The 108423-nt window shown below is 49.6% G+C and overlaps 3 protein-coding genes across 6 annotated transcripts; 1 reads left to right on the top strand and 2 right to left on the bottom strand.

Annotated features, from left to right (window-relative positions):
- The first annotated feature begins 9049 nt into the window (after nucleotides 1-9049).
- Nucleotides 9050-37354, top strand: MYH7B (myosin heavy chain 7B). 4 transcript variants are annotated; one of them, XM_032704670.1, is made up of 42 exons: nucleotides 9050-9393; nucleotides 10119-10222; nucleotides 11896-12039; nucleotides 12138-12294; nucleotides 12396-12423; nucleotides 13483-13579; nucleotides 14444-14467; nucleotides 16466-16558; nucleotides 17304-17367; nucleotides 17489-17587; nucleotides 18574-18677; nucleotides 19534-19672; nucleotides 20797-20915; nucleotides 21701-21850; nucleotides 22143-22313; nucleotides 22998-23177; nucleotides 23264-23396; nucleotides 23865-23941; nucleotides 25548-25635; nucleotides 26083-26200; nucleotides 26803-26926; nucleotides 27179-27315; nucleotides 27733-27988; nucleotides 28503-28745; nucleotides 29098-29274; nucleotides 29612-29757; nucleotides 30284-30374; nucleotides 30983-31372; nucleotides 32254-32380; nucleotides 32662-32780; nucleotides 33032-33228; nucleotides 33387-33736; nucleotides 34235-34359; nucleotides 34633-34748; nucleotides 34875-35067; nucleotides 35151-35354; nucleotides 35464-35589; nucleotides 35716-35886; nucleotides 36170-36274; nucleotides 36654-36749; nucleotides 36890-37027; nucleotides 37236-37354. In XM_032704670.1, the coding sequence occupies exons 1-42, from the start codon at nucleotides 9297-9299 to the stop codon at nucleotides 37239-37241; spliced, it is 5823 nt and encodes a 1940-aa protein (XP_032560561.1). In that variant the 5' UTR covers nucleotides 9050-9296; the 3' UTR covers nucleotides 37242-37354. The 4 variants fall into 4 exon arrangements, with proteins under 4 accessions (XP_032560561.1, XP_032560559.1, XP_032560558.1 ...); XM_032704668.1 differs by lacking the exons at nucleotides 9050-9393; nucleotides 10119-10222; nucleotides 11896-12039; nucleotides 13483-13579; nucleotides 14444-14467 and having other exon boundaries at nucleotides 12235-12294; XM_032704667.1 differs by lacking the exons at nucleotides 9050-9393; nucleotides 10119-10222; nucleotides 11896-12039; ... (1 more) ...; nucleotides 13483-13579; nucleotides 14444-14467 and having other exon boundaries at nucleotides 12311-12423.
- Nucleotides 37355-37724: 370 nt separating this feature from the next.
- Nucleotides 37725-73457, bottom strand: TRPC4AP (transient receptor potential cation channel subfamily C member 4 associated protein). The gene is made up of 19 exons (XM_032704689.1): nucleotides 73262-73457; nucleotides 63362-63490; nucleotides 62994-63110; nucleotides 60390-60447; nucleotides 59144-59199; nucleotides 57474-57602; nucleotides 56162-56363; nucleotides 54230-54418; nucleotides 53102-53244; nucleotides 48795-48926; nucleotides 48139-48197; nucleotides 46016-46117; nucleotides 44549-44632; nucleotides 44151-44241; nucleotides 43686-43826; nucleotides 42376-42484; nucleotides 42048-42160; nucleotides 41623-41829; nucleotides 37725-40358 (listed from the first exon to the last, which is right to left on the bottom strand). Exons 1-19 carry the CDS (start codon nucleotides 73379-73381, stop codon nucleotides 40221-40223), a joined length of 2319 nt encoding a protein of 772 aa, XP_032560580.1. The 5' UTR covers nucleotides 73382-73457; the 3' UTR covers nucleotides 37725-40220.
- Nucleotides 73458-78271: 4814 nt separating this feature from the next.
- On the bottom strand, nucleotides 78272-86843 carry LOC116795207 (ER degradation-enhancing alpha-mannosidase-like protein 2). The gene is made up of 11 exons (XM_032704696.1): nucleotides 86708-86843; nucleotides 86523-86633; nucleotides 86392-86431; nucleotides 85773-85878; nucleotides 84345-84470; nucleotides 83497-83708; nucleotides 82326-82467; nucleotides 81958-82082; nucleotides 81140-81284; nucleotides 79858-79979; nucleotides 78272-78914 (listed from the first exon to the last, which is right to left on the bottom strand). Exons 1-11 carry the CDS (start codon nucleotides 86824-86826, stop codon nucleotides 78429-78431), a joined length of 1734 nt encoding a protein of 577 aa, XP_032560587.1. The 5' UTR covers nucleotides 86827-86843; the 3' UTR covers nucleotides 78272-78428.
- Between the last annotated feature and the right edge of the window lie 21580 nt (nucleotides 86844-108423).

The raw sequence follows: 108423 nt of genomic DNA, 5'->3' as shown, positions 1-108423 counted from the left end.
CTCCCAGAGTGGAGACCTCCCCATCTCCTGGGTGACCTGTCCCAGAGCTGTAAGATGTGTCAATGGACTGTCTAGGAGGAAGAGGGAATCCTTTCCTCACTTGGCCATTGACTTGCTGATGGCTTTGGGCAAGTGACTTTATCCTTTGCTTTGATTTCTTGTCTGCCCTAGGAGCTACTTTTATCTAACAGCAAAAGTAGCACCAAGTCTGACACTGCACTAGTGCCAAGCCCCACAGGAGCAGTGCCAAGCCCCACAGCTCCAGTGCCAAGCCCCACAGGGAGCCCTTTGCCCAAACCTGTCTATACAGGAAGGTCCTTGACCCACCTGACCTGCAGAGAGGCTGTGGATGGATTAAGGCTCTGTATATGTACATACATATATAGGTACATATTACCCCAGACCTGAGGAGGGTGCCAGGCTCACCCATCCATGCTGTGCTCACATGTGGGCTGCTCATGCCCTCACCTACACCAACACCCTGGGGCAGCAAGGGAAAACCCCAGGAGGGCACCTTGCAGTGGGACACACACAGAGGAGGCTGCAGAGGCAGCCCTGCCCCTGGAATGTGCCTGTTCATGGTGGAGAAGTTTCTCCAACAAGTTGGGCAACGCCTGTTGTCACACTTGGTCACCCTCCTTAGAGAGTTCATCAGTGGTGGCTTGGACAGACTGAGACATGACTGGCTCTTTATCCTGTTACCAGCGCCAGGAGTTGTCCAGGTCATTGCGAGGCTCTTAGCTCTGCTCTTAGGGATCTATCACCAAAATGAAGCTCTGAAGTTACAGCTCTCACGGACCTGTTGGAGTGAGGCAAAACCCCTCTACTCTGGAGCCAGGCTGGGAGAGCTGGGGGTGTTCACCTGGAGAAAAGAAGGCTCCAGGGAGACCTTAGAGCCCCTTCTGGTGCCTAAAAGGGCTCCAAGAGAGCTGGAGAGGAACTTGGGACAAGGGCCTGGAGTGACGGGACAAGGGGGAATGGCTTCCCACTGGCAGAGGACAGGATTAGATGGGATATTGGGAAGGAATTCTTCCTTGTGACAGTAGTGAGGCCCTGGCACTTCCCCAGAGAAGCTGTGGCTGCCCCATTCCTGGAAGTGTTCCAGGTTGGATGGGGCTTGGAACAACCTGAGATAGTGGAAGGTGACTCTGCCCATGGCAGGGGGTGGAACTGGATGAGCTTCCAACCCAAACCATCCTGTGATTCTGTAATATACCCATGTTGTTTCTTTTCTGGACTCAGGAGTCCTACTCTTTCTTTTTCCTCTCTGCCACCGCTTTGGACAGTAACTGTGGATTCACACCTTAACACACATCCAGGCTGTGAATTTGGAAGTGGACTGGTGATCCAGTCTTATGTTACTGGAAAAATGCCCTCTGCCAGGAGCCAGCTCAGATTCCACCATGGGGCAAGGGCTGTTTGCCCATGTGCTGGTCAAGGGATGGAAATGAGCAACAAAGTCTTAGAGTTTTAACAATGGTGCAGAAGAACAGAGTTTACTCAAGCAGAAGCATTTCCCTTCACATTCCTCAATCCTGGCAGGGTCCTGAGTCCCCCCTCCTTGCTGTTTGCTCTCATAGTCTGAGAAAAGGCATGAAAAGCTTCAGTTTCTAAGCAAAACATTGCAAAAATGGTCCAGGTTCATTGCAAAAAGCTGGAAAAAAGAACTGCCCTGTCCTTGGGAGTTCCTAGAATGAATGCACCCTGCTCAGGCTGAGAGAAGGCTGTGACTTGCCTTTTCTATCTTTTACAAATTCAGTCTGGAGAATGAAGTTTCTTCAAAGTAATCCAGTAGCCTGGGGAGGATTTGTACATGCACATAGCCCATAATCTCTGGTAGAGGGTAAGAGAGCTGCAATGCAGCTCAGAGGAGGTTAAATCACAAAAAAATATGGCAGACATGGTAAGTATTTGGCATGTTACATGCAACAAAAGATGAACAACAGCAACTGGGCCATTATCTTTATTTGCTAAAAATAGAGTCCCGCAAAGTTTAAAGAAAAGCGCCTCATATTTGTAAACCTCTCCCCTGGCTGCTAAAGAGGCTTCAAAGATGGGCTTTGTGGCTTTGGGCTGTCGCATCCCCTTTCAAAGGCTGCCCAGCGCTCAGACAATTGAAACTCAATACAACATCAGCCACAGCAGGGTGGGGGAATAAATAGTTCTGACATGACTCTGCTCTCCTCACTCCTCAGAGACGACACGTGAGTGGGAGCTGAGCAGCAGGTACGGCCCCCACGCAGCCCCATCCACCCCCGGCGTGCCCACGGCACAGCCCAGGTGCCCCGGCCCTGCAGGCACCGAGGGCACTGCAGAGCCACCGACAGGCAGCAGCTTGTTTGCCCACAGCACTGCTGAGCTTCGCACGGTCATCTGATACCCTGCAGCTGATGGGTGGGTGCAGAGCTGGGCACTGGCTGCCCCTCTTCACCTCCGAAGAGCCGCTCATCACTCGTGTTCCTAAAATGGGGCTAAAACCCCCAAATCTCCAGTTCTTCTTTGCTTCTCCATCTGCAAAGAAACCAACTTAGCCCAGCCTGAGGTTTTGGCCAGCTCTGTTGTAGCTCAGGATATCTGGGCATTAATGAAGAAACTGGTGTTTGCAATAGGGCGGGACCAAAGCCATTGACTTGACCACAAGAGGAGGGGATGATGTGATGTGAGGCACCAGCCAAACACAGAGAGAACAATAGGGCTATTTGCATGGAAGAGAATTCAGAGAGCTCCTTGGGGGAGCCAAACCTCTTGCTGGCCCATCATCCACAAGAAAAACAAGACAGGGCTCTGGAACCCTGGCTTTCCTATAGTTTAAACACCAGCTTCAACCAGGGCGTGAAAGAAATCTATTGTCTCTAAAGCTGTATTTCTATGTAAAATGCTCTGGCAAGGCCAGCAACCCACCCCCCCTAACGTGTGCCTATTGTTTGAAGTGCAGAACAATTGAAGGGTGCTCTCATGGGCTAAAGATAGCACGGCAGCTGGTGCTGTCCTTTTCCCTGTAACTGAGAATAAAACAATGCCCGAGTATTGTCTGCATTGCTGGAGCGATGACATTGGACTCTCTGCCAAGAGAGCATCTAAAAGATCAATGAAACCCGGGGTTATTTATAAACGGGTAGTGTCATTTCTTCCCCAAAGTAATTTCACTTCCTTAGCTTTTCCACCAGACCTTTCTGCGCCGTGAAGTGGCCTGGAGTGAGGTATAAATAGCACTGAGCCTGGATGTGAGAGGGGCAGCAGGACCTGCTGGTGGAAAACGGAGCTGCTGCACTGAACCTGAGCTGGGCTGCACCTTTGTGTCCCCGAGCTGTGCCCGAGCCTCTGCAGCACCAGCCACAGATGCTGATCCCCTTCTGCTTGCAGGGAGCAGATCCCTGCAGGCACAACCTCTGCACTGGATGTGCAGGAACACAGCAGCTGCTCCTCCAGGGCCAGAGCCCACCAGCACCTGCTTCATGGGGGAGCTTTTAGAATCACAGAATCACAGAATATCCCAAGTTGGAAGGGACACACAAGGATCATCAAACTCCTGGCCCTGCACAGACACCCCAACAATCCCATCCTGTCCCTCAGAGCGTTGTCCAAACCCTCCTTGAGCTCTGGCAGCCTTGGTGCTGTGCCCACTGCCCTGGGGAGCCTGGTCAGTGCCAACCACCCTCTGGGGGAAGAACCTTTTCCTGATATCTGGCTTAAACTTCCCCTGACACTGTTCTAGCCATTCCCTTAAATCCTGTCACTGGTCACAGAGAGCAGAGGTTGCTGCTGCTCCTCCACTGCCCCTTGTTAGGAAGTTACAGACTTTTATAGGTTTATTTTACCTACCAGCCAACAAGCAGGTGGAAGCATGGGCTGTGTGTGTGTGTCCAGCTCAGCTGCTGTGCTGGGATGCTCAGGAAACCCTTGAGTCCAAACACCATGGGGCAGAGCCCTGTTTAGGGACAGCTGCTCTCTCCAAGACATCATCCCATCAGGGCACATCCAGACTAGAGACTGGATACCTGGAGTCAGGCATTCGCTGCAGTTTTGAGACAGGAGAGCCCATCTTGTCTGCTGGGAGGTGAGGTCTCATGTCCTCGTGTGAGGACATGCAGGAATATTGCTCCCTCCTGCTGACAGCCAGTCTTGAGAAAAGTCCAAGCCTACTGCATCCCATGGAGAACTCCCATGTCTGTTGCCTCTCCATCTTGAAGAGTTGTCCCCTGCCATGAGACGGGCCGAGCTCAATCTCTTGATGACCCAGAGCAGTGGGAGGACAAGCCCAGCAGTGTCTGAGCCCATGGTGAGCAGAATACTGGGTCAGTGGGCCAGGAGAGCAGAGCCATGGCCTTCATCAGGCCAAGGAAACAGCTAAAGCCAAGCAGGTCCCAGCCAAGTGCAGCCACTTCCATTGGGTTATGACCTCAATACCACCTTAATCTAGTTTCCCATGGAGCAAAGGAGAAGGTGCATGAGGGCTGGAGAGAGCAGGGGGCTGTGATGGGATCATCCCAGGGACTGGTGCTCTCTGGGCAGCTGATTGTGTGGGCTTGGTGCACATGTGCAGGACAACACCCACCCAACCTCCTGCTCCCAAATCTCACAGCAGATGAAAACTGATGTGAAAGCAGAGCAGCTGGGGCACTGCAGGGCAGATCCTGCCCACAGAGTGTCAGAACCACAGCCCAGATCTGGTTCTGGTCAGGCTCTGCACCTCCCTTGCAGCCTCCAAGGTAGCTCCAGGTCATGACTTCCAACAGCTGCAATGTTCCAGGGTCTGTCCTGGCAGGCCAGATGTAATTAAGGTGCTATTAAGTGTACAAATGAACAGGGCAAAACTCTGTTTTCTCTCGTTGTTTTGAAGTGCATTGCCAAAACCTCAAGCATCTTCAGCAAAGGCTTGCACATTCCTGCAATTTTTGCAGTGTTCAGTAGAACCTTCATTCCCAAACAGATGCTTTATGATTGCAATACCCAGAAGAAAACTCCTTGAAGCTCACAGCTGGTAAATTCAAAGCAAACAATTAAAACCTCTCTGATTTTCCCAGTCTCCAGGTGACCTCACTGTCTCCAACCTGCATGTGACCTCGCTTGCTGACTCTGGACACTAATTTCTCATGCCATATGTCTTCCAGGGACTTTCTCATTCCTGATACTGATTTTGGAGGTTTCCTACGTGGAGGGTCATCCACCAGTGTCCTTGTGCTCCCCAAGCAAGGTGTGAACCACAGCACCAAGGTGCTCGTGGCAGAAGCAGCTTTGTGTGTGTTCATGAAGGGTTTTAGAGGCAGCACTTCACCCCCAGCCAAAGGACAGCCAGCTCTGGACAGGGGTCCAGCACTGTCCCCAGGGTGGGACATGCTGGGAGGTGCCCAGGGAGATGTGAGATGAGGGCATCCAGTGCTAATCCCATCCTGAATCCCACAGGAGCACCTTCCCTTTGGGGTCCCTGCAGCAGCATCTCCTGCTCAGATGGAAGGGGCATGGAAAGCTGTGCTGGGGTGGTGGCTGCTGTCCCTGTCACCCTGGTGGGACAGGGCTGGGAGGGCTTGGGGGTTTGCTTTGAAGGGGGCCATGCATGGCCAGGCTGAGCCAGAGGGATGTGGCCAGGCTGGCAGTGCTGGCCTGTCACCTCCTGTCCTGCTGCAAGCAGACATTCCCACTGGATGGAAATATGCCTGAAATAGCCCCTCTGCAGATTGTCTTTATCTAATCAGCCTCCTTTGCACCCCCCTCCAGTGCATTTCAGGGAGCTGATAGCAGTGATATGTTAAGTGTGGAAACCTCTAGCAAACTGCCCGACACGTAGAGTAATTCTCCTTCCTGCCACTTATCAGAGCCTGCTAATGGGAAACATTCCTCCTGGGGGTCGGGGAGCAGCTGGGGGATTTCTCTGGAGAGGGTGGCTGAGCCTCTGGCACCCTCCTGGCTCTCCAGGGCTGGGTAGTAGCTGATCTGACCACAAAACACTCACTAGAGGGGCAGCTCTGCAGTCTGGTGCTGTCCTGTCCCATGGGGAGAGGCTTGTCCAGCCCTTGGGGCTCAGCTGAGGAGCCCCATCCTTTTCCATCGTATCTTGGGACACCAACACAAGCACAGAGCTATGGAGGGAAGAACAGGAGTCTCAGTGGTCAGGGGAGATGGTCCCACTGCTGAGGATGGTGGTGCAGGGCTGGTGGGACATTCGGGAAGACTGCTTTGGGCAAGACACACCTAAAGCAAAGTCCCCTCTCCTCAGGCCAAAGCTTCTCACTGTGCCTATGGCATTTTGTGGGAGGTCCATAGGAGCCCTCTGTGGCCATTGCCCCACTGGGAATGCCCTGCCAGCTCAGGCCTTGCCAGCAACACAAGGATGAGCTTCCCACCACCCTGAAAACCACATCACAAACACCAAAAAAGCCCAAACCCAATGGAAGTGCCCTTCAGCAGCTGCTGGAGTGACCGCTCCACATTCCCCCTTCTACAGATCTGCTCAGCCTTTGATGGACCCTGCTGGAACCTCTTCAAAGAGGGAGAGAAACCAGGGCGAAGAGAAGGAACTGCGGGAGGGATCTCCGAAAATAAAATCGCTTTAAAGATAAGGCAGGGGAGGGGGTGAGCAGAGAGCGGGGCGGGTACATGCCCTGAGAAGAATGTGTGAGGCTGGACCAGCTGGTGGGTCTGGGCCAACAGCTCGTCCCACTGCTGGGGCTCTTGTGGCAAAGGTACTTGGCACCAGACCCACCAAAGGCCTCGGGTCCTTCCAGGGAGTGGGTGGAAACCTGACTCCGAGCCCAGGACAGAGAGGCAGAAGACCACCAGGGTAACCTCAGAGGAACCTGTGGTCCACCAGAGCTCGTGGCTTTTTAGGATGTTGGAACTCTGCCATCTTGGCAAGATTGAGCACCTCTCATGCCATGGTCAAGAGGGACCTCAGGAGTGGTGTCCCCATGGTCTCCCCAGGGGATTTGCAGCAGGCACATCACTGGAGTCCAGCGCTGCACCAGCTGCTGCCAAATCCTGATCTGTGCTTCTGAACACCAACCTGGTGAGGAGAGCCTACATGGGAAATGGGGACCTGCATCCCATTTCAGCCTGATGTGCTCAAAGTCCTTGTTCGTGTTACAGACTCTGCTCCATGGGAGTATTTGAATTCATGGGGAAGTCTGGCACCGTGCAAGGCCCTGACATTGCACTGTGCAGCCAGTGAAGGCAACATCAACCTGTCCCTCAGCCCAGCATCCTCCTTGCTGGGGCTCAAGCCACAGGGGACATGTCTGGAATCCTCCTCCATCCCATGAATCCCCCAGAGTTCACCCCAAAGCAGGGTGGGAGGGCAGGGACCCATCTGTCAGGGGGGTGCAGAGGAGATGGCATTGGGCACTCAGACAGTGTAGCAGCAAACCATGTGTGTGTGCTGGAAGGACTGACCACGCCTGGGCCTTCAGCAGAAAGCCTCTCCAGTGCCTGGCTGGGATTCAGGGCAGGTGCTGGGGCTGCAGAAATCTCTGCAACCTGGGCTGTGTGCCCAGGCTGAAGCCACATGCCCAAAGCAGCCTCCAGTGCTGCTATTCTGGCCGTGGCAGAGGCCACACCACATCCAGCCTGGGCACAGCACTGCGCAGATAATCCTTAACCAGTCCCTGCCTCTGTTTCCCCCTCTCTCAGGAGAATACAAAGCCAAGTAACTTTGGGGTGTGTGGGGTACTGAGTGAGGAATATCAAACCCAGGCCCTGGTTCTCTGGGGTAGAAACCTCACTGCACTTTGGATGCCAGCAGATAAGTGCCTTTTCCTTGAGCCTGGCACAGAGATCCCTGTGGCAGGGCTGTGGGTCTGGCTGGCCCCCACTGTGTCCTGTTCCTATCTTGGGCAGCCCATGGTAGTTCTGCCAGGACTGATATGTGCTCCAGGCTGCAATCACTGTGTTCTTCACAGAGCCTTTGGGTGCTGCCTGGTAAAAGGGTGTGCAGGAAACCCAGAAACCTGTCTGATGAGAGATTATGAACTTGGCCTACTCACAAACCAAGCTCCCACGCCAAGGTGAGGAGACCTGGGAGCACAATCTGGGGTTCCAAACCCCAAAGTCCTTCCCCTTCTGAGCAGACTGTCCAGGAGAGGCTTAACCAGAGCTCAGTGAGAGTTTGGGATGCTCCAGCTGGGAAAGCAGGGATCACACAGATCCCACCAAGCAGCAGCTCTCCTGGCAGGGTGCAGGGAAGGAGCAGGAGGACCAAGAGCTCAGGTGCAGGAGGAACCAGCTGAGCTCCCATTCCTCAGCTCCCCACCAGAACCAGCAGTGCAGGCAGGCTGGGAGAGCTGCTCTGCCTTCCCAGGCTGAAGTGTCTCACCCTGCCTTTGTACTCCCCTGACAATACAGGAATAAAAATAACCAGGCTGCATTTGCAGAGAGATAAAAGTGAAGTTTGCCTTTTGTGTCTGTCCGGGCAGTGGGACAGCAGCACCAATGGAGCTGTGTGGACATGACACATGGGAATTTCTGACATATCTTTTCCCACTCTGACCTTGAGAGACACAATAAAAAGGGGCTTTGCAGCACTCACACAGCCACTCAGTCCTAGCACCAAGGTCAGTAATACAGAGCATGTCTGTGTGCACGTGTGTCCCCGCTACTAACCCGCTTCACCTCCGCAGGGTGGATGTTCCCAGAGGACAGGGGAGGGTGGGACAGACCAGGGCCAAGAGCATTTTTGCTGAGGACTGTGTGTTTTGCCACGCTGTGGCTCCATTCGTGGTGGTTGTGGCGTTCCAGAGCTCTGCCGGGTGATACCACAGTAGATGGATATTAGAAAGCGCAATCATACAAGTGCTTTTTCCAAGCAGCTGCCACAGTGGCCTTCCAGAAGGGTCTTCCCAGGGATAATACATCCAGCCTTGCTTTTATCCTCCTGCAATATTGCTCTGCAGAACAGACCTGGGTTGTTGCAGAGGGTTTGTGCAGGACACCAGGGCTCCGACAGGAGCTGGGATGGATTTTAGCTGAGTTAAAATGGGTGTCGTTGACAATCTCACCTAGAGTGCAAATGTGGATTCTGACACCGAAGAGATGCCAGCTCACCCAGCTGGGACTTCCAGTGCAGGGTTGATAGCAGCAGAAGGGAAAGTGTTCTGGAATTGTCTGGTTGTTATAATTTTTATTAGCTAGTATTGTTGTTGCTGTCTTCTCTCACCCTCTAAAATTAAAAGCATGTTGCTCTTGGTTCTCAACCCACCAATGTGTGCTTGCCCATGCACTGACCCTTTGTCCCTTCCCTCCTTTCAGTATCCAGGTGTCTTTCACTCTTCCTTCAGTGCTGCCAAGTGTTTCTCCAGCCAGACAAGATGTCTATGCTGGACATGAGTGAGTTTGGGGAGGCTGCTCCGTACCTCCGGAAAAGCTACACGGAGCAGCTGAAGCTCCAGACAATCCCCTTCGATGGTAAGAGCCCAAAGCAGCTCAGCACAGCCCTGTGTGAGTGCCCTGAGCCAGCCCCTTGGAGCTCTCCTGGGAGTCCATCCCTGTCCCTTTTCCACTGCTGCTCTTCAAGCAGGGACTCCAGGCTTCCCCCAGCACCTGAGAGGGAGAATTCCCTCAAAAGTGGGAAAAGCAGGTTTTTGACTTTCCCCTTGTTTGCTGAGGTGTGGGTGGAGGTGGCCCTTCATCTTCCCCGACACTGAGGGGCAGCAGCAGGGATGAGGGATTTGTGTCAAAGCCTTCTCCAGCTCCATTTCATTTGGGAGATGTCCTCTCTGCCCCAGCCACTCTGCTTTTCCTTGGTTTTCCGTGCCTGGGCTCCAGGGCCCAACTTTGCTTCTCTCAGCTGGGCAAAAAGGGAGTGTGTTGCTTGCTCATACTGTCCTTTTTTATGATGATTTGAGTGCAGGCGCACATGAAGCAGAAGATTTCAGGCTAGAATTCAACCCCAGCTGAGTAAACAGCTTAAAAATATGAAGAAGGTGAAATAATCCTGGCTCCTATGACCAAAAACATAGGAAGGAATAATCACTGTCCTTCCATGTTATCAGACTGCATTTATGTGGCTTTCAGTTGACAATTTCAAATGGTTTCCTACATTTCAACCTGTATTATGTCTCCTTTTCTTTCCTTTTTCCTTTCCTTTTTCCTTCCCTTCCCTTCCCTTTCCTTTCCTTCCCCTCCTCCAGGAAAGAAGCGAGCTTGGATCCCAGATGAGAAAGAAGCCTATATAGAAGTGGAAATCAAAGAAAGCTCTGGTGGCAAAGTCACTGTGGAAACCAAAGATAAGGAAGTAAGCAAAATACCTTTCCTTTTCCAAGGGACAGCAAGTGTGTGCGGAGGGGGGATACGTGTGACAAGATCACGTCCGAAATGAGGAGCTCTGGCTGATAACCCTGCCCCGCTCGCTGATCGGTCATGCCCCGGGGGGACACACACAGCACTGTCAGGACACGTAGGCCACTTAGTTGCCAAGAGTGGCCGCGGTTCAGCATCCCCCCATCGAGTGTTTGCTGTCGAACGCGGGTTATCGTGACGGGCAGAGCGAGGGGACAGTCGGGCTGGCCCCGCGCAGCCTCTGGATGGAGAAGGACGGGCTGCCCAGAGGCAGCGCCGGCTCCATCACAGCCCTGTGTGATGCTGAACCGCTGCCCGGCTCATCCCGAAGGCAGAAACAAGAGGTAAGGGGCTGATTGGCCAATTCCTACTGGTTTTAGCCTGGATTTGCAGCAGGAGAACAGGCGCTGGGCACAGGGGTTGGACAGGCTGTCTGGTGGTGAGGCTTCAGCTTTCCAGCAGCGGGAGGGAGGCAAAGCAAACAAGGACCAGCTGGTATTTGTCAAGATAATATCCAGCGCAATTAGCTGCAAATGAGCTTAATTAATATTCCTTTCTTGGCTGTGGGAGTCTCATGGCCCTGCAACTTCATTGCAGAGCTGAGACTCACCCTGGTGTGAAACTAGGAAAAAGAACAAGGACCTGACCAGGCAGCAAATAGTAGATTTTAGTATTTCTATCTCTCTGCTAGACAGAATGGCACTGAGAAATGCTCATGTCTGCCAAATTTAAAAGAAATATATACAATCATCTCTGAAAAGTGCTAAGGCTTGGAAATATTTTTGTCTGACACTGGGAAAACAAGTAAAGAGATTTGTCCCAATTTATCAGGGAGGGGGTATAAATTTTAAAAGTTTGTTCTGCTGTTGAGAATGCCTTCAGCTTCTGAGAGCAAAGCAGTTTCCAAATCTTTTTAGCTGTTCCCTCTTGAAACTGTCTTTTTTAACAATTTGTCACGGATTTACAAAATCAGAAACTATATCAGCTTTCCCTGGGTCAGTGTTTCCAGCAGAAATTGATTCAAGAGAGGCATAAACTCACCCTTAACCTTCTGTCTACCCTCCTGCTTTTAACACCTAACACCTTCTAACACCACACACTTCATCTTCACCCATTAAAAAAGCCTCTGAAAGGTTTAATTTCATCTTTATTCACAAGACCAATTGCTAAATCCAGCTTGTTGCATCCAGGCCAGATACGTAACGCGATAGTTTCCCCGTGCTTGGCTTCATGGGATTAAATAAATCCAGTTTTAAGTGAAGGGGTACAGGCTTCAGCTGTTTGCACAGAGATTGTGCTGCCACAGGCTTTTAGGCTGTGAAGAAGAGCCTGGGATGGGGGTGTCAAGCGCATTTTGGGGGGACATACTGGTACTCCTTGGCCTGGACCCCTCCCGTCAGGCTTCACCACAGCCCATCTCCTGGAGCAGGGGGCAAGTCTGGGGCTTGCTTATCTCAGCTGGGCTTTGTGTCTGGGTGCTGGTGGGGCTCCCCTAGCCCTGTCACCCCAAAATGAGGGCTGTCCCCAACATGGGACTATCAGGATGTCCACCAACCCGTCAGGCTTTGGGGTAGGAGGTGTTTGGGGGGGGTCTGGGGTCCATCTGATGTGTCCCCCCTCCTCTGGCAGACGCGGGTGGTGAAGGAGGACGAGGTGCAGCCCATGAACCCCCCCAAGTTCGACATGATTGAGGACATGGCCATGCTGACACACCTCAACGAGGCCTCCGTGCTCCACAACCTGAAGCGCCGCTACTCCCACTGGATGATCTACGTAAGGCCACAGCACCCGGGGGGTCACCCCGTGGGCTGGGGAGGTGAAAGGGTGCTGGGACACCCCCATCCCTCACCCACCCATTTTCCCCTCTGCAGACCTACTCGGGGCTCTTCTGTGTCACCATCAACCCCTACAAGTGGCTGCCCGTCTACACGGCGCCCGTGGTGGCCGCCTACAAGGGCAAGCGGCGCACGGAGGCCCCCCCGCACATCTACTCCATCGCTGACAACGCCTACAACGACATGCTGCGCAGTAAGCCCTGCCCTGGGGACCCCCATCCCGGGGGGGCCTGTGCCCCCCGGGGCAGGGGTGAGGCGGGCAGCGCTGCCCTAACGCCAGCTCCTCTCTTCCAGACCGCGAGAACCAGTCCATGCTCATCACGTAAGTGCCCGGTGTGAGCAGTGAGACCCCCTGTGCTGTGCTGCGCTGCCAGGGGAGCCCTGCATGGGCACCCTGTGCCCGGTAGGGCCCCCCCAGGCCGTGTCCCCCCCACCCACCCTGGCAGCTGTCACCCTTCCCGCCCAGGCTGCCGCCGTGCCAGGTGACAAAGCCGGGCGGGAAGGCTCCCCCGCACCCCGACAGCTGCGGGAGCTGCCGTGGGGCTGCCAACATCCTCCCGGGAGCCACGGGAAAGGAGAGATGGAGGCCAAGGCCGCAGGGAGATGGCGGCCAGAGGGGCGGCAGAGGGGGAGGAGGGTGACGTGGGAGGGTGTAGGCCAGGTTGATTTCAAGTGACATATAGATAAGGGCTATATAAAGGACTCTAAAGGACCCTTCGCCGCTGCCAGGAGCCACGGACATTTTTAGCCTCGGCCATGGCCTAATTAGGAAAGGCAGGGGCTGTGGAGAGATGCTTGGCGCGTGTCCGGTGGCGGCTCCGCTCCCCCCGGCTCTTTGTGATCTGGGATTACAATGGGAGAGCAGCTAACTATAGGGATGAGCTCAGCAGGGCCTGCTGGCCACCCACACCCCACGCCGGGCACGGCGGCGCCCGCGCTTGCCCGGGCAGGAGCCACCCGGCACGATGGCCCTGCCATCTCCAAGACACCCCAACAAAGCAGGGCGTGCTGAAACCACCAACGAGGCCGGTTCCTGGCTGATCCCAGACAGCTGAAGCCCCGGGGCCAGGGCTGTGCAGCCTTGGTGGGCGCCAGCACCTCCTGCCATGTCTGAGGAGGGCAGCTGAGCCCCCGCGGCACCTCCGAGGAGTCGGGCACAGCCAAGAGCACACGGGGAGGATGGAGCTGAGTTCCTCTCCAAAGGCAATCCCCGAAGACAAGCACACTCCCAGGCTGGAGGGATCCACAGCTCCAGCCTCCCTGTCCCTCCGACCCTTGGCTTGTCCCTCCTGGGTGCGTGGGTGCAGGTGGCAGGGTGTCAGTGTGAGTTGTGCCTGTTCTTTGCCTCATGCCCTTATCTGTGTATTTCTGTTGCTCTAAGCGGAGAATCTGGTGCTGGTAAGACTGTAAACACCAAGCGGGTCATTCAGTACTTTGCCATTGTCGCAGCCTTGGGCGACACACCGGGCAAGAAATTAGTAAGACCCTCTTTTGAAACAAGTTCTTGCTGTTTTCTTCCTTTTCTTTTATTTTTTTTCTTTATTTTTTTTCCCCTCCCCTCCTCCTTTCTTCTTTTTACTGTTTCTTCCCCCGACTTTTTGCAGTTGGAAGTGTGTTTTGGTCTGACCCACCCAGGGCTTGGCTTTTCCCTGACTTTTGAACAAGCAAGGCTTGAAATTATTCTGCTCAAGGGGAAATGGATTTTTTTTTTTTTTATGTGGCTGCTCAATCTGTGCAGTCTGGAAGAGGCACTTTAGACATTCTTTTCTCTTCCTCCTTCAACACCCCACCAATCTTCTTAAGGAGCATTAAAAGGATGGAATAAGCCTTCCATTTCCCACCTTGCCTCTTTTAAGCCTTGCTTTTCAGCCTTTTCTCCTTTTTTTTCCTCCTCTTGTTCATTTTGACCCTTTTCTACCTTGTGCTTTTCTTGCTCTTGTTTTGATTCTTGCATTTCTTTGGTGCTGGTTATTTTTGAGCTGCCCTTGCAATTGCTTATTTCTTCTGGATACACTGAGGCTCCAGCCTGCTTTTCCCTCTTGGAAGCAAACTGGCTGCTTTAGGTATCAAACAAGCAATACTTCAGCATTGTTTTATTTCCTCTTCTTTGGGTTTGGATTTAACTATTCTTGCTTTTTGACGCATTTCTTTATTTTCTCGAGCTAATCTATTTAACAACTTTTTGGCATTTCTTACAAAGTTTAATCCTCCTGTTTTTTGGTTTTTTTTCTTGGACTTCTTTTGGCACTAAATGGTCATGCCCTGCTTTTCTGACCATGCTTCTTGTGGCTCTTGCCTGGCTTTCTTGGATTTCTAAAGACAATTTTCTTTCCTTTCTCTAGGCAGCTCTTGCCACTAAAACTGGGGTAAGTGTTGTGGACTCTTTAATGCTGAGGACAGAGTTCTGCTGCACCACAGATCTATGATGGGTTGATGTGTGGGGCCTCTGCCTTAGGTCTGGGTCCAAGGGCTGCCCCAGCAGCAGGGCAGTGTTTAGTTCTCCACTTGCCTTTGTATCACCCACCTTCCCATAGCTGGAAGCTTTGGTGTTTCATCTCTCAGTGACTTTCTGTCTTCCTGACTCCAGCCTCTCCTCCAAGGGACCATTACTCTTGGAACCGTTGTTTCTAACCAGCACAGTGTTTGTCTGGGGGTTAATGATGTGGCCTCCTCTAAAGATGAGGTGAAGCCTCCACTCCCTGCAGACATTAGTGTGTCTCCCAGCCTCGAAGTCCAGCTGAGGTTGGTGGTGCTGAGGGGCAGGGGAAGACCCTCTTTGCTCTGGCTGCAGAGCAGTGCCCTGGTGAAGCCTGGACATGCCACCTCCTGCAAAGCCCTGAACTGGCTCAGCCCACCACGCTGCAGCTGATGTCCTTCTCTGGGGTACATTGTTGAGGTGCTTGCTCAGCTCCAAGGAAACCCAGCAAAGGTTCAGTCCCTGGTGCTCCCAGCACCCCAAGGGCTCAGCCCTTCCAGCAGCTCAGTCAAACATCCTCAGGCCTTGTTTTCTCTGAGCCTTTAGCTGATACACACCCTTTGTTGGGGGGTGTTCATGGGTCTCAGAGCACTTGGGCAAACTTAGGGTGAGACATCTGAATGGGGGGCTGAATCTGCGGGTCCTGGGGCTGCCCCCATTGAATCTCACAGTTCAGGCAATTTTAGGTCAGGCTGAATTTAAAGATATCAGACCCCAGGATATCCAGGTAACAAGATACAGTTTGTTGATAACAGTGATTCAGAGCTGCTCCCTCTCCCTTTTGCCCCTCCCATCCCTGGAGCTGCAGAGGTGCAGCAGTGCTGGGTCCAGCATTGGAAAGGGAGGGTGGACAGAGCCCAGAGCTGGTGCTCCTCTCCTAAGGAAAGCCCTGTGAACTGTAATTTGTCAGAGAATGGGCAAAAGCTCTCATGAAAAATCCTGCAGGTCCCTGTGCCACCAAGCTCTTGCTGTTGTCAAACCCCACTGTCCTTCCTGTGGATTGGCACCAGTCTCTTGCTTCTCTCCTCAAATTCTTTTCCTGCTTTACCTGCATTAGGCATTTGCTGCCTCTTTGAACTGGGCACGTGAAACATGAATGGAAAAACAAGGTTAGGGGAAGATTAATCTCTGGGTTTGCTCTGGAGAGCTCCAGTGTGTCCAGCAGGTCATGCCAGCTGGGACCTGTGGTGTGTTCCCACCACACCAGGACCCTGCTGTGCAAGTTGTTGATATAAAGAGTTGTTGATCCAGCCTGTTTTATAGATCTCTTCTTTTGCAACGTGCTGTGATTTGAATTGTCCAAAACTTTGGTTTGGTGGAAGAGGAATTGCCTGGCAGAGTCAGAGAGCCTGAAATGACTCAGACTGTTTTGGTGACATCGTGTGCTTGCTCTTGGTTTGCATATTGAAGCTCCAAAGAAAGGGGCTGAGGGCTGCTGTGTGCAGAGGGCACAGTAGCCTGGGTCTCCAGGGGGACCAGTTCAGGCAAGGAGAAGCCCACAGAGAGCACTGCTGCAAACCCCAGCTCTGCTGACCCCTAAACTCAGCATGTGCAGGCTGGAGATTTACTCACTTTGGGGTAGGGGAAGTGTCCTGCAGCCTACTCTGAGCTCCTTCAGCCTCCCTGGTGAGATGACCTGTTTCAGGTGGGCGTGGAAACAGCTGCAACAGCTCATTCAGAGCCCTGCTGTAGACCTATCATGGATGTGACTCCCAGAACAGCCCCATTGCCTCCTCAGACAAGGAGGTGCCTCAGGAGCAGCAGGGTCTCAAAAACACCTAATGAGGGTAGCAAGGAGCCACTCCCTCTGCTGTGTGTTTTGATTACAGATCCCCTCTGGCTCGGTGGAGCTGACACATCTTTTGGTTTTGTTTTTTTTTTCTTACAGGGCACCCTCGAGGATCAAATCATCGAGGCTAACCCAGCTATGGAAGCTTTTGGCAATGCCAAAACCATAAGGAATGACAACTCCTCGCGCTTCGTGAGTGCCTCAGCAGGACAGGGAGCTGGGAACGTCTCTGCAGGCTGGATGTGTGGCTAGTGGTGTTGTGGGTTTGTACAGTGTGAGCCCAAGGCACTCAGCAGGGAGCTGGACCTGCTTCCTGGTAGGATTGGACTGCCAGGGCCAAGTTTTCCTGGTTACATCAGTGCAGCAAATAGTGGCCAGCACGAATGGCCCTGGTGCCACAGCCTGTGGGAGTGGTAGATCCTGGAGAGATGTCCCTTCCAGGATCAGAGTTGAGGGACACTAAGCACAGCCTGGAGTGCTGGGGCTGGGACAGACAAGTGTGTCCCTTCCAGGAAGCACTGCTGTTCTTGCTAAGCCCAGCCTGGCTCTGCTCTGGGCTGCAGAGCTCCTGTGCCCTGCAGGGGAAGGAGGCACTGCTGGGGGAGACCCTCAGCACAGCACAGAGCAGGGGGCTCTGGGCAGGCTCAGTATCACACCACCCCACAGGAGTGCTTAGGGTTAAGAACAGGCCTAAGCACAGGGACTTATCTGCTCTCAGTGAAATTTCTGCCAGCCTGGTATTTAAAGCCCTGGGCAATGCTGTCTGAGCCTCTCTGCACAAACCAGGGAACTTCACCCCTCTACAGCTCATAGAGCTCAGAAACTTGCCTGGTCAGCAGAAGCCCAAGAAGTGGGATGTTAATTCAGTTTCTAGGGGGTGTTCAGAATCATATCTGTGTAGCCAAGCCCAGAACTTACCTCCTGCACGTGTTTTCAGGGCAAGTTCATCCGGATTCACTTTGGTCCCTCCGGGAAGTTGGCCTCGGCAGACATTGACATCTGTGAGTAGCCATGTGCCAGCTGCAGGGGGGAGGGAATCCATCCCACTCTTTGTGCTGGTGCTGGGACAGCTCTGGGAAAGAAGCAGCCCTCCTCTAACCCATCTGCCCTACTTCATTGTAGATCTTCTGGAAAAATCCAGAGTGATTTTCCAGCAGCCCAAAGAGCGAAGCTACCACATCTACTACCAGATCCTCTCTGGGAAGAAACCAGAGCTGCAAGGTAAGGCAGCCAAAGATGCAGCACAGCCCTTACAGCATGATGGCCTGAAAATAGCCACAGACAGCTCTGCTGTCAGCTTTGAGGTTCACAGGAATGAGCAAATCCAGCTCACCATGCAGGTGCTGCCCTCCAATGCTTTGTAGCTGTGCAGGATCATAGGATTGGTGGATAATTCAGGGTGGAAGGGATTTCAAGTGGTCATCCAGTCCAGTTTCCTTTATCCCCACAGGCTGAGAAGCCAGACTAAAGCCCTTTCTGCCACTGTCTAGGAGCAGAGGTCACTCAGGGTCTATCTGCAGGGTGGGAGTGCACTTGGCAAAGCTGCCTTGCACAAAGGCCTTGTCATGTGGTGGGTACAGCACTGACCTCAACCAGCATGTGCAGGTTGGAGATTTACTCATTTTAAGGTGGGGGAAGTGTCCTGCAGCCTACTCTGAGCTCCTACAGCCTCCCTGGTGAGATGACCTGTTTCAGGTGAGCATGGAAACAGCTGCAACAGCTCACTCAGGGCCCTGGTGAAGACCCATCCTGGATGTGTCCTCCAAGCAGCTCTGCCCTCCAGGGGCCACATCCCACAGAATGCTCAGGAAACCCTTCCCCATGCAGAAGGAAGGCTGGCACAGCCCCCTGGGGTGGGCAGCTTTTGGCTGTGGGCTCCTGAGCTTGGTGCTGAGCAGCACCTTATTAGGCAGCTCTGGAGAGTGGCACAGAGCAGTAATCTTATCTGGTGTCACAAGGGCATGGTGGCCACTTCTAAATCAGTCTGCAGCCAAGCCATATCCCAAGATAGCAAGCTGGAGGCGATCAGAGGAGAGGTGGACCCATGTGTGGACCTGCCTGGGCTGGAAGAGGCTGTTCCTCCACCAGCTGGTGCCCTCTAGTTGAGGCTGGTGAAGCCTTCCCTCTGCACCCATGGCCAAGGCTGCCTCTCTGCCCAGCTCTCTCTGTCAGATTGACCTCACCCTCTGCATGTCTTCCCCCAACAGATATGCTGCTGCTCTCCCTCAACCCCTATGACTACCACTTCTGCTCCCAGGGTGTCACAACTGTGGACAACCTGGATGACGGCGAGGAGCTCATGGCGACAGACGTACGTGTACAGCCCGAGCCAGGGAGGGCACAGCCTCCTTCTGGGCAGCTCTGGGGTCCTGTCCTGCCTTCTTGTGTGTCCCCCCCTCTAAATTAGCTGGGAGTTCCCTCTGGTTTATTGGCAGTTACTCTGCACTTGCTGTGAGCCTACAAGGGAGAGCAGAGTGACTCTGATCTCCATCAACTGCCTCATCCAGACAGGGAAGGGAGAGTAATTCCCTGCATTAGGAAGGGCTTGTGGCACTTCCCATAGTGCCCATGAGAAAGAAGGTTGTAGAATCATAGAATCATTGAATCATTGAGATTGGAAAAGACCTCCAAGGTCATTGAGTCCAACCTGTGCCCAGTCCCCACCTTGTCCCCCAGCCCTGAGCACTGAGTGCCACATCCAGTCCTTCCTTGGACACCTCCAGGGATGGGGACTCCACCACCTCCCTGGGCAGCTCCTTCCAATGCCTGACCACCCTTTCAGTGAAGAAATTCTTCCTGATGTCCAACCTAAACCTCCACTGGCATGGCTTGAGGCCATTTCTTGTCCTGTTCCCTGGGAGCAGAGCCTGGCCCCCACCTGGTTCCCCCCTCCTGTCAGAGAGTTGTAGAGAGTGAGAAGGTCTTCCTGAGACTTCAGCTTGGAATACCTCCTTCTTCTGCATGCTAAGTTAATCCTTTTGGTCTTAAATGGGTCTTGTGGGAGCTGGGCTCACTTTCAAAGTCCCGTGGACAGGTTTCCTTGGTTAGGTGCCCACCCTGCCCAGAGCTCCAGGACAGTGAGAGCACCTTAGGAGATGGTGGGAGGATGGACCAACCGTCACCTCGGAGTGATTTTGTTCTCTCTGTGCTGCTTTGTCTCTCCTCAGCACGCCATGGACATCCTGGGCTTCAGCAACGATGAGAAATACGGCTCCTATAAAATAGTGGGGGCCATCATGCACTTTGGCAACATGAAGTTCAAGCAGAAGCAGCGAGAAGAGCAGGCAGAGGCTGATGGCACTGAAAGTGAGTTGGGCTCTGTGCTCCAGACCTGTCTGGCCTAGTCTGGGCAAAGTTCCCTCAAGGGCAGGCTGGGATAACTCCCCATGCCTGGCCTGTGAAGGTCAGAGACTGTGATCCCAAGCACCCACACTAGGCCCTGCTATAGGTGCACAAAGGGGCAGGAGTATTTAGGGCAGTCTTTCTGCAAGCACTAGGTGGTCTCATCTGCATCAGACTTGCCTCAGCAGCACCACAGGGTGTCACACCCCAGCTGGGTTTCATTTCATTCAGTCTTCCCCTGCTTTTTATCTCTTGCACTTCATTAGACAGCATTCCAGAGCAGGGCATCCAGAGGATGAGCCAGGCCAGAATCAGCACTGCAAGGGCCTGCTCAGGTCATAGCCTCCCAGAGAGCAGTTAGAGCAGGGTACAGTCATTGTCTGTCACTTTTCCTGGTTTATGGCTTAGGAAAATCCAATGCCAATCATAGATCTAGGAAGAGTCAGGCTGTAGAGCAAACCTGGAGGGAGGGGGTGACTTTCCAGTGTGTGGAAGGATGGGAAGGGGGAGCCCCAGCACTTCCCTAGAAGGTTTAAGCAGGGATCCAGCAGAAATGACTACCTGGGTCAGACTTTGTCATGCTAGCATTCATGAGGGAAGAGTTCTCCTTGCCTGAGGAATGTCAACACAGGCTTTAGCTACTGCCTGGTAATTAATGAAGATTTTGATCTGGCAGCAATTTCCCTACAGAGGTGATTTTCTAGCTACAATCTGCTACTAGGAGTCTTTGAATGATAAACAAGAAAATCACCCCTCTTCTGGTCCCTTCAAATTCTCTGCATGGAAATCCAAGCTTCCACTGGAAAATGCATAGAAATTCCCAGATAAAATCTGATAAGCACCTGATAAGATGCTATAGCCATTGTATCCAAACCCTAACTTCTCAGGAAGGAGGCCCAGATTTTAAAAGCATCACACAATATCTAAGATGGGAAATCACATGAGACACTGGAGGAGACTCTGGAGCAGATGGGAAAACTAGTATAGTTAGCACTGATCATCATAAGAGCTGGTCATTTTTTTTGCTTCCTTTTTTCCCTTCCCAGAGCTTCCTTGCTGGCTCCTCATGCCTTTGTCCTGCTTTCCAGGTGCTGACAAGGCTGCCTACCTGATGGGAATCAGCTCAGCTGACCTCATCAAGGGGCTGCTCCATCCTCGTGTCAAAGTGGGCAATGAGTACGTGACCAAAGGTCAGAATGTGGAGCAGGTGAGTGGGACAGGACAGGGGCTCCCTGCTCATGCTGGTGAGTGACTCCTCTTGCAGCCAGGCCTGATGTGCTCTGCACAGGGGGAATGGGGCTTGGGTTCACTCCCTCGGGTTTAGGAGGAGACTCCAGAGAAGCAGGAGAAGATGTATCCACAGTTAGTGGCTTTCAGTAGCTGGGAAAATTGGTGGCAGAGCTGGCAGATAGCTTTGCACATGAACCATGGCTGGAGGTTCAGTGCACTGTCTTTGAGATATGGGTTGGATCACAGCCAGAGGAGGTCCAGGTTCTATGGATCTGCTTCAGAGACAGTCACACTCCTGTGGAGAGTCCAGCCCTGAAAAGTAGAAAACTCATCTAAACACTTATCCAAACTGATCTTATGGGAGATTCAAATGTACCAAAAATGTATCTTGCCAGATTCTGGCCACATCTCAGTTCAGAACCCAAACCTGGCCTGAATAGTGCAAGCCACTTCTTAAATACAATTTGAGAGGATCTTAGGATCTTATCCAAAGTGAACTGCAGGCTCTTGACAGAGCACAAGGCTTCTGAAAATATCACTTTAGACTGTATTTGTATCCTAAGACCTTGGGAGCAAGACCAGACCGGGGACACGAGAACACACCTGTGAGCAAAGTGAAACCTAATTTTGGAGCATATACTATAACCACAAACTCCCTGGATCAGCCTGTCCATCCTTTGTGGGCCAAGAGGAGCTCTCTCCATCCCCCTCTGGCTCCTACAAAAGCAGGGAGCAGCTCATGGCCTGCCCTGTGCCTTGCAGGTGCTCTATGCTGTGGGAGCTCTGGCCAAAGCCACCTACGACCGCATGTTCAAGTGGCTGGTGACAAGGATCAACAAGACCCTGGACACCAAGCTGGCCAGGCAGTTCTTCATCGGAGTACTGGACATTGCAGGCTTCGAGATCTTTGATGTGAGTTCTGCAGGCCCTACAAAGGGTTTGGGGGGAAGTTGTGGGGGCAGCTCTGTCTCCTCCAAGGAACTGCTGCCTTGATGGGGAAGAGCTGTGGAGCAAACAGGCAGCTCACCAGGGCTGATTTAACACTGCTGTGGGCACATCTCCAGGGATTCCTGGCTACCTACTCTCACAGCAATGCAGCTGGGCCTGGCAGAGATCACCCCCCACACGCAGACAGAGCAGAAGGGTTGAACCCCTTCACTGCTGGAGCTCCTCCTTCTGACTCAAATCTGTTTTGTTCTTGCAGTTCAACAGCTTTGAGCAGCTGTGCATCAACTTCACCAACGAGAAACTGCAACAGTTCTTCAACCACCACATGTTTGTCCTGGAGCAGGAAGAATACAAGAAGGAAGGCATCGAATGGGTCTTCATTGACTTTGGCCTGGACCTGCAGGCCTGCATTGACCTGATTGAGAAGGTAAAACATGACTCAGGGCACAGGAATGGTACTGCTGGTAGATGGTTTGTTTGCAAAGGCTGGAACAGTGAGAGGTACTCTGCTACCAAAATTAAATTGTTCCCTCCCTGGTCAGTGGCAAATGCCCAACTTTATTTTCCCCACACTTACAGCTCAGAGCCTCCAGCCAACAGAGACCTTTTTGACAGAAATTCTGACTTTATGAAACCATGGAAATTATGTTTCTGTGCACTGGTGAGCCACAAAACCTGGTGCAGCCTTTTCCTCCAGAGAACTGCCCTTTTTTCCCTCCCCACTTGCTGCCTTTCAGTGCCTCTTACTTGATTCAGAGCATCTTGTAGAAAAGATCTCCGTGCATGGAGGAAACTCAGCTTTTTTGACTGGGAAAGGAGAAAATCTGTCAGGATACTGGGGAGGATCTCCCCTTCCCAACAATCTAAAGGAACTGGACAAGCTCCCGTGTCTTGCAGGCCTGGCCAGTCCCACTCAGACTGGCTGGAGGTCAGATGCAGCCTGGAATATGCCAGTGATAACTTGGCCCCTGGCCAGTGTCTTGCACCTGAACCCTTGTTCAGGTCTCCCAGCTCCAGCCTTGCCTCACCTTGCTCAGTGGCACATCCCTGTTCTGGGATGGGACTTGGCAACGCTGAGCTCAGTCCTGTTCATATCCCCTTCTCCCTGCAGCCAATGGGAATCCTGTCCATCCTCGAAGAGGAGTGCATGTTCCCAAAAGCTTCTGACATGACCTTCAAATCTAAGCTCTACGACAACCACATTGGGAAGTCTCCCAACTTCCAGAAGCCCCGTCCGGATAAGAAGCGGAAATACGAGGCCCACTTTGAGGTGGTGCACTATGCGGGTGTGGTACGTCCCTGTCAGCTCTTCCTCAGCATTCCCACCTTCCCCTGGCAGGGACAGGGCTGTCCTCACCTCTGCCTCTCCTGTGACAGGTGCCCTACAACATCATTGGGTGGCTGGACAAGAACAAGGACCCCCTGAATGAGACAGTGGTGTCCATCTTCCAGAAATCCCAAAACAAGCTCCTGGCTTGTCTCTATGAGAACTACGTGGGCTCTGCTTCAGGTGAGGAGCACCCCCAACCCTTTTTTGACCTTGGTCTCCCCCTCCCTTTGCAGAAAAACCTTTTCACCCCCATGCCCAGTTGTTGGTGCAGCCTGGGCAAAGGGAAGGCCCACATTGATCCCTAAAAACCTCCCTGGCCTGGATAGGTGGGTGCTGGCCTAAGGGCTTTAGGTGTGTGGTGAGGACCAGGCTGAGCTGGTGTGGGGCTGTAGGGCCGTCCTGGTGGCCCTGTGACTTTGGGGTGTGTGAAGGGGTCTCTTGTTAGCAGGAGCTGAGGAGCAACACCCAGAACTGGGCTCTGTGGGAGATGTTTTTGGTGTCTTTGGCTTTGTTCTGCAGCAGGGCACAACCACCTCTGCTTTACAGAGAGTGGGGGCTGTGGGCATTTCGGGGGTGTTGGGGGGTGCTCCTGAGTCCTTCAAGCTGAGGAGATGTTTTGCTGATGTAATCAATACTTCAACCCAACAGAGGAGCCTCACAAGCCGGGGACCAAGGAGAAACGTAAAAAGGCGGCTTCTTTCCAGACAGTGTCACAGCTGCACAAGGTAAGAGCCAGCTTCTCATCCAAGGCATTGAGGGAAACATGCTCAGAGGGTCCCATGGCAGTCCCACTTCCCTGCCAAGACTCTTGGCATCTTGCACATGAGCTCCTGTGGCCTGAAGGACCCCCAGAGCTCCTCAAGGACCCCCAGAGCAACTCAAGGACCACCACTAGGCAAAAACTCCCAACACCTTCTCATCCCTGAGCAAAGGGCCTGTGCCTGGCAGAGTCTCAGCCCTGTCCCCGTGCTCCTAGGGCAGGACATGAGGTGGTGGCTCCCTTGGAGCTGGGGCTTGTGCTGCTTCTGCCCACGTGACGCTTGCGCTGCTCGGCAGCTCCTTCGCCTTTGAGAGAGCGGCAGTTAAGACTTGTAGTGATGTTTAGATAATGTATTACATGAACATCACTTTAAGTCTGTGCTACTTCTCTCCTCACTCTTACCAGCGGGAAGGACAACCTTTGGGCAGAAGAAAATGGAGGAGGATCTTGCAGGTCTCTGTCCTGGGAGGTGGCCTGGGCTGTTTTACAGCTCAGGATAACACACATCCCCATTCCATGCTCACCATAGGAGTTATTAGTCCAAGCCAGAGCTTAACCAACTGGAAAACAGCCCAGAGGGGTTTGTGGGCCCATGTCCTGCCATGACAGCCTCGTGGTGACAGGGCAGTGGTCACAGCACCAAGGCTGACAGAGCTCAAGGAGTGTTTGAACAACACTCTCAGGCACATCATGGGACTGTTGGATGTCCTGTGCAGGACCAAGAGTTGGACTTGGATGATCCTTGTGGGTCCCTTCCAACTAGAAATATTCCATGATTGTGTGACAGGGTGCTTGAAGAGGCAGAGCCCCTGTTCAGGGAGAAGTGTGACTTTTTTTTCTCCTGGACAAGTCACAGACCTTGGGGAAAGGTGTCTATGGTGACAAGTTGCCCCGTGGTGATGTGGAGCTGTGGGAAGGTGTTCCCTTCCCTGAGCTGGTCCTGAACAGGCTGAGCCTGTATGAGCAGGGGAAGGAAAGATTAAGGGTGCAGGTGCTTTTCCCACAAGCAAAGTCAGGGCTATGTCATGCCTTGAGCCCTACCTGGGAGAGAAAGGAGGTGCAGTCTGGATTGGCAGGGCCCTCTGTCACAGCTGTAGGGGGTGAAGCACTGTGAAGGTGCAGGGAACTCCTGATGAGCCAAGGATTGCAGCCATTGTGGACCCCAGCACTGGAACTGGAGAGTGCTGAGCACAGGGCTGATGGGCACCAGCAGAGATCTGTACCAGGAATATGCTCAATCCTGACTTCCTGGCTCTCCCCCACAGCGAAACTTTACTTACAAATACTTGGGAAGCATCTGGCTCCTCTCTGGCACAGCAAAACCTGCAGGTGCCACTTGGCTTGTCTGCCAGCCCAGTCCCCTCTGCCGTGGCTCCCATCCTGGCAGGAGGCAGTGGTCCTGCCCCGGGCACAGGATGTCCCACTGACAGGATAGCAGGAGGGAATTCCCCCTTTCTCATGACAAAAGGGGCTCTCAGGGTCTGCTCTCTCCCTGCCTGGGAGGGGAAGGGGCTGGAGAGAAGTGTCGTAGGGGAGCAGAGCTGTCACCTCACCCCGTGTCTGCCCTGCAGGAGAATCTGAACAAGCTGATGACCAACCTGCGCTCCACCCAGCCCCACTTCGTGCGCTGCATCATCCCCAACGAGACAAAGACCCCAGGTACGGGTGGGCTGAGGCAGCAGCCTGGCAGTGCCCCTGGGGACACCCACATGTGGGAGCTGGCAGGGATTCTTGCATCCACCTTCTCCCCAGCCCTTTTCATGCTGCCGCTGAGCCCTGATCCCATCTCAGTGTTGACTCTCTGTGACCCAGGTCAATCTCCTCTGCTGGGGAGAAGGAGCTTTGCCCAGCTCCTGTTTTGGCTGTGCCTTGATGGTTGGGCTGCTTTGCACTTGTATATAACAGCAGGCACAGATGAGTCTGTCAGAGTGACTCCCTCCATCTGAGGCCCAGGCTGCAGCCCTGGTGCTCAGCACAGACCTGCAGGACGGGTCAACACCCATGTTGAAACCACGGGATGTTTCCAGAGTTCAGGCCCAGGCTGCAGCTCTGTTTGCTCTGTCTTCTTGGGCTGAGCACCTGTTCCAGCTCTGTTCTCACCCACAGGAGCCATGGATTCCTTCCTGGTGCTGCACCAGCTGCGGTGTAACGGTGTCCTCGAGGGCATCCGCATCTGCCGGAAGGGATTCCCCAACAGGATCCTCTACGCAGACTTCAAGCAGCGGTAACTCCCTCTTCTTCCTCACCTGGCAACCCACACATGTTCTGGGGGGAGACAAGACTTGTCCTGGCTCTGATCTGCTCCCCAGCTTGTACAGGGCTGAACCCCCACATACCCCCAGTGTGTGTACAGTTTGGGATAGCTCTGCTGCTGGCTCTGGGGTGCCAGATCTGGATAGGCTGGTGCCAAAGGGGATGAGATCTGGTGAATGTCTGAGATGCTGAGTGCAGGGCTGTGCAGGGGGATGGTGGCAAGGCTTAGGTCCTCTGATCCTGGCTCAGGTTTCTCTCTGCCCTGGGGATGGATCCTTACCATTCCCCAGCTGGCCCCATCCATGCTGCTTGGCCTGGGCCTGACCAGGCGTGGTAAGGCCAGTGACTCCTCCGTGCACAGTCTCCTCGATGTTGAGGGACTGTGATCTGTCAGGGTTCCCTGGTGCCTGCTCTGCAGAAGAGCCAGGACTGGAGCAGCTGGTTCATATATTGCTCTAGCCTGTGCTGCAGCAACATGACTCTGGTGGAAACTGGCATGACCGGGATTCAGAGATGATGATGGAGCTGTGCTGCAGTTCTCCTGCATGTCCTCCCTCTGCTTTGTCCCTGCAGTTACCGTATCCTGAATCCAACAGCCATTCCAGAAGACAAGTTTGTGGACAGCAGGAAAGCCACGGAGAAGCTGCTGAGCTCCCTGGAACTGGACCATGCACAATACAAGTTTGGTCACACCAAGGTGAGACCTGGCAGCTGGTCCTTGGGAGGGAGACATTGCCCCTCCTGTCTCTCTCCATTCCCATTGCCCACATACTCAAGGCAGGAGATTAGGTGCCTGTGCCACGTGTGGGTGCACCTCCAGCCAGAGCAGGATGTGGTGTGTGCCCATGCAGGCACTCAATCCTTGCTCCATGTGTCTGCACACAGCCCAGGTCGTGTTCCCCCTGAGCCCTCTCTGCTGGGGACTCCATTCCCACTCTCCTCCCCACAGGTGTTTTTCAAGGCTGGTTTGCTGGGCTTGCTGGAGGAGATGCGAGATGAGCGTCTGGCCAAGATCCTGACCATGCTGCAGGCCAGGATCCGCGGGTTCCTCATGCGCCTGGAGTACCAGAAGATCATCAGTAGGAGGTAGAGTGGGAGGGGGGAAGAGGCAGAGCTCTGTGTGTCTCCTTGTTCCTTCTACACGTGTCAGTGGGTTTGCCCTGTAGGGCTTCCCTGTGTCTGGCAGTGGTTGGTGAAGGTCCTGTCCTGAGGGATGGAGGCAGACCTGGGAGAGGTCTGGCATGGCTTTGGTAGGGAGGATCTAGGGTGGGGGAGCCTCTGGTTTCCACTGGAAGATTCAGAGGGAGGCAGAGTGAAGAGACCTGAAAGCCAGGCCACACCACCCATCCCACCAGGGCCAGTCCAGTGTGCAGACAATGATTCATCCACCATTCTGCCATTTATCCCGCTGGTGGAGAATGGAGCCGTGTCCAGGCCTGCAGAGGCCAGGATGGGACATGGGAAATCTACACCCCTGATGATGCTGTACTTGTATTCCCTCAGGGAAGCCCTCTATACCATCCAGTGGAACATCCGGGCCTTCAACGCTGTCAAGAACTGGTCCTGGATGAAGCTGTTCTTCAAAATCAAGCCTTTACTCAAGTCTGCTCAGACTGAGAAGGAAATGTCCAACCTGAAGGAGGAGTTCCAGAAGCTGAAGGAGGCTCTGGAAAAGTCTGAGGCTAAGAGGAAGGAGCTGGAAGAGAAGCAGGTCTCCATGATCCAGGAGAAGAACGACCTGACTCTCCAGCTTCAGGCAGTGAGTGCCTCACCCTCTCTCTGGAAGTGCAAAGACAGTACAGGGTCCATGGGTAGAGGAAGGAGCAGAGTGTGGTAGATCCCTCCTCCAGCCTCTTGCAATTCTGAGGCTCCCTTGTGGCCACAATCTGTCGGGAATGAAATGTAAGTGTGTGCAGACTGGAAGCAACTTCCCATCTCGAGGATGTCCCCTGACTCTGGAAAGGGAGGGATGGCAATATTTGCTCACCAAACTGTGGCTCATCTGTGCCATTTCTGTGCCAAGAAGTGCCAGTCCAGTGCTTCCTTCCTCTGGAAAGATTTAGTTGCTTTTTGGCCCAGTTCAATGTTAGTGGTTGTCCCTTGAACCTTGAAAATGGGCAGTGGCTATATTTTTTGTACACCTGAGCACCTCGGGCTTGCTCTGCCCATTCCACACGGAGAACTTCAGCTCTGGGCCAGAACACCAGGACTCAGAGCGTGCTGGTGTGCTCTGGGACAGTGGATGAGCTCTGGCTCTCCTGTTCCTCTCCCAGGAGCAAGACAACCTGGCAGATGCTGAGGAACGCTGTGACCTGCTGATCAAGTCCAAGATCCAGCTGGAGGCCAAGGTGAAGGAGCTGATGGAGCGTGTGGAGGACGAGGAGGAGATGAACTCAGAGCTCACCGCCAAGAAACGCAAGCTGGAGGATGAGTGTGCAGAGCTGAAGAAGGACATCGATGACCTAGAGATCACTCTGGCCAAGGTGGAGAAGGAGAAACATGCCACAGAGAACAAGGTAAGAGACCTCCCTGGAGCCTCAGTGCTTGTGGGGGCACCAGAGACACATCAGGTGTGGGGGAGCTGGGGTAGGGCAGAGTGAAAAGGGGAGAGGGAACCCCCCCCAGTGTCCTGTCTCCTTGCCCAGGGGGGTGTGGGCAAATGGTTCTGTGCTGTGGATAAGTGATTTGGGGTACTGACAAACTTCGTGGTGGGACCAGCCTGGCCAAGGGAGAAGGGCTGGCTGCTGTTGGGGTGCTGAGCTGCTGTTGGCCATGGACCTTCTGCCTTTCAAGGGTCAGGCTGCTGAAATGGCTCTGCACCCCCTCTCTCTGAGAAGATGGACTCAGTTTTTGACTGCCCTTGTTTAGGTTAAAAACCTGATTGAGGAGATGGCTTCTCTGGATGAGATCATTGCCAAGCTGACAAAGGAGAAGAAAGCCCTGCAGGAGGCCCATCAGCAGGCCCTGGATGACCTGCAGGCTGAGGAAGACAAGGTCAACACGCTGACCAAAGCCAAGGTCAAACTGGAGCAGCAAGTGGATGATGTGAGTATAGACCAGTGACAGTGAAGCAAGAGAGGTTTGAGTCACACCTCCAGGAGAGCCCAAAGGCTGTCCCTCAGTGGGATCTGGAGAGTGGAGACATTCCCATTTAATATGGCCAGTTGAGGAATAACCTCATTAGCAAACTGCCCCTGAACCAAGAGGTGGTCTATAGCACTTCAGGGAGAGCAGTCCTGGGCTGAGGGAATGGGACTGGAGACCAGCTGGGAAACACCTCTGTCTCTCAGGGATGGGTGAACTTCCCACAACAATGGACACAAGAAGGGTGGGGCTGCAGAGGGTCCTTTCCTTCCCTATCCCATCTCCCTTCATTCTCCAGCTGGAAAGCTCTCTTGAACAAGAAAAGAAGATCCGCATGGACCTGGAAAGAGCTAAGAGGAAGCTTGAGGGAGACCTGAAGCTGACACAAGATTCTATAATGGATCTGGAGAATGACAAACAGCAGCTGGAGGAGAGGCTCAAGAAGTGAGTGTGTGACATGTGCGTGACCTCTGGGTTTGCTCTGCTCCTCTAAATGGAGCCTCTGTGGGGCCTCTGCAGGGGCTGCAGGGATGTGGCTTCTGGGCACTGCTGGTGTGACCAGTCCAGACAAAATGAGGGCTGGGTTATCCTGGGCACTTTGCAGGGGTGCTGAGGAGCTTGTGAGCTACACAGACTCATAGATCAGGGCACTATAGACCTTGGTGTACACTGGGTTGGAGAGGAGGGACCTGCCTGGCAGGACTCAAACAGAGCTGTGACCTCAGCTACAAGTACGGACTTCATCACTCATGTCCCATTTATGTTGGGGGACCTCAGAGGGAAACCCTCAGAGCCAGTTGTCTGCAAGTTTGGCCACTCCAGCCCTCCTTGAGAGCCTTCCATGAGCTGCTTCTTACCCCTGCAGTCCCTTTCCTGTGTGGGTTTGTTTGTCCTCTAAGCCTGGGTGTTACAGGGAACTTCAGAAGCCAGAAGGACGTGTCAGGACAGTGTTTGTCTTCTTTCTGTGCAGGAAAGACTTTGAACTCAGTCAGCTGAATTCAAGGATTGAAGATGGGCAGGTGACTGAGGCCCAGCTGCAGAAGAAGATCAAGGAGGTCCAGGTATGGTGGGAAGAGCTGTTCTCACAGCCCAGGAGTCCGAAATTCCCCTCAGATGTAATGTGCTGGGGAATCTGCATGGGCCAGTCCCTCTCTGAGCACAGAGGCATCTCCTTGGAAAAGGAGTGATGGACAAAGCTGACCTGGTTAGCAGAAGCAAAGCCCTCTGCCAAAATGTGGTGGGCTGAAGATTATGGAATGAACTATTGAGGTGAGCTCTAGCACCAGCCTGAGGGACAGCTTCTAGAATGTAGCTCTCTGTCCAAAATAAAACCTTTGATCCAGCGCCCAAAATCTGAAAATCCAAGTCTGGTGCGCTGGGCTTCTTCCAATCGGAGACAGGTCCCCACCTTCATGGAAGTTCCCATGACAAGGAGCTGATACTAGCCTGGATCCTGATGGCAGGACACAGAGGAGAGCAGGACATGCACAATACACACTTCCAAGGAGCACCAGGAATGCCTGTCTCCCAAAACAGCCCGAGCATTTGCTCCAGACTTGTGTCTTGTTGCTCCCCATCATCTCTGGAGACAGCTTGCTCCATTGTGGAGAGCAAAGATGCCAGAGCTCCACCCAGAGCTTGGAGCATCTGCCTCACTCTGTCCCTGCAGGCCCGTGTGGAGGAGCTGGAGGAGGAGCTGGAGGCCGAGCGCGCGGCCAGAGCCAAGGTGGAGAAGCAGCGGGCGGAGGTGTCCCGGGAGCTGGAGGAGCTCAGCGAGAGGCTGGAGGAGGCCGGCGGGACCACGGCCACGCAGCTGGAGCTGAACAAGAAGCGGGAGGCGGAATTCCTGAAGCTGAGGAGGGACCTGGAGGAGGCCACGCTGCAGCACGAGGCCACGGCGGCCGCGCTGCGCAAGAAGCACGCGGACAGCGTGGCCGAGCTGAGCGAGCAGATCGACAACCTGCAGCGCGTCAAGCAGAAGCTGGAGAAGGAGAAGAGCGAGATGAAGATGGAGGTGGACGACCTGTCCTCCAACGTTGAGTACATCACCAAGAACAAGGTGGGTGCTGGTCCCGCATGGGCCTGTTTTGTCTCGCCTGTGAACATCAGGGCAGCTGATGGCAGCGTGTCCATGGGGTGGTGTCCCAGGGAGCTCTTTCACTAAATCACAGAATCAAATGGGTTGGAAAAGACCTGTGAGATCATCAAGTCCAACCTTTGACCCATTACCACCTTGACTACTAAACCATGGCACTGAGTGCCACATCCAGTCTCTTCTTAAACACCTCCAGGGACAGTGGATCCACCCCCTCCCTGGGCAGCCCATTCCAATGTCTTATTGTTCTCTCTGTGAAGAATTTCTTCCTAATGTCTAACCTAAACCTCCCCTAGCACAGCTTCAGACCGTGCCCTCTTGTCCTACTGCTGGTTACCAGGGAGAAGAGACTGACCCCTGACTGGCTACACCCTCCTGTCAGGGAGTTGCAGAGAGTGAGGAGGTCTCCCCTGAGCCTCCTCTTCTACAGCCTCGACACCCCCAGCTCCCTCAGCCTCTCCTCATAAGAATTGTGCTCCAATCCCTTCCCCAGCCTCGTTACCCTTCTTTGGACACACTCCAGCCCCTCAATGTCCTTCCTGAACTGAGTGGCCCAGAATTGGACACAGTTTGCCATGGCTGAGTCCCTGTTTTTCCCCCCTTGTCACTATGGCAGTGTTTTGCTTGTCCTAGCCGAGGCTGGAGGCTCTGGGAAGGCATTTCCTGGGAGACAGAGTTCAGAGAGCCACTGTCAGCTTAGCACAGACATGAGATCCCTGGCAGGCTCCTGCTCCCTGCCTCGTGTGCCCGTGGGATCCGCCGAGCGGGGCAGCGAGCCCCAGGCTGGGAGAACAGTGCTGCCACACCTGAGCTGGGCTCACACGGGCTGTGCTTGGTGCCCGCAGGCCAACGCTGAGAAGCTGTGCCGCACCTACGAGGACCAGCTGAACGAGACCAAGTCCAAAGTGGACGAGCTGCAGCGGCAGCTGACGGACGTGAGCGCGCAGCGGGGCAGGCTGCAGACTGAGAACGGTGTGTGGGGCAGTGCAGGGGGCACATGGCTGCCTTGGGGCTGCTCTGGGTGGGGGTGCAAGGGTACAGCCAGGCAGGCTGTCCTCCCTCCCCCAAAACCCCAGTTGTGCATCAGGAGGGATTCCTTTGCCTTTAGCTGTTTGCATCTCTGCCCATGGCCCAGCTTGCCCATGCTGGATACAGCTGGGCCTGCTGAAGGCAGAGACTCTGGGGAGTGCAGGGGAGTGCAGATTGCAGCCCTTCAGCCCCAAAGTAGCTGGTTTTGCTCTGTTTGAACCCAGGGGAGCTTAGTCGACTGCTGGAGGAGAAGGAGTCCTTCATCAACCAGCTGAGCCGTGGCAAGATCTCATTCACACAGAGCATCGAGGAGCTCAAGAGGCAGCTGGAGGAAGAGACCAAGGTGAGGCTTCTGGGGCACGGCTGATCTCAGAGTGATAAGGATCACAGGGAACGGGGCGTGTGTCACACTGTGGCAGTGGCTCAGGCTCTCGGACTGGGAAGGTGGGACATACTCTGCACATGGGGCAGCTCTGAACCTGGGAAGGACCTGGGAAGAACAGAAGTTCCCTCCTGCTGCTCCCATGCCACGGCCAATGTCCTGGAGCTTGAGGCCAGCTGCTGCTCTCACAAGGGCTGCTCTCCCTCCCTCAGAGCAAGAATGCCCTGGCCCATGCCCTGCAAGCCTCCCGGCACGACTGTGACCTGCTGCGGGAGCAGTACGAGGAGGAGGTGGAGGCCAAGAGCGAGCTCCAGAGGAACCTGTCCAAGGCCAACGCCGAGGTGGCCCAGTGGAGAACCAAGTACGAGACTGATGCCATCCAGAGGACTGAGGAGCTGGAGGAAGCCAAGTAAGTCCCATGACATGAGTTGGGTGGCAAGTTTCCATTCACCAGCGGGGCTGTCCTAAACCCCAGGGCGACCCTTCCACAGGGATTTGAGGCTGCTCAGAGCAGTGGGGTGGGGTGACACTCGGGCAGGGAGCGCTCACCCCGGCTGCCGTGGGCAGGAAGAAGCTGGCCACCCGGCTGCAGGAGGCAGAGGAGGCCGTGGAGGCCGCCCACGCCAAGTGCTCCTCGCTGGAGAAGACCAAGCACCGGCTGCAGACGGAGATCGAGGACCTCTCGGTGGACCTGGAACGCGCCAACTCCGCCTGCGCCGCCCTGGACAAGAAGCAGCGCAACTTCGACAGGATCCTGGCCGAGTGGAAGCAGAAGTATGAGGAGACCCAGGTGGAGCTGGAGGCGTCGCAGAAGGAGTCGCGCAGCCTGAGCACGGAGCTCTTCAAGCTCAAGAACGCCTACGAGGAGTCCCTGGACCACCTGGAGACCCTCAAGAGGGAGAACAAGAACCTGCAGGGTAGGACTGGGCTCAGGTTCTCCCCTTGGGCTCTGCCCAGGCTCCTGCTCCCTGTCCTCAGGCCAGGGGGGGATTGGGTCCCTTCTTGGCAGAGAACAGACCTTGCTGCTCAGCCCATCCCTTGGAGGGATACAGCAGCCCTGCCAGGATGCCAAAATGTGTCCTGCCCCCCTGCTGGGCCCCCCTGGGAGGTCAGGCAGAGTCACTTGGCTCCTCTTCCCACATGGTGCATGATTTGCTGCCAAGTGCCACGGCTGTGGCATGACACTGCCCTGGGGGTGTTGCTCTTGGACAAACAAGTCTCCCCAGGTACTTAATGCCTCTCCCATTCCCTGTCCTTCACCCAGACTTCAGAAATGTCCCTAAGCACAATCTCAGCTGCCCTCCAAGGGACTGGGGGGACATCAGCTGAGCCTGGGGCAGTGGGATGGGGATGTCACCTTTGCAGGACTGGTCCCATAAACTACTTCCTGACCAAATGCCTTCTGTCCCTGCCAGAGGAAATTGCTGATCTGACTGACCAGATCAGTCTGGGTGGCAAAACCATCCATGAGCTGGAGAAGGTGAAGAAAGCCCTGGAGAGTGAGAAGAGCGATATCCAGGCAGCTCTGGAGGAGGCTGAGGTGGGTCTTTGTTTCCCACATGTTCCTGCTGCCCCCAGGAGCCACTGGCCCACCCTGCAGGTCTGGTCAGGTGCTGCTGGAGGGTGACAGTCCTGAGCCAGGCTCTAACCCCTGAGAGGTTATTCATGGAAGTCCTGCAACCAATGCAGGCACTGGGCTGGTTCCACCTGCCTTGTTCCCCATAATGCTGGGCTAGGGGGCAAGGCCAGGCTGCCAGGCTGGAGTGGGTGACCCCCCTCAGGAACCACTTTCCCATGGCTGAGCTGTTTCTAGGGAGCCCTGGAGCATGAGGAGAGCAAGACCCTGCGCATCCAGCTGGAGCTGAACCAGATCAAGGCTGACATGGATAGGAAGCTGGCAGAGAAGGATGAGGAGTTTGAGAACCTGAGGTGTGTGGGGTGAGGGGACAAGGCTGGACAGTGGCTGTGGGGCAGAGCTGGCACCGTGGCCCTGGCAGGGCTGCCCCAGGCTGGGTGTCCCCAGGGGGCCGTGGCTGATTCCCCATCTCCCCACAGGCGCAACCACCAGCGGGCCATGGAGTCCATGCAGGCCTCGCTGGACGCAGAGGCCCGGGCCAAGAACGAGGCCGTCCGGCTGAGGAAGAAGATGGAGGGCGACCTGAACGAGATGGAGATCCAGCTGAACCACGCCAACCGCCAGGCTGCCGAGTTCCAGAAGCTGGGCCGCCAGCTCCAGGCCCAGATCAAGGTTGGGTGGTCGTGGTGGGACAGACTGGGTGCTGTCCCTGCCCGGCCCCCTCCTGTCCCCACTGACCCCGCGCTGCCCCACAGGACCTGCAGATCGAGCTGGATGACACCCAGCGCCAGAACGACGACCTGAAGGAGCAGGTGGGGGCCCTGGAGCGCCGCAACAACCTGCTGCTGGCAGAGGTGGAGGAGCTGCGCGCCGTGCTGGAGCAGGCAGAGAGGAGCAGGAAGCTGGCGGAGCAGGAGCTGCTGGAGGCCAGCGAGAGGGTCACCCTGCTCCACTCCCAGGTGAGGCACTGCCACGTCCCACATCTCTGCTGGCAGGAGAGCCAGGAGCCTCTCCACTGGCCACGGTGAAGGGCCAGCCCTGGTCACACTGAACCTGCTCTGTGTGCAGAACACGGGCCTGATCAACCAGAAGAAGAAGCTGGAGGCAGACGTCTCCCAGCTGAGTGGTGAGGTGGAGGACGCGGTGCAGGAGTGTCGCAATGCTGAGGAGAAGGCCAAGAAGGCCATCACAGATGTAAGAGCGTGGTGGGCACTCTGCCGGGTGGTTCTGGGAGGAGAACGGAGGGTCTCAGACCTTCCCCCTGTGTCTGGCAGGGCTGCCTGGCCTTGTGGTGATGCCCCCTTGCTTTTGGCCTGGCAGGCTGCCATGATGGCGGAGGAGCTGAAGAAGGAGCAGGACACGAGCGCGCACCTGGAGCGGATGAAGAAGAACATGGAGCAGACCATCAAGGACCTGCAGATGCGCCTGGATGAGGCAGAGCAGATTGCTCTCAAGGGGGGCAAGAAGCAGATTCAAAAGCTGGAGGCCAGGGTGAGAAGGCAGGGGCAGATCCCTGGTTTTGTCCCCCAGAAGCCAGCTCATGGTGCTGCCCTGGCCCCTGTCCCACCCCATCCCTGTGGGGACAGGTGACGCTTTGGGGGGACCAGGGGACAGTCCCCAAGGACCTGTGAGCCTGGGCCTGGCTCCCAGCCTGTGCTCAGAGTGGTTTAGCCTCTGCTGTGGCTTCTCTGAGCTGGGAAGGTGACTTGACCTCAGCTGGGCTGGCGCTGGTGCCCATGAGCAGGGTGCTGAGGGGGGCTGTGCCCACCTGCAGGTGCGGGAGCTGGAGGGAGAGCTGGACACGGAGCAGAAGAAGATGGCTGAAGCCCAGAAGGGCATCCGCAAGTACGAGAGGAGGATCAAGGAGATGAGCTACCAGGTACAGCAGCACCAGGCACAGCCCCAGCACAGCAGGGTCTGGCACAACTCCCTCTGCCCAGCCTCTTGTGTTTAACAATAACCCACCCACTGAGCCCAGCCCAGCCTGGGCTCATTCTGGGCTCTGTGCAGGGACTGACACGGGTGGGACAGGTTTGTCTCTGCCACGACATGCACATCCTGCTCTGTGTCCTTCTGCCCATTTCCCAGCAGCTCCTGAGCTGGGTGATGGGACACAGGGAGGGAACCAGGGGGCAGATGCTGTGACACGGGGCTGGGTCGGCCTTTGTGTGTGTGTGTAGGGAGAAAGGCAGGGGGGGCAGGTGGACCCCGAGTGGGGGTGCTGCTGGGGTCCTGCTAACAGAGCTGGGGCATTGCAGGCTGAGGAAGATCGGAAGAACCTGGCTCGGATGCAGGACCTGATTGACAAGCTGCAGAGCAAGGTCAAGAGCTACAAGCGCCAGTTCGAGGAGGCCGTAAGTGCCCAGCACTGCTCTCCTGGGATGGGGGACGGGGCTGTCCCTCCCTGGGACCGCCTGGCATGGCTGCAAGGGGCCTTGAGGGCGGCGTGGGGAGCTGTGCCCCACACACCCACCCTTCCCCTCACCCCACCCAGGAGCAGCAGGCCAACTCCAACCTGGTGAAGTACCGCAAGGTGCAGCACGAGCTGGACGACGCCGAGGAACGCGCCGACATCGCCGAGACGCAGGTGAACAAGCTGCGCGCCCGCACCAGGGACGTCGTCCTCTCCAAGGTGAGCACACCTGGACGGGGGCAGGGGGGAGGAGGGCAGGGGCTCCTGCCAGCCCTGGAGCCAGGGCAGTGACCACACAGCCCGCGGACACATCCTGCCCTGGCACTGCTGCCTTCACCTCCTACTGTTGCCGGGACCTGAAGGGTGGCACAGTGCTCTGTCCCCCACGTCCCAGCTCTCACTGAAGCCCTTTTGGGTTTTTTTCCAGCATTAGGAGCCTGGGTGCCCACCCTGCCCTGTCCCAGCTGCTGCTGTAGGTTGGAGGCAAGTGGCTGCAACAGCCACCACCAGCTTTGCACCGTGTGAATAAATGTAGCTCTGCCAGGACTTGCTCTGTGTCTGTCCCAGGGTAACCTTGGCCTCTGCTGCTGGGGATGTGGGGCCAGCCAGGGTCTTTGGGGGCATCTTTTCACAGCCAGTAGGGGCAGAGAAGAGGTCCAGGCATTGTGCTTCCAGCTCTACAGCCCTGGCTTGGGATGGGTTTTGGGAAAAGAGCCCTTTCCTCATCCCTCCCCACCAAAACATGTCTCTCAGCTGCAGGGGACCAGAGCTGAGGGGTGAGGCAGGACAGGGGGGCAGAACTGACCTCACCCACTACTCCTGAGAACATAAAACCCCCAACTACAGCCCTGCAGGGCACAGGGAGGGTTGTTAACAGCTTTGGCAAAGTCACTGCAAAGAAAGACACCTCTGCTCATTTCTTTAAAATAGATTTCTTTAATAGTTTCCATTTAATATGTTTATTTGCAGTTAGTAAATTGGCATTAATCAGGGCAGCACGAACCTCAGCAAACCATGGGGACAGTGCAGACTTCCCGAGGTATTTGTTAAATGACAGGGGTCCCACTTCCTCCCTGCCCCAGCTCCCAACCTGCTGCCACCTCTGTGGGGTCAGTGGGCTCTCTCAGCACCACCTGCCCCTGCTCTCCATAAATAACACACAAGGATGAAGGACAGAGGGGGTCTGGTCCCTCTCAAAATGAGATTCTTGAAGCATCTGGCACAGACAGACGAGCCCCCAGGAATGCAGCCCCAGTTAGGATGTATCTGTGACCCTCTGCACTGGGGCAGAGCCTCTCCCTGGAGCCCAGCTCCGTCCTTGGAGGAGCTGCCACGAGTTTCTCCCCTCTGCCTTTCTCTGCCCCTCCTGCCTCGGCCCCAAAGCGAAGCCAAGACACCTCAAACAGGTGAGGACCCAAACATGCCTGTGCTCCCAGGCCTGGGAGCAGATGGGGTGGTGTGGGCTCAGCTCAGCCTCCCAAGGGCTGCTCAGCCCCAAACGGACCTTAAAACACAGAGAGGGGGGTGAGACTGGGCAGGGTCAGAGCAGCAGCCAGTGGATGCACCAATCAACTACACTATGGAAAAGGCATCCCTTAACTTAAAAGCCTTTTAATTTGAAGCATTTATTGGAAGTGTACATCTATTACAGTTAAGAAGAAGCAAAGATACACCAAAAACACAAATACCCAAGAACAAAAAAGTACAGATGAGAAAGAAATTAGCTGAGGGGAGGGAGGGGCAGGGCGGGGGTGACCTGGTGAAGAACAGAGTTGCAGCTGCTGTAGGGAGGAGCTCCCCAGGGTGATCCCAATGGAGCAGCCCCAAGGGAGGGCCAGCAGGATCCCCAGGAGCTCCTGCAAGGCTCCAGGTTTATGCACAAGCTCAGCAGCTCTGACCACGCTGCACGTCCAGAGCAGGACACCGAGGGGTGAGAGGAGCAAGAGGAGGAGGGAGATGTTCAGAGACAGGTCCTGCCCTCGGGACTGGAGCCTTGTTGACTCCTCCACCCCCAGCACTGGGAGCCTCAGAGTGGGACTCATTACGCTGGAAACAATGAGATACAAAATGCTGCTGGTTCTGGGACATCCTCACCCCTCTGGAGCCTGGACAGAGCTGAAGTCGTCATCTCATAAAATAAATTAGAAAATGTAAAAAAAAAAATAAAATAAAATTCAGATGCATGTTTCAAAACTGGTTTCTTTTAGCTGGAACTGCAAGACACTTTTTTGACTTAAATGTAGTGGCTGTATGTCATTCCTGGGAATCTGACTGTCTTGGATAACACAGTGTTGGTGAGCAGGCAGGGCACGTGCAGGTTTGGCAATGAGGACTGCCAAAACCCAATTCCCCCTTTCCCAACATATCCTACAAAGTTACTTTCAGGAACAGGAGTGTTTATTCCCAGCATTTAACACATTCTGATTAAAACAGATGCAGGAAATACGGACATCTCCAGTAAATATTGCACTTCAAGATTAATGTGTGTGTTGATATTAAGGACTGAAAGCAAGAGACTGACATAAGACTTCCAGGCATAGCAGGTTAACATCAAGAGCAATGGTCCTGAAAAGGATTTTAAAACCAGATTAGTTACCCAAGAGAAGGGACAAGCCGCAAGTTTAAAAAATTAGTACATTTTAATGCTAGTGCTCCGTGAAAAAGCCAACCCCTGTTGCAATTCCACCACTGCTCAAATGTCTCTGTTCTCTGCAGCTTTGTAAAACACCTCCAGGTGGAAAGGATCTGCAGGAAAGACAGCAGGAGCAGAGGTTCTCTCCTAATGCACAGATTTAGTACCAAATGATCCAAAAGGAGATGGTGAAGAGGTGACTGGAGCTGGGGCTCTCAGGAATTAAAAGCACACACACACACACATACACTCATGCTCTACCCAACCCTAAACCCCTGATTCCAAACCCCAGCAGAAGGGTTACACCTGAAGGGGGTCCCCGTGGGGGCTCTGCACGTGGCTGGTGTTGGGGTCCTGGTCAGACTGGCTCCTTGGACCTCACATCTGGAGGGCAACTGCTGTGCTTTTGACTTGCCATGAGAGAGCCACAACTCAACTGGCACATACAGAGTATCCTCACTGTCAGCAAAACCATCTCTGACCAACCCCGCTGGACTGGGAGAGAGAGAGAGACAAAAAAAAAATAACAGAGGCTGGTTTTTGCAGGTGGTTATTTTTATCCCAGAACAACTGGAAGATACATCCCTGAATGTGTTGCCCAGAGAGCTGCCCAAAGTCTCATCGGTCAGAGGTCAGAGCTGGGGACCGGGAGGGGCCGGGGTTTGACAGTGCTCCTCACACCCACACTCACACTCACACACACTACACAGCGTATCCCTGAAAATCCACGGGCTGCAAGGGACCCTCCAAGCGCTGTCCATCGGGAGCTGGAGCCCAGGGTTACTCCTCCACAAAGTCTCTGTCAATGTCCATGTACGCCTCGTCGATGTAGCTCACTATGGCACAGGGGGACGTCCGGTCCGGACTGAGCAGTATAGATACAGTCTCTTTCCAGTAGGTAAAACTAATACAGGAGCTCTGTGGGGAGAGAGAAGAGGATGCTTGGAGTGGCCCACAGCACCAATATGCAGCATGAGACTCATCCCAAAGGCACTCTAGCAGAGAGAACTGGAAACTGCTTCCTGTTCATCCCGAGCTCTCCCCAGCCCGACCGTGTAACCAACGCTTTGGATTCACCACCCAGCCCTCCCTCCCTGGGGCCTGCAGCAGAAGGGCTGGATGAACCAACCACACCCTCCACAACCAGCCTCCCACTACCCAGTACATACAGAGATACAGATACAGACATGTATGCCTCCATACAGGGACTGCCAGCACCTCTGCCTGGGCCAGTACACCCACACAACCCCAAACTTCCCCTCTGTTGTCCAGTCTGAGCACACTCTGTGTCCCTGCAGTGCTGCAGGTACTGGCAGTACCTCCCACCCCTGGGAAGACACAAAGGCAACATCCCCTCCCTGCTCACATCCCTCCTGCATCATTCCCTTGAAGCCAAAAGGCCACTCTGGCAGCCCAACACACATGATGTGTTACCACAGCCTTTACACACTGGACTAGTTATTCCCACCCATCATCCTCCTCCATCACACTCCTCCTGTCTGAGAACTCCTTATTTGCTCTACTTCCAAAGCCCTAATGCTGTTCCACCTCAGGTACCTCATCTATAGAACTTTCTGAACTGAAGGGGTTTTTCCTTGAACTCATTAAAAATCTATTAAAGCTGCCACTCAATCACTGAAAAGTCAATAAGAAACCTGTACAACCTCACTTCACCTTGCAGAGCATATACAAGGGAGTTGCCTTCTCATGACAGGTCATTTCTACCCCAGTGCCCAACACAGACCAGCTCTGGGGCAGAAGCCTGCAGGCTGCTTTCCACAGGGCAGCTCCTTGTCTTCCAGCAGCTGCACCAGATAATTTCCTGCACTGTTTGCCACTCCAGGAAGAGGGAACAGCCTGGTTAAGGTGCTAACTAGTCTGGGAGCTGGATTTTGTCCTGCCTCTACATCCCTGCCCATCCTGCCAGCCCTACCTCTCACCCCACTCAGCACTGGCAAGTCTGTGTGTGCCAGAGCCAAGAGCTCAGGTTTTGTCTGCAGGGAAACCCAGCAGCTGCCTTGTGGCAGCCTGTGTGAGATGGTGCTAAAAACTCCAGGAGTCACACTGGGAGCAGAACTTCCCCCCTTCTTTCCCTTCACAACCTCCCACTTCCCATTCCTGTGGTGACTGGCAGGCAGGTACTGCTGTGGTCGATCCCTGCCGTGGTCAGAGGGTCACATACATTTTCTAAGCAGGTGCTGTCTTTATCCTTGTTGAGGTAATGCTGCTGCCAGAATCGCAGGAGGCTGTGGAAGTTGTTCAGGATGAATCCAGGGTACTTTTCCGTGTATTCCATCTGTTGCAAGGTGCGCAGGTAAAAGGGGAGCTTTTCTTTCCTTCGGGCCAGCATTAGGATAACTAAACTTGTGTTCAAACAACTGACGTTTTCCTGAGAGTAACAATGACACAGCAAACAAAAAAATATCAAGATGCTGGTTGTAAACACGTCCTTACAAAATATGCTTGTGGAAAGCAGGCACAGGAGGTGTCCCTACACACAGCAAGGAGGAAGGGCCACGGATCTCCACAAGAGGCTCCTCCCTGCTCCCAGCTCTGCTCATCACTCCAGTACCAGCAAGGTAACTAAAGTTACTGTCAGCTCTTTACCTGTGTGAGTGTCTGTACATGGATAATATTGATGAGACGGAAAAGGAAGGACATTCTCATGGACATCTGGGACATGTAGGACAGGAGGCGGCACTCGGACAGGACCTCTGCCACTGCAGTGAGAGGACAGACAGTCAGCAGGTGCTGCAGGGTCAGACACGCTGGGCCAAGCACCAGGGCAGCAAGAACTGGTGCTCAGACTGCAGGAACAAACTTTCAGGGTGGCATTTCCCTCTGTCTTGCACCCCAAATTTTCAAAAGCCCAGATTTAAGGTATTCCCAACGTTATCACCACCAAACAGAGCCCACCCCACTCCTCACTGTTCACCTTTAGCATCAGACTGGTTCTCAAAGCGGTCCAGGGACAGCGTGATGCAGCGAACCAGCATGTTTGAGTCAACCAGGGAACTGTTGATCTGGTTTAAAAATATCTGGAACTGAAGAGAAACCCTTTTTAGTGTCAAATTGAAATAATTAAATATACTAATACTCAGGGCCATGACCTTTTTGTTATCTCTAACAAAATACATCTGCCTCATCTAGCCCAACACCGGCACTGAGGGCTGACCAAAGGATCCCTACAGCAAGTGCCTTAAAATCACTGTGGAACAGAAAAATGCCAGAGTCCTGGCATTCCTAAAATATTTTGTGAAGTGCCACTCCAACGAGAGCAAGATTTCATACACTCTGTGTTTTGAAAGAGGGAGACTGGACAGCATTGGCTGCTGGCCTCTAATTCCTGCAGCTCCATGTTCTCCTACACTGACTTTATACAGGCAGTCCTAGGGAGGAATAAATACAATGAGGGAGTCACACAGAATGAGAACTAAACCCAGTTATAGATCAATAAATAGGAAGCACATATGAAGTCTAAAGACTTTCTCTAGAATGTGGGAATTCATGTACTAGAGAAAAAAACCAAAATTGAATACAACTTTCTTTTAAATACATTTATACTTCCCATTCTCCAAGGTCTGTCAGACCTAAGAGCAATGAGGGAAAAATTACAGTAACAAAAGCAAGAGTATGAGGCCATTCAGAACCCACCCAACAGCTGATGTTATATGTACAAAATGCACAAGAGCATGAAACCACTTTGCACAGAGCTGCCCATCCTTGATTTACATGTGCAACTCAGTTTTATAGGTAATTACAGCAGCCACAACTTCTTAAAATGGCTGTGAGTTCAAATAACATCAAAGATATGACATCTTTTTGCAGCATCAAATATTAATATTTGAATCCACGTCCATAAGAACTGCAAGCTCCAGTAAAAGACTTTTTGGAGCTGTCCCAATGTCCAGAACTATCAGCTTAACTCAAAACTCAGAGGCTTCCCAGGAAATGCTCTGCCATCCTTGAGCCCTGACCTCAGACCTGCCTGATCATGTAACAGGGCAGTGTTTTCTGAACAGCTCAGCACTTGCTGACTCAGGACAGCAGGAGCACTGCTGAGAACTGAGTGTCTGCAGCAACTCACCTGCCTGTGCAGAGACTTTGGCAGCTCCCCCCTTAATGTTTATTGTGCCCCAAGCTCATCAATCACACCAGAACCAAATGAATCTGAGTTTTAGTGCTACCTCTGGCTACAAGAGTTTGTAACTTGACCCCCGGGGGACAGCTTTTACAAATATTTACCTTCTCATCTGTGTTGATGTACTTGTTGAACCTCTTGAATGCATCAATATTGAATTTCATCAGTTCTCCCAGAAGGTCAAAGTAACTCTGGAGCACATCCCGTGATTTGCACTCGCTGTCAACAATGCAGTAGAGAATATGCTGGCAGGGGAGGAAAACATGTTATTGCCACAGCTCAGGCCAAGCCAGCAGCACAACACAGATCTGGTTTAACCACTATTTAGAGCACTCATCTGCAGGTTCAGTCCTTGGATGACTGAACTAAAGACAACAATTCAGATGAGTCTCCTGTTAAAATAACTCCCCACTGATGCAGGTTATACAACTGGCCACCACAAGTACAATTCACAGATGCTTTCCAAAAGTATTCCCAGAGAATGTTTAACATTTTTACCCACTTTTGAATTCACTGCAGATAAATCCCTCTTGATTGCTATGGAGGATGCTTGACAAAGACTTCCTTACCTCCAGGAGTCCTCTCTTGAGCAGGAACATCTGGTCTGCATAGGAGGTGGTGCCTCGAAGGAAACTTTCAACTGCCCTTGCCTGCCAAAACCTGAGAAGTAGAAGAAATGAGGTGCTGATTTTGGAGCAAGGGCAGTACTTTATTACATCTCTAATTTCAACCCAGTTTCCTGATCTGTCTCATGACAATGGAGTCAGACCTGTCCCTGGCCACACCAGTAGGAGTGCAGGGCAAGCTCTGGTGTTCTCCCTCACCTGCACTGCCACCACAGCACAGCAAAGCCAGGCCCTTCCCCAGATTATGATTCTCAAGCATTCCCAGCTGAAATAAGCTGTATGAAACCAAAGCTACATCCCAGGGATCTCAAACAGCACATCAGAGTGCAGAGTGAACCCACCTGAAGGAGGACTCAGCTGGTTCCTTCTTCATGACCTGAAGCAGTCTGGTCAACAAACCTCTCTTCCCATCACAGACAAGACTCCTGGAGCAGGTGAAGGAATGACAGCGTGAGTGGAAGGGCTGGCAAATGCTGTACCTTACAAAATACTGAATCCAGTCTCTGCTCCAGAGCTTCTGGTGATCAAAATCTCAGTATTAAGTATATGGTACAACTATTGTGCCAGTTCTACCAGCAGAAGGGTTCTCCTCACTGCCTTTGGTAAGTGTCTGCAACACCTGCAACATGACTTCCAAATAAATCCTAAAGAAAAATTATTCATTTTCTCTCAAATTGTTAATATTTCAGAAATACCAATTCACAGCTTGCAGAAATGAAAATATTAGGAAAAAAAAATACCACATTTGATCTTAGGAATGAAAAACACACACCTTGCTCAACAAGGAAGCTCTAAATCCCACTTAGGAGGCAGAGCAGAGTATGGAAACCTGGATGCTACATGAGACAACCTTGTTCTGTATGGTGTAGTAAAAGTATAGAGGCTGTACAACTGCAAGACTAATTGTATTAAACATCTTCAGTGGACTATCCACCCTGTGCAGGAGCAATGCCTTGACCTCACATTTCAAGAAAAGCAACATGGAAACTAAATGCTAAAGCTGTAAAAACCCTCAAGTTCTTCCCAATTAGACACAGTATTGTGATAATAATTATAATCTGGAAATCCTCTTAGAGGATTCCCTTCTGGAGCGAGGTAAATCTGCTCTGTGCAGCCCAAGCCCCTGCTGAAACTCTGGGAATATTCTGACAACTCAATTCTGCAAACTGTGTTCCACCTGGTGAGGTTTGTACACCAGAATTGTGTGTTAAAGAGCTTATTGAATCAAAACAGTCAATCTAACAGATACTCTAATGTAACACCAGAGATTCTGTAAGTGGTTTAACGTGTTAATCTAATTTAGCTTGTTCCGTTTATTAGCTGCTCTTAAAATACTCTGAGCAGACACCTGGATCTGTTCAAACAGCCTGGAAATGGACATTATGTGTGCACAGGCTGCTCCTGAATCTCAAACCTAAGATTTATTAGCAGGAGCAATTAATGGATGAGAGGGATCAGGGTTTACTTTCCAGGTCTGTCTGCAATGCCTGCTGTACAAGGCCAGAGAAACAGTCAGAACTAGAATAACATAATAAAATCTGGGCCATGAACTCAACCCTCCCCCATTTTGGGCTTTCCTTAAGGTTGCTTTTGCTTTTAAAACACCTTACTCTGAGCATGAGCACACTTTAGATTTGCTAATAACCATCAATACCACACAAACCTGGACACTTCCTGCTGAAATGCATCACTGAAATTAAAGTGTGGTGGACAGATGGACCTCAAACAGAACAGAGGACATCAAACCTCCAACAGAGATGCTTCAAAAACTCCTAAATTGCTGCCCAAGGCCCTCTGTTCCCTCTCACCTGTCAGTGTTGACAACTGCATCAACTTCAGGGATGTTGGCTTTGTGGGAGATTGCACTCAGCTCATTCAGTTCCTGGCTGTTCAGGAGGAGATACTTGTTCCTAAGGCAAGACAGCGGGGGAGAAAACCAGGATGAATTCCAGAGGTAAACATGCAATTCCATGAGAAGTAAAGCCACAGGGCTGCAGGGCTGGGTAATCCTCTCTCACCTGGCTGCTCTTCACAGCATTCCCACCCCGCTCCCTCCCCCAGGCCACACAGCTGCTGCTTGGTGAACCTCCTCCAAAATTCACCAAATTCCAGCTTTAGCACTGACCAGCTGTAAGATGATGGTTCTTTGCTGACTTGTTCAAAATCTTATGGTTTGTAATTATTTTCTTCTCGTTTTTTAAAATCTCAGCAACGTTTTGCTGAAATTCAGAGGACTTAAATAGCAAACTTTTTCACACCTTCCCACAGTTTTTCTCTGCTTTTTCATGCTGCTCTTTATCAGTAATCAGTCTCAGAAAGCAGAAGCTGCAAAAATGTACTCAATCATCCCTGTATTTTATTGCTCTCGGCAAACTTCACTCTGGCAATATTTAAAAACATCATGAAATGTAGAGATCAGAACAGTAATGGATATAAACCCCAGGAATTTGAAGGAAATTCTTTATCAAATACTGAATTTTGCATAACGAAAATGAATTATTTCATCTGTAAAGTAAATTAAATGCAGAACAAGTCTGACAAGAGTAGAAATTAGTCCAGGGGCTCCCTTTGCCACACTCCCTGCCCAATGCCAGCATCTTCCTACTTCAAAGTGCTCAGAATCAGACTGCACAGATTTATTTTCAGGAAACCTCAGGGAGCACAGGATGCAGTGATGAGTGAGCAAAAAGAAACTACTCATCAAACCAGCAACTACATGGAAGAAAAATTATTAGACCCAAGGGGACTGAGTGTCTCCTTGTTTCAAACACCATCAGCCAGATTAGTGCCCACTGAGGTTCTCATGTAAAGCTTCCTTTGATGTGGATTAACAGGTTTCTGCAAGGAGAACACAGCCCTTCTCTCCCTGCAACAAACAGTTCTGCAAGTCTGGTTTAGGCACAATTTCACTGAAATTAATATTAGTGCACAAGTACTTGCTCTCATCTTGTCCTCAGCTAATCTGTGATTTCATAGAAAGTTCATGTCATTATTTGTTTAAAACCCTTAACCAGATTCCACACATTCCACCTGCTCTGAGGCTACAGCTGGGAGCTGCTTCCTGTTTGAACAAGCCTGAGATCTTTGTAGCAGCCACTTAAGTAGGAATATCATCTAAAGAGATTTTATTGGAAAACCTGGAGTGATTCCTGGGCAAACACTGTCTTGCCTGGAGGATTTACAACAGGTCAGCCTTCCCCTTATACCTTCCAGCAGCTTCCCATTCTCAAAGCTAAAACTCCACAATCAAAAAGGCTGATACTTCCAATATATCCAATAGTATTAGATGGAACCTGCACAAAAATGTCATCCTGGCTGTGGATACGACCAGCACCTCAAGTACAACATGCCTCAAACACAGAGGTTTGTAAGCAGTGGACACCATCTCCCAGGACTGAATCAGAGCAACAGGACACTGATGGAATGAAAGATGCAATTCCACAAGTCAGAACAGAGCAAGAATTACATCTGTACCAGCAGCACAGCGTTAAAATCCCCCAAGCAAACCCCTCAAACTACTCCAGCAGCCTCAAGTTTCCTAAGGATGCCTTTGGAAGGCAGACAGAAGCTTCCTCCCTATTCCCACTGGCTCACTACCAGCTCTTGGGGAGAAGGCAGATAAACAACACCATGAAAGCTGCCTCCTTATTTCCTCAGCCAGAAAGTGTTAACTCATCACAGACACGTTCCAGCACATTTCAACATATAGCAAAATGGGCTGGTTTCAAGTATCAACAGGCATATTAAGACATGCCCACTGGAGAGCAGAGCCTTAGGCTGCTCACAGCAGGAGCTGAAAAGCACCTGAAATCTGAATTAAGGACAGGACAACATTCCCTTCACGTGGAGCCTGCCCTGTGCTCAGGACACCTGGAATTGCAACCAGGCAAACACCACTGAGCCACAACCCACCACAGCTTCTCATACTCACTCGTGGTGATCACTGAAGCTCTGAAGAAGCCTCAAGAATTGTATCTTTAAAGTAATGTCCTAAAAAGAGACAAGAAAAGTAAAAAAAAAAAAAAAAAAAAAAAAAAAATTGCTTTAGGGTTTCTGGATATCATTAGTTATCAAGCTGAATAAAAACCCTTTCCAAATCAAAGCCCTCTGGTCAGCAGAGCAAGTGACTTGCATAAAGGGGAAGGCTGCACTTTGCAGGCTTCCCAAAACAGAACAGAAGTGGAGACTCCTCCAAGCCTATAAAATTACTAATTTCTTCTCACTGCAAAGGCAGAAAAGATCATCACTGTATTGATCAATTCAAAATATCTAGGTTTGGGAGGAGAACAAAAAAAAAGTAAAAGAATCCAATAAAAAACTCAACCCCCCTAAACCTGCCTCTGGCTTCCAGGGCCCACCAATCTACCCCCTTTCCCAGTTCCCAAACTAGGAGAGAGGAGAGGCTAAATTGTCCCTGCTAAATTGATGGCACAAGCCAAAGACTTCAGTGAAAACAATAATTGCCAAGAAACCAAATACTGCCACATCTCAAGTTGTGGATTAGACAAGCACCCAGTTCCTCAGCACAACTCCTGAGGATTGTATGACAGGATAACAACCCAACACAGAATTTTAGGAGTCACTCACCGGGCTGCAATCACAATTTTGGTTGTGTCCATGCAGAACCAGGGCTGATGCTGAATGCTTTCTCCAAATCAGTTTGTCAAACAAGTTATTGAGGCCAGGAATGAGCCTGAACTCTGCAATCATTTTATGAACCTGGGAAAAAAAGAGAGGTACAAAGTCATTTGCTGCAGTCTCAAACACGGATATAACGTGGTCTGGAAACAGATGGGCACAACTCTGTCATTCTCTGCCAACAGAAGGAGAATTCTTGTATCAAACAGCAAGTGTGTGAGTTAACACTCACACTCACCATGGTGTATTGTTACAGTAGCTTCCATTTGGTGGACAGGGAGAGAAAACAGACATTTTGGGAGCTGTTTGCCACTGCTTGTTAACTAGTGTTCCTCTGGAAGCAGCTTTGGGCAGGGGGGGATCACTCACAGCACACTGAAAATGCATCTGTACCTAACAATGATGAGCTGAGCTGTCAATGTGCTGCTGCAAGTCACCCATGGAGTGTCCTTCTCTTCTCCCTTTCCACTCACACAGCTGAAGCTCAGGAAGGCCTCTCTGAAGGCAACACAAACTATCAATATGAGTGTTGTTCAACTGACCTGGGCAGGAACTCTGAGCAAAGCTGGATCCAGCAGTAACACAACCACACTGCACTGCTCCTTCAGGTTAAGGAGAAGTTGAATTCTTTAGAGAATGATCAGGAGAGAAGAAAATCCTAAAATACTTGGGTTTATTTATCAGTCTGCCTGCCAAGCTGGGACACAGCACATGTAAGCAATTTGGAAGATGAGGAATAAGGGAAATACAAAGTGGGACTCTCATCAACTGTAGGCCTAGGATAAGCAGTATTCCTTGAGATGTGGTTGCAAATGGAAACCACATTACTGGGAAGCCCAACATGCTGCAAAAATTAAGTGCCCAATGCAGTAATGGACATATTCCTTAAAATCAATAAACAAAATCACTTAACAATAACCCAGGTTGTCCCCAGGATGCAGCATTATAACCAGCAGCATTTCCAGCAGGTCACTCAAATTTGTTCTATCTACTCAAATATCTGAATGAATCCAAAATAATTAAACCTGATGCTGTTTTCCAGGTTTTCATTTTCTCAGTCTTATTTGCATCATAGCTAATGGCCTTTCTGCACTTCTCCTGGCTGTAGCCACCAGCTGCCCCATCTCTATGGAAATCACATTCCTGCTGCTGCACATCCCAAGTATCACACCTGAGGAAGCATCCAGCTCCTTCCCACCTCACCCATTCTACCTGAGAGATTGCAAAGCTTGAAGTCCTCTAGTGCTCCAGGATTTCAAAATGCTATTGGACACAAGCCTCCAACAAAACCAGCTCTGAGGAATCTCTCCAAACAAAGAGCTCCCTGTATTCTCCCTGTCCCTCCACGGCCAGCGTGGCACAGGCACAGCAGGAGGAAGCCAAGTGGGTGAGCTGCCTGCAAGAGCCTCAGCCCTCACCACAGGAAGAGCTCTCCAGGCCCCTAGTTTTAACTCCTGAGTCTGCTCCCTCTAAATGACTCATCCCTAATTTCAAATGTGTCTTGTTCACTTTTAGTTTGCTCAGCTCTAAAGCTCTCACCTTACAGGAGCTGCATGACAGTCACTGCCTTTGTATCACACTCTCTCCCAGACCTCAAAATCATTACAACTACCTGGGGATGCCAAGGCAATCCCTGCTCTATATTTACCCTTCAAACTCCTTGGATTTTTTCCTACTGCTGCCCACCTTCACATGAATTGGTCTAGTGCCTTCTCACCACTAAACGTGAGTTTCTGCTGTGTGCAGTGTGGCTCCTTACAACAGGAGCAAGCAAATCACCTGATGGCTTTTCACCCCAACACAGACATGCAGGACAGCCCAGAAATACAAAAAAGGAGAGTAATTTAGGGTGTGACCATAGTGAGAAGGAAGCAAAGGCACAGGTCTGAGAGAAGCACCACTTATCCCCAAGGGTGAGCTCACCCCCGAGGTGGCAGCAGGCAGAGCCAAGTCACTGCTACCACAGTTATCAATTTATGCAAATTAGCCAGCAATCAAGTCTACACCAAGGATTTAGAGCAAACTGGTTGAGTTTGGGAAGCTGCACAATGCTTCAAGCAAACACCAGACCATTTTGTTGCTTGTCATGGTGGACTGAAGCAGGTTTGTGATGCCCTTTAGAAATTCCATGCAAAATGAATCCAACCTAAAACCAATAAGTCCTTTGGCTGCTCAGACTGGAATCACAGATCCTGTGCTTTTATTCCCTCACAGAAAAGGGACACCACCAAGCAGCTGCAGTGCTTGCCAGTGAGTGTGGTACTGCAGACACTGCTGTCCCTCACACTGGAGCTTTCCATGGAGAACAGCTCAGCTCCAGCTTTCATCTGCCTGGCTCAGGAAGGGAAACTGGATTCACATCTGCCACACAAGTTTTATGCAGATGAAGGAATGAAGGATATATTATGTGTTTCAAAGGCAAAGGATTTCACAAGAAGTATCTGGGAATGAAGTAACTCAAATCTTTCAAGAGTTCAATTCCAGTCCCCCTGTATCAGTCCTGGGGAGGAGGTGAACTGCATGCCAGCTTTATCCTTAGTTTTCCCATCTGCACGGGGGCAGAGAGAACAGATGAAGGATAAAGAGTTGTTTTCCCAGGAAATTAAAAAATAAATTCAGCTTCAAAGCTGGCTGTTTCAGCAGCATATTTTCTGCCTTGTCATATCTGACAGGAACACACTGGAGCTGACCCAGGGAGGGAAGGAATCCAGCTCCCTGAAGCAGTGGCAGCAGGATGAGTGCAAGCTGCAAGCTGTTTCTGCAGTATCTACAAAACTGCATTCCTGTGGTGAAATCAGGCAGCAATGAATTATCTGGCTTGATACAATGGAAAAAAAAAGTCCTCCTAACGGATCCACGTCCTGGTAGTTCCAGTTACGTCTGGGCTTTGTTTAAATTTTATTTTATGCCCAACGGAAACAGCATTTCTCAAAGGAATGACAACAGTTGCTTATGGTAGTGATTGTGGTTTCTGCAACAATTGCTAGTACCCTCTTATAGAGAATCTATTTATTTTTAATGCCAAGTATCCTCTTAGAATCCTTGAATGGTTTGGGTTGGAAGGGACCTTAAAGCTCATCTCATTCCACCCCCTGCCATGGGCAGGGACACCTCCCACTAGACCAGGCTGCTCTAACTCCCATCCAAGCTGGCCTTGGACACTCCCAGGGATGGGGAGTCCACAACCACTTTTGTAGGTTCAGAGTGAACAGGTTAGTTATGTTTGGGACTGCACTACAACTGCACTTCCATTTTAAATTCAGATCAAGACATTTAAGAGACTGGCGAGTGTTTGTGGCTTTGATGCAGTGGGAGGTCACCAGCAAAGGCCAAAATACTCAAGATAAATGTGCTCAAGCAACTGCCTCCCAACACAGCCACTCCTGCCCAATACAACAGCCCCTCAACAACTCACACCAATCTGGCCCTCCCAGTCCCTTCCATTCACACCAGTTTGGCCTCCCAGTCTCCAGGGCATGTGAAGGTTCCTGCTGTCCTGAGCTGCTCTGCTGAGCTGAGCAGACTGACAAAGTTGGAAACCTGTCAAAACTGCACCAAGGACTGCTTTTCTTTTCCCTGCACAACATGCTTTTGACCCATTTAAATCAAACTACAGTCAGGCTGCAGGGAGTTGTTCTCCATAAGCCTGTGTGAGGCAGGGAACAATTTTTTTTTTCATTTCAAAAGGAAGAAAGGTAAAAGAAACAGATGAGTGGGGTTACCAGGCAGTGCCCAGTGCAGACAGCACTGAAGTGCATTCTCTCAGCTCAGAGTTTAAAATTTGCTCACACTCAGCCAAGACATGGGAATCTGCTGCAAAAATCACCCACTCACACCACCCCAGAGGGTTTCCAAAAGTGAAAGCAGCCAAAGAAGGGGAAAGTACAAAGGGGCTCCAATCCAAACAGGTCACCAGGAGGGTTAAGAAGGTCTGGCTGCAGCTCCTGCAGCATTCCAGGTACACCCACACACTTCCTCACACAGAGGGACAGGATCCTCATGCAGGAGACATCCTCCTGCATCCATCCTGCACCAGAGCAGCAGCTCTGTGGGGACTGGACCCCCACCCCTGTGTGCTCAGCCCTGTTTCCCAGTGGAACACTTGCTGTGTGTCTGGGCACGGCTGCCACGATGGGCTCTGCCCAGCTTTGTGCCTTCAGCTCTGCCCTCCCTCTTTCTGTGCCCACGACCTAATTAATGAGCACTCAGGTCTAAAGGGACATCAGCTGCCTGTGTGACCATGTCCCAGGGCTCACCTGGTTCCTCTGCCTCCCCATGAGCAGCACACAGAGAACGTACAACACCTCCAGCTTGTACATGATCTCGTGCATGATCTTCATGGACTGTGGAAGCTGTGTCCGTGTTGAGCTGTTGGCCAACCCACTTTCATCTGAAGACTCTGAACAAGAAGGCAAAAATGTGAGCCTGAGGCAGCTTCAACAGCAAGGATTTGTTACAGTTATTACTTTTACACCCAACACTGCAGATGTAGGACCAGCCCCTCTGCTTGAATCTTCCTCTCAGCTAAAACCAGTGATGTACAGCAAATAACCAATTTAAATCACAGAAGAGAAAAAAAACCTATAGATGGAAATTTAGAGATAAGTTTTTAAAAATTGTTTGTCCATCATAAGCTCAGTGACCTAAAGTAAGTAGGTTCACCTAAATGAATTAACAGACTACTGCACCAGGACATGGCAGAAAAGGTAATGAAAGCAGGGGTGAGAGATGAGAAGCATTTACTATTAATATACTTTCATTTCATACCTCAGGATCAGTATTCTTAGGCCACAGTTAAATAATTTTCATAACTCTATGCAGAATTACCCTGCTAAGGGCAGAAACAGGAGTACTAATTACTTTGAGTTTTACAAGACATACCCTGCATTTTTGTAATACCAAAGGGTGAAGAAACAAACCACACATGTGCTTCAAAGCATTTTCCTATGGTTGTATTAACTGGAATAATTATTTTTCTTCAATTACTTACTCAATTTTACTGAAACTAGATTGCCTTTTTAAAGAAGGGGTCACTTCATTGGTATGAAGCATTTGGACCCAAAGCCATCAGCCAAAGTTTTAGAGGAAAATGCTGGTGAAGTCACTCACCTCAGAAGGGTTGTTTTGCCTCTGCAGGGAGATTAGTGCTGAGGATGTACAGCATTACAGGGTTATCTAGGCATGCAAAGGGCACAGACTGCTGAAGGACATTTCCTACCTATTCTGCTAACTTAAATCAGGAAAAAGAAAAATCACTGCTGCATGAGAACAAACTGGGAATAAGACCTAACTGCTGATAGTTCCGGTTGAAAGGAGAAGCAACACGTGGCAAACCCTGAAGAAGGTCAGGATGTACACCAGCTGAAGGAATGCAAGCCAGGTACCTGTACTACTCTGCTCTGCCTCTTCATTTGCCACTCTCATCAGTGCATCCAGAACCAGTGCATTGTCCAGCCAGGTGTACCACTCCTCCAGCTCCTGCAGGAAGCTGGAAGTACCTGTGGTTTCAGACACTTTCCGTGTTGCCAGTTTGCACAATCGCTCTATGAAGCCTGGAATATTCAGAAGTGTGGCTGGAAAAAAAAAAAAAAGAAAGATAACTTTATTCCTATTTAAGATCAAATCCTCCACGCCACAAGGTACCAAAACATCTACATCAGGGATACAGAAGAGTATGGTTAAAAAGATCTGGTCAAAAAGATCCAAAGATGGAAGAAGTCAGTGCAGCCTCCTATTAAGGACTGGAAGAGAGTTTCATATCCCAGGAATAATTCAGTGCTGTTTTCCAGTCCAAAGTGACTCAATATCGAGGAACTGATCTGGCTGAAAATTAAGCTGGCAGAAATAAGGCAGCAGCCCTTGGAATGGGCTGCTCCACACCCCCTTTCCTCTGTGTGATGCTCCTCCTTCGTTTTCCCTCCCGTGGTGTTTGTCTCGTAGCAAACTGAGCTGGTTCACTGGAATAGCTGGGAGGAAAGCCCTGAGCTTTTTAAGTAATGGTTTCCTGAATTAGATCATCAAGGAGCAAAACAGATGGGGAATACACCAGAGCAGCCCCAGGTTTGAGGCTTTTAATGGGGAAACTGCACCCTTAGAAGGAGCAGTGCAAGGACAGAAGTCACTGCTTTGCAAAATGCTTGAAGAGCTGCATTTTGCCCTCAAGTTTTCACAGTAATAACTTAATTCCAGGACCTGTTTATTAAAGATACATAGCTGAGGCTTCACTTCACTACACACTCGCAGATGCAAGTGGAAAAAGACAAAGAATTTGGCCATTAATGTTATAAGAAAGAGTTTGATCTCTGAAAGGATAAGCTCCCTGATAAAATTTTTAAAGTAGAATATATTTTATAATCTCAGAATCAGTCTCTAATTGTGCACACAAAAAATGATTAGTTAAACATTTGCTTGGCTAAGTTCAGCTCTGGGGGATCCAAGCTTATTAAGCTCAACTGATTTAAATTAAACTTAGTACCCACACCTACCCATACTTGTCCACTGCTCTTCACAAGAGAATTCTGGCTATCCCAGGGTAGAAAATACACCCCTCCCTTTAAAGTTTCTCAGCTGCTGTATTATGCTACTCACCTCTCACTGGATGCAGTTCTCAAATCTGCTTCAGAAGCTCAAATGCTTTTCAGCACAGCAAGAGCTGAAAACAGCAGATTCTACATTTGAGGGTACTTCAATTTAACTTTTCCAATTCCTACTCATCCTTCTAGGTAAGGCTTTTGCACTTGAGAAGTACTCAGCAAAATAAGGAAACCTACACTGTGCCCTAAGTTAAAGCTGAGATGAGACCCACAGATTTCCAAGGCTGCTTTGGTAACAGTGGGCAACATAACTAACATTAAACACAATTTCCTTGTTGACAAAGACAGACATCCTGCTCAACACAACATCAGATAAAATCAGAGAGGAACTGCTCCAACAGCAACCACGCTGCACACACTTTTAGTTCAGAAATCAGTCTTTTAAGGAGGACACAGAATTACCAAGAGTTGCTATGGACATGACTGAGGCATAGAAAGCAAATCCAATTATTTTAAGCCACTCAGTTCATCAGAGAGTGCTGAAATGACAGAAATTAACCCACCTAATTAGCAACACCATATCAACCCAAAAGCTACAAAGTAAAGTTCATTAACAGGAAAGACTGTTTCCAGGAAACTGCCTGAGGGATAAAGAAAATAAAGAAAAATGCTCTGCAAGACACAACACTTTCAGTATCCTCCAGAAACATAAGTGACATTGAAAAGGGGAAAACTGAGATTACTATGGAGATTACTGTGATTTGTTCACAGTGTAACAATTACCTTGATTAATCTCAGCTCGAGAAGGACCCAGGTTTTTTTTCTGCTGGGCATTTTTGGCAAGAAGTGTGTGCTTGTCATCACTGCCCGTGTCGAGCTCAGAAATGGTGACAGCCAGGATCCTGCAGAAGTTTGCCAGCTGCTGCTGGTCAAAGCTGGACACAAGGCTGGCCAGGTTGGGAATATCATCCAGCTGGATCATTTCCTGGAGAAGGCAACACCAACTGAGTCACATGTGACGTTCAATAAGTGAACACAGACACAAGATCCTCCCTGGGGAGCTCTGTGGGTTATTCCAATGTTAGGAAAGGAGAAGCAAGTGAAGACTCTGAAAGCAGCTGGGATTTACAACTGCTGTACAGATATCCATATTTTAAAGACTAGATATTTGCATAAAATTTGGGGGCCTTTTTTAACTAAAAACCCCACAAACCAATTTCATACATAAATTATGTTTGGGTATTGAAAGTTTCAATTTTGTTTTCCACTTCTGTATTTTCTTTGAAACTCACAGATAAGAATCACCTTTCAGATTACTTTTCAGTTTTTTCATCAAAAGATCTTTTTAATAAAAAGAGGCTGAAAACGTTTGTCAGAAAAACACCATTTTTGTTCACATGAACTAAGCTTGTTTCCTATCTATTTCAGGAATTACATCTACCTCAACCTTACTCTAAGTAAAAAAGTATCAAGTTACAGACTCCTGACTCTCTCCACAAAATGTACATAGACACTGTTCATTCAGGGTTTTCCCAGGGTTACACCTTTAATATTTTATTTGCATTACAGAGAACTCAGCTGTAATGATGATGGCAAATAATTAAAAAAACAACCCCAGTCTGTGCAGAAGACTGAAGTGTCCTGTTTCCCCAGCCTACAACTTGTTTGAGAGGTGACAAAGCCCAAGGTAAGAGAGAAGGACAGGAGGCCCTTCCAGATGTCACAAGGACAAGTATAATGTGTGAAGTGTAATCAGAAGGCAAGGATGAAAAATTAATTTATATGAGGTTCATTTCCTTTATTTGAAACACTGGCTGTACTTTAATGACAGTGAGGTACTCAGATGATGGGTGCTCACCTCCCATCATCCTCTGAGCTATGGAAAAGCATTGCAAGGATGACTCCACATCAATAGTGTGGCTTCTCTATGAGATGACTGAAGTTAATGATCACTGTGAACAGTCAGGTTTCAAATAAACTACAGGTGGGACTGGCAGCTTAAGAGGACTATCCTCAGCAACTCTTCAAAGCAACAGCTCTTTCCTCTACTGGCCTGAAAAGCCATACAAATAAAACAAAGAAACCAGTAACTAACCTTTTTAACTCCCAGGATATCTTCAATGAGCGTTGCAGTTTGTAGGAATGTCTTTTTGTTTGTCATCAGTGTAAACAGGAACAACACAAAGTCGTTTCTTTCTGCCAGTCGCCTCGTGACTCCTTCCGTCTGCAAACCAGCACAGACCTGCTCAGAGCCCACCCTGAGAAGCCACATCTCACAGCACGTGCAGGACACAGCCCTGCAGATGGTGTGTTACCGACCCAGCTGCTCCTGGCACCAGGAAAAGTTGGGTTTATGGCCACCAAAACCAACCCCAGTCCTTGTCTGAAGGTAACAGGAGCCTGCAAAACTGACAGGCTCCGTGATGAGAGGCTTCACCTCAGAGCTGTTTACTTGCCTGAATCCAAACTAAACACTGCCTGCCTGGCAACACTCCAGAGAGGCTTGTCTCTGCTTTCCCATACAAACTGTCACCAGCTCCATGCCATGATATGCAAATGCAGCCACTCCTCAGCCCTCACCACCACTCTCAGTTTGAGTCACCCAAATGCAGCACTGGCCTAAATGAACCTGGTGATGAACCCAAAAGTCACACTGAGGCCTGAACTTTAGTTCAGCACTGAATTTAAGACTGGCTTTCATGCTCTAATCATTACAGACAAGTTTCATGCTCTGAGCTCTGCTGAGAGCACAGCCAGGCTTCCCTGGAACTTAAAACTGCATCCTCACTGCCTGCAAAGCTGTCTGCTCTGTGTGACTGGCATATCACCAGTGCTCACAGAACTACACTGGCTTAGATACTTCCTCAATATCTACACATTAATACTGCACACACACCATTTCTGTGATCCTGCACACTTCTCAGTCAAGAGACAGCAGTAATACCAAAGTGAATTAAAACAGCAGCTACTCTAAAAATTGCAAACTTGCTTCTTTCACAGTTTGCAGAAGTAGCATTACCTGTAGTTAAAAAAATAAATCATCTAAGCCAAGAAAAAAAGCATCCTTTCTCTTTCCCCTCCCATGTGTGCAGATCAGCAGTGAGACATGACTGTGTAAGACTCACACTCTGGAGATCAGGCTGTCTTCAGAAGAGCTCCAAGCCACCAACCACCTCTCTTCTTTTTAAATTTTTGTTAAACAACGTTCCCTGGGCTGTGGCATAATGAAGTGTGTGATGAAGTAAACAATCCTGAGGATGTTCTCTGCATGCATAATTGGAGGCCTGTGCTTTTAGCTTCAGAATTTTAATGACAAGGTATTTCCACAGGCCTTTAACCCAGCACCTTCCTTAGTGCTGCTCTGCCATCCCCAGAGCTGAACTAAACTGATACCCAGAACATGAAGGAGTTGAAGGATCAAACTTAAAACACTTGGTCAGCACCAGTTCTGAACAAGACTAGCTGCAGCTGGGGTTAACAGGGATCTACTTCCAGTTCCAAATTTTAAGATGGAACTCAACAAAGGCTGGCATGGCTTTCCTATTGAAACACAGAGACAGAAAGATCCAAACCAGAGGATTTAAACTTGACTAAGAAACTGTGTAACACACCAAAATACAGGGCAGTCCTGTATTTAACTGAAGGAATTTTTCACATGAAGCTTCAGAGTAAGTTTAAATTACACTTAAGAGTCTGTATATTGTCTTATCAAGTGGCACCTGCAAAAAGAGACCAGCAGAAGACTTTTGCAGCAGTTGTACTTACACACAGACACGTGTTGTACAGTATGCTGAGACAGTCCTTGATGAGGTCATCACTTACTGCAAAGGAGAGAACAGTCAGTCACCAGCCACAGGCTGCCAAGGGACACTAATGCCAAGGAATGTCATGGAAAGCCATAAAATGGGGGGGAATTGCAGGCTGCTACCTCAGATCACATGTGCAAATGCCTTGGAGGATAGAAACTGGAAGGAGGACTCAAACTGCCAGGGTTAGATGGGATACTGGGGAGAAATCCTTCCCTGTGAGGCTGGGGAGGCCCTGGCACAGGTTGCCCAGAGAAGCTGTGGCTGCCCCATCCCTGCAAGTGTCCAAGGCCAGGTTGGACGGGGCTTGGAGCAACCTGGGCTAGTGGGAGGTGTCCCTGCCCATGGCAGGGGGTGGAACTGGATGATCTTTAAGGTCCCTTCCAATCCAAATCATTCCATGATTCCCTAAGCCTTTACCTGACCTGCTCACATGTGAAATTATTTAGTATGGGGGAAAAAAAAAATAAGGACAGTTCATGTAGTGTTCTCCACACAGCACCTGGACTTCATAAGAACAGCTTTCCATCTGATTCACTGCACATTTTAATATTTAAAATATGTTTTCAGTACAGCCCTACAACAGCTGCCTCTAGCTCAAGTTCAAGCCACTTCACCTTTGAAGTTCCCTGGCTGACGGGCACAGAGGGCACCAGGACATTCCCTCTCCTCACAAGGGCTCAGGGGACCAGCAGAGTCACAAACAGGGCAAAGGAAAACACTGAAGCAAAGCTGCTCCAGCAGGAAAGTTGTGCTGGAGCCACTGCACCCCCTTGGCAAAGTTCTCCTCACAGCAATGTGGAAATGAGTCAGGAGAACAGCACACTTTTTATCTCACAATCTCTGTAGCTCCTACTACATAAACAATGTTTTGTGGCTTATTATTAAAAATTGCTCACTGTAGCTGTAGCCACAGTAGCAACAAGAGTTTCCACTGATTGCAGATTTAGTTCTTTGAGTGAGGGATGTTGTGCTGAGTGTATGAACCCTCTGGAGCCGTGTGACTATCCCAACAGGTGACTATCCCAAATCCCAACACCAATCAGTACCATGGAGAACAAAGAGACCAGTGATTCATTCCTAAATGAATCAACAGGAAATTGCTGGTATGGAAAGAGAATAACAGAAAAACAGAACAATTTCTGTCTGAATAAGAACACAAGGCAAAATTGGGGAGGGAAGAGATAAAACATGAATTTACTTACTTTTCTGCTTCTTTTTCTGTGTAATAAGAGTTGGTCTCATGAGAATTTCTACTAAAAGCTGTAACGATAAGATAAAAGAATTAAAGGAATGATCATTTAGATACAAATACCAATTAATTTGCCAGTGACAAAGTCAAACCCAGACTTGTCCCTGCTGAAGTCACAGAGGTGAATAATGGAGGCTCCACAATCAACACTCCACTGGTGTCAAAATCACATTGACAGAAAATAGTTGCATTTACCCTGAAGAAACAGTAATGGTTGTACAAAATAATCTCCCACTGGCAAGTTTTAAGGAATTTGAGCTCACAAAGAATGTGCTTTCACATGCCTGCAGATAAAATCAGGAATGGCTATCACACATCTCCCAAAATAGGGAATCTTTAGCAATAATCTGCAGAGAAATGCATATTTTGCAAAGGCTTTCCCTAAATCTTTCTGGCCTTCAAACATATTTCGGGTCTAGACATAACAGAATTTAGTTGCTCCAGATTTTAATCTCACTGACAAAAAGCCACTGCTTGTGTACATCACCTTGATCTATACTTATTACATATTTACAGATGTTGTCTCATTTCTATTTAAGGAATGTAACAATCAGTTTTCCAAGACTAGGACTGTGGTTCTGTTAAATGTAGAACTGATCTTTAGTTGCTCCAGTCTATACCACTGGTTTATCTTAAAACATTTTGAAAAATAAGCAGTTTACTTAAAAATGAGAGTTAACCCCTAGAAGCAACTGATAACTCCCCCAAGTGCTGCAAAATGCCCCTAGTTTTAAAATTCAGTTTAAAATTGTCAACAGCAATGTAGGCACCACCCAGTTGATCAATAAACCTACAATCTACTACTTGCTCTCTTAGTCCCAGCTTAACTTTGCCCTTCTTTTAATGAACTACCCACCCAGACACAGAGGAAGCCACCTGGAGGCCACATTTTAAGCACTGACAAATAAATAAACAGACAACTTTAAAGAGGAACATACATTTTCCAGCAATATTTGTAACAGTAATTGTAGCATCAGTAGAGCAGAGAAAAATGACTGCAGCAGTAATGCAGAGCTCATATTAATGGCTCCTGTTTTAAGGAGGAGAATTTACACCTCAAGTTTTGGGGTTTGTTTTTTGTGCTTTAATGTTTGTGTTTTAATGCTGTGTGGCAGAAGGCACAGAGAGGGAATTATGAGATCTTATTTCTTGGAATGGGGTTGCATTCAGGTATAAAATCCACGAGGCTTCATCAGTTCATGTGTTTGCACTCTCAGGTTGTATTTTACATGAATTCATATAAAGGAAGGACAATGTGGTTTTGTTCTTCCTTGATGTAAAGGCTGTCAGAATCCAAAAATATTATAAAGAATATACTATCACACACTAGAGCATAGAGAATACACTGCAAATTTAGGATCCTTCAGAGTTACTCCCTGCAAAACAATCAGCACCAGCAGGTCAGACTGATTCCCTTTCAAGCCCTAGAGCAGGATTTTTGAAAAAAAAAACCAAAAAAAACCAAAACACAGCACTGGATTCTACCACTGCCTTTAACCACATTAAACCCACCTCTATCAGCCAAATCTCTGGTCACAGCACCAGGTAGTTACAGCATATCTGATATTTGCCATCTCCAGCCCAAGAGGAAAAAAAAACAACTGAACCCCAACCAGCAAAAAAACAACTCATCCCCAACACACACAGATTCTGTGCATTAGGTTAAAATCATTCCTACAGGAAGTATCACTGTTTTCCTTTAAAACCAAGGGAAATTTAGCACATTTTCAGATGAGAAAGTGTTCTAAATTGCTTGGGTAGCTGAAGACTTTTGTCCTCACAGGCAACTAAACCACTGCTCATTTCAAATCAGCATAAATACCAGTTTCACTTAAGTAAAGGCATGCTAAGTGTAACAAGAAAGAAGCAGCAAAAACTGCTTAATTAGACAATAAAAAAGGGGGGGAAAAAAGGAAGAGTGTCAATTAGTTCATCAGAAAACACAAATCATGCATTTCTGATGAAAGCCAAGATCCCAGAGTCAGTCACCATAAAACTGAACAAATGGGTATTTCTGTAACGTAGATTTAAAACAAATAAACAAAAGGATAAATTGCCAGAATATCAAGAGAAAACTTACAGTTCTTTAAAAAAAACTTTTTCATAGATGAAGAATAAATACAGATAACATGGCTAAGAGTGTCCTGGTGTGCTTAAAAAACTGCCACACATGCCTCAGTGGTAAGTGAAATTCTCACTGCTCTGGTTCCAGCTGTAGCATTTCATCTCACAATCAGGAATCATTTGCAACTGTTCTCACTGAGAATTAAAGGTCTCACCTTTTTAAGTTAAAAAGACTGACAGACTGAGTGAAGAAATATCCAGGTTTTCTGGCTATTTATCATATAAGAAAAAGCACACTTTTATGTGATGCCTTGAAAAAACACACCCCCTTCGTATTTTGATTAACAGAAACAGGCACAACTCCAATGCTTAACATCAAATTGGTGAAGGCATTTTGTAGCTTGCATTTAGGAGCTTCAAAGGTCTAAGAGATTTCTCAGGGGTATGATTATCATGCAGAAATGTTTTGATATTGTTGAAAAAACGCACTCACATCGACTCCTCCAAACAAGTCAAACGTGTATGTATTTGGGAAAGTGGACTCTTGAGCAGCTTTTCTGTCTTCTGTAACATATGCCATGGCTTCCATCGAAAGAAGGGGAGAAATTTCCTGCATGGAGCAAAAATAAAAAAGAAAAAAAATCAAGAGATGGTTCCAGGAGAAAACTGCTCAACAGTATAAACACAATTATCTCCCACGATCTGTGTGATCTACTGACTAATCATTACCTGCAGTCCCAGCTCGTATCTACCAGCCCATTTTCAGACATATTATCATGCAAACAGCTTCAAAAATTAGTTAGAATTATGATCAGAGTAGACAATCCTGCCTGGCTGCAGGAAGGACAGTGCAGGCAGTACCTTTAGGATGCTTTGGCACTGGGAGAAGTCGCTGTTTGGGTGGCTGTGCTCATACAGCTTCTGCAACAGCAAGGGAATCCCATTCCATTTTGCTTGCTTATCTCTCTCCTTTAACAAGGCCTCTGTGATCTGCAAGGAAGAAACAACATAATTCCCATGTGTCCAATGATTCATAAGCAGGAAAATATAACCTTATCACCTCCCCCATGTCAGCAATGGAATATCATGGCAAAATAGCTTGCTGTAGAGAGCACCACTCCAAAATCCAGCCCCTCTTTCCATGCAGCAGTTTAGCCAGGACTGGGAGCTGCAGAATTTCACAGTATCTGAAGCAGGGCAGGGCTTCAAGCAGATTTTGTCATTTAGAGCACTTCATCTCATCCTGTATTTTTATATTGATCATGTATGTTAAAATGGGAGCACATTAGTCTCTAAATAATTCCATTAGCAGCACTCCAATTGACAGGCCAGTGAGGGAGGAACTGGGTGCCCTTGCCACTATCCCAAATCAAACTAGTCTAAGGTGTAGAACACAGAAGATGGAAAGGCTTTATTAGCTGAAATGAGTATTACCTCAGCCAAGTCCCTGAAGCCATTGTTGGTCACAGCACTGACCCAAACCACAAAGACTGACAAGCAAGCTCCAGTAGAACATATCAAACATACAGAGGAAATTCCCCTCTGTTATAAATGGAGACCACCACTTAAATCAGTAGAACAGCAATGTTGGCTGAAAAAGAGGCTGCAGCCACAAAAAAAGAACACCTTGGCATTTGCTACTACACTTGTCCAAACTTTCTTCAGGTTTGTCCTTCTCACCAAAAGATTAAAAAAAAATTCTCCATAATCACCACTGTATTTTACACCTGAAAAAAGACATGAAGTAGCAGCACAAGACTAAAATATTCTGCTTAGAATCCACAAAAGATGTTTTGAAGGCTGAACACTTCCAGGTTAATGCCAGCAGAAGCTGCAAAGGAGGAGCTCTTTGGTAAAGTCAATGCTGACCAAAATTTAACTCCCTTCCTTTATGATATTTCAGAAATACCTACACCAACCCCCAAAAAGGTAATTATTCTTGTACAGAAAGGTAAAGCAGACAATAAATACAGCCAGCAGGATTTCAAGGCAACATTTAGAACATAGATTATCCTGACTTGGAAGGGACCCCCAAGGACCATCCAGTGCAGCTCCTGGCCCTGCACAGACACCCCAACAATCCCACCCTGTCCCTCAGAGCGTTGTCCAAACCCTCCTGGAGCTCTGGCAGCCTTGGGGCTGTGCCCACTGCCCTGGGGAGCCTGGGCAGTGCCAACCACCCTCTGGGGGAAGAACCTTTCCTGAGATCCAACCTGACCCTGCCCTGGCACATCTGTGGATTTGGTCTTACTCCTAAGGCCTAAACCTCTAAGCTGCTCCCATTCTGACCCTTCCTGTGGTTAACTGAGTTTCCCTCCCTCCTGCTTAACTGTTCCTTGTTAATAATTAACAGCCAGGAAATCTCACTCATTGTTTCAGCCAGACATCCTTCTCAGATCCACCTCAGTGTGCAATTCCAAAGGGCCACTCAAGTCCTGATTAGACAATTATATGCAAATATACCCCAATTTCTGCTGACAATTTAACCCTTTTCTCTGCTTGTTAAACAGGAAGACCAGAAAACTGATGCAAGCCCTTGAAAACTCAGCCTGGCAATGCAGCTGCAGTGGGTCCTCATCCTTCCAAGCTTCCCAAATACTTAGGGGTCTTTTCCTGATGAAATACCTAAATTTGTAGGTAACTAAGAACTTCAAGGCTCTTGAAGTATCAGTTCAGGTATGAAGTACCAAGATTTCTTGCTACAAGGGCTGACTGAAGCAGCATGAGCAGACCTGGAACATAAAGTCGACAACTGGGGAGACTTTTTTACCTTTTCCCTGCTTTCTGACTTCTGGATCAGAGTAATCAACCAGCACTGCTGGAGAATGACACAGAGTTTCCTTCTGAGGAGGAGAAATAACAAAGGGCAAAAACAGAATGTCAAAATGGCTTCTTATCGTGTGGACTCCAGGTCGGCTCCTCTGAAGTCACAGATTCCCATTTCTCCTTGTGATTCCTGGCACAGAGGGAGCCAAAGGAGTTTCTCCACCACCCCATCCCAGGTGTGGGAGGAGCACACAAGCCCAGGGGCGGTGGAGGAACTGGATTAATGACTGGGTAAAGTGCAAAGAACACACAGCAAAATGCCAGGGAAAGAGTCCAACTCTGGCTCCAGCTGATGGGAAGATACCCCAGGCAGAGATGACGTGCTTGGGCTGCAGCTCAGGTTCCAGTAGCAGAGTTCAGTATCCAAGTGCTCTCTGGAAAGGCCAAAAGCCCTTAACTGACATTAAAATCTTGTCCTGGGCTTAACACCACTTTGTTAATCTCACATACACTCTTGGTTTGGGGCAGGATCCATCCCCGCTCCCATTTTTGTACTCCCTGTCCCGGGCTCCCAGAGGCAGCCACAGGAAAAACTTTCAGAGCTGAAATTCTGAAGGAGTGAAGCAAATGTTTCCTTGTTCTCGTCATCTTTTAACCGCTTTCAAAAAAAAAAAAAAAAAGAAAAAAAAAGGCAATTTTTCTTTCTCTTGATTTAACATGTCTTTGGTTTCATGGCAAGCTCTGGCTTGTGGTCCCTGTTCTGTGTTTATGAGGCTGCCCTGGCTCTGGATGTTTCCATTGTGGCCGGGTGGGATTTGCCAACGCAAAGATTTGGGATTCTCTGAAGGGATTCAAATTCAACCCAACTGTATGGAGCTGTCTTTCTTTACAGCCATTTTGGTTAAAAACTGCATCTCTCCATTTCTGTAACAGCAGCCAGTCAATGGTTTTCATTTATAAACAAAGGTGGTTTTCTTCTTGGCTCCTTCTGAGCAAATTTTACTGAATAGTCATCAGTAAAATGGGTTCCTTTCCTCTGTAGAAATTTTTGGTCTCATCCAAGGAGGGTAAGTGCAACCCAACACTGATTTCTCAGAGATTTTGTTCATTCACTGAAAAATTCTGGATAAAATACCTGAAATCTTGCACAAAAAGCTTGAGAAGTTGGGTATTATCCAGCAAAGGAGAGGCTGCAGCAGCCCAGCTGGAAATGGCATCCACAGCCGTGGTTTCCTGGATCCTGTTCCCCAGCCAGGTATCACCACCTCTCCAGGATCATCATCCATCTCCCCCTACTCCAGCTATGTCATGGCAGTGTGGATTTGCTGGAAGGGCAGTCAAAGGCTTTCCAGAGGATAAAAATGTGTCCTCAAGCCCATCCACGATTGCAAGGTAGAGCAGACCAAGGGGTTTTCTTTTTAAAGTCTCCTAAGGAACTGGGCCCAGGATTTCCCAGGAGATTACTCCAAAGACTGATAACTACCATAGGAATACATTCCTACTACACAGCTTAAAATAACTTTTATGCATAATTTTTCCTGGAAGTATAAAAAGGGCTGAACAAAGACTGCACTCAAGTCTAAATATTTCTTTAAATTTCTTTCTAATCCTCCTGTCTTTTAAATATCACAGAATCATAGAATAGATTCACAGAATATCCTGAGCTGGAAGGGACCCACCAGGACCACCCAGTCCAACTCCTGGCCCTGCACAGACACCCCAGCAATCCCACCCTGTCCCTCAGAGCATTGTCCGAACCCTCCTGGAGCTCTGGCAGCCTTGGGGCTGTGCCCACTGCCCTGGGGAGCCTGGTCAGTGCCAACCACCCTCTGGGGGAAGAACCTTGTCCTGAGATCCCACCTAACACTCCCCTGACAGCATCCATTTGCAAGATGGTCAGTAAATAATTATGAATAATATCAAAATCTTCATGAAGTTCTATGTTTTTACCTAAATCCACCCCTTGATCAGTTTAGTTTCCCTCTCATTTCTCCCCTCCACTCCTCCTCCAGGCACAGCCTCTCCAGCAGCAGCAGCAGCACATCCTCCCTGCTCTGTGCCCCTTCCCCTGCCCAAACATTTGTCACTGCCCTGAGACCTCTTGTAGCTACAACTGCTTCCGAGTCCCTTCCCCTTCCAGTGAGGATTTTCCTTCCCATCTGTGTTCCTGCATTTTCATCTCCCTGCAAAGCAAACCCCTGATTTTCCAAACCTTTCCCCCCCCCTTTGCTGAGCTGTGGTCAGTGACACATCTCTGTGTCTTCCCAGAGCACGTGACAGCAGCAGAAAAACCAGGAGCTCGTCCTCCCCTTCGCTCTCCAGAGTAGGGAGAAGAGTTCCCTGATAAAATTCTCTCTCTATTTCATATTTTACCCTTCAAACATTTCACTGTCTAGTTAAATGCTCGCTCCAGGAGGGCTTTTGCTGTCATCTTTCAAAAAAGCAAAAAGCAGTGACTCAGGTGTCCAGGCATCTTTACAGCTCTAAAGGATTCATGCTGTGACAGACTTCACAGCTATGACACATCAGTTATGAGTTTCTTTTAATTCCATTTTGCATTGCAACCATACATTAAGGTTGGAAGTGCTTTTAAAAAAAGCAGAATTTTCACTCTTGGTATTTTCCATGACCACTTCTAAAGCACGTATTTAAATATGTGCTCAAAGTTTAAAAGCAAAGAGGCACAAGATTGTGGATCTTGACAAACAGATGCATGCATATTGTCTCTATGTATTTTAATAAAATTGAAGCTTTTCCAGATTCTTTCCTTCAAGTTTTTCAGGCTGTACCTTTAAAAACAGGAAACTAATATTTGTGCAATTAAATATTAAATTTTTCTTGGAACATTAATAACTTAGGAAGTCATCTCTGACAGGCTGCCAGGAGAATGATTATTCAGGATTTTGGGGAGTGCCCCATCGTCCCAGCTCTTTATTATATTTTCCTTTCCAGTTGCTAACAACCATCCAGCAGCCTGGCTAAGCTGTCTCCTTCCTCACACAACTTTTCACACAAAAGGCTGTAACCAAGGTAAATGACCTCCTCTCAAGTTTTCCTTTACTGCAGGAACACAGTTGCTGGCCTATGGAGTGATTCCAGAAAGGATTCCAAGGGAGAAGCTGTGGGCCTGCAGCTCTGGGGCAGAACACCCTGGTCAGTCACCAGCTGGGGCTTTTGCACAGAGCTCTGACCAAAAACATGTCAGAGCCCCCATGACATTATTCATGAAAAGGAACTCCATCACTGATATTAAGCCAGGAGAAGTCCATTTAAGAGCATTTATGTCCAGCCTCTCTCCAGCTCCTTGATACTTCAAGTGCAGCCCAAGTTTCCTATAACTACTGTTCCTCCATCCTCCCCAGCCCCTTCCCTTCTCCTGCCATCCCAAAAGCCAGGTATGAACCCAGGGACACACTGTCCTAGGATAAAACCTGCCACAGCTTCCAGGCAGGCCTAACCCCCCCAGTGACTCCCAAACTACAGCTCTACTCACCAGGACTGGAAAAAGAGCTGGTCTACCAGGACAAGGAACAGGTCTTGTGAATCCCAAATCCCCACAACATTTCCAAGAGCAGGACGACTCCAACATGGACCTCTGACACCAACAGCTCTGCAACACCACTACAGGATCTACCAGAGCTACTAATGTTTGCTTTGATGATTTTACTCTCAGAGAGAAAGAGATCAACTAATAAGTGAAATTATATTAACTTCTCAGTGAACAGTTTTCCTTGGAATTGCCTAAGTTTCTTCTTTAATTCATTTTGAAAGAAAACAAAACCTGCAGGGATATCTAAGGAAAAGCAGAGGGACAGAGAATATCACAGCTATAACACTTCTCTTCCCACTCATCTTCAGCCACACAAAAAAATAAAGACTATTCAAGTCCAACACAACCACTTTTTGAGCATTTCTACTGCATGACAGAGCTCTGGGCCCTGTTACATAATAAAAGCATTTCTAGGCTTTCTAACACTCCCTCGCTGTCCTCTCCTGAAGAGGCCTAAGCTTGCTAAGACCCACACAATTAGAGCTCTCAAGTGGATTATATTCAGGTGAATGTTGGTTTGGTGGTGCTGTTTCAAGGGGGAAACGAAAACCTGATTAGAAAACAAAATATTTTTCTCAGAGGTAGGAAGCTACTTCAGCCTGTTGATAACCTGCAAGGGCAGGAGCTGGAGATCTGGGTGTCTGAGGCAGAAAATGTTTTCCTTCCACAGAGGATTTTTTTCCTGAGTGGATAGGGACTACTCTGTGAAGGGAAGTGTCTGTTCCTAGGGATAGCAGAGCATGAATTACAGCTGGAAAAAGAGGCTCTTTTTTTCCATTCTGATTGTTTCAGCTAAGCCTTGGCAATCCTGTGAGGGTGAGAGCAGTGCTGACGATCAGCTCTTGGGACTGCACCAGGAGCGTGTTGGTTTGCCAACAAATCCCTGGTTAGGCCATTATTACACTGCTCTGTCTACAGGGATTCCCATAGCTGCACCTAAATATCTTCTGGTTTCCTGCTATATCCATGTTTTTCACAGCTGGCTTGCAGCAGATGAAGTGTGTGCCCTCTTGCTAAGGGGATTTGAGCTTGATCAGCTGACTTAAAGTGTTATTTTGCCTTCAAGGAACAGCAGCACAAGCCCCATTAGAGCTTGTTCCCTGTGCCTGTGACACACAGCACAGCTGTGTCCAGAGAGGGACAACACAGCAGCCCCCTCACAACCACTGTTCCTCCTTAGCAGAAAATGTGTGTCACTTCTGGAAAGTTGGTTCACCAGCTCCTGCAAGGCCCCTTCCACTGGCTGTGTGGTCAGTGCAGGGCAAACCTCGGCCCAAGGTTATGCAATCTCATACCAACCTGTGTCCTGGGCAGCAGCTGATGCCAGAAATATGGATAAAATGGATATAGGAACAGATAATGGCAATACACACTGAAATATGATTTATCCATCAACCTTATTATCACAGAATCATTTAGGTGGGAAAAGATCTCCAAGTCTCTCCTGTGCCTGTCCCCCACCTTGTCCCCCAGCCCAGAGCACTGAGTGCCACATCCAGTCCTTCCTTGGACACCTCCAGGGATGGGGACTCCCCCACCTCCCTGGGCAGCCCCTTCCAGGAAGAAATTCTTCCTGATGTTCAACCTGAACCTCCTCTGGCACAGCTTGAGACTATTTCCCCTTGTCCTGTCCCTTGTTCCCTGGGAGCAGAGCCTGAGCCCCCCCAGCTCTTCCCTCCCGTCAGGGGGTTGTAGAGCCAGAAGGTCCCTCCTGAGCCTCATTTTCTCCAGGCTGAGCCCCCCCAGCTCCCTCAGTCCCCCCTCATATGACTTTCTAGACCCTTCCCCAACTTTGTTGCCCCTCTCTTAATAATTTATTATTAATAGTAAGAGACCAACTGGAAGGAGAGCTGTGGCTCCTGGTAGGTGAGCACAGCAAGAACACCCAGGGATCCAGATTTCAGAGCCTCAGCTGACCTCAAAACTGCCACATATTCAGGGGGCTGCTGCTGTCAAAAATGTTTTTTATGTCCCTGTAAGATCAGAGGGATGAACTTTCAGATGTAGGCCTGTCAACAGTGATCCTTCCCAGTTCACAGATAAGCCCCTACTTTCCCTATACAAAAATGGATCTTGAGATCACCTAAAAATAGTACACAAAGCTTTGTTTAAGGATAAATGCCACTGCTGCCCATGGCAGGCACCACAGCAAGGAAGAGTATTCTGCAATCTCCCTGAGTTAATATCTTGAGAAGGGTTTACCTTCCTCACAGGATACCAACAGTGCAGTCCAGGCAGCACATGACCCAAAACTTCCTTCCAGAGGACAGGAAGAAAGAGCTCCAAGGACATTGCCCTGACTTGCTCTAGACCCCAACAGAGCAGCTTGGAAACTTGATCTGCTCTCAGGTTTTTCAGGAGAAAAGGAGTTGAGAAACATAAGCAAGGGCTCCCACACTGCCACTGAGGAGTGAACTGCAGGAAAACTGGGAGCATTCTGTTAAAAAAATAGAACTTAAAAAAAAAAAAAAAGAAAGCACCCAAAACTGCCTCGTGCTTCTTTAAAAGCTACATCAAAGTGTTTTATATTTAGATCATCTACAAACAAAAAACTGCTTCAAGGTAAAAGTACAGAGACACGTAATTTATAAAGTCCAAAATCATTCAGGGAGTTGTTATTCCCCCTCCCTTAGTCTAAGTGAATCATAAAATGGTTTGGGTTGGAAGGGACATTAAAGACCATCTTATTGCACCCCCTGCCACGGGCAGGGACACCTTCCACTAGCCCAGGTTGCTCCAAGCCCTGTCCAACCTGGCCTTGGACACTTCCAGGGATGGGGCAACCTGTGCCAGGGCCTCCCCACCCTCACAGGGAGGAGTTTTTTTCCTAATATCTAATCTAAACCTACTCTCTATCAGTGTGAATCCAACCCCCTTAGTCCTGTTGCCCCATGCCATTATAAAAAGTGATTTAAAAGTGTCTTCCTACAGCATTTATGAAGTGCTGGGAGCTCTGTGTATCCAAGCCTCAAGTCTTTCAGGGCAGTACAAGGATGCCAAAATTTTTCAAGTAAAACAAAACAAAACCCCAGCAACCAAAAACCCACCCCAAACTTGGGCAATTCGAGGGGGAGGAGGATGCAAATAGCAGAAGTTTCCTTGATTACTGCAAAAGCTTAGTTATTTGCTTCAGCAAATTCATAAAAGTCCCAAATTAAAACAGCAGCACTGAATTTCTGAGGCAAACCAAAGCCCAGATTGGAGGCACCATGCTACAGATACACAAGTGCACAGGGTTGGTACAGGTTTATCTGACTGAAACTGCAGAACATGAAATAAAGAGCACAGAAGAGGACAGGTAAGTCAGGGAGACAATATTTGTCCAAGTGCTGTACGAAATCCACTCCTAAAACAGTCCCACAGAAAAAAACTTCCTTCAAAAGAGTCAATACAGGTTTATATTTGTGCAAATTATTTACTTTTTCTCAAGGATTACCCAAACTCGTAGCTGAGCAAGCAGCACAATAAGGACAAAAGAGCTGTGAGAAATCATCTCCTGCTCTTTTACCCATTCTCTGCTACAGAACGAGGCACATTCACGATGAACAAACCTTCCCTCAGTAATTCCTAAGAATCCTTGTTAATCAAAGAAAATACTGTTGCCTACACTAGTAAATAAATTTAAAGGTGTCCCAATTTTTATTACGTTTGAGCTCTTTTAAGCTAGTAAGCTATACAGTACAGGTTTTTGGCTACAATAGTTTAGCTCAAAAAATCACCACCCAAACGCAAGTTCTTTATCCCACATTTCAGCTTCCAAGCCTTTGCACCATTTCGCATTTAATCTGCAAAAATAAACAATTATTCTCCATTAAAAAAAAATAAAAATAAAAAATAAATAGTCCATTATCCGTGAGCAGCTTCTCAAAAAATAAATAATAATAATAAAAAAAAAATAAAAAAAAGAGACCCAGCATCAGCACGGGGCAGGCACAGGCCTGGGCTGAGGAGCCGATCCCATTTCCCAGCATTATCAGCTGGGAAAGACGACAAACACGGAACCCAGACCCGGGGCAGGAAAAACCACGGGGCCCAAAAGGATTTTCCTGAACCCCCCGACACCACGAGGTCGCCTTTGTGCAGGAAATACACCTTAATTTCCACGCCGCATTGTTCCGGCCGAGGAGCAGAAAGAGGGGGCCGGGAACGGCTCTTTAACAGCCCGGCAAACGCCCGTCCTGCGAGGATGGGAGGCCGGAGGGGGAAGGAGGGGGAAGGCAGGGACACATCCGTGCGGCGGGGACGCCCCTCCAGCGCGGCGGCGAGGCCGGGAGGGCTCTGGGGAGCCCCGGCAGCCCCGGGCAGGCCCCGCCAGGCCAGGCGGGCTCCTGGCGGCCCCGCAGAGCCCCGAGAGCGCCGTGCCCGGCCGGGAGCTGCCGCACCCCCGGCCCCGCACCCCCCCACACCCCGCGCCCCCTCACACACCCTCCCGGGGCCGCCCTTACCTGCGCCCCGCGGGTGAGCCCGCGGCCGCTGAGCTGCCTGCGCCGCAGCTGCGACACGATGTTGGTGGTCGCGGCTCGGGCCCCGCGGGCGCCGGGGCCGCCCCTCGCGATGGCCGCCATGGCCCGGCTGGGACCCGATCCGAGACAAACAACAAGCGCCGCCTCGGCCCCCGGGGGGGTTGGGGGTGTGTGTGTGTGTGTGTGTTAAACGAGCGGCCGCGGGGGGGATGCCGGGAAATGGAGTCCCGGGCGTGTGAGGGGACATGGCGGGGCCGTGTGGGGAGGGCACGGCCCGAGCCTGGACCTGCACCGCCATCACTCGTGCTGCTCCTCACGGGAGCTGCTCCTTCCACGCCACACTCTGTTGCCATTAAAATACCTCTATTCCCACTAAAATGCCTTTATTCCCGCTAAGATACCTTTTTTCCCCCCTAAGATAACTTTATTCCCGCTAAAATATCTTTATTCGCGCCAAGATACCTTTGTTTCAGCTAAAATACCTTTATTCCCCCGGAAATACGTTTATTCCCACTAAAATGCATTTATTTCCTCACGGGAGCTGCTCCTTCCACGTCACACTCTTATTGCTATTAAAATACCTCTATTCCCACTAAAACGCCTTTATTCCCGCTAAGATACCTTTTTTCCCCCCTAAGATAACTTTATTCCTGCTAAAATATCTTTATTTGCGCTAAGATACCTTTATTCCTGCTTAAATACATGTATTCCCACTAAAATGCATTTATTTTCTCATGGGAGCTGCTCCTTCCACGCCACACTCTATTGCCATTAAAATACCTCTATTCCCACTAAAACGCCTTTATTCACGCTAAAATACCTTTTTTCCCCCCTAAGATAACTTTATTCCTGCTAAAATATCTTTATTTGCGCTAAGATACCTTTATTCCTGCTTAAATACATGTATTCCCACTAAAATGCATTTATTTTCTCATGGGAGCTGCTCCTTCCACGCCACACTCTATTGCCATTAAAATACCTCTATTCCCACTAAAACGCCTTTATTCACGCTAAAATACCTTTTTTCCCCCTAAGATAACTTTATTCCCGCTAAAATATCTTTATTTGCGCTAAGATACCTTTGTTTCTGCTAAAATACCTTTATTCCCCCGGAAATGTGTTTATTCCCACTAAAATGCATTTATTTCCTCACGGGAGCTGCTCCCTCCACGCCACACTCTTATTGCCATAAAAATACCTCTATTCCCACTAAAACACCTTTATTCCCACTAAAATACCTTTTCCCCCCCCTAAGATAACTTTATTCCCGCTAAAATATCTTTATTCGCACCAAGATACCTTTGTTCCTGCTAAAATACCTGTATTCCCACTAAAATGCATTTATTTCCTCACGGGAGCTGCTCCCTCCATGCCACACTCTATTGCCATTAAAATACCTCTATTCCCACTAAAACGCCTTTATTCCCGCTAAGAAACCTTTTTTTCCCCCCTAAGATAACTTTATTCCCGCTAAAATATCTTTATTCCCGCCAAGATACCTTTGTTTCTGCTAAAATACCCTTATTCCCCCGGAAATGCATTTATTCCCACTAAAATGCATTTATTTCCTCATGGGAGCTGCTCCCTCCATGCCACACTCTCTTGCCATTAAAATACCTCTATTCCCACTAAAACGCCTTTATTCCCACTAAAATACCTTTTTTCCCCCTAAGATAACTTTATTCCCGCTAAAATATCTTTATTCGCGCCAAGATACCTTTGTTCCTGCTAAAATACCTGTATTCCCACTAAAATGCATTTATTTCCTCACGGGAGCTGCTCCCTCCACGCCACACTCTTATTGCCATTAAAATATCTCTATTCCCACTAAAACACCTTTATTTCTGCTAAAACGCCTTTATTCCCGCTAAGATACCCCCCCCCCCAAAATAACTTTATTCCCACTAAAATATCTTTATTCACACTAAGATACCTTTGTTCCTGCTAAAATACCTTTATTCCCCCAAAAATGCCTTTATTCCCACTAAAACACCTTTATTTCCACTAAGATACCTTTTTCCCCCTAAGATAACTTTATTCCCACTAAAATACCTTTTTTCCCCACTAAGATAACTTTATTCCCACTAAAATACCTTTATTACCACTGAAATATCTTTATCCACACTAAGATGCCTTCGTTCCCCCTAAAATATCTTTATTCCCACTAAAATGCCTTTGTTTGCACTAAGATACCTTTATTGACACTAAAATATTTTTATTCCCACTAAAATGCCTTTGTTCCCATGAAGATAACTGTATTCCCACTAAAATGTCTTTATTTGTTCCTAGTGCTCCCCCTGCACCCTCTCCCTCGCTTTTTGGTATGTTTTGGGGTTTTTTTTGCCATTTGACAGCAATTCATGTGCAACTCTGACTCTTTTTCCTCCTCTTTCTCCTTTGAAACAGTCTTTCACAAGCTGTTTGTCTGACCTTCCATCGATCCACTGCCTCTCCAAATCCAAACAACAACTTCTGAAACACCTCAGAAAATCTGGCCTTCAGTTTTGGGCTCTGCAGGCTGCTTGGAGTGGAGAAAAAACTCGACACAATTACAGTGATATCATCAACAGCAAATGCTAAATTTGGGTTCTGCACTCTCTTTCACCACTCAACCAAAATCCAGTTCCCTTCCAGCCTTTTGACAGGTGCCACAAGTTTACTCCGTAGGCGGAACCTTTGGAGTGCTGACCTGCCTCATTTGGAAGCCACCCAAAATTGCCACACACATCCTATTTTGGATTCCTGACAATTCCGTTCACAGGACCAAGCACTCACCACACTGCTCATCTGGAGCTCTCCTTCCAGCTGGAAAATGCCAAAACAGACCTGCCATCTCTTCCCTCTCCCTCCCCTGGGAGGAGGCAGCAGGAGACCACAAGTTTTAGCTTTATTTTCCCAGCTTGTGTTAGTGATTTTGAGCCCATGAAGTTCTCACTGACAGCACGGTGTACATAAAGGGAATTGAATCTGTTCTCCAGTGGGACAGCAGCCATTTCATCCCATCATTCCTTAGAGATTCCCAGACATCTGCCCTTCCTCACACTGCCTGTGAAACTTGTACACGTGCCCCTGAGACTCCAGCATGCTCTGCCCTCCAGCAGCAAGGCCAAGCCAGTTTTCCATTTATAAAAGGCTTACTAAGGATCCTGAGAGCTCCTATCAGTTCTTTCGGTTAAAAGAAAGTCTTGGTGAGATGGAACAAACCAAAATTAAGGCTGTCCTGTGTTACTCTGACTCACCCATCCCATAGCACTAATCAAGATCCATCTGATTACCCTCACAGTCGCTGTGGGCAGATGAGTTCTCTCAGCTCCAGCTGTGCTGAGGAAAAATGTTCTCTCTTAAGGCTCCTGCCCCTTAGTTCTGCTACTGGAGTCTCAAGGGCGAGGGTACCAAAATGCCCTGCTTAGCAGAGATTTACTGAGCTGGAGATCTGCAGCCTGGCCTCTTAAGTCCTTCCTTTTCCTCTGCTTCATGGATGGGGCAACTCCCAGACAAAATGAGGACCCAGCACTTAGCAAAGCCATAGGAGAAGCCTGTGTTTTGTTTTCAACAGATTAGACAATGAATAGTGTGTGAGATGTGAACAGCTGGAAAAGAAAAAGATAACCCAGGGTTACAACACGGAGCCACTAACAAGAGCTCCATCTTTGCCCAACAATGCCTCAGTTTTAGGGTGCTCCTCTCTCAGTACCTCCCCTGCAATCGCTGTATCCATGCAGAATTCCTGAACAGCAGCTGTGCCACCTGCTATGGGAAAGAAGGACAGAAGCAGAACCTTTACAGGTTAACAATCCTACCAAAATGCCTGTCCAACATTTTAAGTGTCTCTTACAATGAGTTTACTCACAACTGCAATAGGATTTCCACCCTGAAGGGTAAAATGCAGATTTTATGTAATTTTACAGTACTAGTACTCATCAAAACAAGTGGTTTCTCAAAGCAACCCAACATGGGCACAGACTGGGCATTGGCCCAGTTGTATTTAAGTATCTTGCTGGCCACAGGGATTTATTTATCCTGTATCTCTAACCCACTCCAGTGACTCTAGATTGTGTGCTTCCTCCAGACTCCTCACATTCCAGCAGGTTTGAAGAAAGTCTATCACTTTTCTGCCCCCCTCTTTTTGTTTTTCCTTCAGAAAGAAAATCTTTTGGTAACACTCCTGATTTCTCCCTTTCTGACCATTGCATGCACCTGCTGCAAAGACACTAATAACACATTGAAAGGTTTGGATTTGCCAAGTCAGCTGAACACCAAGAACAGCCTCGTGGACAGCTCAGCTGGGCCCCACTGACTGGGGGGCTGACGTGCAGTGAGGTGAAGCCCAAAGGGAAGTTGAAAAGAGGAAGGAAATGAGGAAACTTCATCAGAAAAGCATGTTAGGTTCTGTAAAAAGAAAGCAAGCTCCACTGCAGTGTCAATCAAACCTTTGCTAGTCCATCCTCCACCTCAGTTTCCTGTCCAGACATTACCTGGACACTCACTCAGCTTTTTTTTTAGGCAGGTGGTACTGACCAAACTGATCCTAAAAAGAGCACTTTTCCCAGTTCCAAGTGCTCTGCTTCCCCCATGCCACCCTTTAGGCTCAACAGTTCTGCCAGAGCTTCAAATCTGAGCCTCCACCTCAAAATCAACAGGATTTCTAGACTGGCCAGTGATCTTTCAGGTGAATCACATGTTTACAAAGAGACTGAAGATAAGATGGAGCACACAGGGAGTTGCAGGCTCAGAAGGGAAGCTACAGCCAGTAATCCCTGCTTTCCCCTTGTGACAGGGAGCCACTCAGGCTCATTTTTAGAGAACAAAGTAAGCTGGGGACTCTGTGTAAGCCTGTAAAACTTCAAACTAATCTCCCAAAATGCACTAAACAAGGCACCTTTAACCTGCAGACCTTTCTTGCTCTTTCTGAAAACCTCTTTGCTATTCAGGCAACAACCTGCTCTGAGATCAGCCCCTGGGCAGCATTAACAGGTGGTATCTGAGCCCTGGTTTATGAAGGAACAGTAGCAGAATTTAATGGGAAGCTGTTTCACTTCATAATACAATTCACATTGTGAGGTACAACACTTTCCATTATGAAACTATAAAAATAGATTCCCAGAGTCTGAAACAAGTTCAATAATTTACACTGAAGATGCAAAAGGGATCAGGTGTTATCTAGGAAGACCTGTCCCAGTACCGCAAGCTTGGAGTTAAAAGATTGACTGGGGCAACTCAGGAGGGAGTGTGAGCTCTTCTTAGATCTTCTCTTCTCTCCAGCTTTCTCTGCATCTTCGGGGTCTTTTGCACTCTCCCCTTCACCAGGCTCAGAGGGTCTTTTTAAAGTGAATTTCTTGGTTCTCTTCAGTGAGTAGAATTCCCGCATCAAGTCTTCTACCTCCCACTGCTCTTCCTTGCGCCTCCTGCAGCAGTGCAGGGCAGCAGGATCGATGGGATGAGCCTCTGTGTTGAAGATGTAGCCTCCAGCATTCAAGACACACTCCCCATATGGTGTAACCACCACGTCGAAGTCTGACCCATCGTTGTGGATGAAGTTGTCTGGGTCAAACAGCAGGTACAAGTATTTGATTGTTTCAGCCAAAAAGAAGGATTCCATGCGATTATCCAGCCTGTGATCCCTCAAGTCTTTGATCTACAAGGGAAGAAATAGAGTGGGTTACAGTTATATCAAATTCAGTTACGTTATGAACTCGGGGGGAAATAAAACCAGCTTGCAATTCATTTCAGTTAAAAGCCCAGTATGACATCAATTCACCCTATTTCTTATAACAGAATACTTTGGGTTGTAAGGGACATTAAAGACCATCTTATTCCACCCTCTGCCATGGGCAGGGACACCCCCCACTAGCCCAGGTTGCTCCAAGCCCTGTCCAGCCTGCCCTTGGACACTTGCAGGGATGGGGCAGCCACAGCTTCTCTGGGCAACCTGTGCCAGGGCCTCCCCACCCTCACAGGAAGGATTTCTTCCTAACATCTAAACTTGCCCTCTGTCAACTCAGTTTGGGCAAGGAGAAGAGCTTCCCATCATTTCCCCTACTAAAGAAAAAAAAAATCATAAGGCTTTTACCTACTTTCCAAATCACAAGACCTAATTCCCAATATATATTAAGATTGTAAAAGTATGTGGTGGTAGTTGACAGTATGTTTGAAATCCTCATTAAATCATGTTAGAGAAATCACTCCCTGTGTGTTTGATCACATTTTCAAGGCATAGTGGGAAAGCAGAATCCCACATGAACGTGGCAGGCAGGTTCCTACCCCTGAACCTTCCTGCTCAGGTGCTACACCTGGTAGGGATGCAGGAGAAGCTCCTGATGCTTTCCAGTGTTTTGGGCTCTGGTGCAACAGCCCACGACAGAATTTGGCCCACTGTTCACACTGTGAGGGAAGTTACTACCAGAAACACGCCCAGATCAACTTCCCAGAGAAATATAAGGGGCTTTTTTGAAAAAGAAGTCATGTTTCCACCAAAGTGACCACTTAACTCAATTGGAAAACACAATCAATGAGAACACCTTCTAAAAGCTGATTTTCAGCAGCCATTTAGCTGATTTAGCAGATGATTTAGCACTCACAGTTGCAAACCCACAGTCCACCTTGCTGATTTTCTCTATTGACTCCACGGCATCCCTTCCCAGTTCCAGGAGCGTGGGATCTCTTGTAGCACGGTACAGATACATGGCACTCTCAATCAGTTCTGCAAAGACACCCCAGACGTTTGCAAGTACCAAAGATTAGCAAACCACACACTCAGGGATGATGGCATACTCCTTAGCTAATTTAAAAATCCTTTAGGATGATCAGATAAATAACCTGGTTACTGAATTTCCTCTGGCTCCAAGCACGGATTTGCTTTTCCTGAGGATGTGCTACCAAGAAATTCCCTCTAACCAGCCTGGATCAGCTCAGGTAAGGGTGACTAATCCTCCCTCCCACATTCAGTGAGTGGGAGGGGGAGCAAGAGAGAAGAAGATTAAAACTCGGTTGTCAAAGGAAGAAAAAAAATTGCTTCTAGAAAGGATTAAAAATAAGAAATTCAATGCCCAAAATACAATTTTAAACAATACTGTAAGTCTCTTGAAATAGGGGTATCCAAAACATCATGAAAACAAGCACCGTGCAAACACTCTAAATAGGTAACATATGCACCATGCTGTGTTTACTTACTAAGATCTTTTTGGATGCCATAATTCATTTGAAAGTTAATGCTGATGAGTATTTTTGGTGGATTTGTCCAGTATGGATGTCACCTGAACACTCAGACCAAAAGGAAATTATTTATTCTCATGTACAAAGTTTTATGGACCTAATAATCAGATTTGATTTTCTTTTTTTTTTTTTTTGGTCAGAGTTGTAAAAAATCAGAAATTAAGATCATTTCATTGCAGTATCACAGACAACACAGGATCTCTCTTAGATCTTGAGCTTTACTAGTACAACCAGAATGAGTTTATTTCAGGAACTCAGCACAAGTACAGTGGTCTATTCAAACTCCCTTTCACTTCCTAAATGTAAAGGACACAAACAGTCCCTTTGACATGACTGAAACATCCCATGTCAGACAATCTAACACTTAAATATGTCAACTCCTACACTGTGAACCCAATTCATTACCAGGCCTCCTTTTTATGGTAACATTGTCTTCCTTCCTTTAAAGGCAGCCCTGTCTTTGTGAATGGTGGAAAACAAAACGTGCAGTTTTGACCCTGCAAACTCCTGGTGAAATCCATGCAGGAACTGAGTCAGAGCAAAACTGGGGGAGGAATTTGTGGAAGGCAGGTATTGCTAACATTTCATCTCACCACCACCACAGCAAAAGCAGGAGTCCATGGCCCTTTCAATTCCACTTCTGCTTACCAGGCCTGAGAGGATATCCCTCTCTCTTGTCCACTGTGTAGCCCTGGGGAATGTTGTAGAACTCAGGCAGCCCCCCAAACTGCTTCCAGACAGTGTAATAGTTGAGGAAGGTCCTCATGGCATTATCCACATCCCCAATTAGGCTCTGGGAGAGAACAATTAACAAAGCAACATGTGAGTGGAGAACAAACAGCAAAGGAATTGATGCAGTAACACTCCTATAGGCAAAGCAGTGACAGAAATGGACGTTTCAGCAGGTCTGAACGGTGGAAATAATACTTGGATATGATGCCTTAGGAATAGGTAAGACTGGAGAGTTACATGCTGCTTTCCTGCTGGATCACATTCCCACACCTGAAATACGAAGTCTCTTTGACTTTTTTTAAAGAAGATTGTGTTTCTTCAGTCAAATGTTTAATCAATCACAGCACTGAGAGGGGTAACAAAGTCTCAGTCCAAACACAAGGACTGATGAGAAAGCAAAGCACTCAGTGGGAAAGCATTCACACAAACAAAGCATTTCTGAGGTGATGGAAAAGAGGTGGGAATTTCTTTTTCCTTAAATTCACATCTGGATTATGAGACCACTGTCAGTGGAGTTTGCTACAACAAAACTGCCCTCCCATGATGCTGGATGGGAGACTTTTTTGTAAACTGTAGATAAAAATCAACATCTGCTCTTCCACAGGCACAGATTTCACCAGAGGTCCAACCAGACTTTTACACCTGCACAGATGAGGGTTATATTTCTAACTTTTATATTAAAGATTGACCCATGACAGATGAACAAAATCACCATGTGTTCTGACAGCTCTTACCTGCAGGCCTGGCCAATAGGCCTCCAGGGACTGAAACACAGGCATGGACACTGTTCCTTTGTACATCTGAACCCACAGGTACCAGTCATCAAACTTGGTGTAATTTTTGATAGCTTTGTTATATTCTATAAAGAAACACAGATGGGTAGGTAAGCCAACAAAAAACCAATCTTTTTTTTTAAGAATGAGAATCACTTTGGTGATTCTGTAATCACAGACTGCTCAAAAGTATCACAGCAAAGGCTTCAGGAACATTCTTGATTGTACCCTGTGAGATCCTTCATCCTCTCCTTCCACAGTGCCCGCTGCTTTTTACAGGTGCAGCCAAGCACTGCTGGGCCCCTGCACACAGAAAACCAAACACTCACCCAGAAACATGGACATCAGCTCCTTGTCCTGCAGGAGAATGGCTCCTTTCACCAGGTACTCAAAGTAGGAGTCCACTCCTGCCCCAATGCCAGCATCCTGGGCCACCCACTTGGCAGTGATCACATCAATGTGGTTCCCCACCTGCAAGAGGTGAAGGAGGAAGTTGAAGCGAAAATAAAGCATTTCTACTAATTTAGAAATAACAAATCCCCACAACACCCCCACACAAGAAACCCTTGACCTTTTTCCAGACCACTGGTTCCCAGTCCAACTAGCATTTTCTTCATTCAACATGGGTGTGTCTGGTCCCAATTCTGATCTTACAAAAGAGTAAAGAAGGATGAAGAGGTGCAAATACAGAGATGGAGGCCAAGAATATCAAAGGCACAAGAGCTGCCATGCTACTATTTAAATAGACCCTTCAGACCTGGGACTCTTCAGCCTATGAACAAACACAGCTGATGAATAAAATACACAGTCATGCCTTGCTTAACAAACATGAAAAAAAAAAAGCTATTCAGCTCCTTTCTTGAATGAGGATTAGGGGTATAAACCAAAAAGAAACAAATCCCAAAGCAAACAAAAGGACAAACAAAACTCTTCATCCAGGCTATGAATAAAACTGTCTCAATAAACACAGGGTATGAATAAATCTGTTTCACTTCACATCTGCAGCACCAAGTTTTCCACACAGCTAAAAAAGCAGCAATAGAACAGACCAGGAGACAGTGAACACCGAGGTAACACTTCCAGCTCTGGATATTCCTAAAACACCAAAGCTAAATAGGCTGGGAATATCTTGGTGCACTTGCCATGCTCTTATTCTCTTCCCTAGACCAGTGTCCCACCAGGCATCAGACAGACCTTTTATTTAATCTGCTACAGCTGCTGTCACAAAAGCTGCCCTGCCCAGCAGGAGGGATTTGTCTCCCAGCCACATCTGTTAGGGCAGAGAACAATGGGATAATATTGGGCTGCACTAGCAAAGCAGAGATGTGGATGCTGCAGGTGTTCAGGAACAATGTCAAACATGAGACTTCAGCCCAGTTATGGGCACTGTGGTTATTTATCCAACTCTTATCTCCTCTCTGTTTATGCTTTTTCACACTCAGCATTGCATCCACAAAACCACACAGAAAGCAGCACTTTCCAGGTCCATTCCCCACTCACCAGCCCAATGTCTGAGCGGTTTTTCCACAGGGCCTTCAAAGCCTTCCTGGCCACATCCTCAAACACTGGGTCACCAGTGAGGTGGCTTAAAGTGGCAAATTCCACTATAAATGTACCAATTCCAGCAGTACAGGTAACTGGGGTCTCCCCAGGGTTGACTCCATGCAGGAGGTTCACTGTGCCATAGGGCATTCCAGTTGGGGTCTGGAAAGCTGAAACACAGGATTTTTGGGTCACATGAGTGTTCAGTGTCATGTTTAACAGACTCTCAAGCCAACATGTGCTTCACAGCCCACTGCACACAGGCAAGGAGTGGGACTGGAGCGACTGCAGTGACTTTAGAGAACACAATGAGCAGCAGTGTGACCCTGGGAGGGGCAGTCCCAAGGTACACACAGTCCTGGGAAGGTACTGTGGATCTCTTCCACCTTGCCAGAGCAGCATCCCTACTTTTTTTCCAGCCAAGTGCCAACACTGAGGTTGTGATCCCTCCGTGGCAGCCCTGGGTGGACAGTGCTGTGCCATCAGGGAACACATCCCAGCTGCAGCCCACAGAGAGGAGATAAGGCTGCATCTCCTTGTCTTTACAAGCTGCTGTTTCACAGCCTTTATTTATTATTTATATCAAGTACATTTCCCCTCAGCAAGCCACAAACTGATGTGTTAAGCCCACACAACACTTGATATGCACATATACAACCGCATTTTCCCTGCAAACTAAACTTGCCTTGAGCTCAGGGAACACAGGGCTGGTTTATGAGCTGACACATCAAGTTGTACATGTTCACCAAAGCCAGCAGCCACCTCCTGACCCACAGCACAGTGACACAAAGCAGACAAGGGCTCACCTGGCAGCAGTTTACGAGCTGCTTCCTCTGCCATCCTCAGGAGAGGCCCCGAGCATGGCCAGCCCGCCTCGACCTCCACACCAGCCTTCCTGGAGAGCAGGTGGGCAGAGAGGAGCCCCCCCACCACTGCAAGGGCACAGGAGAACCCATTGAACAATGTGGAAGGAATGAAATCCAACACCAGTTATATTCCTCTTTATCAGAGGCACGGTTTTACAGGGAAGAGAAGTGAGGTGGCTCATCCTTCCCGGCCTCATTCGAACGCCACGGAAGAGTGGTTTGATTGTTCCTGCAAGTTTGTGGGTGGAGTGACAGCACAAGGGGTGATTGATGGCTTCAAAGTGACAGAGGGCAGGGTTAGATGGGATACTGGGAAGGAACTCTTTCTTCCCTGTGAGGGTGGGGAGGCCCTGGCACAGGTTGCCCAGAGAGCTGTGGCTGCCCCATCCCTGGAAGTGTCCAAGGCCAGGTTGGAACAACCCGGGCTAGTGGAAGGTGTCCCTGGCCCTTGGAAACAAGATGGTCTTTAGGTTCCCTTCTAACCCAAAACACTCTCAAGATTCTATGATATATTTCTTTAGAAGCATCAGATCCCAGTTGCCCTGCTACAGCTGCACTGCCCTGAGGACTATCAGGGTGTATATGACATTATACAACAGTGTAATGAACATGAACCTCTACGAGAGGAATTCTGAATCATTTCTTCCAGAAAGTTGAATACTATGTTTGTGTGAAGTTCTTAAACTCCTTGGAGAAAACTGCCCAGGCCAGAGACACAACTTCCTGCATGACTGACAGAGGCAGCTATATTTAGCTATTAGTTTTATATAGCTAACATAGCTATATTAGTTAATATTAGTTATTTCACAGGTTTGTCTATGGTAACAATAACAACCACAAACACAGAGAAATTATACTGCTGTAAAGTTGGCTCAGCAATATCTGACAGGAGAGACAACAAAAGCATAACTAACAGTTTTGTACCCTGACTGTTTTTAGTTGGATGGCACTGAAGCAGTCAGGAATTCAGTCAGGTACAAGACTCCAAAGGCCTTTGTGATTTTCAAGGAGAAAAGGTTAAAACTAGAAATTAAGAATCTCTATTCCAAAAGAGTGTGTGAAGGAAGACAGGGTATAATCTGTCCTGTTTCAGTGGAAAAGATGTTTATTCCAAGGCTCAAAACCTCACACCAGAATACTGAAACTGCCACGTCTACTTCTGTTTCTGTCAGGGCAGGAAGCTGAGAGGAATGTGCAAAAGCAAAAAGGAAGTGAATGTCTTTGGGATTTTTCTGCCTGTCCTGTTAGTCCTGTTAGTCTGCACCAAAAATTCCCTGTGACCACCACCTCACATTACCCTTGTGTGCAGATCAGAGGCTCGAACAGGAAGGAAACCCACCACAAACCCCCCAGGAAAACCCACCTCACCTCGAATGTTGGTTTCAAAGACAGATGCATTGACATCAATGTCGAAGTCCAGCCCTTCCTGCAGCACATTGACAACTCTCTGGAACTCAGAAACATTCCCCAAGATCTGCAGGGGAGCAGGAGAACAGGGAACAAAGCTTAGAGTTCATGGGAAAACAAATGGCAGTTCAGTGCCTGGGGCTGATCCTAGTTTTGTTTTGCTATTTTGTGAAATCATTAATTACAGATAGTACTAAAAAGGGGACTGACGGTTTCATTGTGTTTAAAATGCTTTCTTGACACATTTTAGGCCTTTATTCCAGAGTTAGGAGGCGTGAGGGACGGGGAGCTCTGGCCACCTGCTCCCCAGGGATGATGCCAAGTGAAACACAAAGCTCCAGGGTCAATGAATAGCTGACTTTCTGTCACTGCCACGTAAAAACCAGGTGTGCAGGCAGCTCTCAATGGCCTTGAGGGCACAGTGTGGGTGCTGCAGGTGTTCAGGAACAATGCCAAACACGAGACTCCAGCACAGTTACAAGCACTGTGGTTATTTCTCTAATTTTACCTCCTCTCTACTTATTCTTTTTTACACTTAGTGCTGCATCCACAAAACCACACGGGGCCGGCTCCTACTCACTAGCAGCGTGTCCAGGGCGTCGATGAGCGTGAGGGAGAAGCTGTGGAGGAGGAGAGAAGCGAGGTGAGACCCGGCGGGGGGGGTGGGGGAAGGACGCTCATCCCCATCCCCATCGCGGGGACACCTCTCACCTGCCCCAGGTGTCCTGCCCGTCGCAGGTCAGCGGCCGCAGCTCGTCGTAGGGGAAGGCGCTCTCCAGGTAGTGCTCGTAGGCGTGGTAGAACATGGCCTGCACCCTCTCCCTGCAGCACAGGCACATCGCGCTCAGCCCCGGCCCAACCCGGCCCGGCCCCCGCCCCGCCCGCCCCGCACTCACCGGTACGAAGCGACGTCCAGCCCGCGGGCGGCCGCGCCGGGGCCCGCCGGGAGCCGCAGCGCCCAGAGGCACAGCAGGGAGCCGAGGCAGCGCAGCACGGCCGCGCCGGGCCCCCGCATCGCCGGGGGAACCCCTCCTCTGGATCTCCTCTGGATCTGCTCTGGATCTCCTCTGGATCTCACCTGGATCTCACCTGGATCTCACCCGAGCGCTCCCCGCTCCCCCATCCCGCACCCGCCCCGCCCCTGGCCCCGCCCTGCCCGCCAGCCAATGGGAGCACGCTCCGTCTGTTCTGGCCCCGCCCCGCCTGTGCCGACAGCCAATGGGTGCGAGCTACGTCTCCCCTGGCCCCGCCCCCGCCGCGCCCGCCAGCCAATGGGAGCGCCGAGCGCTCGGCGCAGGCGCTGGCGGAAGCGCTCGGCGCGGCGCGGCTGCATCCGGGGCGGTGCGGGAGGAGCGGGGACGGAGCGGGGGCACCGGGGTGGTGTTGTTGGGGCTGTGCGGCTCCGGCTGCGGGAATTATCGCCGGGGTGGCCCGCAGAGAACAGGGAGGTTCCGGCGGTGCCTCCCCGGAGGCAGTAGCGCGCCTGCAGTAGGGCTGAGCCTCCCCGGGCGGGTGGGAAGCGGGCAGCGCTGGAGTGATGCTCTCACACTCAGAAATAAAGATATCGAGTGCTGTGAGGTTCGCACAGTAATGAGGTGTTGCCAGCGGAGGGCCCAGCTGCTCGGGAAGGGATTGCCCTGTTCTCCTTTTTACCTTTTTATTTTTGCTTTCAACCTAAGATCACTTCTAGAAGCATTGGCCCAGGTTGCCCAGAGAAGCTGTGGCTGCCCCATCCCTGGAAGTGTTCGAGGCCGAGTTGGACGGGGCTTGGAGCAACCTGGGCTAGTGGAAGATGTCCCTGCCCATGGCAGGGGGTGGAATAAGATGGGCTCTAAGGTCCCTCCCAACCTAAAGCACTCAGTGATTCTGCCATCAGCACTGTGGCTCACACCAGGAAAGATTCCCAAGCAGTGTGATCACACTGATTTTGGCACCCTGCTGTTCAACCAGGTTGAATTTTAACATCAGGATTGGCAGAGCTCTCCCTACACCTGCACCTTTAGACTTGCACTGATCCACAGTAAATCCTTCCTGTTCTCCCCATCCGTGCCCATGGGTGAGGAGGGGGGTGACCTGGGCAAGAAGAGCAGGAACAAGAGGAAAAGTGATAAACCAGCCCTTTGCCTGGCAAAGGTGCAGCATTTAGAAATCAAAACTAACCCACTTTGCTTGCAGGAGAGAAAGGGGCACAAATAACCCAACACTTTGTCTCCTTATGGGCATTTATAGACTCATGGAATGGTTTGGATCGGGAAAGACCCCAAAGATATCTAATTCCAACCACCCCCCCCCATGGGAAAGGATGTTTAGCATCAGGGAGGGCTGGCTGGTGATGTTCTGTAACAAAATAAACCCAGTTTCCCCTCGGCTCCCAGCCCGGGGCCATCCCACTAGGTGTCAGTGCACACCCGGATACCAGTGGCCCAAACGAAAAGCCACCAAGTAATTTAAACATATTGTTCATTTGCTGCAGCTGTAATTTGGGTTTCTGGGACCATTTATCATAAAACTGTCTACTTGCTTATTCCATGCCTCAAGGCTGCTGGAGTGTATCTCACTGTGTTCCTGGGAAAATCAAACTGCTGGAGCTGATTTCACTAAAAGCTGCCACAGCCCATTACTGGAATGCTTTTTGTTGAAGTTCATTTTCCAGACTTAAATTTAACAGTGTTCTAGAGCACTGCCTTTTGCCTTCTACTGGAGTGCTAATTTCCCTATCCAAGTCAGTTTTTCAATTCTAAAATTGACTGAAGCCTTTTTGAAACACGTACAGGGTGTGAGTTGCAAGAAAGGCAGGACAAGGCAGAGCTGTGTCCCTCCTGGCATCACAGGGAGAGCTGGGAAGGTGGGATTGCTCTGCCATCGAGGCCAGGGAGGAGAAGGACGCCAGGGGGGCTAATTGCACTAATTAAAAGACCAAAACAAGGAGTGAGCACGGGGTGGTGTAAGTGGGACTGAATCCAGGGATTGATGTGGAAGAGAGCAGTGGCTGGGAGAGTCAGCTGGGTCAAACTAAGCTGGTTGGGTAAAACTTGGAAAAACTGCTTTTGGTGCAGTGCTCATCACCCTCCTCACCCTTTCTGAGAGCACTTTATTCATCCTGGGATGGGTTTGGAGGGCACATGGTGCTGTGTCCTCCCAGGCAACTCCTGACACAGGTGGATCACAAGCCGAGCTGGAACAAAGTGACTGTTGTGGTCACCACAAACCCCACCACAGAGGGGCTGAGAAAACTCTGGAGAGCTGAGTGGGAGCCAGGGGGGAGAGCACTGTGGTCAGGGTGTCAGACAGATGCTGCACAGCCCCTGAGTGTTGGAGAGACAGCAGCTTCCACATGGTGGTGTGGAAATCACCTGTGTGCCTGTTAATAAATAGAGCTGGTGGGATGGAAATTGTCTGGGGGAAAGGGTGGTTTTCACTGTGGCTTATACCAGAGGATATTAATGTGGTGTGCACAGAATATCATACAAGTTACACAGGCTTTGCTGCAATAAATCAAAGGAGATGCAGGGGAGTGGTTCTTCCAAATGGACAGAGCACACAGTTGCTAGAATATTTAGGCCACAGCAGAGTTAAGTGCTTCTTCAGATGCCTCACTCCAGCTTGTCAGGCTCTCTGTCTTCATGAAAAGGCCACTGGCAAAATAATAGGAAGTTTGGGTTGGATGTGGGAGAGGCTGTAATTATAGGGGTATTTAACACTTTGGTTTATGGCATCTTTAGGCTCAGGACATCTTTAGTACCTGCTATTACAGTAAGTGGTGCTGTTGCCCTGCTTGCAACTTTGATGCCCATTAAGATGGAAACTGTATGTAAATCAGGATTTCTCATTAATATTCATAATTCATGGTGGGATGTAGATGTTTGTTTAAACGGGAGGTTTATGACCACTGAAAACTGTTGCTAAGGTGGTTCTCTTGAAATAATTTTCCTTTGCAGCCGAACATCAATTCTTAATTTTAGTAGCACACGTAGCAGGATGGAAATGATGATTGATTTTTCTCCAAGTGCTGTGGGCTGCTTTAGTTGAGATTTCACTATAAAGGACTAGACATTTCCAATTGCTTTTTATAAGTTCAGAATTGATTTTATTTGTTTAGCACCTGACTAACATAATAAAAGAGAAAAATACTGCTGGGTAGAAGGCATAGAAAAGTGATGAGCTGCCTGGTTTCTGACCTTTTTAGAGGTGATGTGTTTTTAAGCCACGCAGCAATTTATAAAAGCAAGAGCTGGACTCTCAGGTGGGACTGGTGAGGTGTCCCAGTGCTGCACAGCCCTGCTCTCCCAGGCAGGGAGAAGGAACAGAGCAGGTCCCACTGGGGCTGCACTCAGAGAGCAGAAACAACAGCAAAAGATGAGGAGGGGAGAGCTGCTGTGGCATCACGTCACCACACAGCTTTCCCAGCTTCAGCTGGTTCTCTTTAAACCTCTTTGTGATTTTTCTGTCACTAACTAAATTAATTAACTGACATAGTTACAACAGCTGTAGGTAGGCAACAACCAGAGTCTCCTGTTCCAAACAGGTTTCTTCCAACAAGGGCCGTGCACAAACCTTTGCACTGTGTTCACAAAGAATTGTGGCTCTGTGTAGAGTTTGAATATTTTATGCAAGTTTGGTTTGCTGTGCGATTTTGACAAGTGAGAAAACAAAACTAAAACCTAGTTACCATCCCTGTGCCTTGGTTTCCACTGTGGGGATTTTTGGCACCCCTGTTACATGACATTGTTCAAGTCCAAAACTGCCACGCCTGTGTGAATGAGGTTTACTGTTCTTTATCCAAGCTGGGATAAAGGATTTCCCATGAGGATTGTGGCTTTGATATTTTTTTACCAGGCAGATTTGGAGGTGTTCAGAGGAGTGGTGTCTGTAGAACACAGACAGGCAAACAGGGGACAGGCAGCATTTCCCTGTGACACAAATCCACCACGTCCCCACGGCCAAGGAGCAGGAGAGAGGTGTGGGTCTGTCTGCTAGAGAGTCAGGGGTGTCTGCACAGGGACTGACTTCTCCATTGTTTATTTTTCTTGGTGGGCTTGCAAAGAAAAAAAAAAAAAAGGGGACTAGAAGGGTTCTTCAGCTTTACACAGGGTGGGAAAGGGGTGAGAAGTGTGGTTAGTAGCTCCAGCTCAGCCGGGATTTGGACTCCGAAGTTCAAAATACTTCTGTGTCTGGGAGAATCCCTCACCTTCCACATACACGTGGTGAATGAGAAGCAGTGAGAAAACCCTGCTGTGGCTCTCTGGAAATACAGAGAAGTGGCAGAGATGTTTTATTCCCTAGTTTATGACCATGTAAAACAAATTCACTGAAACTTGTCCGTGAAAAAGAATCTCCTGCTGTTGGGTAAAGGTCAGGGCACAGGTGAGGTTGTTTCCCATAGCAGGAGACAAGGACTGTGTGGCTCCACACTGGTAACTGCTGCCAAAGGCATGTGGGTCTGGGGGGAAGTGGGTTTGGAGCTGCTGGGGAGATTTCTTTGCTATTTGGGAAAAGGGAATTTTGTCCTGAGGTTTTTAGGAGGGACAGTGGAGGAAGGGGGACACCACCAACAGCCATTCTGGGACAGTCTGAGCTCTGGGACAGTCTGAGCTCAGGCACAGGAGCCTGAGTGGCAGAGGCTGACACTGTTCTTGGGTGTGGTGTGAACTACACAGAGATGCACCAGAGCACATCTGGAGGAGTCACTTCTCCAGCATTCACCTCCTTTTTGCCTTTTTATTTTTGCTTTCAACCTAAGATCACTTCCAGAAGCATTGGCACAGGTTGCCCATAGAAGCTGTGGCTGCCCCATCCCTGGAAGTGTCCAAGGCCAGGTTGGAGGGGGTTTGGAGCAACCTGGGCTAGTGGAAGATGTCCCTGCCCATGGCAGGGGGTGGAATGAAATGGGCTTTAATGTCCCTTCCAACCCAAACCATTCTAGGGTTGTATGATTATCGCTGCTACACAAAGTGTGTCTTATATATGACAACATTAAGGCATCTGGGTGACAACTCTGATGGCTGCTTCTGTCCCCAGACTTCCTTTGTGACAGAGGTAAACATTAAGCCCCTCCCTGGTGGTGCTGTTTCAACCTGCTTGGGGCAATAATCTGGCAAACCCCGAAAGACATTGTTCTCTGTGAAAATTACTTTGATATTTGACAACTGCCAATTTAGTGACGTAGAAATGACCATGAAAACAGCACAGTTGACCTCTGCAAACAGTCATCAATGGAAGTGACTGTTGTTGCTTGGGAAGGGGATGGTTTGGAGTAGGAAGGCAGAGCAGAGGGAACCCCCAGCCCAGGTTTCAGTGACATCTCCCATGCAGTTGCCTGCTCAGCAGGGCTGGCTCACAGGAGCTCTGCACAGGAGCCAGAGCCAACCAAAGAGCTCTGGTGCCTTCTCCTGGCAGGGTTTGGGTGAGACCCACGTGCTGGCCACACCTCGCTCCTCCCTGCAAGAGTTGTGATGGTCTGGGCAATGAAATCCAAACACAGCTCAGGCTCTGTGACCTTGCTGTCTGTCCTTCAGGGATCCATCACCTGGCTGTGAGAGAATTCCCAGCTGGGGTTTCTGGAATAAACACCTGGCATTTTTATCCGTGCTGTTGGCACTCGATGCCTTCAAAACTTAACGTCCTCCATTCTATACTCCCACACTGAGTAACCCCCTCCTGATAAGGTCCTGGCCTCCCTTCCTGGGGATCTACATAATGGCATTTTCAGTGTCTCATCCATGTTTGATGAGGAGGATTCCAGCAGCAAGCTGATTTCCTTAAAAGCTCCACTCTGCAGGTGAGGAGGTGGCTCCTGACCCTGTCCTTCCTGACACTCATTCCCACAGAGCCATTTTCCCCTCCCTCAGCATGGAAAGAGGTGGGGGGGACCTCCTTTCTCTCCTCTCCACATCCCACTTATGAGGCTCCTGCTGGGACTGTGATGGCCTGATGGTTATGGGTCTTGCAGTGGGACCCCCACCTTGACCCCAAGCTGAACCAGCACACTGAGGTCTCCCTCCACAGATTCACCCACCAAGCCATGTCCACTCCACTGTCCCTGCCCCAGACAGGGATGGGAGAGGGATATGGACAGGATGGGTTTCCTTAGTGCTTCTGGTCCTGCTCACATTGCACCTCTTGGCTTTTCTGTGCAACCCCATAAGCTCAGGAGTTGCAATGTGCTTATAAACAAGCAGAGATCCTTGGAGACACACAGATTCAAGGATTGGGCTTTTAAGGAAGAAAGCAACCCAGTGCCCAGAACTTGCTCAGAGATCTGCAGTAAGGCAGGGCTGTGGCTGTCTGCTCTCCTAGGCTTGGTGTGACACATCCCCCTTCCCAGCACCCTGTGGCATCTGGGTCCTTCTTCCACATCCATGGGCTGTCACCTGAAGGACTCCTCTAAGACCTCAGCTATGCAGCAACCAGCAGGACCACGGGGACATTTTGATGTCCCCTTTCTTTTCCTGACAAAACTGTGGACAAGGACAGCTTTCTGTGGGGACAACCAACCCCAAAGTGGCCACTTCTGGGGCAGCCTGGACAGAGATTCCAGACACAGAACAAGGTGGTGGCCAAGACATTGATGTTCAAACCTCCCTGGCAAACATTCAGTGGTTTGCAGAGAACTGAAAGAATGAAAACTTTGCTTTAGAAACAAAACTTTCAGTTTTCAGTTGTTAGTTTGGGATTATTGATAAAAATCAAGCATATTATCTCACTGGCAGTGACTTTTCAGAGCAGGATTTGGTGGCTAACCACCTGCTCCCTCTGTGGTCAACCAGAACTCTTTCGAAGGCAGTTTTGCACCCTTGAGTCCCTGGTCTGTGTCCCCAGAGAGCTCCTGCCCCTCTGGTCAGTGCTGTGAGACACAACCCCACCACTGGGACGGCATCACAGGTGTCCATCCGTGTCCAGTGTGGGAAGGGAGGCCATGGCTTTCTGTTTGCTGCTGCTCTGGACCTCTTCAGTGATGGGGCTTCCAGCTGAGTCCCCAGAAACCCACTCTGGGCTTCCAAAGCCTCACCTGTTTCATTCCTCAGCTTCTCATCTGTTCTGCTGCCCCTTTCTATCCAGAAAGAGCATGGAGCTTTTCCCTGGAGTCCCTATGGCAGCACTCAGGAAAACACCTTTCTGTCCAAACCAGGTTTAGACTCCCAGCCCAGTGCTCCCTGTGTCCCTCTGTGCTGGGCCTCTGGGAAAGCTCCTGGGACATGGGAGCCCCTGGGAGGGCCACTGATTTTGCTGTGCCCTTTAGGGAGGTGGTTGTGCCCCTCTGCTCAGCCCTGGGAGGCACAGCTGGGGGGCTGTGTCCAGCTCTGGCTCCTCAGCACAGGACACACACGGAGCTCCTGGAGCGGGTCCAGCACAGGCTGCGGAGATGCCGAAGGGATGGAGCAGCTCTGGGAGCAGGAAAGGCTGAGGGAGCTGGGGCTGTTCAGCCTCCAGAGCAGACACTGAGAGGGAACCTCCCCAGGGTGTGTCAGGGGCTGCAGGGAGGGGGCAGAGGATGGACCAGGCTCTGCTGGGGGGGCCCAGCAATGGCACAGGAGGAACGGGCAGGAACTGATGCCCAGGAAGCTCCACCTGGACATGAGGAAGAACCTCTTTGCTGAGCAGTGACTGAGCTCTGAACAGAGACCAGAGAGGGTGTGGAGTCTCCTCACTGGAGACATTCCAGAACCCTCTGGACACAGTCCTGTGCCATGTGCTCTGGGGTGACCCTGCTGGAGCAGGGAGGAGGGAGCAGATGACCCACTGTGGTCCCTTCTAACCTGAACCATTCTGGGATTCTGTGATGCTCTGGATTCCTCTTCTGCCAGTTCTCCTGCTGGCTGTGAGCAGAGGAGTGACCACTGTGCTGCAGAGAAGTCTGGCCACTGACAAAGCTGCCAACAGGGAAATTATTTTTTAAGAAATCTATGTGTCTTTTTTACTAAAAACTACTGTGAGTGGTCCAATAGCGTCTGTGTCATGAGAGGACAGTTTTCCTGGCAGTTCTCCTTCTCAAATGTCAGTGGCCTGGAGGGCTCCTTCCTCTTTTATTTGAAGATGATATTTATTTCTCCTCTCTTAATATTTAGAGCCTTCTAGAGAGCCTCAAAGGCAAGTGCTGGCTCTGCTTTCAGGTCAGACAAAATGCAGGTATTGAGGCATTTTTCATTGCCTGTGTCACACCTGCTTTTCCCTGTCAAGCATTTCAGTGCTGTGGCTTCTGCATTTCAAGTTTTCAGCTGTGGTTTCTCAAAAGTTGGCTGAGCACCAACAAGCAAATAACAACAACAAGGTACCACCCTGCCACAACAATGCACTGCAATTTTGGGACCAGGTCTGATAAGATTCCTGCCAACGAATCTGAGCTGAATTTTGCTCATTTTGAGACCTGGCTGTTGGGGCTTGTTTCCTGTCTTTTTCCCCCTTATTGTTTTTTTTGTTGTATAACAAAACTCTGTGAAGGTTAACAATAGAAATGGGGTAGGACTCTGCTGAACTTGGATGTTTAAAAGCATTTTAGAGAATATCTTCTTGTATCATTCACTCAAAACGGGAATGAACCAAGTGAAAAGTAGTTAAAATTCAGATGATTATGCTTATCTAGGTATTAATCTAACAAATCTTTGTGGGTAATGCCTTATACCAACACATACTTTCTGAATTTGTGTACATGTATACAGGTAAAAGAGCTGTTTACGTAGCTGGAAGGGGAAAATATGACCTTTCTGAAATTGTGGAACTTCCCCCCGCTCTCTGAAAATAAAAAAAAAATCCAACAAAAAAACTCAGAGAGATTTCTTTTGCAGATCAGGGAGGGGTCTTTTATCAATGATCCCTATGTTAGGTTTGAGGGCTCAACAGGACATGGTGACCAGGGTATGGGGTGCAAAATTATGAGGTTTTAAAGCCTGTGAGCTTCACCTGTTTGTCTTCTTGTTTCAGAGACTTAAAGGGTCCAAGATCTCAAATTTCCATCCTGCTACCCTCGGTGTTAGAAACATAACATTTTTCTTGCTGAGACCTTTAACTGAACTGCAAGGCTTGGGCTGAGATAGAATCATAGAATCATGGAATATCCTGAGCTGGAAGGGACTAACAGGGATCATCCAGTCCAACTCCTGGCCCTGCACAGACACCCCAACAATCCCACCCTGTCCCTCAGAGCGTTGTCCAAACCCTCCTGGAGCTCTGGCAGCCTTGGTGCTGTGCCCACTGCCCTGGGGAGCCTGGGCAGTGCCAACCACCCTCTGGGGGAAGAACCTTTTCCTGAGATCCAACCTGACCCTGCCCTGACACAGCTCCAGCCATTCCCTCAGGTCCTGTCACTGGGTTTAGGAAACAAAACAACTCCTGGGAGCCGCTGGTGCTTGGCCAAAGCAGTGGAAGTTCAGGGTATGTCAGTACCTCCCCCAGGCACTGCCACACGTGGCACTTGGCTCGTGTGGAGATTTTGGCCAAGCTTGGCTGTGTCTGGGTTGGCCCCTGAGCAGCACTGGCAGGAGTTCCCGTGCTGCCTGTGCTGCCTGGGCTGGGGCTTGCTGGGGTGCATGTGGAGCACCAGCTGAGCGCTGCAGCAGCCCACCCTTTGTAGGTTTGCTGTGTCCCATGGACTGACCACCTCTCTGGGGCTGAAGTGGTGACTTTTTGGGCTCTGCTGGTGTCACCTGCCCCCCCCCGTGGCTCTCCAGCCGCGCTTCCAGCAGCGGTGCTGCGGGTGCTGTGGAGCTGAAGTGGCCAGCTCATCTCACAACTGCTGTCATCACCCTGCTGCTGGAAACGATAGAGATCAGAGGAGCCTGTGCTCCGGGTGAGAGGCGGGTGAGGAGCAGCCGCTCCGCTCTGCAGCGCCGGCTGAGCACAAACACGGTCCCGCTGGGGCTGCGGTGGAAACGGGGCTTTCTGACATTTCTCATGAGAAGAAAGGCTTGTCCCTTCCAGCCCTCCGCTGGTATAGCCAGGCTGGCTCTTGCCTTCTCATGTCTCCTGCCTCCAGACCCACGTGGGAGCGGGTGCTCCTCGTGTGGTCCTTCCCACATCCACTGGGACACCCGCTCCCATCCAGCCCACGCCATGGTGAAAGTCTCCCAGTCTTTCCACTCACTGTTCCCATTTGAATAACTAGAGAGGGTGAATGCTCATTTACTGGTTCCTGCCTGCATTTTTCCCCACCTCAGGGGCAGGAATAACCTGCAGCCACAGGAACACTGTACCCACATGTCTCCTGGTGAAGGCTGGCTGGTGCAGGCCCTGTGGAAAGGCCTTTCTCCATAGGGAGGGACGTGCAGTCCCTCTGCCTGAGTAATCTGGAGACTGTTAACCAACCCAGCCAGGTGTGCAGGTGGGAAACCCCTACTGCTCACTGAGGACAATGGCTTCTCAAAAGCCCATAAGGATTTTGCCCTTCCAGTCCTTGTCTTAGAATCACAGAACAGTTTGCGTTGGAAGGGACATGAAAGATCCTCTCATTCCACCCCCCCTGCCATGGGTAGGGACACCTTCCACTAGCCCAGGTTGCTCCAAGCCCCGTCCAACCTGGCCTTGGACACTTCCAGGGGTGGGGCAGCCACAGCTTCTCTGGACAACCTGTGCCAGGACTTCACCACCCTCACAGGGAAGAATTCTTCCCAATATCCCATCTAACCCTGCCCTCTGGCACTTCAAAGCCAACACCACTTGTCATATCCAGCAACCAGCAGAGCAAGACGTTTTCCTTCACTGCCATGGCCTGACACTGGGAAATGCAGTCATACATCAGAGCCAGAAAATATGAAATTAAAAATGGGTTTTAAAAAAGGCTCCTGAGGGAAAAAACACCTTCCAAATCTTGTATAACCTCTCTTGTCCAGGCTGATAGTAGCATGTGAGCTGTGGATCCTTTGTCCATCAGTTTTAAGGCATAGGAGATAAAGATGCATTATAAAATCATCATGAACTGGTGGCCCTTTCTTTGGGGAGGTTTAGGGAGGCTTTGAAGCCTGGGAAGGGATGGCTATTTTGCTATGGGCATGTTTTGCTTTTCCCTTTGCACATGTGCCCCAGTGGCTGTGCCACAAACCTTTGGAGAAATCTCATCTAGCAAACACTCCATATAGGGATCAGGGATTATTTTGCATCTCCCATCTACAGCAGCCAAGGCTGGGAGGTTGAGTTCTCCTGGGTATTCCATAGCCTTTGCCAAGTACTGAGCAGGAGAACTGAACTGCAACGAAGAAAAGGGACTAGGAAGGGGTCTAAGACAAAGATCCCAAAACACTTCCCATCCCTGGAAGTGTCCAAGGCCAGGTTGGACAGGGCTTGGAGCAACCTGGGCTAGTGGAAGGTGACCCTGCCCATGGCAGAGGGGTTGGAATGAGATGATCTGGAAGGTCCTTTCCAACCCAAACCATACCATGATTGTTTTGAGGAGCTGGGGCTGGGAAGCTGGGAAATCCCTGGCTAAGGGAGCTGTGGTTGGGATGGGGGCAGTGCTGGCATGGTTTGGTGTGAAGGACAGCTTCTTTGGCAGAGATCTGTGAAGTTTCCATCCTTCCTAATAATTCACGTGCATGTGATCATCACGACAAAGGAAATAATTACTTCATTTTGTTTTAATCCCCTCACACCCCAGGGCCTGTGAGTGGAGCAGTGAGGGTTTGCAGGTCCAGAGCGTGGGAGGGAGTTCAGGCTGCCAGAACTCATCTGTGCCAGGGGTGAGTGCAGGAGACCTGCAGCAGCCAGGGCTGGAGTCCTGCGGGTTCAACAAGGTCTTTCAGAAGTCACCATAGGGCAAAAAACCTGGGGGCCAAACTCTATAAGATTCTAAGGCACCTCTTTGTTATGTAGCTAATCCCAAATCACCCTCAAGTGAGCCAGCTGCCTGTTTGAGCACCCAAACTCAGCATGGCCATGAACACCATTGCTAAACCTTTAGTGGGACAGCAGCTTCAGAGAGCTTTTGGATCCTTTGACCATCACTTTTAAGGCATAGAAGAAAAAGATGCATTACAAAATCATCATGAACCAGTGGGCCTTTCTTTGGGGAGGCTTGGGGAGGCTTTGGAGCCTGGAAGGGATGGCTATTTTGCTATCCAAAGTGTATCCCCATTTTGGGGATGTTTTGCAGTGCCTGGCCACTCTATAAGCAATGACTTTATTTCCTGCATGTCTATGTCAGCCTACCATTAGAATTTAAAATCATTCCTTGCTGACGGGTGTTAAACACATCTTTGAAAAAAACCTGTCCTGGTGGTGGGCTTTGTTTTGCATTTCTTTGTGACAAAAGTGATTAAACTGCTAAATCACAGCTGCTTTTCTCATAAAAAAGACAAAGCATCTTTCAATCCCTACATCATTTCAAGAGTTGCAGGAAGCTCTAGGTAAATGGGAGTGATTTGATCTATCTTGGCTTTATCACTGTATCTCCTACACCCACAGGCTCCTGAGCAGGGTGTATTTGCTGTCTCATGGCCCAAAAGCTTCCCGTGTTACTCATAACTTAAACACCGAGAGAGAGATAAGGGATTGGGTTTGGTTTGTTTCCTTTCAGAAGAAATGAACATTAATAAATATCTCATTACCAGAAAGTGTCATAGTGAAAGTACAGCGCTTTCTCCTGTTCCACAGTTGGCTCTTCTAATTTTCACCGTGGTTAAAGAGCAACACGAAAACCCTGAAAAATGACCCTGGTCACACTCAGCTGAGTTTTCAATAACTGCTGGATCAGATAGGGCTGGGTACCTATCGGGGGAGATGATCAGATATGGGGCAGCAAGTGCTGCAGGCTTTGCTCTGCACAAATTATTCCCCACTAATGTCCACTGAAAGGTGAAAATCTGCTGTTGCAGCACCCGTGATCTCCGGTACTTCAGAGAACTGAGCCTTCAGGCCCTAAGGCTGGTTGAGGAGCCCTGGTCCTGCTGTGAAACACTTCCCACAACCCTTCCTGTCACAACTGTTGCTTCAGCTTGTCTTGCTCCACAGAGAGCCCCTGGAGAGGGTCTCCGCCAACCTCATTTCAAGGAGAGATGGATGCTGATGCCCCCAAAACACAGGCTGGCCACAGAGGTGGTCAAAGGCACTTGTGGTCACTGTCAATCTGATCTCTGGTCATCAGGTTCATGGTTGTCTCTCAGGTGGGAGTGAAGATGCTTCTGCTGCGAAGGGCTGCTGGGCAGAGCACCAAGGGCTGCCCAGAAATCATGGAATCACAGAATATCCTGAGTTGGAAAGGACCCACAAAGATCATCAAGCCCAACTCGATGAATGTCCAACTCCGAATGAAACTGTGGGAGGCAGAAAGAGAGGAGAACATCACACTGGGGTGAGAGGGAACAGTGGGAAAGAAGCACTGGAATGAGAAGGAACAGTGGGAAAGGAACACTGAGCCAGGGCTGGGATATCCCTGGACAAAACCCCCTGGAAGGAAACTGTCTTCTGTCCTGGCTTCAGCCACGCTTGCGATGTGAGTCTCTCTGCATCCATTCCCTGGAGAGGAGGATGGAGAATGGAAGTCATTGCCAAAATCACCCCACAGAGCCTCAAAAAATTACTTAAGCCAAAGAGACAACACAGCCTGTCCTGGATAACCCCCAAAAAATCCACTACTGATTGGAAAAACCCACTGATAGAGAGATACCATAGAGCATGTACATCTGAGTACAGTTCCACAATCAGGGAAAATCCCAAAATCCCAAATCCCACAAGCAACTCCTTGCTGGGCACTGGTGACAAGGGTGATTTGATGCTTGGGTTTGGATGGCAAATGGTTTTGGGCAAATTGTGTCCTCCAGCACCATGAGAACAGGAGAAGTTAGTATATAACACACAGCCAGGAGTGGGCAGCGGAGAGGGAAGCTTGAAAAATGGGTGAGTGAGCAAAAAAAGATCAGAAATCCGAAAAGGATCCACCTCCTGAAACTGCTGAAGGGGAAGATCTCATGAGTTTTAGGCCAATCTCTGGCCACATGACTCCAGATTTTAGAACATGTGGGGTTGGAAATACTGTGGATTATTTGTTCCAAATGATTTACAAGACCCTTTAGAGGGAAATAAATTTCTCAGGACAATGCCTCCAGGGAAAATAATATGTGTTTGGATGGGTGATTCATCATTCTGCATTAAACCCATAAGCTCAGCTGACATCGAAGTATACTTGATAATCTCTTATCTAAATAATTTCCCTTCAAAATCCACCATCTGTGCAGCTGATGTGAGGATAAACTGTTGGGCCAGAACTTCTGCTGGGGAAACTGGTTGTGTAGAAGCACAGTCAGCTGCTGAGTCCTCCCCAGAAGACCCCACAACATGTTGGGTTCTGTGGAAGGCACCAGAGAGGTGGTGAAGGGCAGGGATGGAGGCCTGGTGTGCTTTTTCTTTTTTTAAAATATAGGTCCCTTTAAAGCTTCTGAGGATGTCCCAACTGGTTGTGTCTTGGCTTCTGATCAGTACCAGAGGAAGGCTAAGAGCAAGGCCCTCATTCAGCTTGGCCAACTTGGAGTTTTCTCCATGTTCCAATAGAGTAATTGTCCTTATCCTGAGACATTTCACCAGAATTCTTCAAATCTCTTCTTTGCTGCTACCAGTTTGGATCATCTTCATTAGCCATCCTGGGGTGAGGTCAGGCCCACATGCTGGGCTTCCAAAGCATCTTCCACTGGTGATGCTGAAAACATCAAACCAACCCCACCTCTCAGTATCTGCCTCAAACTCCCATCTTTTTGCCTTCCTCTCAACATGCTCTTTTTTCTGCTGTTGCAGACACAGGAGTCTCTCCATCACGAGACTCCAGGGGCTGTTTTTTGGGAGGGATGCTGGCCACGTGTAGGTCATCACGTGTGTTGGGGCAGGACCACTCCATATGATGGGGTTAGAGCTTGGAATGGCTGTTGTGGGATTGAACATGGATCCTTCAGGGGTCCTGCAGCACCCTCCCATCACGTGTCTTTGCAAAACCAGGGACACACGTGGGGAATGTGGAAGGTGCCTCTTTTCCTGCAGCCAACGTGCTGCTGGCACCTGCTTTGCCAGGGTGACGAGATGCTCTTGCTACCAAACTCTAGAAATTAGTCACTAATTATAGCAGCCTCCCACAGCGTCCCCAGTAGTGGAGTATGTGAGAAGGTCGTGAACCCCGTGATTCACCTTTGAATCCGTGTGTAACTCCGGTAAAACAACAGGAAATACGGGCACAACGAGACGTCACCCATCGCTGATCCTGCCGATAGCGCGCACCATGCTCCTTCCTTTGCCATGGAAACAGCTTTGGATGCGACCCAGAAGGGTGAATGCTCTGCAGCTGCCTCTCTCCTGAATCCAGGCAGCAGGTTTGCCTCCTCTCCGGGCTTGCAGGGATAGCTGAGCTCACAGGAGCTCCTCTGGCCTTGAGCAGAGAGGATGTCTGCAGAAAACATCCCTCCAGCCCCAGTGACACCCCCAGAGCCATGGTCACCCCAGAGAGCAGCAGCTGGGCTCTGCATGCTGGCCAATGCATGGTGTTCATCCTTCTACCTCCCATTCCAGAGCCCCATCCCACCCTGGCCCAGCTCCAGGATGGGAGAGGTGGGAGCAGCTCCGGCAGAGCCGGCGGCCGGGTCCCTTCCCAGCACAGCTTTGCTGCTGCTGACACAGTTTCTGTGCAGCATCAGGGCAGGGCTGCCAGTAAACAGCACCACCAGGGCCTCTCAGATGTGGTTATTTTGTTTTTCTCCCGTTTCTCCACAAGGGAAAGCTGTGAGCAGAGCTCACCACCAGGTTTGGGGTGTCAGGAGAAAGGTGCTCACAGCCCAGGGTGCACATCCAAGGGTCTGCACGGCCTGGTAGCCAGCAGGGTTGGGTCTTCCTCTTCCACCCAGCAGCTGGACCACAGGTGGTGGGCATAGAAATCAAGTCTGGCCATATTTTAAACAGGTTCCTCTGCCCATAACCTCTATGCCACCTTGTAAGTACCATCACCCTCACCCACAAAGCTGTTCAGCTCCCTGACTCTACTCCAGCCCTGCTGTGAGCCCCTCATGCTCTCCCAGTTTGTTCCCATCTCCTCTTCACCATCCTCCTGGTACTCCACAAGCTGCTGCCCCCCTTATTTTTCCCTCTCTGACTCCTCAAACCCCCTCTCAGTTCCCCCCATCCTCCCTGCCCCTCGCTCAGCCCCCGTGGCTGCAGGAGCATCTCTCCATTAACAATCTCTCTGTTGCAGTTCAACAAACCCGGGGCCTTTTGGAAAGGCTGGAGGGATCTGTGAATTTGCTTTGAACATAGCAACGTGTTTTGGCTAAAGGGAACAGGAGAACATTTTGAAAATGTCAAAATATTTTGTTTAGGCATTTTTTGAACAAAATGTTTCACTTGGTAGTTGACGGAAAAGTAAAAAAAAAAAAGACGAAGAAAAGAATAAGGAAAAAAATCAGTCCAAGATCTCCAAAGCAAAACCTTCCCACTTCTGTTTTGAAATGGCACCTGCCTGGGAGAATTCAGACTACAAAGGCACAAAAGCTGTTTTCAATGGTAAATAATGTCCAGGCACCCAAGGGAGTTTCTTGGTGGAAGTCAAAATGTTTCAGAGGGAGTCAAAACATTTTTTGATTTTGTTTTTTGTCCTATTTCACTTGAGTGGGAAAAAAACCCCCCAACCTGTCCTTGCTGGGCCTGGATCAAGGGCTGCTGTTTGTTTTAGTGTTGGCTGCTAAGTAGAAATATTTATGACAACACACGTGACTTGATAGGGAGCTCAGGTCTACTTCTTGTGTTGGAGAGGGAATTAATGCTGGGATCAGTCCCTCTGTGGTGACCCTCTCTCTCTGTTCCTCTCCTTTGGCTTCTCAGCCTGTAGGATAAAGGAGCCAGAGAAAAATCTCTGTTCTCCATGTCTGTTTGCTGTGCCCTGGAGATCCTGGAGCTGTTTCCCAAGCGTGGTTTCAATTCCTTTGTGTTTTTCAGAGCCTTTCTTATTTCATAGAACCACAGAATGGGTTGGGTTGGAAGGGACCTCATCTAGTCCAACCCCTCTGCAGGGGCACCTTCCTCCTGGTCTAGTGACCAGGTTGCTCAGAGCCCCATCCAACCTGGCCTTGAAAGTTCTCAGGGATGGGTCATCCACAGCTTCTCTGGGCAACCAGACACATTTCCTGATGGATCTGTTTGTCTGGTCCTTGTCCTCCTGTCCTCTCCTCTCCACTGGTGGGAGGGAAGCCCAGGGCCATGGTCCATCTCTCATGTGTAGGAGGAGAGCTGCATTGAGCTGCATTGAGCCCCTGCTGAAAAGCCTTCAGCTGACACACATCCCAATTCCTGCCTGGTTTGCCATTCCAGCTACCTGTTTGTCTCTCTGCCATCTGCCTGTGAGTCTCCCCCACAGCTTTTACAGCTGATGACTAATCTCAAGTAAACTTGCCCAAAGACTTGAAGGTGGGAATTTCCTACAAGCACAGTGACAGCTGGGAATGGGGCTGTGGGGACCAAGTGGGAATGAGTGATCTCATGGCCTCCTGGTGGCACCTCCAAAGCTCTGTGTGAGCTGTCAGATAAAATGTACAGACAGAACAAAACGATTCAAATTATTCAAAAATGAACATTTTTTGTTAAACAAACTTCTGAGGAGCAGCTGAGGGAGCTGGGGGGGCTCAGCCTGGAGAAAAGGAGGCTCACAGGGGACCTTCTCACTCTCTGCAACTCTTTGACAGGAGGGGACAGAAAGATCTGTGGATGTGGCACTTGGGAACATGGTTTAGTGATGGCCTTGGCATTAACCCTTGGCTGGGTTAATGGTGGGACTTGATGATCTTAGAGGCCTTTTCCAACCTAAATTATTCCATGAGCCCACGACAATCCAACCCTTCCAGTAAATCCCATGGCCTTCCTTCCACAGCACCCTGGTGGGGTGGTTGGAAGGAGACCTTTGTATTGAGGTCTGGGTTTTGCTGGAGCAAATTTCCACTGTTAGAATTACAAACACTTTGATCGACATTTACTAGTCACCAGATTATAGAGACCCAAAGATTTTTACCTGCTGTCTCTTGTGGGCTTTTAGGGGTTTTGAAGCAGTTTCACTGCAAAAAAACCCCAACCCATCCTATGTATCCCAGCTTGCCCTGGGACCACAGAGATGTGACTGTAGTTTTGAGGGTAGATCCCCAGGCAGGCAGCCCCATCTTTCCCATCTCTCTCTACACTTGGTGCTTTGAATTTTCGAATTTTCAGAATTGTCCAGCAAGTCTTCATAATACACAGTTTTTTTCTTAAAGCTGAAGCTCCTGGAGCTCCAGTTGTACAAACATTTTGTATACAGTTGGAAAAAAAATATTCCATTCTCCTGTCCTCTCCTGTCCTGTCCTCTACTCTCCTCTGCTCTCCTTTCTGTTATCCTGAAGTCAGTAAATACCCTTTATCCCACTGTCTAGCAGACCAAATGGCTGTTTGATTAGCTCCTAAAATTGTGATTCCTTAGTTCATGAGTGGCTTACTTTCTCCCTGTGGGAGCCCCTGTGTAAAGCTGCCTGTGGTTCACATGGCATAAATGTCCTTATGCCTGGAGCAGCCTGGTAGAGGGGGAGAGTAGGGAGATGTGAGGACCAGTGGGGGTTTGGGGCTCTCTGTGACCATTTCCTCACTCTCTCCAGGATGATGGGGCCAGGATGATGGGGCCATGGTTCTGCCCTGATGCTGCAGAGCTGCCCAGCAGCTCCAGGTGGGCTCTTCCAGGAGACCTGTCCCAGCTGGAGATTTCCCAGTGCAGTAACTGGGGCTGCTCAGAGGGGTGCTGAAGGTGGCAGCTGCCCAAGTGAGAGAGAAAGGGTGGCAAAAAGCATATTTGAAAGTGTGGCCACATTTTTTATTTGCCAGCATCAGGAAAGGAGGAGGAATGAAGGATCCAGTCCCCTTGGGTGATCCCCCTGGGCTGAGAGGGAGGGAAGAAGCTGGTGAAGGAGCTCAGCAGAGCAGAGGGCAGTGCTGGGGGGCTCTGCCCTTGTCCTGCCTCTCCAGGAGGCCCTGGGTCCTGGCCCTGGGGATGAAATCCCCTAAAGGATCATCTCCATACAAGTACAATTGATGTCAGTGCTGGATCCATGGGCAGAGGGAGATCTCTGGAGGCTGGACTAGAAGACCTTCAGCAGTTCCTTCCTACCCAAATTATCCTCCAAGTCCATGAGCTGGGGCTCTCTCAGCCGCTGGGCAATCAGGCTCCCAAAGACTCTATTTCAGGAGTTTCTTCCCAGTGAGCCTGGCTTTTGGGATCTACCAGGTCACAGCACTGCTCCTGTCACAGTCAGACACCTCTGATGGGCCAAGTGGCCCCACATGTTCTCTGTGCCCAATCCAACTTTCCTCCGTCCCAAATTTTCGGAGGAGAGATGTTTTTCACTTTGAAATCCCAAGCCAAATTTCTTTTTGTTAATCTTCTTTCTGGATTCCAGCCCATTTGTACCCAGCAGGAGCCATCAGTGAACATGTGGGGGCTGTGGATTCCCCAAAGCATCACCAACCCCCGGAGCTCTGCTGGTTTTTAATTCCACGGCTCAACTTCGCAGGGAGCTGGTTTGGTTCTGCCAGAAAGGGGTAACATGGAAACTCATGGAGTTCAAGGGATGAGGGAGAAATCATGTGGAGCACTGACATACATAGAATAACAGGTCATATATATGTGTGTATATAAGTAAATGAAAAACCCAGACATATATATGTGTGAATATATAAAAACATGAACAAACGGACATATATATGAATATATATAAATATTACCCATATAATTTGTGCTGTCACCCATTCCTGTGACAGCCACAGTTAGCATCACACAGGATTCGTCTGTGCCCACTAGAGGCCAGTATGCACCTTGAATTAAGATGTCAATGCACTAATTAATCACCTCCTGTTGGGATGACAGCGTTAAGTGTGGGATGAGGTCCTGTTGCACAGGGAACGGTGGCCAGGTCAAGGCAGGCAGATGCACCCCGAGGGATGGATAAACCCTTTCATCTGGAGCTGGGACTGGAAACTGGAAAATCCTGCTGCACTGTGCTGGCTCCAGCGTGGTCCTGCCCGGGACCTGCTGCCTTGCCCAGGGTGGGACACAGACACAGATCCTCTTCCCCAGCCCTGCACAGCCGGGCAGACACACCCACCGGGAGCCAGCCCTGTCCTCGACGCTCCCTGGGGACCACCGGGACACCGTGGTGGCAGAGCAGGTCCCACAGCTTCCCCTCTCTGTGCCGCTGCCACCCGGACACCGGGCTGGTGCCGCAGCCGAGCTCCAGCTCAGAGATGGGCAAACAACCCCTTCCCTGACTGAGCTACAAACAGTGAGTTCTGGATGGCCCTGAGAAGTAAAATCAATTCCTGAGGACAAATGGAAGGCCACTGCAAGGCTTCATTTCACTGAAGTTTTCACCTCCTCGTGGGCAGCAGCTGCAGCAAATTGAGACACCTTTCTCCACATGGGATGGTCTCAACACCGTAACAGCAGAACCTTTGTTGACTGCACGTCAAAAAGAAACAGGCAGCTTTTAAACTCTGTTCTGAAATGGCTACATTTTAGCCTGAATTATTTTCCAGCCCCAGATCCATCTGTGGGTGCCTCTTTAGCCATGGGGAGATGAAGGGAGAGATGAGGGAGAGCCAGGGAGGGTGGCAGTGGGATAAATGGGGCTGAAGGACAGTGATGGGGGAGTGCTTTGCTGTGTGAGCTCCTCGATAATGCAGTTGCATTTTGGGAACTCTTCGTTGGCAGTTGATGTTTTTTAAAACCTTGTTTATTGCTTGGCTGCCTTTGTGTTTGGGAGATGGAAAATGAGACCAGAGTGTTGCTCCTGTGGGTAACAGCTTCTGTCTTTGGTGAGCCTGAGGGAAACAGGGTTGTTCAAGAGTACAACTTCGTGTTCTGTTAGAAGCCCAAAACCAAATACTTAATGCTAAGTAGTTTTTAATTTTTTTTCCATATGGAGCAGAAATAAAGACAAGAAACGAAAGCAAGGTGATATTTTCCCCCCAGAATCCTTCCAAAATCTATTCTTTCTGCCTCTAGGTATGTATTTGCACCCTCATTCACAACCTGGATGAGCTGAGATTTACTTCAACATGACATAACCCAGGTTAAGGACCCAGGAATTACCCCAAGGGTTGAGAAAGAGGGTCATCCCAGTGATGAGATTCAGGCACCAAAAAAGCAAGGATGGTACAAGTGTACATCATACCTCATGTCTACTTTCCTTCTGTTCTCAAGAGCAGGAGAATTCTCCTGCTTGCTTAAAAATGAGCATTTTCCCTTGTCCTGTGCCCCAGAGCAGCTACTGGCAGAGAAAACTAGGGATTTGATCCAGCCCAGTGCCAACACCCCTTGGGACTGGGATCAGAGGAACTGCCAAACATCAGAAGAAAAGCCATCCATGAGGGCTGTGTCCTTGGGGTCCCTGGGAGAGAGACCCTGGAGCACTCACATCCCCTTGCTGGGGATGGCTGCCTCCAAGCTGGCTGAAACTCTGAATTAAAGTCTGATTTTGGCTGGAATGGGATAAGCCCAGTGCTGGGCTAGGGGTCACTGCTGCCTGCAGGTTTGCTGGTCAGAGACCTCATGGGAGCAGATGGTTTGTTTAACCTGGGACACCTCAGCTGGGGAGTGTCAGACTGAATGAGCTGCTATTTCCTGAGGGACTTCACTGCCTGTGGCTCT

The sequence above is a fragment of the Chiroxiphia lanceolata genome, chromosome 17 (genome assembly GCF_009829145.1).
Source record: "Chiroxiphia lanceolata isolate bChiLan1 chromosome 17, bChiLan1.pri, whole genome shotgun sequence".
Taxonomy (NCBI): domain Eukaryota; kingdom Metazoa; phylum Chordata; class Aves; order Passeriformes; family Pipridae; genus Chiroxiphia; species Chiroxiphia lanceolata.
The sequence above is the reverse complement of the archived record's forward strand: the minus strand, read 5'-3'. Positions and strand labels throughout refer to the sequence as shown.

Excerpts from the sequence above, each read along its gene's own strand:
- MYH7B (XM_032704670.1), top strand. The coding sequence starts at position 9,297 with ATGTCTATGCTGGACATGAGTGAGTTTGGGGAGGCTGCTCCGTACCTC. Across the intron at positions 17,588-18,573 it reads GAAGAAACCAGAGCTGCAAG|ATATGCTGCTGCTCTCCCTC; the intron begins GTAAGGCAGCCA and ends TTCCCCCAACAG. Across the intron at positions 35,590-35,715 it reads CCAAGAAGGCCATCACAGAT|GCTGCCATGATGGCGGAGGA; the intron begins GTAAGAGCGTGG and ends TTGGCCTGGCAG.
- TRPC4AP (XM_032704689.1), bottom strand. The coding sequence starts at position 73,381 with ATGGCGGCCATCGCGAGGGGCGGCCCCGGCGCCCGCGGGGCCCGAGCC. Across the intron at positions 57,603-59,143 it reads TGTACAACACGTGTCTGTGT|ACGGAAGGAGTCACGAGGCG; the intron begins GTAAGTACAACT and ends GCTGGTTTGCAG. Across the intron at positions 56,364-57,473 it reads ATATCCTGGGAGTTAAAAAG|GAAATGATCCAGCTGGATGA; the intron begins GTTAGTTACTGG and ends TGCCTTCTCCAG.
- LOC116795207 (XM_032704696.1), bottom strand. The coding sequence starts at position 86,826 with ATGCGGGGGCCCGGCGCGGCCGTGCTGCGCTGCCTCGGCTCCCTGCTG. Across the intron at positions 83,709-84,344 it reads AGCTCGTAAACTGCTGCCAG|CTTTCCAGACCCCAACTGGA; the intron begins GTGAGCCCTTGT and ends CCTGTGTTTCAG. Across the intron at positions 82,083-82,325 it reads GCTGATGTCCATGTTTCTGG|AATATAACAAAGCTATCAAA; the intron begins GTGAGTGTTTGG and ends GTTTCTTTATAG.